The 144,179-nt window shown below is 43.1% G+C and overlaps 1 protein-coding gene across 1 annotated transcript; it reads left to right on the forward strand.

Annotated features, from left to right (window-relative positions):
- Nucleotides 1-20,184: 20,184 nt before the first annotated feature.
- Nucleotides 20,185-105,884, forward strand: BAALC (BAALC binder of MAP3K1 and KLF4; the record flags this gene model as incomplete). The annotated part of the gene is made up of 3 exons (XM_082858878.1): nt 20,185-20,344; nt 91,214-91,380; nt 105,774-105,884. 3 exons carry the CDS (start codon nt 20,185-20,187, stop codon nt 105,882-105,884), a joined length of 438 nt encoding a protein of 145 aa, XP_082715004.1.
- Nucleotides 105,885-144,179: the final 38,295 nt, after the last annotated feature.

Consider the following 144,179-nt stretch of genomic DNA (forward strand, 5'->3'; position numbering starts at 1 on the left):
ATGTGATACACCATATTAAGAAAATGAAGGATAAAAACCATATGATAATCTCAATAGATGCAGAAAAAGCTTTTGACAAAATTCAACATCCATTTATGACAAAATCTCTCCAGAAAGTGGGCATAGAGGGAACCTACCTCAACATAATAAAGGCCATATATGACAAACCCAGAGCCAACATTGTTCTCAGTGGTGAAAAACTGAAACCATTTCCTCTAAGATCAGGAACAAGACAAGGTTGTCCACTCTCACCACTATTATTCAACATAATTTTGGAAGTTTTAGCCACAGCAATCAGAGAAGAAAAAGAAATAAAAGGAATCCAAATTGGAAAAGAAGATGTAAAGCTGTCACTGTTTGCAGATGACATGATACTATACATAGAGAATCCTAAAGATGATGCTACCAGAAAACTGCTGGAGCTAATCAATGAATTTGGTAGAGTAGCAGGATACAAAATTAATGCACAGAAATCTCTTGCATTCCTGTACACTAATGATGAAAAATCTGAAGGAGAAATTAAGGAACACTCCCATTTACCATTGCAATAAAAATAAAAAAATACCTAGGAATAAATCTACCTAGGAGACAAAGGAGACAAAGGACCTGTAAGCAGAAAACTATAAGATGCTGATGAACAAAATTAAAGATGATACACACAGATGGAGAGATATACCACGTTCTTGGACTGGAAGAATCAACATTGTGAAAATGAATCTACTACCCAAAGCAATCTACAGATTCAGTGCAATCCCTGTCAAACTACCAATGGCATTTTTCACAGAACTAGAACAAAAAATTTCACCATTTGTATGGAAACACAGAGGACCCTGAATAGCCAAAGCAATCTTGAGAAAGAAAAATGAAGCTGGAGGAATCAGGCTCCTGGACTTCAGACTATATTACAAAACTACAGTAAGTAATCAAGGCAGTATGGTACCAGCAGAAAAACAGAAATATAGATCAACTGAACAGGATAGAAGCCCAGGGATAAACCCACACACATATGGTCACCTTATCTTTGATAAAGGAGGCAACAGTATACAATGGAGGAAATACTGCCTCTTCAATAATTGGTACTGGGAAAACTGTACAGCTACATGTAAAAGAATGATATTAGAACACTCCCTAACACCATACACAAAAATAAACTCAAAATGGACTGAAGACCTAAATGTAATGCCAGACACTATAAAACTCTTAGAGGAAAGCATAGGAAGAACACTCTGACATAAATCACAGCAAGATCCTTTTTGACCCACCTCCTAGAGAAATGGAAATAAAAACAAAAATAAACAAATGGGACCTAATGAAACTTAAAAGCTTTTGCACAGCAAAGGGAACCGTAAACAAGACGAAAAGACAACCCTCAGAATGGGAGAAAATATTTGCAAACAAAGCAACTAAGAAAGGATTAATCTCTAAAATATACAAGCAGCTCATGCAGCTCTATATCAAAAAAACAAACAACCCAATCCAAAAATGGGCAGAAGACCTAAATAGACATTTCTCCAAAGAAGATACACAGATTGCCAACAAAGACAAGAAAAGATGCTCAACATCACTAATCATTAGAGAAATGCAAACAAACTACAATGAGGTATCACCTCACACCAGTCAGAATGGCCATCATCGAAAAATCCACAAACAGGGCTTCCCAGGTGGCGCAGTGGTTGAGAATACATCTGCTGATGCAGGGGATGCGGGTTCGTGCCCCGGTCCGGGAAGATCCCACATGCCGCAGAGTGGCTGGGCCCGTGAGCCATGGCCCCTGAGCCTGCGCGTCTGGAGCCTGTGTTCCGCAACGGGAGAGGCCACAACAGTGAGAGGCCCGCATACTGCAAAAAAATAAATAAATCTACAAACAATAAATGCTGGAGAGGGTGTGGAGAAAAGGGAAGCCTCTTGCACTGTTGGTGGGAATGTATATTGGTACAGCCACTATTGGAGAACAGTATGGAGGTTCCTTAAAAAACTAAAAATAGAACTACCATACGACCCAGCAATCCCATTACTGGGCATATACCCTGAGGAAACCATAATTCAAAAAGAGTCATGTACCACAATGTTCATTGCAGCACTATTTACAATAGCCAGGACATGGAAGCAACCTAAGCGTCCATCGACAGATGAATGGATAAAGAAGATGTGGTACATATATACAATGGAATATTGCTCAGCCATAAAAAGAAACGAAACTGAGTTATTTGTAGTGAGGTGGATGGACCTAGAGTCGGTCATAAAGAGTGAATGAAGTAAGTTAGAAAGAGAAAAACGCATACCGTATGGTAACACATGTATATGGAATCTAAAAAACAAAAAGTGGTTCTGATGAACCTAGGGGCAGGACAGGAATAAAGACACAGATGTAGAGAATGAACTTGAGCATATGGGGAGGGGGAAGGGTAAGCTGGGACGAAGTGGGACTTATATATACTACCAAATGTAAAATAGATAGCTAGTGGGAAGCAGCTGCATAGCACAGGGAGATCAGCTCGGTGCTTTGTGACCAGTTAGAAGGGTGGGATAGGGAGGGTGGGAGGGAGGGAGACGCAAGAGGGAAGAGATATGGGGATATATGTATATGTATAACTGATTCACTTTGTTATAAAGCAGAGACTAACACACCATTGTAAAGCAATTATACTCCAATAAATATGTTAAAGGAAAAAAGAAAAAAAAACTTTCGTATATCACATACAGCAGTATTAATTATGTTTGTCGTGTTGCACATCTGTAGTACTTCTTTATCTTATAATTGGAAGTTTGTACCTTAGGGGTTTTAGTTGTTGTTTGTTCTCTGAACTCCTATTTTATTTGCATTCTGGTTTTTTTTTTTTTGAGGTTGTAATATCCCTCTGATATCTGGAGGAAATTAATAACTTGGGGGGGAGTTTTCTTCCTCTTGTATAGTCTCAGTTCTCTGCAAGTAGCTCTTTCATATTAAAGGCTCTCTTCAGATATTTTGTAATACTTGCTGTCTGCTTATACTTGACAGTGAGGACCAAATAGCTGATTTAAAGCTTTGTTCACATGAGTGGAGCTTACCAATTGTGAGCTTCATAGGAGGGCAGTCTGGCTAGGCTGTTTCCTTGGGTGACCCTGATGCAAGTATCTTTCCTCTGGACTGGTTCATTTCCCCAGAGAATCCTCCCTGTCTGTGTTCTGGAAGGTGAGGAGGGGAAGATCCCTGAGGAGTCTTGGCACCAGTAATCTCACTGTCTCTCAGTCTTCCCGCTTGGAACCGCAGTCTAGAGACTCAGTGTTTCATCTTCCTAGAGAATAAATCCAGTCTTCTGCCAGGAGGGGAAAGAGCAGTTGAAAGACTGTTCAGGGTATGGTGGGGATCCTGCAGATGTGCTTACTTTTTAAACTGCTTTCAACCAATTCTCCTTGTTTTAATGCCAATTCCCAGCCCCCTTGCCTTACCTCCACGGTTAAAATTTCCTGGTGCCACCAATTACTGAGACTTTGAAGGTGTAAACTGTGTTGGTTTTACATTTCCTCACTGCTGACTTCAAATTCAGCTTTCTTCAGTCTGCTCGATCAGTTAAAACTAATCTAGTTGATTTCCAGCTCTCAAAATTTTGTGGTTTTGTCCTCTCCCCTTCTCACCATCCTTACAGGTTCATGTTAAATACAATTGCTTCATTGTTGTTTTTTTGGGTTTCCAGGAGTAAAATGAGATGCCTGTGTTCTCTCTCTCATTAACCCTCTACTCTGGCTCTGACTCCACCCCTCCACTTGATGTCACTCTACCAAGTTCACCAGGGACCTCCCCTTCTCAAATGTGGTGGGCTGTCTTTCACCCTCGACCTAGCCTCTCAGCAGCCTTAGGCAAAACTGAATACTCTCGGGCTTCCCTGGTGGTGCAGTGGTTGAGAGTCCGCCTGCCGATGCAGGGGACACGGGTTCGTGCCCCGGTGCGGGAAGATCCCACATGCCGTGGAGCGGCTGAGCCCGTGAGCCATGGCCGCTGAGCCTGCGCGTCCGGAGCCTGTGCTCCGCAACCGGAGAGACCTCAGCAGTGAGAGGCCCGCGTACCGCAAAAAACAAAAAACAACAAAAAAACGTGAATACTCTCTTACTTCCTGCACACGCAGACTGGAGTTAGCACACGGCACGACCCCAGGATACCCAGAGACCTCAACAGCGTGAACTGTGATGAACTTGGACCACTGCCACCCGGTTGGGAAGTCCAGAGTACAGTTTCCGGGAGAATATATCTTGTAGATCATGATAACCAAACAACTCAGTTTACAGAGCCACGGTTACACCACATCATGAACCACCACTGCCAACTAAAGGAGCCCAGCCAGCTGCCGCCACTGCCCAGTGAGGGCTCCGTGGAAGATGAGGCGCTTCCCGCCCAGAGAGATGAGAGAGATTTAGTCCAGAAACTGAAGGTCCTCAGACATGAACTTTCACTTCAGCAACCCCAAGCTGGTCATTGCCACATGGAGATATCCAGAGAAGAAATATTTGAGTATCACTTGCCGTGTGCTGCAGGTTCTCTTCTCTCGGCTTCTGGGACACCACACCTGTTTGGTTTTCCTCCCACTCTCTGCTCTCCTCTTCTCAACTTTCTTCTCAAGTTCCTTTTCCTCTACCCATCCTCTACAGAGTGGTTTCTTCAAGGTTTGATCCCAGGGCATCCTCTCTTCTCCCCTCTACACTCGGGGAATCTCTTTTCTTGGCTCCGACACCCACCTTCCTTTGACTTGCCATCTTCTCTATCCAGTTGCCTATTTATCTCCCAAGCATGTTTAAGTTCAAAGGAGCCAAAACGGAACTCTTTCACTGGGAGATTTTTGATTACTGATTCAATTTATTTACTAGTAGTTGGTCTATTCAGATTTTCTATTTCTTCCTGACTCAGTCTTGGTAGGTTGTATAGTTCTAAGAATTTTCCCAATTCTTCTAGGTCATCCAGTTTGTTGATATATAGTTATTCATATGATCCTTTGTTTTTCTGTGATGTCAGTTGTCATGTCTCCTTTTATTTTTATTTATTTATTTTTAAATATTTATTTATTTGGCTGCTCGGGTCTTAGTTGCGGCATGCGGGATCTTTAGTTGCAGCATGTGGGATATTTTAGTTGCAGCATGTAGGATCTAGTTCCCCGACCAGGGATCGAACCCAGGTCCCCTGCATTGGGAGCATGGAGCCTTAACCACTGGACCACCAGGGAAGTCCCTAATGTCTCCTTTTACATTGATAATTTTGTTGATTTGCAAAGCAGAATTCCTGATATTTTTCTCTAAATTTATTCCTCATCAAGTCTTGTTACCAAGTTCAAGCTCATACTGCTCATTGCATGACAGGCCAATAAATTAAGAGGTGAGCTGTTGGGGCAAGGAATTGCGACTTTATTTGGAAAGCCAGCAGACCAAGAAGATGGTAGACTAATATCCCAAAGAACCATCTTCCCCGAGTTAGAATTCAGACTTCTTTCACACTAAAAGGGGAGGGAGTAAAGTCCTGGTTCCAGCCAGACTCCGGAGGGGATGTATTAATTTCTTCCTTCATGCAGCCATTCCTGGTAGGACTGGCCAGAGTGTTTCCTGTGAGCTAAACAAAGGTATTTTAGCTTAATGCTCATTATCTGGGAGGCAGGGTTCCTAGAGATGGGCTATTAAGTATAATTTAAGTTCATAGGCAACATCCCTTTAGTGATTAACTTGTAATAGAATACAAAGTTTTTTTCCTGTTATAGTCTCCCACATCTACCCAAATATGCAAGCAGAAATCAAAGAGTCATTCTTGTTTTCTCCCTCTTCCTTACCCCGACATCCAAAGCATCAGCCAGCTTTCTTGACTCTTCCTCCGTAATGTGTCTCAAATTGATCCATTTTCTCCATCCTCATTGCTACCACTTTAGTCTATAAGCGACTGTCATCTCTTGCCTTGACTCTTGCAAAAATGTCCAAACTGGTCTCCCTACTTTTTCTCTTGGCTCTCTAAAATCTGTCCTCCACACAGGTGATCTTTTAAAAACCAAAGGTTATTCTCTCTTCTGATAAAAATACTTTGCATTGCTCTTAAAACAATCCAAACTTCTTACCATGGTCTACAGCAGACACCATGGTTTTTCTACTGGGCACCTGTTATTTCTCTGGGTGCATCTACTTCTTCTGGGTACCAAGTCTCCTGCCAGGACATTGGAGCCCTAGAGGTGCCAAAGCACATATCTCTCTTATTTTTGTGTATGTTTCATCTGGTTGGTTGAGTGCAAGGGAGGGAACTCTATGCCCTAACAGCAAACATCTTTTGAGTGAAACTGTTGTCTAGTTTTGCTCACAGCCTCCTCCTTTCTATAGGATTTGGACACAAGTTCACAGAGGAGGGGAGTTTGGGAGACCAGGGGCATGAGGAGGGCAAGAGGTGACTTTTAATAACAGCACTGGGACGCACTAGGAACCATCCCTCTTTCTGATAGCAAAGACCTTGCTCTTTGAGCCAGCTTGCTTTCCCCAAATCGTCCTCCCAAGAGGCTTCTCAGCCTCTCAAGCAAATAGAGCCACCCAAGCCTATGTCTAGATAGATTTAGATATATTTGAACAATTTAGCTTTACACTGTTCCCCACCACAATCACCTGCTTTTCAAAAACTCTGTAATCACTCCAGGCCCTGCCTTTCCCCCCTAAAATATCTGCATACATGCTCAAGGGACCAAAAGAAATACACTGTTCTTTCTGTATGGGGCTTATTAGTAAATGCGCCTAAAAAAATCCTGAAGTTCTATTCTTATTTGAGATGCTTTGTTAAGACTGAAAACACCTGCTCTCTGGCCTGTGTGATAGCAACAATTCTCTGAGATTCGGAAGTGAGTTGCTTGCTGGTAGCTGAGAACCTGAAATTCACATCAATTCATTCAGCCTTATGAAAGAATCTAACAGGAGGTAAAATCAATTAACGCAGATAATTCAAACATTCTACCAGCCCACACGTAATGTTTTGCTAGCTCATTCTCCCCAGCGCTGCCAGGATCACACCCTATGCAACACAGATAATAAACAAAATCAAATCGTCGCTCTCATATTTGTGGCTTGTTCCTGGATTTGGTCTCATGGTTGTTTATGAGGGAGTTCTAAACTGTGGAAGGAGTATTTTTCACCCTATTTCCAGTAACTGTTCTATTTTTCTCAGGATTACTCACAGCATAGACACTGCTTGGAACTGGAAAATTTCTCCCACGGCCTTTTTAATCTTCATTTTTCTCCTGTGAACAGTAGGAGAACACACATAGCTTTCCCGCAGTGGGGTTGCCCTTGGAGAAGACCTTGCAGGCTCTCCACCCTGGAGCCATGACATACGCAGCTACTTAGATGTTTGCAGGTCGCCAGCCCAGGTGAACAGGTCTCAAGTGGGAGATCAGCATTGTGATCAGTGAGTGCATGGACTTTGGTCATAAAGACCTGGGTTTAACTCTTGGCTTTGGTGTTATGGTTGACATTGGATAAGACACTTAGCCCCCCTAGGTCTCAGTGTTCTCATCATGACAATGGGGCTTTTAATGGCACCTACCTCTTAACGTTGCTGTGAAGAGTAAATGAGCTAATCCATGTTCAAAGTGCTTATTATACAGAGACTGGGACATATAAGTTCTCTGTAAGTGTTGGCTATCATTAGTCACAGGAGCTGTTCCCCCAAGTATACCCGTTCCAGCCTGGAAGCCGTCCGTGTGCAGCCAAGGGCCATCTGATCCACCGTCTATCAGAAAGGTGTTCTTGCGGGGATGGACACCAGCCAGTAGGCCCGGTCAGTTTCCATGGTCACCTCTGGGTGCAAAAGGCAGCTGCCTCTGGGCAGAAACTTGTACCTGTCTATGAGCTCTCTGCCTGTCTGGCCAGAAGTGGAGATGCCAAGAAAGGGAGAGGGGCCTCTGTACTTTCGGAGTCCCATTGGGGGTTAACTTAGCTTGTCCCCACTCTTTGTCTTGCTCTGAGGATGCCAGGGCTTTAAGGACACTGTGAGAGAGCAGGTCCAGGCAGCCCAGCAATGTCAAAAACTGGACAGAAAGAAGACCCGGCTGTCCCAGTCAGTCAAGGAACAACAGTGACAAGAATAAAACATTTTTAAGGATTAAAATCATAGCTGCCATCTCTTGAAGACTTGCTGTGTTAGGACTTGTGTTCAGAACTTTCCAAGCACCGTGCCCTCTTTCCAACAACACTGTAAGGCCGGTACCATGCTTATTTCCATGTCATAAATGAGACCAAGGCACAGAAACATGCTTGTGGTCTCACAGTTAGTAAGTGTCAGAGCCCAAATTTGAACACAGGTTTGTTTGAAGGGGAAAATGCACAAAACATTCTAAATCCTTGGTTTACCTACCCGCCAGCACAGGCAGAGTTGGGTGAACCTCCCGAATGGACAGTGCACCGGGAGCTTCAAGCATCTGGACAAATTCCGCCTTCAAAATGCCCCATGGGCTCTCTCGGCTTCTTTTCATCAGCTCCTGAGCTGCCAGCTCTCTGCCGAGGCAGCGCTTTCACTGGATTATTACAAATGAAAGACCTGATTGTCTGTCCTGCTCTTTTTTTTCCTTCCCCTATTTACTATAATCAGGAAGTCATGTTTTTCATTTAGGGTAAGGCAATTACTTTTCTGCTGACTGAAGACTAACAGAAAGCAAACTGAGCCTCCTTTCTACATTAATTTTATGGGGACAGGATTGAGAGATGGCCTGACTTTCCAGGGTCTCCCCCCCTCTCTTCTAGGTCTATTCCTTATCTGATGAAGGCATCAACCACAACAGCCACCACCGAAATGGCATTGACAGTGTAAATGACTGTGGTCCTTTTCCCCTCACCTGGGAAATGATGAATAAAAGTTGCCATCTGCTGCCCTGAGCTCTGCTGTGGTGTGATCTAACTTTATACTTAGGTCTAGTTAACGGTCTGCCTCGCCTGAAGGAGAAGTGTAATAAATATGAAAATCAATTTGTATTTTTTCACTTGCCTGGGACTCATTTTTATTTGCTCTGCCTGTAGAGGCAAGCAACTCTTTGCAAAGGGAAATGGACAAGACACACCGCCTCTCTTTAGTGATCAGAAGTCCAGGTTAACTGTGATATGATTAAGCAAACAGCAAACAAAAATGGTCTGAAAGTGCTTTCTTTTCTTTCAGAGAAAGAATCTCAATTATCTAGCCTACTCTGTACTACGTGAACATTTCTGAGAACCTTCAAGAGCCCCAAGAAACAAGTTGCCTCCATTTTCCAGGCCACGGTCAGAGGTGAGGAGAACATTCTGTTCCACATCTTTGAGCTTTGCCTTAGAAACGCAAGCCCCGGAAGTGCAGAGGACGATATTATTAATTCAGCCAGTACAATGTTAGAAGACATAGATCATGATGACTCTAAAGGCTCTTAAGAATATGTAATGCTATGTGGATATTTTATCAAGACCTTCTCTGGGTTTTCAGAATTCTCTTTGGAAGTAGTTCTGTGTGAATATGCCTTTCTGGATCTATTCTCACCTCTAATTCAGTACCCCTCTTTTCCAGCTATCACAATCTACAATTTGAAGTTGTTCTGACAATTAAAAAACTCACCCGTCCACCTCATCATCACCAGATTTTCCTCTCCAGGCCATTTCCAGTAGAATGTGGCTCATATTCCTTTGTGAGAGAACAAATTGGTTATCCCTTACATCTTACTAATGAGCAGTGCTACACAGGAAGGAAGCATAATGAAATCAGAAACTCGGAAATACCCGCAACTGCTTTGTCCCGGGTTTTTATTCGGGGTATGATAAAGTGCCACGGGACATTAATTCAGGCACTGAGACAGATTTTGAAGTTATTGAAAGAACTTGCTGAATTTCTTTAGAATTAACCCAACGGAGCAGACCTCTCTTCTCATGAGAATTATTTGGTTTAAAGATTAGTGGAGGGAGAATTTAGTGTTTCATTTCACATTTAAATTTCATTTCGTATATAAATGTTTTGTGGTATCATATTTAATTACTTTTATTTTCCAAAATTCCCTTTTTCACATTTTCTAACCTCCTCAACCAAGTCAAAAACCCATTTCCCCTTTTGCCATTTTAATATTGATATTTCAGTTTCCCTTTCTTGTTTCCACCCTGGTTGTCACGTTTACCCCATCTGTCTGCATCACCTGAAGTCCAGGTGCATCGTACATTTCCCCCGGGGCATGGAGTCATTCTTCAAAGGCGAGAGATGCATGAATGGGCCCACGTCAACTGGCACTGGCTGACTTTTTTTACCCAGATGCAGAGAATGGTATCAGATTTTGTCGTTTGGGGCGCTAACCTCAAGCTCTTCCTTCACGACAAAAATTACAGTTTGTAGAATAATGAGGACCTGTCAGCTAGCCAAGACTGGGGACTGGGAGGGGTGCTCAGTGGAAGCTGCTTTAACATCCTCCAGAGGGAGGGTAGGGGCTACAGTTCTGGTTTGCTCCGCTGAATCTGGAGCAGTGGAGTCCTTGCTGAGGGCTGGCATTCTGGCCTAAAGAGACTTACCTGGGGTCCGCCCTGGAGGCCAGAACTATTGCTGCTATTGCTCTTCCTCTGTATTACTTTTTTTCACTTGGAAAATTGAAACTTATAAGGTGGTGAAGCTATCTTTACTCATTTTCAGATGACTGATCCTGATGGCAGGTTTGGGGTCCTGTGGAGCTTCTGTTCTGAACCCTGACCGCCTCACCCAAGGTCTCCTTTCCCTGGCTCATCAAAGTGTGGGCAGAGCCAAGCCCAGTGCTCCAGTTTCCATAGAAATGAGTCAGGGGTGGTACCCACCACAAGGGGTGTTAAAGTCTCAGATATGTTATTTTGAGAGTCCCATCACGTAACAAATACTACTCAGCAATAGTTTTTTTTTTTTTTTAAGGTGTGTAAGTTTTATTTTGTACTGTCTCCTCCTTTAAAAAAAAAAAAAAAAAAAAAGCCTGTACGCCATACAGTGTTTTTTGCCACATATTCAGGTATTTTTAAAATTTTAATATATTGACCATTATCTATCTGGCATATCATGGCTAATACTTATTTTTAAAAAAACTTTCTGTATCACCTGGCATTAGTGAGTATTTCATAAAAGTATGTAGTCCAATATTATTGTTTGTTAATCCAATCTGAAAAGCCTTCTCTTTAAATGAAGGACTTAAATACCTTATTATTATTATATATTTTTCCCATCTTCCTTCTATAATCTAAGTCTACATTTATATTTTTAATATTAGCTTGTATCCCTGTTTTATTTTTTTTTAACATCTTTATTGGAGTATAATTGCTTTACAATGGTGTGTTAGTTTCTGCTTTATAACAAAGTGAATCAGTTATACATATACATATATCCCCATATCTCTTCCCTCTTGCGTCTCCCTCCCTCCCACCCTCCCTATCCCACCCTTCTAACGGTCACAAAGCACCGAGCTGATCTCCCTGTGCTATACGACGGCTTCCCACTAGCTATCTATTGTACATTTGGTAGTGTATATATGTCCATGCCACTCTCTCACTTTGTCCCAGCTTCCCCTTCGCCGTCCCTGTGTCCTCAAGTCCATTCTCTAGCAGGTCTGCGTCTTTATTCCTGTCCTGCCCCTAGGTTCTTCATTACAATTATTTTAGATTCCATATATATGTGTTAGCATACGGTATTTGTTTTTCTCTTTCTGACTTACTTCACTCTGTATGACAGACTCTAGGTCCATCTACCTCACTACAAATAACTCAATTTCGTTTCTTTTTATGGCTGAGTAATATTCCATTGTATATATGTGCCACATCTTCTTTATCCATTCATCTGTCAATGGACACTTAGGTTGCTTCCAAGTCCTGGCTATTGTAAATAGAGCTGCAATGAACATTGTGGTACATGACTTTTTTTGAATTATGGTTTTCTCAGGGTATATGCCCAGTAGTGGGATTGCTGGGTCGTATGGTAGTTCTATTTGTAGTTTTTTAAGGAACCTCCATACTGTTCTCCATAGTGGCTGTATCAATTTACATTCCCACCAACAGTGTATGAGGCTTCCCTTTTCTCCACACCCTCTCCAGCATTTATTGTTTGTAGATTTTTTGATGATGGCCATTCTGACAGGTGTGAGATACTGCATTCAGCAATAGTTTTGAAAGGCATAATCGACTTCATTGCTCTGGATGACTTTGGCTAAGGCTTTCCAAAGTTGCAACCATCCCCACTTTAAAATAACTCATTCTTTTGTTTGTTTTTCAACTTGATGGAAAAAGATGCCTAATCCATGCCAGTCGAGTTCTAGATTCTGAACAGATGGTTTAACATAATTTATTACACTTTATATATTACATTTAATTTATTACACTTATTCTGAAAGTTTTGGGAGAAAATTCAGTACCAGCTAGAGAGTCGTAATTAAAGGAGCACAGAGCCAAGCAGAGGCTCCAAGCCCCTATTGAAACTTCAGCTCTACCAGAGACAGCACCTTCTTCTGTGACTCTGGGTGATTCCACAAACCTCTCTGAGCTATGATTTCCTAGTTGGTAAAATCGAAGGACTGGATCAGCTGATCTCTAGGTTTTTCTGGGTTCAAAATTTCTCTGAATTTATGGCACTACATAATAGCCAGAAGAGATTCCATGAAAAAAATAGACTGTTCCTCTGCGATAATGATTTGGTAGGGATGGTGGTAAGAAATTTTGTTTTCAGGAAGGTTGATAGTAGTAACATCATAAAGGGAAGGAAGGAAAAGAAAAAAAGGCTACCATTTACCAAACTTTTGCTGTGTGCTAAGCAAATTCACAGACATTATCTCACGTGAAAACACATAATTTCGGAGATTTCCTCTGTAAGGGAGAGAGATGCCATTGTTTCTCCTTTCCCCCAAAGTGCAGTGATAGGTAACAATGATGAGTGCTTTCTATGTGCCAGGCACTCTTCCAAGCCTTTACACCTACTCACACAATTCATTATCCCCATTTACAGATGAGAAAACTGAGGCATAGGTGATAGTAACTTGTCCAAGGCTATCCAGTTGGTAAGTGGCAGCGTCAAGCTCCACACTCAGACAGTTGGGCTCTAGAATCTATATTCTTAACCACATCCCCCTACTGCCTCTTGTCATTCATTCATTAAGCAAATATTTGATGAGCATTGACTACATGAAGGCATTGAATTAATCTTTCTTAAGGATTCCAAGCTAAATGAGACAACATCCTTGTCCTTGAGAAGCTTAAAATATACATGGTAGATGTTCAGAAATGTGTGTGCAATCAGTGACCACACTTAATCCGAGAACTTTACAACTATCTCCTGTTTTCTGGAAGTGTTTGCAATTCCATTCACATCAGTGGACAGTACCTGGCAAGAGGGAGCCCTGCTCCAGGCCCCTGTTCTAGAGGCCCTACTCTGGTTTTCTCTAGGGGCCAGGAATCCAGGGGCCATGGGCCGCATCCACCTGGAGTCTGGGCCCCAGCTCCTTCTAACCTCCCTTCCGGGTGTCCGGGACCTTGCAATTCCCTGCCCCAAAGGCCCTGACCCTACTTCCAGAGCCTGCATTGGAAGCAAGCCCCTTGAGGGCAGATTGCATCCCCCAGCCACAGACTCCTCAGCCAGCGGGGTGGCCAAAGGCAGCGATTTGTAGGAGGAGAGCGTAGATGGAACGTGGACTTGTGGGTTTACAGTGACATGTGTCCACAAGGACTCTTGCAGAGCAGGACTGACTTGGGGGCAGGGAGAGGAGTCACAGACTGGGTCAGCTTGGCCTGCTCTGCCATGTTCAGCGCAGAACTTCAAAGACTCCGAAAATTCTACTTTAGAACCTGGCCTTTCAGGTCGTTATGAAGATAACTTGTCGAGATAAGAGGATAGAACATATTTTTCCTAAGTGTGCTAACTTGGTTTATAAACCTTTAAAAAGTAGGTATGTGGTATGAGGCTTTCCAGTTATACTTTTACTCAGGCCCCTTAGCCTGTCCACAGGTTTTGAATGGGCAGTTGTCTGACCTCAGCACTTTTTAGGGGTCCTTCTACATGGGGTTTCAAAGTCCTGCTGCTGCTGTCTCTACCGTCAACCCCCTCTTCTCCCACCCGGCTACCTAAGGGCCCTACAGTAGAAGCTTCTTGGCCGCCGTGGAGCCTCACCTCGTCCTCCTCCCCCATCAGCTCCCTCCCACACAGTGGGTTCCACGTGCCACTATTTCAGCCACTTCCTGGTCCCTCTGTCCTTGCACATTACCTCTTCCCAGGCTTGGCTGAACCTTCACTCATCTGGAACTTGCCCCCGGGTAGCTGAACTCTGCTGAGGAATCTCCACAATCAGCAGCCTCAACTGGGCTGAGGACTGCCCCCCAAAACTTAGAGCTCAGTCTTCCAGTCTCTCTAATAATGATGGAATCCTTCTCTATTTTTCTCAGTCTCTGAAATCCTCCTCCACCCACTCTCAGTGGCTAACCTTGCTTCTTACTTCACAGAGAAGATAAACCCCATCCCTTTGGAGAACCCTCAACATCCTAGTTCCAAATCTGAAATCCTCCCAGCCCTCCTCCTGCACTCCTGTTACAATAGTGCAGATAGAGGTGCCCTCCTCCCACGGGGGCAATCCCATCGCACTTCTGTGGCTCTCCCCCTCCTACCCCCAGGTTTCAGTATCCTCACTTCCTCCTCTAGCCCTAAACACGCTCTAGTTTCTTCAATTAAAAAAAGAATTCTAATGTGGACTTTCCCTCCAGCTGCTACATTGCTGTCTCGTCCCTCGCCGCTCCTTTACTCTTGAACCCACTTCAATTTGGCCTCCACTGCCAACATTCCACTCAACTTGACCTCCCTGATGTTAGATCCCACGGTCCGCTTCTCGGTCTCCGTGTGATGCAATCTGCCTTTTGTAGATGCACAGTCAGAACTCTCTCCTCTCTCAAGATCGTTGACGTGCCACGCTCCTCTACGATTTCCCCTCTATGGCCTTTGCTGGCTCTTTCCCTCCACTCACCCTCCAAATGCTGAACATCCTCCGTGCTCACTACCAGACTTCTCTTCCCATGCTACCTCCCTAGGATCTCACTGACTCCTATGGTCCCAGCCTGGACCTCTCTTCTGGACTCCGGCTTTGTATTTATCTAACTGCCAACTTGACATCTTCCTACACATGTCACCTGGGCAGCTCAAAGTCAACGAGATCACAATTTCACTGCACCTGCTCCCTAATCTGACTCTGATGATCCCCATTCCTGCCTCTTTTCACACTCACCACTCCAGCTTAGCCTCCTCCCAGAGCCTCAGGAAGCTGGGTTGGCAGAGTACCTTCCTGAGGTGTTAATCCACATGGGCACTGAAACATCGCTGGAATCGATCAGAAACATGATGCCGGTTTACGCAGTTTTCCATTCCTGTCTCCGGTCACTGGCAAAATGTCAATTGGCCCTATTCCCAATTGGTACATATGTTAGATACCTTATTTAGAAGCTGAATATGTGACAAGAAAAAATGATTGTTATTTATGATCCTCCACTGCCTGGTAATGGAGGATCTTTCAAAGCTGAGTGTGGACAACATCTTCGTCCTTCAAGTCTTTGATACGCCTGAAGAAAGTGTTAAGCTGTGGCTGAAATATCAAACGAGGAGTCAGATGCTGGGACAGAGGTAAGTTGCTTCTCATAAGAAAGGGAGCAAGACGGGGGACAGGAGAGATTGAGCTGCAAGGGGTTGGGGGCGGGAGGCAGGGGCTGGGGAGGTTGAACACTAGAAAACAAGAACAGGGAAGGCCAAGCTATTTGGGGAGAGAGACATTTCTTCAGGTATATTTCATATGCTGATGCCTCCTAAATTAATTTTCTAGCTGAGACCTCTCTCCTGAGTTCTAGACTTAGAGCCATGTGATAAGGAGAACTAGCGCTTATAAAGCCACTTGTACTGTATTCTGGCAACTGAGCTAAGTGCTTGACCTGTGTGAACTCATGTCTCAGAGGCATTGCAAATTCAACCAAAACGGTATTCCTCATCTACCTGCCATTTCCAGACCTCTCCATGCAGATAACAGTACTAGTTTGCCTCTAGGATTCCTCTTCTCAGTAACTGGCAATCCTATCCACCCAACTCCTCGCATCCTCCCACATCATCATCTCTCTCTGCGAGCCTCCTAATGCTCTCCCAGGACCCAGCCTGGCCTCTCTGCCACCCGTTCTCCACCTACCTCCAGAGTGACAGTTCACTAAAGCAGATCTGATGCTGGCAGTGTGTGGCTTCAAGCTTACCAGTGTTTCCCATTGCTTTTAGGATGAAGTCTGAATCCCTTTCTATAGTCCTTTCCATGCCTGGGCTGGCCCAGACTACTCCTGCAACTCCTCTCATGCTCATCTCATTTCCTTTGCTCACAATGCTCTGGCAGCTGAAACAAGGTTGAGAAGACCTGCTGGGGCGTCTTAAAAGGAGAAGCAAAGCCTGCAGAGGAATGGCCAGCCTGGGCCCTGGGGTTTGGCAGGCTCTGGGCTCAGCGTGAGGAGGAGGAGCCCCTGATCTTGGTTCAGTGAGTCTTTGCTCACTTCTGCATTATGGATCCTGATTAGTACCTGCCGGAGGGACGTCTAGCAGCTCTGTGCTAAACTAGATCTTCTTTAGTCCACATTACTCATTCCTACTATGTGCCAGGAATGCCCTGGACTTAGCCTACCTACTAGATGCTACATACTGAGTGCTATAGACCATGTAACCTAGTCTACATTCTATCCATTATATAGGATATAATGAATACTATACCTATATTCTGTATACTTTGTAAGATATAATAACAGTACACATTACAGTATATATACAATTGGTAATAAACAAAATGTATTAGATGGGTATTATATCTACTAGCAGTGTTTTCCCATAATAGGTATTTAGTAAATATATGTTAAATGAGGGAACATACCTCAACATAATAAAGGCCATATATGACAAACCCACAGCTAGTATCATACTCAGTGGTGAAAAGTTGAAAGCGTTTCCTCTAAGATCAGGAACAAGACAAGGATGCCCATTCTCACCACTTTTATTCAACACAGCAGTGGATGTCCTAGCCACAGCAATCAGATAAGAAAAAGAAATAAAAGGAATCCAAATTGGAAAGGAAGAAGTAAAATTGTCACTGTTTGCAGATGGTATGATAATATATATAGAAAATCCTAAAGAACCCACCAAAAAACTATTAGAACTAATAAATGAATTCAGTAAAGTTGCAGGATACAAAATTAATATACAGAAATCTGTTGTACTTCTATTCACTAAAAATGAACTTTCAGAAAGAGAAATAAGGAAAATAATCCCATTTACAATTGTATCAAAAAGAACAAAATACTTAGGAATGATTCTAATCAAAGAGGTAAAAGACTTGGAAAACTAGACATTGATGAAAGAAATTAAAGATGACACAAATAAATGGAAAGATATACCGCACTCATGGTTTGGAAGAATTAATATTGTTAAAATGACCGTACTCTGCAAGGCAATCTACAGATTCAATGCAATCCCTATCAAAATACCAATGGCATTTTTCACAGAGCTAGAACAAATAATTCTAAAATTTGTATGGAAACACAAAAGACCCGAATAGCCAAAACAATCTTGAGAAAGAACAAAGCTGGAAGTATCATGCTCCCTGATTTCAAACTATACTACAAAGCTACAGTAATCAAAACCGTATGGTACTGACACAAAGCAGACCCATAGATCAGTGGAACAGACTAGAGAGCCCAGAAATAAACCCATGCTTATATGGTCAATTAATCTATGACAAAGAAGCCAGGAACAGAAAATGGGGAAAAGACAGTTTCTTCAATAAATAGTGTTGGGAAAACTGGACAGCTGGATGCAAAAGAATGAAACTGGACTACTTTCTCAAATCATATACAAAACTAAACTCGAAATGAATTAAAGACTTAAATGTAAGACCTGAAACCATAAAACTCCTAGAAGAAAACATAGGCAGTATGCTCTTTGACATTGGTCTTAGCAATATTTTTTTGGATCTGTCTCCTCAGCAAGGGAAAAAAAAGCAAAAATAAACAAATGGGACTACATAAAATTAAAAAGCTTTTGCACAGCAAAGGAAACTACCAACAAAATAAAAAGGCAATCTACTGAACAGGAGAAGATATTTGCAAACAATTCCAATATCCAAGATATGCAGAGGACTCATACAACTTAACATCAAAAAAAATTGAAAAATTTAAAAATGGGCAGAGGATCTGAATAGACATTTTTCCAAAGAAGACAAACAGATGGCCAACAGGCATATGAAAAGATGCGCAACGTCACTAATCATCAGGGAAATGCAAATCAAACCCACAATGATACCACCTCATATCTGCCAGAATAGCTATCATCAGAAAGACAACAAATAACAAGTGTTGGTGAGGATGTGGAGAAAAGGGAACCCTCAGGAACTGTTGGTGGGAATGTAAGTTGGTATAGCCACTATGGAAAACAGTATGGAGTTTCCTCAAAAAATTAAAAGTAGAACTACTATATAATCCAGCAATTTTACTTCTGGGTATTTACCAGAAGAAAACAAAACTACTCATTTGAAAAGATATATGCACCCCAGTGTTCGCTGCAGCATTATTTACAATACCCAAGATATGGAAGCAACGTAAGTGTCCATCAACAGATAAATGGATAAAGAAGATGTGGTATATAGACAATGGAATATTACTCAGCCATTAAAAAAGAAATGAAACCTTGCCATTTGCAACAACCTGGATGGATCTAGAGAGTATTGTGGTAAGTGAAATAAGTCAGACAGAGAAAGACAAATACTGTATGATATCACTTACATGTGGAATCTAAAAACCAAACCAAACAAACAAAACAAGCTGAAAACAGACTCATAGGTACAGAGAACAAAAGAATGGTTGCCAGAGGGGAGGAAGGTGGGAAGGTGGGTGAGATAGGTGAAGGGGATTAAGAGGTACAAACTTTCAGTTATATAATAAATAAGCCACGAGGATGTAATATACAGAATAAGGAATATGGTCAATAATATTGTAATAACTTTATGGGGACAGATGTTACTAGAATTATCATGGTGATCATTTCATAATGGATACTAATGTCAAATACTATGTAGTACACCTGAAACTAACACAGTATTGTACATCAAGTATATTTCAATTAAAAGTGTATATATAATCTTGAATGAATGAAAACAATACTTACTCAACACTATGGCATTCTGACAGAGCCTCGTCATTGAGGATTTATTCTTTCAACCCTTCTTTCTTAGCTGTCTCTTTAAGGCAGTTTCCTTCTTTTACCACATGTCCTGGCTCCTTTGGGACAGGCAAATTCTTTGGCTTACCCAAGTCTGAGCTCTAAGTGTGTGCACATGGAGCACGCAGAGCTGAGTGTGCACCTGGAATATCAAGGCCCTCAGTGGGTTTGGAGGGAAGCCTGCCACACCTCCCAGCCCCATCCAGAGAGAGTGTTCCGGCTGCCCTGCGATTCCTGAGAACAAAGTTCGAAGTCACAGAACTGGAAAGGGTGTTAGTGACAGAGAGTCCAGCCCAGCTCTCTCAGAAATTATAGGCCCTACTCTCTGCTCCTCAGACCAACTAGGACAGGCAGGGGGTCTGACTGCTCCTTAATTCTTCGTAGCAATAGTTTCTCCCCTGTTTCTGGGCTGTCACCAGCTCCACTGGTTTTGAACAAGTGGCCAGAAAGCTTGGGGTACCTTCCAAAGCCCCCAGGATGGATGAATGGAACGAAGGTGGAAGGAAGAAAGGAAGGAAGGGAGGGAGGGAGGTTGGGAGAGACGGATAAATAAAGGGGTAACCCTAGCCGGCGAGGCTGAACCCCTCGCGGAATCCACCCACTCCCATACCGCCCTCCTCCTATTCTCAGGCCGCCGCTCTTGCGTCCCATGTCCGGCTGGGGCGCACCGAGGGAGCATGCGGGGAAGCTTTTGACTTGGCACGGGGTTGGGGGTAGGGCAGCAAGGGCGAGGGGAGGTGGGGGAGGAGAGGTGGGGAAGGGGAGGGCCTTGGAGGAGGAGGAGGAGAGGAGGGGCGCGCTGGGAGCCGGCGCGGCGGAGGGGGCGGCTGGCGCCTGGCTGCGGCGCGGGCGGGCAGGCGGGTCGAGGGACGCGATGCCGCCGCCGCCGCCGCCGCCGCCGCCTCCTCGCCGGCCCGGGCTTAGCCGCCGGGGCTGAGCCGCCCTAGAACCGCGAACCGAGCGGCCGCTGGGTGCGCCAGCAGCGCAGGAGGATGGGCTGCGGCGGGAGCCGGGCGGATGCCATCGAGCCCCGCTACTACGAGAGCTGGACTCGCGAGACGGAGTCCACATGGCTCACCTACACCGACTCGGACGCGTCGCCCAGCAACGCCACCCCGGACAGCGGCCCCGAGGCGGGCGGCCTGCACGCAGGTGAGTGCGCCTGGCTCCCGCAGACCCCCAGCGCTGGGAGGCTGGGCACGGGAGGGGGAAGCGGGAGGGACGCGGGGCGCCGGGGCAGCCCAGTCCCCCAGAGAATTCTGTGCGGAATGGTGTTGGTGGTGTTGGGGCCGGGGGAGGAGCGGGGAGGCGGGAAACAGACAGCACCAGTCTGCTGACAGACTGACCGACCCAGGCCCAGGGAGCAGGGCCAACCAGAGACCCCTACAAAAGGCTGAGCTAATCCCCTGGGCCTCGCGGAAACCCCGCACCTCTTGGCCTCCGCCCGTGCCTGCTCATTGGCCGGGGCCGGGTCGGGTGGGAGGACAGCCCGCGCGGCTCGCACACCTGTCCCGCCGCCCACCCGGGCTTCTCGCCCGCTTGGACTCGCCTCCGCTGGATTTTGGCCCGTTTCCTCCTCTGGCCTCCTGGGCACTCTCTCCCTTGATTTATAGACTGGTCCAGATTACCTGGGTGGTTTCTTCCTCGTGGCTTCCGCCTTTTCTCCCGTGTCTCGGGCTTTGAAAACCAGAATCCTAGTTCAGGGCAAAATAAACAACAGCCGCCCCATCACTAGTTCTGCACTTCAGCTTACTTTTCAGGCAGTTGTTTCATAGCAAGGACTTCCTCTCTACCCCACGGTGCCTCGATGCTTTATACGAGGTAGGGCATGAAAGCGGATTACGACTATAAATTAAATACTCTTACCATTCTGGCAGAAATCTGATAGAAGGATATGCAAAGAACTTTCTGGACCTGTCGCAAATCACATTTTGTTTTTTCTTTTAAAGCAGACAGTAATAATTGTAACGTAGAGATGAAAACAGTCTGTTGCCACAGACTGACCTTTAATCATAAACTTGTTAGTGACGTTAAACGGAAAAAACCTCACTGCTTATTACATGGATGTTGTCAGAAGCCAGATCAATATTTGTATAAGGATGTTTTAACTATTTTCCTTTATGTTGCTGGCATTTTTTAATATTGAAATCTAAGATAGAAAATGAAGTTAATTTGAAGAATAGCATATATTATAAGGAGGAGGAGAGAAATGTCAACTACTCCGAACACATCAGTAGTCCTAAATTCCTGCCTCCTGAATAAGAGCTGTCACTTTAATCCTGAGACTCTGTCTCCATCTTTTAGGACCAAGCTGGGTCCTTTTTCACATGAACTTTGTGATTTTTTTTTTAAGCGAGAACCGTCAGTGAAAATTGTGCAAGGCATAATACTTCATTTGCCTCTAATTTTTCTGACTCACAGTAGCAATCATAATGGTTATTTCGTATTGCTGACGCTTTCAGTGGGCTTTCAAATGGTGTTGGCTGAATTCAGTGTCAGAATGAGGATAAGACACGAGCCTTCAAAATAGACCTGGTAAATGTTAGATGTAACAACATTTCCTGAGGAGGTATGGTACCTCTCAGGAGACATTCAAAAAGACCAGAGCTGCACTCCAAGGAAATAAGGTTAAAAACATCTAACGTGGAAAAGAACAAAGTACAGCTTCAGGGAATGGTTGCCTTGGTGACTGGAACTATATAGTGTGTGTGTGTACATGTGTATGAGTGTGAGAGAGTTATTATGGGATGACTAAATATGTACATATTTATTTGTTTCCAATGCTTATTCATTTATTACTCTGCCATCCTGAGTCATGTCCCATCGTGCATCATGAGATCTGGTTCCCGCAACAGGTGGGGTCCGGGACAAGCATGCTCATTCGTGGTACCCTACCAAACATGGGACAGCCCTGACAGGCAAGTGGTGCTGAAGACCTGAATCATTCACAGGAAGGGCTCGGCTCAAGTCTCAGAACAGCGCCCTGAAATTGGCAAGACACTTAGATGGGCAGGATCATTTCAATTCCCTAGAAATTTCCATCAGCCTCAGAGGAGAGGAACATTTCTGAAGATCAAGGTGGACTCAAGCTGTCCCTGGAAATCCACTGGCATTCCCTTTAGAGCCTTTAGAAAAAAATGCCTTCTTGATTCTTGTGGATTTTCCAGACTAGCAACTTGTCATCTTTGGTCAGAGTGGGTCATTGGAGAAAGCGACAGTTCTCCTGGCTTTCAGCCACCCTGCGAGATTAGCCAGCATCCTTTATTTTTTTCTTCCCTCCTGCTCCCCCAGCCTCACCCACCTGCTGCCAGTGCACCACCTGTGAATTCAGTTCCAGTCTTCTGGGGGGCACCCACTGGCCCGCAGTGACTGTGTGGTGATGAGAAGCCAGAATGTCACTTTTTCCTGTTTCCATCAACTCTTTTCTGATGGGGGGACAAAAGGAAAAACTGGATTTAGGGGAATTCAGGTTGTAAAATCATCACTAAGGCCTTCATGACTAGAACTCTAGAGCTGCAGAGGCTCTCTGAAGGTCATCTGTTGAAGGCAGATGGGATTCAGTTAAGTTGCCCCAGTCTGCACTGCACAGCCTCCCAGTCCTTTCACAGTTCTTACCCCCAGCTCCCTCAGTCCTCAAGAGTCCTTTCTTTCTGGGCCCCTGGTCACTCTCCTTTAGTAGCAAATTGAAGCCCCTTTTCTTCTAGCCCTCCCAACCTCAGGAGCTCTGAGGGCAGGGAGTGGACTAATGCATCTTTCTATCTTGTGCTTAGCCAGTTACACTGTGGAGCCCCCAGCTGGGATTTTCTTGAACGCGTAGGCTCTCCGTTTAACCCTCCCCTCCCCTGTCAGCTCTTCCTAGATTCCCTCCCCCTTTGCTCTGCCTTGCATCCCTTGCTGCCGATGTTTTCCCACTTGAATGAGTTTAACCTAGATTCCTCCAAGTGTCTTTCTGAGCCCACAGCTTTTCTTTAACAAGTGCCCCCAGCTTTGCCCTACCCCATTGAAACCCCTGGCCCAACTCAAAGATGCCATTTCTTCTGTAGCGCCACCACCCCTCAACCTCAACTCCACACCCATATCTACCAAAAAGCCCTATTTAAGCACATCTGCTTGTAAACCTCATTTCTATTTCTCTTAGTCCAGTCCAGATTGAGGTCACGTCACATGACAGGTGTTCAGTATTTGTTGAATGAATTCTGCATTTCACGCAGGAAGGAGGCATGTTTTTCTGCCAGTTCCACAAAGGAGAGAGTTTCTTTCCTTCTTCTCCTTACTTACAGGATCCTTACATGATCCTGAGCCTTTGATCTCTGTGTTTGGGGATCACCTCCACTTGCCAGCAGAATTCGATATTTAGATTTAGCTATTATGTAGGCTGGAATTAAAGACCTAACTGAAGCCGCAGTATCTGATATCCATTGCTTCTCTGTGTCATCGAAGCCTGTCTCTCTGTCACAGGAGGAAATTAAATTGGTCTGGTGTGATTTAGTTCTCATAAAATCAGTTTAGTGGATTGATTTTTACCTCTGTGGTCTGATGGAGGTCTCCTATGGAGAAAGGGGGTCTCTGAGGTTGCTCTGCCCCAGCCTAGCTCAGCCATTCCATACATGAATAACTTCCTAGTTTCACCTCAATTTAATCACGAGTCCCTTAAATTACATCCTTAAAGATCCCCTTTTCTTTCTTTTTTTTTAAACCTAGTATAGGACATAGACTATTTTAGATAGTCTATAGATTTTTTCATTTTGGCTTCATTGGGTTGGGTCTTCGTTGATGCGCGCGGGCTTTCTCTAGTTGCAAGCGGGGGCTACTCTTCGTTGTGGTGCGTGGGCTTCTCCTTGCGGTGGCTTCTCTTGTTGTAGAGCATGGGCTCTAGGTGCGTGGGCTTCAGTAGTTGTGGCACGTGGGCTCAGTAGTTGTGGCATACAGGCTTAGTTGCTCCACGGCATGTGGGATCTTCCCGGACCAGGGATCAAACCTGTGTCCCCTGCATTGGCAGGTCCCTCCCCTTTTCTACTGTTAGTATTTTTCTAATGTCTCTAGAGAATAAAACATTTCAAATTTCTCTAAAATGCTTCTACTTTATAGTTTTAAATTGCTATAATAAGTGCTTTAGTGAATGCAAGATGGAAGATTGCAGAATTAGACTCACAGCAAAATGATTTATCTAAATCAATTGAAATATGTCAGGTGAAATGAAGGGCACTTAATATTACCATTAGCTAACATTTATTGATATCTTACCAAGGGCCAGGCGCTATACTTAGTGGCACTTTATGTAAGTCATCTCTCTTAATCCTCACGAGGGGGGAAGAGGTAGAACTATTGCTATCCTTCTTTTGCAAGTGAGGGAATGAGGCTTAGAGTGTGCAGTAACTTTTCCCGATCCAAGACTCGAATCCAGCTTTTTCTGAATCCAAAGCCCGCACTCCTAAATCCTGCCCTCCTGATGAATGGGGGGGTCAACTATAGAATTCTTGATTTGACAGTGGATGGAACTCAGAGTCTAGTGTGGTCTCTTGGCAGTCTAGTCTGGTCTCAGCACAGTTTTCTTCCGCAGCATCTCTGAGGAAGGGATATCTCTTCCCTAGGGATGGAGGTCTACCCATACCTTTGTGGAGCAGTTTCCCTTGCAAGAAACTCTTCCTGCTGCCTTGTAATTTCCACCTGGTCTCACATAGATCGTTCCTTCAACATTTGAAGATTGCTGTTGTATTTTCTCTCACTGTTGGTCCGCCAGGCCAAACACATGCAATTCCTTCAGTCATTTCTCAGACTTCTGTGGGACTGACCATATTCCTACAAATGCACCGTTTGGTTTGTCAAAGTCCCTCTTGATACAAGGGACCTATGCTGCTGATGTCAGCTGAAGAGCCCAAGGAAATATGAGGTCTGTTATGATGTGGACACTGACCCTTCCCCGATGCAGGTAAAACCAGGTTAGGATTTGTTTGTTTTCTTGCTGTTGTTGTTGCCATATTACCTTGATGACTCACATGAAGCTTGCAATTAGTTAAAACCCTTAGATCTTTCTTTCTAGTCACATTTAAGTTCTATGACATCAGTGACATTGTCTGGATTTCACTCTACATACCCAGCACCTGGAACAGTGTCTAGAATATAGGTGACACTCAATAAATGTTTGTGGAATGAGTGAATTTTTTTCCCTAATGAATCCTACATTTGTACTGTTGATTTCCATATCCCAAATTTGGGATTTTTACATTTCTTCTTGTTAAAACTAATCTTGTTGGTTTCAGTTTCATGTTTAAACTTACTGACCTTGACTCATTTGGGTAGTGCCATGAAGACAGTAGTCTAGGTCTTTGTTGCCCTATGTTGGAAGTCTAAAGATAAAGGACATTTATTTGCTCGTTTGTTTATTCAATATACCGCTGGCACAAAGATGAGTGAGATATGTTCCTCGACCTGAAGAACTTAATAGTACAGGGGACACAGGTGGACACACTTCAGGTCAGCATGGTGCACACTGGAACAGCATGAAGGAAGGGTGCTGGGGGAGTGCAGAGGACTGAGTAGTTCATTTTGCCTGGGGAGGGGCTGGTGTGTACAGACCCCTGCAGGAGGCTTCCCTGCAGAAGGAAGCAGGACTGCTCCTGCAGACCTGCACAGCCGGTTACCCTGATTCCCTCCTTGAGTGAGGGCACCTGTGCAGAACCCACCAGGGGCTTCCTGGTGGATAAGCCTCCCTGCTTCCCCCAGCTCTCTCTATATACCTGTTACCACTTGGTTATATTTTCAAACAATTTTTTAAATTGAAGTATAGTTAATTTATTAATTTACAATGTTGTGTTAGTTTTAAGTGTACAGCAAAGTGATTATATGTATATATATATATATAATTTTCAGATTCTTTTCCATTATAGGTTATGACAAGATATTCAAACAATTACTAAGGTCTTCCCCCTTGGGAATGACTTGCTCCGTTAGTTAGGTAAGGTGTCTTTCCACTGGCCATTGTAGTCCTGTGTCTAACGCTGGGCCTGGCTATAGTAGGACCTCAAGTGATCTCTCTTCAATGAATACATCTCTTAAAACTTCTCTGTGTCCATTTCGTTCTTCCTGCAGTGCCCAAAGATAATGTTTTCTTTCCTCAAATGTTCCATCTGCTCGTCCTTTTCAGGTTCTTGTCTACCTGATGGGTTGTATAGTAAGAAAACATCCCCACCTCTCTACACCCGCTTTGCCAAACACAAGCCCCTTTGTTATAAGGGTGGTTTTGCAAAACTCACTTCAAGAAACAGGTGGCAGCAAACCCGGGCAGTTCATCAACATCTAGGAAGTCTCACCTCTCATGGCCCTGGTCTCTTGAGCAGTCACCCGTCCTGCCCCAGGCTCTGCAGGTGCTTTGTCCAGCCCAGTGAGAGCAGCGGTCACACTGCACTGCCGGGCTTGTTCCCGTCTGTGTCTCGGGGTAGCCTGTGAGCTCTGCCAGGTTGCGGACTGCGTGATTGGCATTTGCATGCCTGACATCTACCACATGTGTGTTGAATGACTGTAAAAGTACCTAGGTGGATGAATGATCCAGCTAGGCAAGTGAGTTTTGTCTGTCTGTCTTGTACCCTCTTTCCTGAGTCCTATCTTAGATGATTTTGTCTTGGACATTAGTCCAGTGAACCGTGTCTTCATTGGACACTAGATAAAGCTATTCTGGCTCTGATCAGAAATGAATTTAAGGCTCCAGGCTTGGGCCCCAATGCGAGGAAGAGAGTCCCCTCTCAATCAGCAGGGAGTCTTTTCGTGCACTCAGCAATCCCCCAACCCCTGGAGGTCCTGCCTTCACCCTGGGATCTGTGCACCTGTGACCCTCAGCCCCTTCCCGCAGATAAGGCCATTCTGTCCTTGAGTGAAGCTGGGAGTCTGAGCCTGTTGTTCCTTACCCATGGTGTCTGGGCTTTCATCCCAGGAGCCCTTCTGTGTCAGGCCCATGGCCTCTAGCCCCTCTCAGAAGACTATTTGACCCTGCCAGGACTCCTTCAGAGGCTCTCTGGCTGGTCCCAATGCCACCTTTGCTTCCATCTGTAGAGGAGACTTGGTGGGTGAACCCTGAGCCACATTGTGGTCCAGCCCCTTCCAGCTCAGCCACCAGCAGAGTTCACGTCCTCACGTGCTCCCCTCCCACTCTGCCCCCCGCCCAACTGCCTCCTTCTCTCTGGAGATAAAGCTCTTTCACATTGTTGCTGTGGGCTGAACTGTGTCCCACAAAGTGTATATGTCGAAGTCCTAACCTCCAGAATGTGATATTTTTTGGTTTTTGTTTTTATTTTATTTTTATTGAATTCAATTTACAATGTTGTATTAGTTTCTGGTATATAGCAAAGTGATTCAGTTATACATATATATGCATATTATTTTTCATATTCCTTTCCATTGTGGTTTATTACAGGATATTGAATATAGTTCCCTGTGCTATACAGTAGGACCTTGTTGTTTATTTTATATATAGTAGTTTGTATCTGCTAATTTCAAACTCCTAATTTATCCTTCTCCCACCCTCTTTCCCCTTTGGTAACCATAAGTTTCTTTTCTATGTCTATGAGTCTGTTTCAGTTTTGTAAATAAGTTCATTTGTGTCACATTTTAGATTCCACATATAAGTGATATCATATGGTATTCTCCTTTCTCCTTCTAACTTACTTCACTTGGTATGATAATCTCTAGGTTCATCCATGTTGCTGCAAGTGGCATTATTTCATTCTTTTTTATGGCTGAGTAGTATTCCATTGCATATATGTGCCACATCTTCTCTCTTTATTCATCTGTTGATGGACATTTAGGTTGTTTCCATGTCTTGGCTATTGTAAATAGTGCTGCTATGAACATGGGGGTGCATGTATCTTTTCAAATTCGAGTTTTCTTTGAATATATGCCCAGGAGTGGGATTGCTGGATCATATGGCAACTCTATTTTTAGTTTTTTAAGGAACCTCCATACTGTTCTCCATAGTGGCTGCACCAATTTACATTCCCACCAACAGTGCAAGAGGGTTCCCTTTTCTCCATAACCCCTCCAGCGTTTGTTATTTGTAGACTTTTTAATGATGGCCGTTCTGACGGGTGCGAGGTGGTACTTTGCTGTGGTTTTGATTTGCATTTCTCTAATAATTAGCGATGATGAGCACCTTTTCACGTGTCTATTGGCCATCTGTATGTCTTCGTTGGAGAAATGTCTATTTAGGTCTTTTGCCCAATTTTTTATTGGGTTGTTTGCTTTTTTGTTATTGAGTTGTATGAGCTCTTTGTATATTTTGGAAATTACGCCCTTGTCGGTCTCATTGTTTGCAAATATTTTTTCCCAGTCCATAGGTTGTTTTTTCATTTTGTTTATGCAAAACCTTTCATTTTATATAAGCAAAAGCTTATAAGTTTGATAAGGACCATTTTTTTTTTGTTTTTATTTCTATTGCCTTGGGAGACTGACCTAAGAAAGCACTGGTATGATATATGTCAGAGAACTTTTTGCCTATGTTCTTTTCTAGAATGTGACATTTTTTGGAGATAGGGTACTTACAGAGGTAATCAAGTTAAAATGAGGTCATTACAGTGGGCTCTAATCTAGTGTGACTGGTGTCCATATGAAAAGGGAAATGTGAACACACAGACAGACACTCAGGGACAATGCCATGTGAAGGTGAACGCAGAGATTGAACGGCCAAGGAAGGCCAAAGATGGCCAGCCAAGCAGCAGAAGCTACAGGAGAGGCATGAAACAGATTCTCCCTCACAGCCCTCAGAAGGAACCAACCCCACCAGCACTTTGATCTCAGACTTCTAGCCTCCGGAACTGTGAGACGATACATTTCTGTTAAGCCAACTGGTTTGTGGTACTTTGTTACAGCAGCTACAGAAGACTAATAAACATTTATTTATGAGCACAGACACTGAACATTTGGAAATAATAAGAGAGAGGATTTCTGTGGTCACTACCTCACACTTCCTTCAGAGATTGGGTCTCTTTCCTTGTCATTTATATTCAAATAGCATTTATTGAGCATCTACTATAGGTGAGAATTTTTCTCTTGGGATGTTACCTTACATAACTCTCTAAAATAACCTCAGAAATCATTGCTATCACCATGTACCAGATGAGGAAACGAGGTTCAGTGAGATTAAGAGATTGAGCGGTTTAAACACAACACTGTAAATCAACGACGATAAAATTTAAAAAATAACAATACTAATAATAAAAGAGATTGAGCGGGGGGGGGGGTCACCCATCCAGGAAGTGGAAGCACCCAGCTCAGAATCCAGTTCTCTAGTTTCTAAATGCAGGGCAGTACTAACGACTAAGCACAAATTTAGGGCCCTCCTCCACCCCATCTGGTTTGGCTTTTTTGAAAATATGAGCCACTTGGAGTGGGAGCCTCCTGCCAGCGTTCTCAAGGATGAGGACAGGAGTCTTTGAAGAGACACGTGCAGCTCTGTGACACTAATGCCACCCCCTGCCTGTGCTGAGTGTCCCCAAGCAGGGCTGCCGGGGCTGCTCAGAAAATCACCTGCATCCCACTCACCTGATGGACTCGTTAAAGATGGAATAGTCTTTGGTAAGAATAAGATTATTTTCTGGTTTCAATGAAATGGGTGCTCCTCAAGAAAATCTAGAAAGTGCAGAGAAGCACACAGAAGGAAATAACGCCTCTGTAACATTTAGGTTTTGTCCTTAAGGTCCTGCATCTAGGTGTATATGGTGCACATTGTATCTTCTGTAGGGTTTATGTTTAAAGTTTGAGGGGGCATGGGAAAAATATCCCTCAAATTGCTTGGAAGCTCAAAGGCCAAGAAAAATAACTTTTTTGTTTCTTTGTGTTGAGGAAAATATTTAGAGGTCGTGGCAGCCAAAGTCTAGTTTGAATGGGGGAAGAGCAGGGGCCAAAGACCGTGGATCAGCGAAGGGATTTTTCTCCCTGTTTTCTTTCAGTACTAAGCAAACGTAGTTGAATTCAGGTAAGTTATATACCAGGCTAATGCGTAGTGTGAGTCCACTGTGTGTAACCCCTCCACCTCCCCCTTTCACCTCCCTTCCATCCCCCACGATTGGCTTGGGCTGAGGATGCTGTTTTATATTCTGCCTAGCTGTTTGCTGGGGTTTAGAGTTGCTTTATGGGTGTTGAAACATGGTGTGTGTGTGTGTGTGTATGTGTACCAGCTCTCTGTCTGGGTCACAAATGCCCATGAGGTCGTGCAGGTTGGCTGCCCAGCGTTGGGGTTGCTACAACCCCATACACTGCAGCTCTGGGTCTCTGTGTCAGATAGAATAGATATGGAGTGTCTGCCTACATCTTGCCATGTGCCTTCTGTGTAATGAAGCAAAGCCATAAGCCTGAGTAGATTTTCCTTAATCTAGCTCTATCTGCTTTACGAATAGTGCCAATTTTTCCCAGATTCCAGGATTAGGTTGTCCATTAGTCCTTACTTTGGGTAATGTTGTGAGTCTTGGTCTTTTTCTGTCTTCATAGGCATTTTAATGGGCATTTGGGCAAGGCTGAGTCAGAGGCTCCTAGCTAGATGCCCTTCAGCCTGGAAGTCCAACCCAGAGCTGCTAGACCTTTTCCTCCAAGCCACTGCACCCACAGCTGTCAAACAGCCACACCTACGGGAGGGACCACTCAGCCAGATCTGATCTCTCTGTTTACAATCTCCTTCTCATGTGACCATGTCCTAACTTTTCTCTTCATCATATCATCGTCATCATCAACTTCCTTGTTATTTTGCTTGGAGATAGTATAGTTCAGTGGTTAAGGAATTAGACGTTAACAACAGACATTTACCAGCTGTGTGACCTTGAGCAAGTTTCTTAGCTTCTCTGGGTTTCAGTTTCCACACTGTAAGATGGGAGTCATTGCAGAATTCATGTACTCACAAATATGAAGGGCATAGTGTTTCTTTCTTCTTTTTATACAAAAGGATTTATTAAGAAAACAGTAAGACCCTACTACATCATGACACTGTCACACTGGGCTTTTAACACAAGACTTGCTCTACAATACTGGGGAGGGCGGGGCATAAAACACAAATTGATTCTGAAGCATAGCAATTAAGAAATACAGCAATGAAAGCAAATTTCTTTCCATGAGAACTCAGAATTAAACTCCAGAGGGACCCAACATCATACTTCCAGTTCGGGGACTTGATACAAAAAATTTAGTTTGAACTGCTATCAGCAGGTGGCAGGGGCCACCTTTAAGTGAATCTTCAATTTGGAAAATACTGTTTCACCACCTGTTGGGGCTAAGTTGCAAATGGAACAATTTAGTATGGTTTGCAGCTGTTTTGATGACCACCTCACCTGGATACTTTCCCATAACCACTGTGCTGATCCCCACCTCTTGCGCGAGCTCTTCCTGCAAATCCTCCTCTGGATCCCCAGTGTTGCTGTCACTGATGATGTTCCTTCGACATAGCTACTTATATCTCACATTTACTAAGACCAGCATTGCGGTATTTCTTTTCCATTATCTTCTTCACTGGTTCCTCTTCCTTAAAGGTAATAAAGCAGAATAAGGGCATAGAGTTTCAGTGCTGCCCATCCTGGCACCCAGGATCCCCCGCCTCTTCAGTCTCGCCCTGGACTCATCTCGCCAATCGCAAACCCGGGGTCACCCCTCCTCTGTTTCTGAGTTGCTTGGCATTGCTGTTGAAAGTCATGAGTGTCGGCCATTGCATCCAGTAGTGATTCATGCCTAGAACCTCAGTGTCCTTACCAGTTCTTGGCAGTTCTGTTAGTTCCTTATTAATGTGCTGTTTTAGTCCCCATGTAATACTCCCAATGATATTATTCTGTTCTTGCCGTCTGAATGCTAAAAAAATGGAAGACTTTCTGTGAATTCTCCCATCTCTTCCTCCAATCACCTATTGTATATCCTTCTTGCCACCTCAGCATTTTTAAACATCGTTAGCCATCCTCTCTCCTCAGATCTGCCTGTTTGGATTCTAGGCCCACTGATGAGGTTGTTCCTTGTTGTAACAATAGATGAGGCCATCACAGGTGGTTCCATACTTTTTCTGCACTTACAAAAGGTCTGGAGATTGGTAGCCACGCTGCTCAAGGCCGCTATCAAGGACCCAGGCTCTTTGAGCTTATTGTTTTGCCATCCTTGTGTGGATTTCATCCTCATAGTTGCAAGTTGCTGTGGCATCTTATTTTAGATAGGAAGAAGGGGGAAAGGTAGAAAGAAGCATTCCACCTAAGTATTCTTTTTAATCTGTAAAACAATAGCTTTCCCAGAATCCAGTAAACTTTGCTTGCATGTCACACTGGCCAGAACCGTGTTACATGGCTATCACAGGCCTCAAGAGCCTAGGAAATCAAGACTTTTAGCTGCGCTCATGACCCCCTAAAAGTATTGGGTCCTTTTGCAAAGAAAAAACGGGGAGAACAGATATTGGGTAGGCTGCAGGCAGGTGCATGTACCTTTCATCCGAAGACCATGTCAGAGGACAGAAGAGTAGCAGGAGTCAGGGGAAAGGAGAAAAGGAAGTAGAGAGGGGAGAGGCGTAGGTCTGCCAGAAACCAAGACAACATAATTACTAGTATTAAGTTTTTGCTGTAATAATAATATATAATAATAATAATTGTGTGTTTTTAGCTTTCCAATGTGTCAGGCGAATTCATAAAGGTGAATATTTGCTGAAAAAGTTACATGTGCCAATATTGAACTAATCTCAGAAATACTGCAGTAATAGCCCAAACTGAAATCTTTTAAAATGGTCTTTCGACATCAGACTCTGTGCTGTGTACACGCGACGCGTGGTGGACATTTCCTTGTTTTCCGCTTCATTTTCTTGCAAAGTTAATGCCAGCCAGAAACTGATGTGCCAGCTGATCCTCTGTGGTACCTATTTCCAATTAGTGGGAACATTTGTGCAGGTTCACTGTGCAGGGTCGCTCTGATGCCCGGGCTGGGGGCTTCTGCTGGAGAAGCAGCAGACAGCCAATTGTCTAATTTAAAGAGTTACAGTATTTCCTGTGAAAGTTTTAAAAAAATCACCCTGCTATTATCTCTAGGTCTGGTGGACTTTAGGGCACAGGGAAACCAAAAGGATTTGTAGAAAATAGCAGGGCTGTTTGGGAAACTGGTTGCCATAACAACAGGGCACAGCACAGCAGCAGTTACAAGGGAGGTGGCGATGGCCAGCACCCTTCACAGGAGGGACGATTCAGGTTTAAACACCTCCATAAACAACAGTTGTGTTTGACAACGAGGCGTGAGGCGTCCATAAATTATTACATCCAAGAGTCACTTTTCAAGGACTGTCTTCATAGCAGTCAGGTTCAGATTTGCTTGCTGGGGAGATAAGTGATGTGTGTGCCAACGCTAAGGAACATAGCCACTGCTTCGTGAGCGTGGCTTCTGTTAACTGAGTGCCCAGCACGTGCCAGGACTTGCGTATTCAGTATCTAATTCTGTTACCCCCATTTTACAGATTGGGGGAAGTCAGGGAGGTGAGGTACCTTGCCCATGGGCTGCACATCAGGTTCTCTTGAACCTAAAATAAAGCCTGCACCCCAAACCTGGGGCTTCAAATATGGTAGAGGGGTGGGGCCAGAACTCCTGCATCTTTAACAGCTTCTTTAGGTCAACACTGAGAGGCATTCCCTCTGTCTGTGGTGGAGCCAAGATTCTGCATTTCTAACAAGCTCTCAAGTGATGCTTGGACCTCTCTTAGAGAAGGGAGGTCCTAGATCAGAGCCTGGCAAACCTTTTCTGTAAAGGCCTGGATGGTAAATATTTCAGGCTACGTGGGCCACTGACCTCTGTTGCAACTACTCAATTTTGCCGTTTTTAGCACCAAAGCCGTCATATGAAGAGATACATAAATGAGTGGCTGTTTGTTTTTTTGATATTGAGCTGCATGAGTTGCTTGTATGTTTTGGAGATTAATCCTTTGTCAGTTGCTTCATTTGCAAATACTTTCTCCCATTCTGAGGGTTGTCTTTTCGTCTTGTTTATGGTTTCCTTTGCTGTGCAAAAGCTTTTAAGTTTCATTAGGTCCTATTTGTTTATTTTTGTTTTGATTTCCATTTCTCTAGGAGGTGGGTCAAAAAGGATCTTGCTGTGATTTATGTCATAGAGTGTTCTGCCTATGTTTTCCTCTAAGAGTTTGATGGTGTCTGGCCTTACGTTTAGGTCTTTAATCCATTTTGAGTTTATTTTTGTGTATGGTGTTAGGGAGTGTTCTAATTTCATTCTTTTACATGTAGCTGTCCAGTTTTCCCAGCACCACTTATTGAATAGGCTGTCTTTTCTCCACTGTATGTTCTTGCCTCCTTTATCAAAGATAAGGTGACCATATGTGTGTGGGTTTATCCCTGGGCTTTCTATCCTGTTCCATTGATCAATATTTCTGTTTTTGTGCCAATACCATACTGTCTTGATTACTGTAGCTTTGTAGTATAGTCTGAAGTCAGGGAGCCTGATTCCTCCAGCTCCGTTTTTTGTTCTCAAGATTGCTTTGGCTCTTCAGGGTCTTTTATGTTACCATACAAATTGTGAAATTTTTTGTTCTAGTTCTGTGAAAAATGCCAGTGGTAGTTTGATAGGGATTGCATTGAATCTGTAGATTGCTTTGGGTAGTAGAGTCATTTTCACAATGTTGATTCTTCCAATCCAAGAACATGGTATATCTCTCCATCTATTTGTATCATCTGTAATTTCTTTCATTAGTGTCTTATAATTTTCTGCATACAGGTCTTTTGTCTCCTTAGGTAGGTTTATTCCTAGATATTTTATTCTTTTTGTTGCAGTGGTACATGGGAGTGTTTTCTTAATTTCACTTCCAGAATTTTCATCATTAGTGTATACGAATACAAGAGATTTCTGTGCATTAATTTTGTATCCTGCTACTTTACCAAATTCATTGATGAGCTCTAGTAGTTTTCTGGTAGCATCTTTAGGATTGTCTGTGTATAGTATCATGTCATCTGCAAACAGTGACAGCTTTACGTCTTCTTTTCCAATTTGGATTCCTTTTATTTCTATTCTTCTCTGATTGCTGTGGCTAAAACTTCCAAAACTATGTTGAATAAGAGTGGTGAGAGTGGGCAACCTTGTCTTGTTCCTGATCTTAGTGGAAATGGTTTCAGTATTTCACCATTGAGGACAGTGTTGGCTGTGGGTTTGTTATATATGGCCTTTATTATGTTGAGGAAAGTTCCCTCTATGCCTACTTTCTGCAGGGTTTTTATCATAAATCGGTGTTGAAGTGATATATGGGTCTTCTATATATGGGTCTTCTTTTTGTATCCATTCAGCCAGTCTATGTCTTTTGGTTGGAGCATTTAATCCATTTACATTTAAGGTAATTATCTGTATATATCTTCCTATTACCATTTTCTTAATTGTTTTGGATTTGTTTTTGTAGGTCCTTTCCTTCTCTTGTGTTTCCTGCCTAGAGAAATTCCTTTAGCATTTGTTGTAAAGCTGGTTTGGTGGTGCTGAACTCTCTTAACTTTTGCTTGTCTGTAAAGGTTTTAATTTCTCTGTTGAATCTGAATGAGATCCTTACTGGGTAAAGTAATCTTGGTTGTAGGTTCTTCCCTTTCATCACTTTAAATATGTCGCGCCACTCCCTTCTGGCTTGTAGAGTTTCTGGTGAAAGATCAGCTGTTAACCCTTTGGGGATTCCCTTGTATGTTATTTGTTGCTTTTCCCTTGCTGCTTTTGATATTTTTTCTTTGTTTTTAATTTTTGATAGTTTGATTAATATGTGTCTTAATGTGTTTCTCCTTGGATTTATCCTGTATGGGACTCTCTGCGCTTCCTGGACTTGATTGACTATTTCCTTTCCCGTGTTAGGGAAGTTTTCAACTATAATCTCTTCAAATATTTTCTCAGACCCTTTCTTTTTCTCTTCTTCTTCTAGGACCCCTATAATTCGAATGTTGGTGTGTTTAATGTTGTCACAGAGGTCTCTGAGACTGTCCTCAATTCTTTTCATTCTTTTTCCTTTATTCTGCTCTGCAGTAGTTATTTCCACTATTTTACCTTCCAGGTCACTTACCCATTCTTCTGCCTCAGTTATTCTGCTATTGATTACTTCTAGAGAATTTTTAATTTCATTTATCGTGTTGTTCATCATTGTTTGTTTGCTCTTTAGTTCTACTAGGTCCTTGTTAAACGTTTCTTGTATTTTTCTCCATTCTGTTTCCAAGATTTTGGATCATCTTTGCTATCATTACTCTGAATTCTTTTTCATGTAGACTGCCTGTTTCCTCTTCATTTGTTTGGTCTGGTGGGTTTTTACCTTGCTCCTTCATCTGCTGCATATCTCTCTGTCTTCCCATTTTTCTTAACTTACTGTGTTTGGGGTCTCCTTTTCACAGGCTGCAGGTTTGTAGTTCCCTTTGTTTTTGGTGTCTGCTTGTATAGGCTTCCTGGTGGAGGGGACTGGTACCTGTGTTCTGGTGGGTGGGGCTGGATCTTGTCCTTCTAGTGGACAGGGCTGTGTCCGGTGGTGTGTTTTGGGGTGTCTGTGAACTTAATATTTTAGCAGCCTCTCTGCTAACAGGTGGGGTTGTGTTCATGTCTTGCTAGTTGTTTGGCATGGAGCTTCCAGCACTGAAGCTTGGTGGCTGGTGGGTGAAGCTGGGTCTTAGTGTTGAGACGGAGATCTCTGGAAGAGCTCTCGCTGATTGATGTTGCCTGGGGCCGGGAGGTCTCTGGTGGTCCAGTGTCCTGAACTCAGCTCTCCCACCTCAGAGGCTCAGGCCTGACACCAACCAGAGCACCAAGACCCTGTCAGTCACATGGCTCAGAAGAAAAGGGAGAAAAAAAAATTTATCAAATAAAATAATTAGAATAAAAAAATTATTAAAATAAAAAATGTAAAAGAAAAAGAGAGCAACTAAACCAATAAACAAATCCACCAGTGATAACAAGCACTAAAAACTATACTAAGATAAACATAAAAATCAGAAACAAGTCAGTCGCAGACAACAAACCCCAAGTTCACAGTTGCTCCCAAAGTCCACCGCCTCAATTTTGGGACGATTCGTTGTCTCTTCAGGTATTCCACAGATGCAGGGTACATCAGGTTGATTGTGGGCATTTAATCCACTGTTCCTAATGCTGCACAGAGAGATTTCCCTTTCTCTTCTTTGTTCGCACAGCTCCTGGGGTTCCGTTTTGGTTTTGGCCCCGCCTCTGCGTGTAGGTTGCCCTCAGGCTTCTGTTCTCGCCCAGACAGGACAGGGTGAAAGCAGCGGCTGACTAGGGGGCTGTGGCTCCTTTAGGCTGGGGGAGGGAGGGGTATGGAACATGGGGGGAGCCTGCGGTGGCAGAGGCCAGCGTGATGGTGCAACAACCTTAGGTGCGCCGTGTGTTCTGTTGGGGGAGTTGTCCCTGGATCATGGGACCCTGGCAGTGGCGGGCTTCACAGGCTCCCAGGATGGGGGCAGGGGGGGCAGCGTGTGGATAAGTGACCTGTGCTTGCACACAGGATTCTTGGTGGCTGCAGCAGCAGTGTTAGCGTTTCATGCCCGTCTCTGGTGTCCAAGCTGATAGCCATGGCTCGCGCCCATCTCTGGAGCTCGTTTAGGCGGTGCTCTGCCTTCTGTGGGCAGACAGGGAAGGAATCCCCTCTCCTCGAGCACCCCGAAGTAATGGTCTCTTGCCTCTTAGGCAGGTCCAGAGCTTTTCCCGTACTCCCTCCTGGCTAGCTGTGGCGCACTAGTCCCCTTCAGGCTGTGTTCACGCAGCCAACCCCACTCCTCTCCCTGGGATCTGACCTCTGAAACCTGAGCCTCAGCTCCCAGCCCCCACCTGCCCTGGCAGGTGAGCAGACAAGCCTCTCAGACTGGTGAGTGCTGGTCGGCACCGATCCTCTGTGCGGGAATCTCTCCACTTTGCCCTCTGCACCCCTGTTGCTGTGCTCTCCTCTGTGGCTCCAAAGCTTCCCCCCTTCCCCCCCTGCCAATCTCTGCCAGTAAAGGGGCTTCCTAGTGTGTGGAAACTTTTCCTCCTTTACAGCTCCCTCTCAGAGGTGCAGGTCCCGTCCCTATTCTTTTGTCTCTGTTTTTTCTTTTTCTTTTGCCCTACCCAGGTACGTGGGGAGTTTCTTTCCTTTTGGGAGGTCTGAGATCTTCTGCCAGTGTTCAGTAGGTGTTCTGTAGGAGTTGTTCCACGTGTAGATGTATTTTTGATGTATTTGTGGGGAGGAAGGTGATTTCCACGTCTTACTCCTCTGCCATCTTGAAGGTCTCCCCTCTATTTGATGAGTTTCAATTAGTTGCACTTATTATTATTTGTGTGTGCCTAAACTGTTCCATTTTTGACTAATGGGAGCCCCTTGGTTTGATTCCTTTTTACACAACTCCAGTAGTCTTTGATAGTCCTTGCTTTCTGGTATGATGTTTTTTCTAGACTTATATTGTATTTTTCCTGTGCTAGACTTGGAATTAACCATTTCTCTAAGGAGTCCTGGTTCCTTTAATTGAAATATGATATTTAGACACTACAGCCTGGGCACCTGGGGTGCTCATTGCTATTGGGTTGGTTGTTGTTTATAGACCTTTTCAGAGGACAGAGCTAGGAGTTATTTTCTTTTTTAAAGAGATGATATATTTGTATTGATATTATCAATTCAAAATGTTCAATTGTAGGGCTTTTCTTATTTAATTATTATTTTTTGCGGTACGCGGGCCTGTCACTGCTGTGGCCCCTCCTGCTGCGGAGCACAGGCCCCGGACGTGCAGGCTCAGCAGCCATGGCTCACGGGCCCAGCTGCTCTGCAGCATGTGGGATCTTCCCGGACCGGGGCACGAACCCGTGTCCCCTGCATCGGCAGGCGGATTCTCAACCACTGCACCACCAGGGAAGCCCTTTTCTTATTTTTTTATTTTTGTATTTGTCCTTTTTTTTTAGGTGCTGAAAATCTTGGTTCCTAACAACATTAGAAGTACTTATTTACTTTTTATATATCTAACAATATGTTACTGAAAATATTTTTAGATTTTTATGGGATTTTGTCCTTAAGGTGTAGTACAATAGAAATATACAGTTAGATTGCTATGTTTTACAGTAACTTGAAATAATTTCTTGCTGTATCGTTAAGCTATCAACTTGCCATAGAGATAGGTTATTTGTTTCATTTTGTGGCCAAATTGTTGCTTTTTAAAACTTCAGTTTAATTTTGTTTTATATTTAGGTAAAAAATTTACATGGGTTCAATGACAAATCTACAAAACAAGCTACATTTAAGAAGTCTAACTTTTATTTCTGCCCCATCTACTCTGTTCCCTTTGTCCTCCTCTAGTTTTGGTTATCTTTTCATATATTGATACAATATATACATACACACACACACACACACACACACACAACACACATACACATACATTCACATGCTCCCTTTTAAAGATAAAAAATAGCATACTATACCCTCTGTTTTTTCTGTATGTTGGCCTTTTCACTTAGTATATTCCAGAGATCACTTCAGAGCAGTATATAGATAAATTTCTCATTTCTTTTCATAACTACATATTGCTCAATTGTGTGGCTATGTCATAGTTCATCGGGGTTGTTTCTAGACTTTTGTCCATGTGTCTTCTCACTTCTGCCAGTGTATCTTTAGGTAGATTCTTAAAAGTGGGATGACTAGGCCAAAGGCTGAATGCAGACAGGTACTGCCAAATTCCCCTCCACAGCACTTGTACTATGTTGCATTCCCATCAGCAGTGTCTGAGAGTGCCTGTTGTCCCATAGCCTTGCCAACGGAGTATATTGTCCAATTTAGGGGTTTTTTGTCACTTTAATGGGTAAGAAATTGTCACTTAGTTTTAATGTGCATCACTGTGAGTGAGGTCACCGTCTTTTCATATGATTATGGGCAAATTGCCTTTTTCCTAGGTGTATACAGTCTGTTTACATCTCTAGACCTCTTCTCTTGACCATATTCAGTAGTTGGGAATCTTCATCCTTTGAGGATGACTGAGATGTTTTGAAGAGCAAAGAGTCCCTAAAGTTATTTGGTGAATGAAATTGTTGGGTTTTTGCTCTCAGGCGGAGCAGCTGGGGCTGGCTGGGCATCTTTCCTTATGAGTACAGTCCCAGGGCTTCTCCATATGGTCTTTCTGCATGAGCTAGTTTAGGCTTCCTCACAGCATGGTGACCTCGGAGCAGTCAGACTGTTTACATAACTACTCCGAGCTCCAGCACATGTCCCAGCTGAAAAGGCAGAAGCTGTATTACCTCTCGTGACCTAGCCTTGGAAGTCACGCGGTGTCATTTCTCCTGCCTTCAGTTGCTTACCAGTGAGTCACAAACCTGCCCAGACTCAAAGGGAGGGAATGAGACACCATCCCTTGATGAAAGAACAGCAGGGTTCTAGAAGAGCATGGCAGTGTTAAGAACTGTTAAGGGTCTGAGATTTTACCTGACAAGTTGGCCTGTGACAGTGTCTTGGAAGCTGGTAAGACATGAGACTCCTGGGTCAGAAACAAAGGACTTGATCACTATGGCGCAGCAAGCCTCGTGCGAGTTAGCATTTTCATCAGTTCTCTTTTTCCCCAAGTCTCACAGGGGTGACGCAGATGGGTCCAGGTTCCTGCACCCACAGTAGATGGCGTTACAGGAGATTTCTGTGCCTACGAATCCACTGAAGCTCTTCTCCCAAAGAGCGATGTTGTAAATTCAGAGTCAGCGCTCATTGCCCTTGGCCTCTCTGCAGCTTTCAGCACTGTCTTGATCTGGCTAATCTCCTCTGCTCACACCCTCCTCCCCACTTTGGAAATCAACCTTCTCCCTGAGTTTTCCACCCCCGCCACTGGTGAGTTTCCCTTCTACCTCTGATTGCATCTTCTCTGCCTCATTCTCCTTTTCGGGCTCCTCTTTCCTGGTTTCCCTTCACCCTTCTCCCATAGGTATGTGGCTCTTCATGCCCTGTCCTGGCTCCCTTTCCTCATTCAGCATGCTCACTGCTGGGGAATCATCACATTTCCAACTGCTCGAGTGCCTTAGCTCAGGGCCTCCTTAATGCTCACCTTTGAACAGCCTCCCGTCGACCTTCCTGCATGTGGGGCATCCTGTTGGTGAGGCAGACATCCCCCTCCTCTCTCGTTGCCCCATACTTGTCTCTCCCTTAACCACAGGCTCAGCTGAAGTTTTTAGATTTCTCAGCCAGTGAACAACCTTCTTTTCTCCCTTCCTTCCTTCCTTTCCACGAATATTCTTCAGCACCCACTGTGGGCGGTAGGAGGCACTGTTTTAGATATTGTAGCAGTGAACGAGGCAGACAAGGCTCTGCTTTTGGAGCTTACATTCAGGTTGGGTGTAATGGTGATGGGCAGAGAAGTAAATCACCAAAGTAATTTCAGATATTTGTAAGCACCATGGAAAAAACCAAGGTAATGAAATAGATGGAGCTTGGGATAGGGTGAAGGCTAACAGATTGTGTGGTCGGGGTAGGCCTCTTTGAGGAAGTGGTATGTGAGTTAAACTGTGAGTGAAAAGCAGGGCTGGCCTTGTGAACATTAGGGGCCAGCGTGCTCCTGGACAGCCACCAGCAAGTGCAAAGGCCCTGAGGCTGGAATGAGCTTGATGTGATGGAGGCATAGAATGAGGCCACAGTGATTGGAGGGAACTGAGAGAGGGGGATAGTAGGAGAGGATATGTGTAGGGATGGAATATGTAGTAGCACCTTGTGGGTGACGGGCAGGAGTGTGGACTTCGTTCCCGGGACAGTGGGAAGCAGGGCTGGGATTACCCCCATGGAGCGTCTGAGCCTCTTGTTTACTTCTGACCTTTCCTTTCTTCAGTCATTCCTCACACTCCTGCCAGGATCTTTCTGGAGCATGGATGTGATCCTGTCACTCAGACCCCCAAATGTTTCATGAGCCCTGTTTCCCACTGGACAAATGATGAAAGTTTTCAGCATGGCCTTCTAGGCCCTTGGGCCTCTGGCTTGAACCTTCTATCCCTACCAGCTCCGCACTCCTGACCCTCACTGCTTCCTAGGCCTGCCCTTTCCTTTCTTCTTTATGTCTTTAGTCTAGCTTGCTCAGATGGAACATTTTACCTTCACATTTGCTCATCGCACAAATCTAACTCCAAAGCCACACTCTCTGCAAAACCTCCTAACCGCCCTAGGTTCTCCCCAGGTAGAACCAATCTCTGTTTCCCTACTTCCCTATTTTTCTTCTAATCATTATTTCCACTGCTCTCTGGTCAGCCTTGGGTGCATGTGCACAGGTCCATCCTTCTGCAGGAATGAGGGCTTCCTGGGGACAGAAATTTTGTCCTGCTCATTGTCTGAGATATAGGAGCTCCATTAATGTTTTCTGAGATTGACAAGATAGGCAAACACCAGTTTGTTATTCTCTCTTGCATTTGAAGAAGATGTTGGGCTGTTGCTTGGCTGTAACACAGTGGGGTTTCGGGCACGGCTGTACGGGCATTTAGCTGTGTGGTTGCATGGTCACATAACTGTGTGCTGCAGTGACCTCATGACTGCTTTGCTACATGACCACATAACTGCATGATCACATGGCTGTGCAGTTGTTTAGCTGCGTGAGTATATGGAAGCATAGCTAGCCGGCCACAATTTGGACAGCTGCATGGCTGGCCAGCCACTTTGCCATATGGCTGTGTGGCTGCATGGCCATGTGGTTCCGTTGCTTTGACAGAAAAACTTCCCTTTGCTTTTCTATGAATTGCATCAAGATTTCTACCAACATTCTGAGGTTGGTTGGGTTTTCCATAGGGAAGCCATTGGCATTTGGGGTGGGGCTGCTGCATGCAGTCATAACCATTAAGCATCCCTTGACCCTGCCACCAAATTGCAGTATGGTTCTCATCATCAAGACAACCCAAAACGTCCCCATGCCTTTCCATACTCCCCATCTCCGCACCTGTTAAGACCGCTAGATCATGAGGACAGGGGAGTAAGGTGAAGGAAAAGTTGCAAAGAAATTGTACTCATCAGAAAAAGCTTAGAGCTGAAAGGATCCACATGATCGTTAAGCACAAGTCCTGAAATCTGTATGAGATAATCAAGACCTGCGAGCTTAAGGGCCTTGCCTGAAGTCCCACAGCTTGTCAGCCACAGGACCCAAACTAGAAAGCATTTTTAAAATCTGTGATCTGTAAAATAGGGATTTACTTTTTTTTGTTTTGGCCGTGCTGTGTGGCTTGCGGGATCTTAGTTCCCCAACCAGGGATCGAACCCGGGCTCCCATCAGTGGAAGCACAGAGTCCTAACCGCTGGTCTGCCAGGGAAGTCCCTACTTGTTTTTATATAACAAATACTCGTGTATTTTACTTACTTTGGGCCAGATACTGTTCTAACCACATAACAAAACTCACTGAATATTTGTAGCAACCCTATGAGGTCAGATTACACCCACTTTGCAGATGAGGCCACACAGCACTTACTTTCTTTATGCCACTTTAAAAAAATAATACAACGCACCCCCAGAATGTCATGGGGAGGATCGAGTGGTGTAATCTATGTCAAAGACTCAGCCCTCAGTAGTGCTCAGTAAACGCCAGCCATCGTTCATGACGGCTGTGACTTTGTCCCCCTGTGCTCCTCCCCGTGCCCTTCCCTCCTCTAGGTTGTACAATTTCAACTTCAGAGGTGCTAGATCTAACTGTTGTCCGAGTAGGGCCGCCATTGTTTTTTCCCTGAAACGACACACATTGTGGGTACAGGACACAGATATATCTTGGGAGAGGAGGTCATCTTTTCACAAGTGCCTTTAGGGACCCAGAATTTAAACTTCTGCCACTCCGTGTCATGCTTGGTTCTTAGAATCCACTTGCTTCTGTAATTACAGAAGCACTTGTTTCCACCAGTCTCTGCTCCTGAAACGCTCAGGGCTACCCCGTGGTTGTTTTTGTTCAGAGAGTGAGAGAACAAGAGGCGAGGGAGGCAGATAAAAAAGGAGGTAGAAACTACATATTCATCACTGAAGAGAGAGCCCTGCTTTCCCAGACTGCTTTTTTCAGGCCTCAGGAATACTTTCTTTGTTGCCAGGGACCTCCTTGAATCAGGGCTTGAAATGAAGATGTTGTCGCAGGGGAGCACCTGAAAACAGATTCCATGTTTTGGAATATGGGCAGGACACTTGGCAAGCGGGTTCTCCCATAGCCAGCAGGTTGGGGAGAGGGAGCTAGTGATTTATTGTTATCCAGAAAGATCCAATTTTAGTTTTTAAATCTCCAGAGTGGTTTATTCAGATAAATATATTTGAATGTGTCTCTGGTTTGTTGAATTTGTTCAAACCCAATGAACACATTTACCATTAATGAGGTGCTTGGGCATCTTTGACAGCCTGGTAATAATCCTCTTAAGAGAAAATCATATCTATTTAATCTCTTTCTCTGTGTGTAATGCTGAATACAGCATCCAAAGTGGATTTATACTCCACAATGCCCAAAGTGACTTAGCTTACTACAGTCACAGATACATTAGGATGCTTACATCCAAATGGACTCTGAAAATACATGTCTTACAGGTTAATTTGAATGGTTGGTTCATAAGACAAATTGAGAATCTAGTTCTGGATGAAATGTAATCCTTTTGCCCTTATGAATCCCTTGACTCCACAGTTATGCCTCAAATGATGTCATGAATATTTATTTATTTTGTTACCTAAGTTTTAATTTTCTTTGGTGCAGGTTTTGCTATTGGGCTGATATAGAAGTAGACATTACTGAAGGGCTTGAGACTAAGGCGAACCAAATATTGACATCCTCCTAGTCATCGAAGTGTCCCTACTTTTTACCCTAAAAAATGAATTAATTTATTCAGCAGTTATTTAGGCAGCCCTGACAAAGTGCAAGACATGGTCCTAAGCACTCAGGATAGATCTATGAAGAGCCCTTGTGGAGTTTACAGTCAGAGCAACTCTGTCCAATAGAAGTTCCTGTGATGATGGAAGGTTCTATGTCTGCATTGTCCAATACATTAGCGACAGCTATGGGTCTTTTGGAATGGGGCTAGTGCAGCTGAATTTTTTATTTTCTTTAATGTCAATTTAAATTTACATAGCTCATTGTAGCTAGTGGCTGTTGTATTGGAAAACACAGGTAGAAGAAGAGGTAGATTAACTGATTCACACAGCTAATGAATTACAGTCATTATAAGTGCTACAGGAGAAGCCAGGTACTATGGGAAAATAAAACTCAGAAATGTAACCTAATCTAAGGGTCGGCTAAGACTCCTCTGAGATATTGATGTTTGTGTTAAAAACTGAAGAGGGGGCTTCCCTGGTGGGGCAGTGGTTGAGAGTCTGCCTGCTAGCGCAGGGGACACGGGTTCGAGCCCTGGTCTGGGAGAATGCCACATGCTGCGGAGCAACTGGGCCCGTGGGCCACAACTACTGAGCCTGCACGTCTGGAGCCTGTGCTCTGCAACAAGAGAGGCCACGATAGTGAGGGGCCTGCGCACCGCGATGAAGAGTGGCCCCCGCTTGCCACAACTGGAGAAAGCCCTCGCACAGAAACGAAGACCCAACACAGCAAAAATAAATAAATTAATTAATAAACTCCTACCCCCAACATCTTCTTTAAAAACAAAAACACATACGCCCTTTAAAAAAAAACAAAAACAAAAACTAAAGAGGGCTTGGGATTCACCAGGTTTGGGTTGACATGGGAACATTTTTAGCGAAAGGAACAGCACGTGCAAAGGCCTGGGGCAGGCCTCCAGCCAGTGCAGCGCAGTTGGAGCATCTTCTAAGTGAGAGGAGTAGGCAGGGCTGGATCACACAGAACCTCATCTAAGTGAGAGGAGTAGGCAGGGCTGGATCACACAGAACCCTGTCCGCCGTAATAAGGATCTGAGATGTCACCCGAACAGCAGTGAGAAGCCTTGGAATTGTTATGACCAGGAGAGTAACTTGATCCAATTACGTTTTAAAATTTTAAAAATATTTTTCAGTTATCCATGCGCATACTTCAGAGTCAATCATTTCTGTAAGGCTTGTTATGAAAATCAACAACCCCCTGTTACAACTTCCTAGTTTTTCAATTCCCAAGGGGACACTATTTTCACCTCTTTCAACTGATTCTCTTGGTATTTACTTGTCTCTAAATAATATGCAGATCTTGTCTTGATGTTTCAGTTTAAGGCCTGATCTGTTAATTATCCACTTGGAAGGTGAGGATTTCTCTCTTTCACCCCCACCTGCACCACTCCCAATATAGTTGTACATAGTTTGGCTAGATCAGTGTTCACTGTTTCTACTGGTACATTTTGTTAACACTGTTTACAGCTGAACCATGTAATATACTGTGATTACTTTTCCTTTCACAGAATTTTTTTTTTTTTGCTGCACTAAGAATTTTTTTTTTTTTTTAATTTGAACTCATCACTAATTCACATTAAACTGTCCTCCGGTTGTGCAAATCTCCTTTCAACATGTTCAAGCACATTAGGAATTTTCAGTTTTTTTCTTTTTGAAGAAATTGCCCTTGGAGCTTTCTGACCTGCTGCAGTCCTGGGCTAGCTGCTCTCCAGGCGAGTGGCACAGCTCTTGGTTCAGAATCTGCCTTCACCATTAATCTGAGGATCCCCTTGACCTCTCTTTTGTGTTGAATTCCTGGATCCTGTGTCTTCTTTCTTGGTTGGTTCTTTTATTTTGGCCCAAAACATCTTCAAGTACCTTCCTATGTGAGAGGTAACTTTTTGTTTTTTAATTAATTGATTTATTTTTATTGAAGTATAGTTGATTTACAGGGAGGTAATGTTTTTTGAGACCTTGCATTTCAAACATCTCTTTATGCCTTCTCTATTTAATTGATAGCTTGGCTGGATATAAAAGTCTAGGACGGAAATCACATTCCTTAGGTTCCGAAGTTGCTGTTGAGAAATCTGATGTCATTCTGATTTGTGATCATTTGTATGAAATTTGGCGTCCTCCCCCATCCCTACGCTCCCCACCCTGCCCACATCCCCCTGCATACTCTTTCCTCCCTCCTGCAAGACTTTTTAAAAAATCTGGAACCTAAGAGCTTTCAATTATGGAAACATTTTCTCAAGTTATTTTTTCTCGTAGACTGGTCCTCTATTTTTCTTATCTTTTCATTCCTAGTTTACATCTGTTTGGGGTTTTTCTGTTTTGTTTTATTTTTCCATTGGGTTTTTAAAATTTCTTATACAATTTTTAAAGGATACAGTCATTTACAGTCATTACAAAATATTGACTAAATTACCCATGTTGCACAATACATCCTTGCAGCCTATCTTACATCCAATAGTTTGTACCTCCCATTCCCCCAACCTGATATTCCACCCCCAGTGGTAACCACTAGTTTGTTCTCTATATCTGTGAGTCTGTTTCTTTTTTGTTATATTTACTAGCTAGTTGTAATTTTTAGATTCCACATACAAGTGATATCATACAATATTTGTCTTTCTCTGTCTGACTTATTTCACTCAGCATGATGCCCTCCAAGTCTATTCCTGTTGCTGCAAATGGCAAAATTTCATTCTTTTTCATGGCTGAGTAGCATTCCATTGTATATATATATACCACAGCTTCTTTATCCATTCATCCATCGATGGACACTTAGGTTGCTTCCATGTCTTAGCTATTGTAAATAGTGCTGCTATGAAAGTTGGGGTGCATGTATCTTTTTGAATTAGTGTTTTTGTTTTTTTCAGATATATACCCAGGAGTGGAATTGCTGGGTCATATGGTAGTTCTATTTTTAGTTTTTTGAGAAACCTCCATACAGTTTTCCACAGTGGCTGCACCAACTGACATTCCCACCAACAGTGTACGGTGGTTTCCTTTTCCCCAGATCGTTGCCAACATTTGTCATTTGTGTTATTTTTGATGATAGGCATTCTGACAGGTGTAGAAGAGATATCTCATTGTGGTTTTAATTTATATTTCCCTGATGATTAATGATGCTGAGAATCTTTTCATATGTCTGTTTGCCATCACATTTCCTCTTTGGAAAAATGTCCATTCAGGTCTTCTGCCCATTTTTAACTGGGTGTTTTTTATATTGAGCTGTATGAGCTGTTTGTATATTTTGGAAAGTAATCCCTCTCAGTCATATCATATGCAAAAATTTTCTCCCCTTTAGTAGGCTGTCTTTTCTTTTTGTCAGTGGTTTCCTTTGCTGTGCAAAAGCGTTTAAGTTTAATTAGGTCCCGTTTGTTTACTTTTGCTTTTATTTCCTTTACTTTAGGAGACGGACCCCCAAAAATATTGCTGCAATTTATGTCAAAGAATGTTCTGCCTATATTTTTCTCTAGGAGTTTTATAGTATCCGGTCTTACATTTAGGTCTTTAATCCATTTTGAGTCTATTTTGTTTATGGTGTTAGAGGACAAAAACAGATGCACAGATCAATGGAACAGGATAGGAAGCCCAGAAATAAACCCACACACTTATGGTCAATTAATCTCTGACAAAGGAGGTAAGAATATACAGTGGAGAAAAGACAGTCTCTTCAATAAGTGGTGCTGGGAAAACTGGACAGCTACATGTAAAAGAATGAAATTATTATAGAACATTCTCTAACACCATATACAAAAACAGTCTCAAAATGGATTAAAGACCTAAATATAAGACCAGAAACCATAAAACTCCTAGAGAAAAACATAGGCAGAACACTGACATAAATCATAGCAATATTTTTCTGGATCTGTCTCCTAAAGCAAAGGAAATAAAAGCAAAATAAACAAATGGGACCTAGTTAACCTTAAAAGCTTTTGCAAAGCAAAGGAAATCATCGACAGAATGAAAAGACAACCTATTGAATGGGAGAAAATATTTGCAAATGATATGACCCATAAGGGGTTAATATCCAAAATATATAAACAGCTTACACAATTCAACATCAAAAAACCAAAATCCTCAACTGAAAAATTAGAAGATTCTCTTTGGTTTTTTGCTCTACTTTTTGGGAGACTTCCTCAACGTTATCTTCCTACTTTTCTGTGGAATTTTCATTTTTCCTACCTTACTTTTAATTTCTAAAACCTCTCGGTTTTCTGAATGTTCCTTTTTTGTCGCATCCATTCTCATTTTTTACATGCAGTAGCTTTTTGGTGATGATTTTAATTAGGTTGTTTCCCCTACAGTCTTCGTTTCTTCCCGTTTAATTTTTCCCTCGTTTGTCTCTCTGCCTGTTGTTCATTTGGAAGTTTTCAGCCCTTGGCTGTTTGCTCATATATAAGGAGAGACCACTAAGATTTTGGAAGCTCCATGCACAAAGTTGGGGCTTGAAGTCTGTCCTTTCCACTGTGGAGTATCTGGCTGGGTCATTCCATTGAGGAACTCTTGATGTTTGTATTTTTAGGCCTTTTTGAAAGGAGGGGGTGATCGGATTCCACTGGGCAGATTCTTCCATTTTCCTGCATGGAGGGTATCTGCCTGTTTGAGTTGGGGAAGAAGTCTGGTGTCTCATGCGCCCTATTTTCATTTTAATGGCCCTGACCACCATTGTTCTAAGTGATCCTCAGTCCAGAAATTTTCACCAGAAAATAACACTACAACCTCCTTCAGGGTGGAGGAGGGTCAGTCATTCAGATCTACTATGTTGGGGAGAGCACCTGGGATTCTAACTGCTTCTTAACCTGATTTCCCACAAATTCCTTCTCTCCCACTTCCAAAAGTCTCCATTGTCTCTAATTCCTGTCTCTAATTGAAGGATATGAACCACGTTCATGCTTCTCAGCTTTCCCATCTTCTGCTTAGGATTCATCTTTCTTAGACGGCTAAGCCAGTAACCACGTGCTCATGTCCTTTCCAGCTTCCAGAATTTTGTATTATGTTGTTCTCTCCTCTTCTCTTCGGCCTTGTGGGTTTATTCCATTAAAAAAATCCCTTACATTTGTTTTAGTGGGACTTGGGAGTAGAATAGAGCTAACTGCAATTGCAATTATAAAATTTTCCATTTAAAAATTGGAGTTCAATGAGCCTGCTTAAAAAAAAAATAAAACCTTGGTTATAGTAGAGAAAAGGGATTTGATGGTTCTGGTGGTTTTGTATCGGATGAGGTAGTGGATAGAATTGTGTCTCCCGGAAAGATATGTTCAAGTCCTAACCGCTGCCCGCCCCCCTCCCCGCCCAGTGACCCTAACCTCTGAATTTGATCTTATGTGGTAATAGAGTCTTTGCAGGTGTAGTCAAGTTAAGATGATGTTATACTGGATTAAGGTAAACCCTAATTCAATGACTAATGTCTTTATAAGAAGGAAATTTGGACACAGACACAAAGAGAACACCATGTGAAGACAGAGGCAGAGGTTGGAGTGGTGCATTTACCAACCAAGGAACACCAAGGATTGCCAGCAGCCACCAGAAGCCGGAGAAAGGCATAGAGCAGACTCTCTCTCAGCGCCTCCAGAAAGAACCAACTCTGCCAACATCTTCATTTCAGACTTCCAGCCTCCAGAACTGTGAGAAAATACATTTCTGTTATTTTAAGCCACCCAGTTTGTGGTACTTTGTTAACGGCAGCCCCCAGAAACTAACACAGATGAATACTGTTATGTAACTTAGTGTTCTTAGAAATGAAATGTGCTTTGAGAAACGGAAGGTGATTTTCCCTGAAACAGGAATTTGTTCTCTACACCATTTGTTATCTGGAAGTTTCATTTAGTACATGTCTTAACTTTTCTTGGACGCTGTAAAATTGTCATTATGTAGCGCCCCAGTTTGGGCTCTGCCTCAACTTTGCTGCAGCTCCTTTATCTTGGAATTGTCACTCCAGGATTCGTTTAAGTGTGAACGACTAGGCTTTCCTTTAAATCCATTTTTGCTGTCCTTACTCTCTCTTTGGACTTCTGCTCTGCTTCTGCCCCTGTTCTAACCCCTGCCCCTGTCCTTGTCTGCTTCTGCATCTGCATGGGACAGTGTATAGCTCCAGCAGACTTTTCTAGACTGCCTTTAAAATAATTGTCTGGGGACTTCCCTGGTGGCGCTGTGGTTAAGAATCCGCCAGCCAATGCAGGGGACACAGGTTCGAGCCCTGGTCTGGGAAGATCCCACATGCCGCGGAGCAACTAAGCCCATGTGCCACAACCACTGAGCCTGTGCTCTGGAGCCCACGAGCCACAACTGTTGAGCCTGTGTGCCACAACTACTGAAGCCTGCACACCTAGAGCCCATGCTCTGCAACAAGAGAAGCCACCACAATGAGAAGCCCGTGCACCGCAACGAAGAGTAGCCCCTGCTCACCACAACTAGAGAAAGCCTGCGTGCAGCAACGAAGACCCAATGCGGCCAAAAATAATAAAAATAAATAAATAAAATTAATTAATTAATTTTTAAAAAATTGAGAAAAATTGCCCCCCCCCAATTGACAAAAAGCTATTATGAATTCAGTAATGCTTTTAAATGAATTTCCTTTTTTGAGTTCACCTACATTTGGAAAACAGTAGTTAACATGTGAGACATAGCATTTTTTCAGGCTATAGGCAATGCTTAATATGTACTTGAATTTGCAGACTTTACCATAACCCACCTGGGCAGTGGTTCCCAAATATGGCGTATGGACCAGTATCAGTCCTGACCTAGTTATCATTGGCTTGCAGCAAAACGAGAAACAGAGCCAGTTTAGTGAGATCTTCACAGTGTCACTAAAGTGTTAGCCCTACAAGGGTAGGGGCCATGTCTTCTTCATATGGTCACTGCTGTATCCTTAGCCCCTAGTACAGTGTCTGCCAAAGAGTAAATGTTCACTGTTTATTGAGCGAATGAAAAAATTAGTCAATTGAAAAGACAGTTCTTTATTCTGATATTTCTTAGTGTGATGGTATATAGTAGTTTGATTTTTTCAAGCTTTATTTAGCAAAATAAAACCCTGTTTTGTTTCCTGTATCAATTAGGCTTAGGTTTAATTGTGAAGAAGAAACCTGAAAAGTAGTGATTTAAAACAAGATGAATGTTTATTTCCCTCCAGGGCCTGTATGGCAGCTCTTAAGTCCTCAGGAACCCAGGCTTCCTCTATCTCACTGCTCTGCCATGAGCTTACTGCCTTGCCATGCTCAGGTGGCCTTTAAACTTATGGTCCAGGCATAACATTCACATTCCAGATATCAAGATAGGGGAAGAGAAAGGAGAAGGACCTGCCTCCTTCCTTTAAGGAAACTTCCTGGTAGTATCCTATATCACTTATATCTTATTGGCCAGAACTTAGTCACATGACCACATCTAGCTGCAAGGGAAGCTGGGAAAAGTCTTTTAGCTGAGTGGCAACATGCCAAGCTAAAAACCAAGATTCTGTTACTAAGGCAAAAGCAAAGGATTAACATTAGATGGCAGCTAGCAGTCTGGCAATGATTCCCCCAGTTTTTTCAGATCATTTTAAAAATATGGGAACCACTGCTGAAGGAGGCTTCCCTACTTCCATCTCCAGGCATGCAATTATACAGGACAGAGCCAGTCAGAATGTGGCAGACTGTTTCACCCTCTTCAGTTACTCATTTTTCTCATCGTGCAGCACACTGGGGGTCTCATCCCTGTGACCCAGCATTGGGAACCTCTGCCCTGTGTTGTCTCAGCTCCAAAGGAGTTGAGATGGGAGAGGCTGGTGAGGATGGTTCAATCTCTGCTTATGATTGGTTTCCTTCCAGTCTTTTCCAACTGTGGGCTTTCAATTCCTAGGCTATGAATTGGCTGGGGTTTTATCTTGCTTAAGGCATGATCCAGGAAGTTTTTCATTATGCCTCAGTGTAAATCAGTATTTCAAAGGAAGAATTGTGGATCAAAAACTTTTGTTTTTGAGGGTGGAGGCTCTGGGACCCTGTCCTCCCTTTCTACTGACTACTGACCCTTTGCTAGGCTTGAATGAGTTTGAGCTGATGAGTACTGGTTTCTTTTCCCCATGTGTTTCCAAGCCTTGTGTGGGAATAAAGTTTAGACAAAATATTCTTTTACTTATTTTACAAAGGTTTTCCTTTGGGTTTCTGTTGTTCAGATGGATAGTCCTCAAACTCTAAGAAATAAGATGGTGGGGATATTTGGATCTGAGAATTTCAGTTTCTTTTGATAGCCACCTATCCCATGCAAAATTCCCCACCTCTTCAACAACCTGTGTTCCTCTGGAACTTGAGTTTCTGGTTTTTACTCTGAGTACAGCTGCCTAATATCCCCACAAAGTGAGTAGGGCAAAGGTGATACTTGGAGTCATGGAGTCCAGAGTTCTAATCCTGACTTTGTCTCTTACTAGATTAAGACTCTGGGAAAGTTACTTGAACTTTCTGAGCCCTGGTTTTCTTATCTGTTGTCCTGGGATAATAAGAGCACTTACCTGGTAGGGTAGTTGTGGGTATTAAATGAGAGAACATACCGTAACTGAAATTTATTGGGAATTTATCATGTGCCACACAATATTCCAAGTGCTTTGTATGTATTAACTTGTTGAATTCTCCATGAACTTTTTGAAATAGGAGCTATTATTGTTCCCATTTTTCAGAAGAAGAAACTGAATCACAGAGAAGAGAAGTAGCTTTCTTATGGTCATTCTGTGTTCCTGGCACATAGAGTGATGGTTTTTATTAGTATACTCAATGGTGGAGAAATTAGGAACCATCTGGTCTACCACTGTCATCAGAGCTCAGCCTGGAGCTGCTACTTAGTAGGGTAATTTTGCAATGGCAAAGGAATATGTCAAAGTGTATTTCTCAAAATGTTAAAACCTTAGTTCTCATACAAATAGTGAGCAGGTGTCACTCTTTAACTCATTAATAAGGGTCACAGCAGGATGATAAAGCCAGGTCAAAAGAGAATATGCAGGTGTGGTTATTAAAAGGGCAACAGGGATCCTTGTGGTGATGAAACTGTTCTGTATCTTGACTGTGGTGATGGCTACATGAACCTACATATGTGTGAAACTGGATGGGACTAAATACAGCACAAATGAATACAAGCACAGCTGGGGAAATCTGAGTAAGATGGATGGATTGTACCCATGTCAGCACCCTGGATGGGATCTTGTGTATAGTTCTGTGTGAAACTGGTAAAGGACACACAGAGCTCTCTGCATTATTTCTTACAACTGTATGTGAATCTACACAAATAAAAAGTTTAATTTAAAAACAAAATATAGCTCAGAAAAAAATATGAGACACTTTTTTTTTTTGTCTTCTTTATGGTACGTGGGCCTCCCACTGTTGTGGCCTCTCCCGTTGCGGAGCACAGGCTCCAGACGCGCAGGCTCAGTGGCCATGGCTCACGGGCCCAGCCGCTCCGCGGCACGTGGGATCCTCCCCAGACCGGGGCACAAACCCGTGTCCCCTGCATCGGCAGGCGGATTCTCAACCACTGCGCCACCAGGGAAGCCCACTTTTTTTCTTTTTAATAGGCTGTGGAAAGAAGGAAGCTGAAGTAAAGTTACTAAATTAAATATAAAACTCGTTATATCCTATGGGGCAAAAAAGAAAAGAAAAACATAGTCTTTGGGATTATCCTCTCTAGCAAGTGAAAAGGCACACATTATCAGTTCCCAGAATTATAAAATATTTGGGTCATGACCAAATGTGTGAACAAAGTTACATGCTCTAGAACAGGGTTTCTCAACCTCAACAATATTGACATTTTGGGCCTGGAAAATTCTTTCTTGTGGGAGGCTGTCCGGTGCATTGTAGGATGTTTAGCAGCATCCCTGACCTCTACCCACTAGATGCCAGTAGCTGCCCCCCAGCTGACAACCAAAACGTCTCCAGATGTCTTTAGCGGGTAACGTCATCTTGGTTAAGAACCACGGTCTTAGACTCTCATGGTCCATGGAGCCTGAAGACCTTTAGGTGAGCTTGTTAGGAAGTGTTCCTAGCAGAGATGACATTTATCATCTCTTCCAGCTTTTGGGTAATTGTTCTTCACAAATAAAACTACCAATTACAGGGTCACTGTGCTGGACAGAAGCACAATGAGCTCTACCAAGAGTCACAGACTTTTAGCAGAACAGGCACCTCAGACATTCCCTAGGTCTGGTCCAACCTCCTCATTTTCCAGCTGTGAGTGGAGATGGCTTCTCTAAAGGCAGACAGCTAGTTCCTGGCAGAGTGCATTCAGTTAAGCTCTCTCTTGTTCCAAAATGGATTTGAGCCAGTCACTGTGGAGTCATTACAACTCTGTGAGCATCAGTTATGGGCTGATGTGCTGGAAATGGTACTGAGGTGGTTGGGGGTAGTCGAGGGTCCTGGTGGCCTTAGGGTCTCAGCGCTTAGGGATGTGTAATGAGGACTAGAATTCACAGTTCCTGATCAAGGAGGGGTGGCTGTACCCACTGCTGGAGCCCCGAGTTGTTGCTCCCGGCCAGAGAGAACGCGAGGCCCAGGCCAGGTCCTGGGATTCCTGGCAGCCCAGGAGAGAATGATAAGAGAGGGGGATGTGGAATTGGGGAGCTGTGAAGAACAAGGGAGAGAAAGGAGCAGATTTATAGCTAAGAGATAAGGGCAAAGGTAGGACAGAGTGGGCTAGTGGGAGGAACACAGTTCCAAGATGGAGAATGGAGGACAGTGGAGCCCAAGGCAGAGGAAGCAACCGCACCGTGTTCAGAACCCAGAAGTGCCAGTGGCTCGTTGTTACTAGTCGTCATCGGTCCTTAGGGAGCTGATTGCATGGGAACCTGAATCCGGGTCTTCCAGGCTGCCTGCACTAGGGCTCATGCGCTTGGCCACGGGGAAGATACGGCCTCTGGAACGGGGGTTTGAATGCTAACCTCCAAAAAATCTTGGCAGAATCCAGGCCTGGCTGGCACAGGGTCTGCTTCCAAGATATTTTAGATGCAGGGCGTCAACCTCACCACAGTAGCAGTTCAAGGAAGAGGCTTCCAACGTCAGCATCCTTCAAGATCTTCTGTCCTTCCTCGTGACTCACTACAGGGTCCAGAGAGAAGTAAACTAGAAAATAGGGACCAGTGGGAGAGCCACCCTGCCCCAGGTGTCAGGAGGTCCCTGCAGTAGGTGGACCATTTAGGCTTCAGTACAGCTGCCACAGAATCACTAGCAGTGGTCAGTACTTTTCCAGCACAGAGCTTGGGGTGCGTATTGCACCTACCAAGCCCCATCACCCCTGCTGCATACTGCCCCACTAACCTAGGTGTATAATTACTCAAGTTGGTCCCAGGCATAGAAGTCATGGTTGTGTCGTTGGAATACCTAAGTTTGCAGAGCACTGTTAGGTACTAACCAAATTCCAATGTGTGGTCCCTGAAAGCAGGAGGGGAAAACTTCCATGATGCCAGGTATATTAGTTTCCTGTTGCTGTTGTAACAAATCACCACAAATGTAGTGGCTTAACCAACACAATTTATTACCTTCCAGTCTGTAGGCTAGAAGCCTGATGTGGTCTCACTGGGCTAAGGTGTCAGCGGGGCTGCTTTCCTTTCTGGATGCTCTAGGGGAGAATTCATTTCCTTGCTCTGTCTGGCTTCTAGAGGCTGCTCACACTTCTTGGTTTATGGCGTCTTCCTCCACAAAGCCAACGAGTGAAATTGCATCTCTCCATGCCTTCCTTTTGTAGCCAGGTCACCCTTTGAGTCTTATTCTTCTGCCTCCCTCTTCTACTTTTAAGGACTCTTGCGATTACACTGGATAATCCAGGATAATCTATTTTAAAGTCAGCTTAAAATAGCAACCTTAATTGGAATTAGCAACCTTAATTACATCTGCAACTTTAATTCCCCTTTGCCATGTAACCTAATACAGTCACAGGTTCTGGGGGTTAGGAGCAGACATTTGTGCTGTGTGTGGAGGGGCATTATTTCTCCACACCATGTCCCCAGAGTTGTGCTTGAAACCTTGAGATCTGCCATTCATTGAGTGTCTTTTGTGTGTCAGACAGTAAAGTAGGTGCTTTATAAAGTATCTCATTTAACCTGTCAACATTCAAGCCCTAATTTACAAGTGAGAAAATGCTGGCTCACAGAGGTTTAGTCACACAGCTGGTGACTGTGGAATTCAGTCTGTATGTCCTCCAGTCCATGCTGCCTTCTGCTACCCTTTGCTCCTCCCAAACAGGCCCAGAGGCTTCAAAATGTAAGTATATGTGGGATTGATGGACAGAAACACAGCAAGAAGTCACCTCTGAACTTGAAGCCAAGGAGAATCAACTTAACGTAGATGAGAGGGGCAACCAGAAGCGGTGACTCATCCAAAGAGAACTGGTGACTATTCGACTGCAGACAACAGAAGGCCATGGGGGGGGGCAGGCTCGGGAGACCTATCTGGACTAGAGCACAGAGGGCTGTCATTTACTTTGCTGATTTATAACTTGCCTGACGTAGGGCTACCTTTGGAGTCTGATCAGAGCAGGATCTGTGTCATAAGAATGTCTCAGTTTTTTATCCAGCCCTCTGTAAAGGGAGGGCACAAGTGTCATGACAGAGAGTAGAGCAATCTTCCTGTCCTGGGCTTCACCACTCCAAAGCCTGGCTGGAATAGCCTCAAAAGCTTCTCATTCTTTGTGCTCTGTTCTGTACTCACCAAGCAACTTTCCGCCTGATTTGGTCTTTTATAGCTAATTGGCTGTCCTGCAAAACCGTGATTTTAATCCTCAGCCAGGCCCTGATTACTGCAAGTCGACCATTTGACTCAATCTAGATTGGCCTCGTCTCTCATTCCTTTCATTGACCCTCCAAACCTTCACCGCCCTGCAGACCCCCGTTCCCATCACTGGCCCCTTCCTCTCAGGGGAGCATAGTGCCTCCTACTTCTGCTGAGAAATGGACCAAGGAAATTCTTCAAATTTTCTTCTCCCAACTTTTCTATTTTTTTCCCTCTGCTCAGCTTCTGGATTGTTGTTGTTTCTCTTCTTTCTGATGTTTTCCCCCATTCTAGTTTGGAATTTTCTCAATCTCTTTTCTATTCTAGTGGTTATCCTAAAGTTGTAACATGTACACTTAATTTATCAAAATCTGAAGTTTATAAATACCTTTCCTTGTTCCTGTGTGAGCTTAATTCCTTCCTAGGGGAAAAAAAAAAAAAAAAAAGACACTGGTGCTTGAGAGTAACACGTGGGGCTCTGTCCTGGGCCTCAAAGTTAAATGATGAAACTTGTGACCAAAGACACCTCAGTGAGTGATCTGGGGAGTTTGTAAACTGGAGTCTGTTGATACCGTGTATCTTTCCTCCCCCAAGCAGGGCCATTCAAGAAAGGATTCAGTCACCTGTCACCAGCTCTGATTTCTGCTAGTCCTTTCTCTTTGATACTAAGTGTGTTAGTTTCCTAGGGCTGCTGCAACCACGTACCACAGATGGGATGGCTCAAAACAACAGGAATGTATTCTCTCCCTATTCTGGGGGCTAGAAGTCCAAGATCACGGTGTCGGCAGGGTGGTTCCTTCTATGGGCTGTGAGGGGGAGCCTGTTCCATGCCTCTCTCAGCTCCTGGTAGTTTGCTGGCAATCTTTAGGGTTCCTTGCCTTGTAGAAGCATCAGCTTCACTTCTACCTTTATATGGTTTCTCCCTATGTGTGTTTGTGTCCAAATGTCTCCTTTTTATAAGGACGTCAGTTATCATGGATTAGGACAATTACCTCATCTTAACTAAGTTAACTAATTACATCTACAACAACCTCCAAATAAGGTCACATTCTGAGGTCCTGGGGATTAGGACTTGAATATATGAATTTGGGGGGGGGAACACAATTCAACTCATTGTACTCATAGAGTAAGTATACTAATAAATGTAATAAGTTTAACTATAATAAGTATACTAATCCTTTCCAATGCATTTGTGAAAAAATCCATATCCGAAGGGTACTTTTGAACGTAGGGGTTTAACCTCCATGGTACTAATGAAGCATACTTTATTTTTTTCCAGCTTTATTGAGATATAAGTGACGTATAACATAAACTTTACATATAGCATGTAAGTTTAAGGTGTACAACATGATGATTTTATATATGAATATTGCAAAGTGATTACCACAATAAGGTAAGTTAACACATCCATCACCTCATATAGTTACCTTTTTTTTTTGTGGTGAGAACGTTTATTGTCTGCTCTGTTAGCAACTCTCAGGTATATAATCCAGTATTAATTAACTGTAGTCATTAAGATGTGTCAATACATTAAATCCCCAGAACTTACTCATCTTAAAACTGGAAGTTTGACCACATTCACTCCCCACGCCTACCCATGACAGCCACCCATCTACTCTCTGTTTCTATGAGTTCAGTTTTTTTAAGATTCCACATGTAAATGAGATCATACAGTATTTGTCTTTCTCTGTCTGACTTATTTCCTTTAGCGTAATGCCCTCAAGACTCATACATGTTGTCACAAATGGTAGGAATATTTTCTTTCTATGGCTGGATAATATTCCATTATGGATGTATATGTACGTACTATATTTTCTTTATCCGTTCATCCACCAATGGACATTTAGGCTGTTTCCATATCTTGGCTATTGTGAATAATGCTTCAATGAACAGGGGGTGCAGATATCTCTTCAAGATAGTGATATAATTTCCTTCAAATATACCCATAAGTGGAATTGTTAGATAATATGGAAGTTCTAGTTTTAATTTTTTTGAGGAACCTCCATACTGTTTTCCATAATGGCTGTACCAATTTATATTCCCACCAACAGTGCACATGTGTTCCCTTTTTCTCCATCCTCGCCAACACTTATTTCTCTCTTTTTCTTAAATAATGGCCTTTCTAACAGGTATGAGGTGATATCTCATTGTGGTTTTGATTTGCATTTCCCTGATAATTAGTGATGTTGAGCACCTTTTCATTTACCTGTTGGCCACTTGTATATCTTTTTTGGAAAAATGTCTATTTAGATCTTCTGCCCATTTTCAAATTGGGTTGTTTGTTTTTTCTATTGAGTTATGTGAATTCCTTACATATTTTAGATATTAACCCCTTGTCAGATACATGATTTGCAAATATCTTCTCTCATTCTGTAGGTTGCCTTTTCACTTTGCTGATGGTTTCCTTCACTGTGCAGAAGAATTTTAGCTTGATGTAGTCTCACTTCTTTATTTTTGCTTTGACCGCTTGTGCTTTTGCTGTCAAATGCAAAAAATCCTCACTAAGATGCGTGTCAGGGAGCTTTCCTTCTGTATTTTCTTCTAGGAGTTTTACAATTTTAGGTCTTACACTGAAGGCTTTAATCCATTTTGAATTTTTGTGAGTGGTGTAAGACAGGGGTCCAGTTTCATTCTTTTGCATGTGGATATCCAGTTTTCCCAGCATCATTTACTTAAGAGACTATCTTTCCCCCCAATAAAGCATTATACTTTAGTTTATGCCAGGGCTTCTCGACCCAGCTGGCCTGCATTATTGCCTCATACGTGGTCTGGGAAAACAGAAACCAGTGTGCCTTTTACCAAGAGCCAGGTGTGCATCCTTCCAGTGCCGGGACTCTGTTCTTGAAGGTCAGTTGCGTTTCCATGGTTTCTTAACCTCCAAGCAATAGCTTGGTATTGCAATTCCAAAGGTACCATATGTGCTTACCTAGAGGTCTATTTTATTAGGTGCACCTGCCTTAAATTTGTGTGTGTTTGTTTCTCCTTCCCAAATACACCTGTGGGAAACAATGTCTTTCTTAGAAATGGTTGAATGGTGGAGCATCTCAATCGCTGAATTTTACGGGGCACTAGAACTGGAATGGAAACCCATCCCTCACCTCTGAAGGGAGGAGAGGAGATTGGAGCAGTTTACCGCTCCCTGCTTGCATTGTTCAGTTAGCTAGGAAACACCTTTCTGCAATTCTAAGAACTCTGCAGGTTGTGAGATCAGCTTAACAGCTTTTAAGAGGGGAAAACACTGAGAGGATAAAATATGGCATCAATTTAAAAATATACTCTAATATCAGAAACGAAAATGTGCTGTTTGGAATTCAAGATGTACACTATTTCCTTTTGGTTTTAATTGAAGTATAGTTGATGTACAATATTATATGTTCCAGGTATACAACATAGTGATTCACAACTTTTAAAGGTTACACTCCATTTATAGTTATTATAAAATATTGGCTATATTCCCTGTATTGAACAATATGTCTTTGTAGCTTATTTTATATATAACAGTACCTCTTAATCCCCTATATTTATTACCTCTCCCCACTTCCTTCTCCCCACTGGTAACCGCTAGTTTGTTTTCTATATCTCTGTGTCTGTTTCTTTTTTGTTATATTTACTAGCTTGTTGTATTCTTTAGATTCCACATATAAGTGATATCATATGGTATTTGTCTTTCTCTCTCCTCTGATTTATTTCACTTAGCATGATGCCCTCCAAGTCCATTCATGTTGCTGCAAATGGCAAGATTTCATTCTTTTTTGTGGCTGGGTAGTATTGCATTGTATATATATACCACATCTTTATCCATTCATCTGTTGATGGACACTTAAGTTGCTTTCATATCTTGGCAGTTGTAAATGCAGCTATGAACATTGGGATGCATGTAATTTTTCAAATTAGTGTTTTTGTTTTTTTCAGATATATACCCAGGAGTGGAATTGCTGGGTCATATTGTAGTTCTATTTTTAATTTTTTTTGGTGGTTTAAAAAAATTATTTATTTTATTTTTGGCTGCATTGGGTCGTTGTTGCTGCACGTGGGCTTTTCTCTAGTTGCCGCGAGCGGGGGCTGCTCTTCGTTGTGGTGCGCAGGCTTCTCATTGCGGTGGCTTCTCTTGTTGCAGAGCATGGGCTCTAGGTGTGCGGGCTCAGTAGTTGTGGCTCACGGGGTTCGTTCCTCCGTGGCATGTGGGATATTCCCAGACCAGGACTTGAACTCGTGTCCCCTGCATTGGCAGGCGGATTCTTAACCACTGCGCCACCAGGGAAGTCCTATTTTTAGTTTTTTGAGAAACCTCCATACTGTTTTCTACAGTGGCTACACCAATTTACATTCCCACTAGCAGTGTACGATGGTTTCCTTTTCTCCACCTCCTTGCCAACATTTGTTATTTGTGTTCTTTTTGGTGATAGCCATTCTGAAAAGTGTGAAGTGATACCTCTTTGTGGTTTGGATTTGCATTTCCCTGTCGATTAGTGATGTTGACCATCTTTTCATATGCCTGTTGACCATCTGCATTTCCTCTTTGGAAAAATGTCTGTTCAGGTCTTCTGTCCATTTTTCAGTTGAGGACTTTAGTTTTTTGATGTTGAATTGTATAAGCTGTTTATATATTTTGGATATTAACCCCTTATGGGTCATACCATTTGCAAATATTTTCTCCCATTCAATAGGTTGTCTTTTCATTCTGTCGATGATTTCCTTTGCTTTGCAAAAGCTTTTAAGGTTAATAAGGTCCCATTTGTTTATTTTGCTTTTATTTCCTTTGCTTTAGGAGACAGATCCAGAAAAATATTGCTATGATTTATGTCAGTGTTCTGCCTATGTTTTTCTCTAGGAGTTTTATGGTTTCTGGTCTTATATTTAGGTCTTTAATCCATTTTGAGACTGTTTTTGTATATGGTGTTAGGGAATGTTCTATAATAATTTCATTCTTTTACATGTAGCTGTCCAGTTTTCCCAGCACCACTTATTGAAGAGACTGTCTTTTCTCCATTGTATATTCTTGCCTCCTTTGTCAGAGATTAATTGACCATAAGTGTGTGGGTTTATTTCTGGGCTCTCTATCCTGTTCCATTGATCTGTGTGACTGTTTTTGTGCCAGTACCATACTTCTTAAAAAAAATTTTATTGGAGTATAGTTGATTTACAATGTTGTGTTAATTTCTGCTGTACAGCAAAGTGATTCAGTTATATCTATCTATCTATATATATATATTCTTTTTCATAGTCTTTTCCATTATTTTTTGTCACAGGATATTGAATATAGTTCCCTGTGCTATACAGTAGGACCTTGTTGTTTATCCATCCTATACATATTAGTTTGCATCTATCTGCTAGTCCCAAACTCCCAGTTCTTCCCTTCCCCACCACCCCTCCCGCTTGGCAAGCACAAGTTTGTCCTCTATGTCTTTGAGTCTGTTTCTGTTTCATAGATATGTTCATTTGTGTTGTATTTTAGATTCCACATATAGGTGATATCATATGGTATTTGCCTTTCTCTTTCTGACTTACTTCACTAAGTATGATAATCTCTATGTCCATCCATATTACTGCAAATGGCATTATTTCATTTTTTATGGCTAATGTTCCATTGTGTGTGTGTGTGTGTGTGTGTGTGTGTGTGTGTGTGTGTGTGTGTGTATATATGCATGCCCCATCTTCTTCTTTTTTTTTTTTCTGGCTGCACTATGTGGCTTGTGGGATCTTAGGTCCCTAACCAGGAATCGAGCCCGTGCCCCCTGCAGTGGAAGCGTGGAGCCCTAACCACTGGACCTCCAGGGGATTACCATACTGCATCTTTTTTAGCCATTCATCTGTCAGTGAACGTTTAGGTTGTTTCCATGTCTTGACTATTGTAAATAGTGCTGCTATGAACATAGGGGTGAATGTATCTTTTCAAATTATAGTTTTGTCTGGGTATATGCCCAGGACCAGGATTGCTGGATCATCTGGCAACTCTATTTTTAATTTTTTGAGGAACCTCCATACTGTTTTCCATCATAGATGCACTAATTTACATTCCCACCAAAGTGTAAGAGGCTTCCCTTTTCTCCATACCCTCTCCAACATTTGTTATTTGTAGACTTTTTAATGATGGCCATTCTGACCCACGTGAGGTGGTACCTCATTGTAGTTTTGATTTGCATTTCTCTAATAATTACCAATGATGAGCATATTTTCATGTGCCAATTGGCCATCTTTATGTCTTCTTTGGAGAAATGTCTATTTAGGTCTTCTTCCCATTTTTCTTTTCTTTTTTTCCCCCAGTATTTATTTATTTATTTTTGGCTGCATTGGGTCTTTGTTGCTGCCCGTGGGCTTTCTCTAGTTGCAGTGAGCGGGGGCTACTCTTTGTTGCGGTGCACAGGCTTCTCATTGTGGTGGCTTCTCTTGTTGTGGAGCACAGCCTCTAGGCGCATGAGCTCAGTAGTTGTGGCTTGCAGGCTCTAGAGTGCAGGCTCAGTAGTTGTGGCACCTGGGCTTAGTTGCTCCGGGGCATGTGGGATCTTCCCGGACCAAGGGTCAAACCCGTGTCCCCTGCATTGGCAGGCGGATTCTTAACCACTGCACCACAAGGGAAGCCCCTCTGCCCATTTTTCGATTGGGTTATTTGGGTTCTTTTGTTATTGAGTTGTATGAATTTTTTGTATGTTTTGGAAATTAAGCCCTTGTTGGTCGCATTGTTTGCAAATATTTTCTCCCAGTCCATAGGTTGTCCTTTCCTTTTGTTTTTGGTTTCCTTTGCTGTGCAAAAGCTTATAAGTTTGATTAGGTCCCATTTGTTTTTTTTTTTTTGCTTTTATTTCTATTGCTTTGGGAGACTGACCTAAGAAAACATTGGTATGATTTACGTCAAAGAATGTTTTCTTTAATTTTTTTTTAACATCTTTATTGAGGTATAATTGCTTTACAATGGTGTGTTAGTTTCTGCTTTATAACAAAGTGAATCAGTTATACATATACATATGTTCCCATATGTCTTCCCTCTTGCGTCTCCCTCCCTCCCACCCTATCCCACCCCTCCAGGCTGTCACAAAGCACCGAGCCAATATCCCTGTGCCATGCGTCTGCTTCCCACTAGCTATCTACCTTACTACGTTTGTTAGTGTATATATGTCCATGACTCTCTCTCGCCCTATCACAGCTCACCCTTCCCCCTCTCCATATCCTCAAGTCCATTCTCCAGTAGGTCTGCGTCTTTATTCCTGTCTTACCCCTAGGTTCTTCATGACAATTTTTTTCTTAAATTCCATATATATGTGTTAGCATACGATATTTGTCTTTTTCTTTCTGACTTACTTCACTCTGTATGACAGACTCTAGGTCTATCCACCTCATTACAAATAGCTCAATTTCGTTTCTTTTTATGGCTGAGTAATATTCCATTGTATATATGTGCCACATCTTCTTTATCCATTCATCCGATGATGGGCACTTAGGTTGTTTCCATCTCCGGGCTATTGTAAATAGAGCTGCAATGAACATTTTGGTACATGACTCTTTTTGAATTTTGGTTTTCTCAGGGTATATGCCCAGTAGTGGGATTGCTGGGTCATATGGTAGTTCTATTTGTAGTTTTTTAAGGAACCTCCATATTGTTCTCCATAGTGGCTGAACCAATTCACATTCCCACCAGCAGTGCAAGAGTGTTCCCTTTTCTCCACACCCTCTCCAGCATTCATTGTTTTTAGATTTTTTGATGATGGCCATTCTGACTGGTGTGAGATGATATCTCATTGTAGTTTTGATTTGCATTTCTCTAATGATTAATGATGTTGAGCATTCTTTCATGTGTTTGTTGGCAGTCTGTATATCTTCTTTGGAGAAATGTCTATTTAGGTCTTCTGCCCATTTTTGGATTGGGTTGTTTGTTTTTTTGTTATTGAGCTGCATGAGCTGCTTGTAAATTTTGGAGATTAATCCTTTGTCAGTTGCTTCATTTGCAAATATTTTCTCCCATTCTGAGGGTTGTATTTTGGTCTTGTTTATGGTTTCCTTTGCTGTGCAAAAGCTTTGAAGTTTCATTAGGGCCCATTTGTTTATTTTTGTTTTTATTTCCATTACTCTAGGAGGTGGGTCAGAAAGGATCTTGCTGTGATTTATGTCATAGAGTGTTCTGCCTATGTTTTCCTCTAAGAGTTTGATACTGTCTGGCCTTACATTTACGTCTTTAATCCATTTTGACTTTATTTTTGTGTATGGTGTTAGGGAGTGATCTAATCTCATACTTTCAAATGTACCTGTCCAGTTTTCCCAGCACCACTTATTGACGAGGCTGTCCTTTCTCCACTGTACATTCCTGCCACCTTTATCAAAGATAAGGTGTCCATATGTGCGTGGGTTTATCTCTGGGCTTTCTATCCTGTTCCATTGAGCTATCTTTCTGTTTTGTGCCAATACCGTACTGTCTTGATTACTGTAGCTTTGTAGTATAGTCTGAAGTCAGGGAGCCTGATTCCTCCAGCTCCTTTTTTCGTTCTCAAGATTGCTTTGGCTATTTGGGGTCTTTTGTGTTTCCATACAAATTGTGAAATTTTTTGTTCTAGTTCTGTGAAAAATGCCAGTGGTAGTTTGATAGGGATTGCATTGAATCTACAGATTGCTTTGGGTAGTAGAGTCATTTTCACAATGTTGATTCTTCCAATCCAAGAACATGGTATATCTCTCCATCTATTTGTATCATCTTTAATTTCTTTCAGCAGTGTCTTATAATTTTCTGCATACAGGTCTTTTGTCTCCTTAGGTAGGTTTATCCCTAGATATTTTATTCTTTTTGTTGCAGTGGTAAATGGGAGTGTTTTCTTGATTTCACTTTCAGATTTTTCATCATTAGTATATAGGAATGCCAGAGATTTCTGTGCATTAATTTTGTATCCTGCTACTTCACCAAATTCATTGATTATCTCTAGTAGTTTTCTGGTAGCATCTTTAGGATTCTCTATGTATAGTATCATGTCATCTGCAAACAGTGACAGCTTTACTTCTTCTTTTCCGATTTGGATTCCTTTTATTTCCTTTTCTTCTCTGACTGCTGTGGCTAAAACTTCCAAAACTATGTTGAATAAGAGTGGTGAGAGTGGGCAACCTTGTCTTGTTCCTGATCTTAGTGGAAATGCTTTCAGTTTTTCACCATTGAGGATGATGTTTGCTGTGGGCTTGTCATATATAGCCTTTATTTTGTTGAGGAAAGTTCCCTCTATGCCTACTTTCTCCAGGGTTTTTATCATGAATGGGTGTTGAATTTTGTCAAAAGCTTTCTCTGCATCTATTGAGATGATCATATGGTTTTTCTCCTTCAGTTTGTTAATATGGTGTATCACGTTGATTGATTTGCGTATATTGAAGAATCCTTGCATTCCTGGGATAAACCCCACTTGATCATGGTGTATGATCCTTCTAATGTGCTGTTGGATTCTGTTTGCTAGTATTTTGTTGAGGATTTTTGCATCTATGTTCATCAGTGATATTGGCCTGTAGTTTTCTTTCTTTGTGACATCCTTGTCTGGTTTTGGTATCAAGGTGATGGTGACCTCGTAGAAGGAATTTGGGAGTGTTCCTCCCTCTGCTATATTTTGGAAGAGTTTGAGAAGGATAGGTGTTAGCTCTTCTCTAAATGTTTGATAGAATTTGCCTGTGAAGCCATCTGGTCCTGGGCTTTTGTTTGTTGGAAGATTTTTAATCACAGTTTCAATTTCAGTGCTTGTGATTGGTCTGTTCATATTTTCTATTTCTTCCTGATTCAGTCTTGGCAGGTTGTGCATTTCTAAGAATTTGTCCATTTCTTCCAGATTGTCCATTTTATTGGCATAGAGTTGCTTGTAGTAATCTCTCATGATCTTTTTTATTTCTGTAGTGTCAGTTGTTACTTCTCCTTTTTCATTTCTAATTCTATTGATTTGAGTCTTCTCTCTTTTTTTCTTGATGAGTCTGGCTAATGGCTTTTCAATTTTGTTTATCTTCCCAAAGAACCAGCTATTAGTTTTATTGATCTTTGCTATCATTTCCTTCATTTCTTTTTCATTTATTTCTGATCTGATCTTTGTGATTTCTTTCCTTCTGCTAACTGTGGGGGTTTTGTTGTTCTTCTTTCTCTAATTGCTTGAGGTGCAAGGTTAGGTTGTTTATTCGAGATGTTTCCTGCTTCTTAAGGTGGGCTTGTATTGCTATAAACTTCCCCCTTAGAACTGCTTTTGCTGCATCCCATAGGTTTTGGGTCATTGTGTCTCCATTGTCATTTGTTCCTAGGTATTTTTTTATTTCCTCTTTGATTTCTTCAGTGATCACTTCATTATTAAGTAGTGTATTGTTTAGCCTCCATGTGTTTGTATTTTTTACAGATCTTTTCCTGTAATTGATATCTAGTCTCATAGCGTTGTGGTTGGAAAAGATACTTGATAAAATTTCAATTTTCTTAAATTTACCAAGGCTTGATTAGTGACCCAAGATATGATCTATCCTGGAGAATGTTCCATGAGCACTTGAGAAAAATGTGTATTCTGTTGTTTTTGGATGGAGTGTCCTATAAACATCAATTAAGTCCATCTTGTTTAATGTATCATTTAAAGCTTGTGTTTCCGTATTGATTTTCATTTTGGATGATCTGTCCATGGGTGAAAGTGGGGTGTTAAAGTCCCCTACTATGAATGTGTTACTGTCGATTTCCCCTTTTATGGCTGTTAGTATTTGCCTTATGTATTGAGGTGCTCCTATGTTGGGTGCATAAATATTTACAATTGTTATATCTTCTTCTTGGATCGATCCCTTGATCATTATGTAGTGTCCTTCTTTGTCTCTTTTAAAAGTCCTTATTTTAAAGTCTATTGTGTCTGATATGAGAATTGCTACTCCAGGTTTCTTTTGGTTTCCATTTGCATGGAATACCTTTTTCCATCCCCTTACTTTCAGTCTGTATGTGTCTCTAGGTCTGAAGTGGGTCTCTTGTAGACATCATATATAAGGGTCTTGTTTTTGTATCCATTCAGCCAATCTGTGTCTTTTGGTGGGAGCATTTAGTGCATTTACATTTAAGGTAATTATCGATATGTATGTTTCTATTCCCATTTTCTAAATTGTTTTGGGTTCGTTATTATAGGTCTTTTCCTTCTCTTGTGTTTCTTGTCTAGAGAAGTTCCTTTAGCATTTGTTGTAAAGCTGGTTTGGTGGTGCTGAACTCTCTCAGCTTTTGCTTGTCTCTAAAGGTTTTAATTTCTCCATCAAATCTGAATGAGATCCTTGCTGCGTAGAGTAGTCTTGGTTGCAGGTTTTTCTCCTTCATCACTTTCAGTATGTCCTGCCACTCCCTTCTGGCTTGTAGGGTTTCTGCTGAGAGATCAGCTGTTAACCTTATGGGGATTCCCTTGTGTGTTATTTGTTGTTTTTCCCTTGCTGCTTTTAATATGCTTTCTTTGTATTTAATTTTTGACAGTTTGATTAATATGTGTCTTGGCGTATTTCTCCTTGTATTTATCCTGTATGGGACTCTCTGTGCTTCCTGGACTTGATTAACTATTTCCTTTCCCGTGTTAGGGAAGTTTTCAACTATAATCTCTTCAAATATTTTCTCAGTCCCTTTCTTTTTCTCTTCTTCTTCTGGGACCCCTATAATTCGAATGTTGGTGCGTTTAATGTTGTCCCAGAGGTCTCTGAGACTGTCCTCAGTTCTTTCCATTGTTTTTAAACATTCACAGTGAGCTGTAGAAAATGGCTTGTGAAGCTTAATCCTGTCCATTCTGGCTGTGTCCTTTTGAAATTGTTACTGAAAACCTTTTCATCTAGACTGTGGTTACAGTTGATTATCCTAATTAATTTACTATTGTTTTCCTTTTCTGCCCCTTTCTTTCTAAATGTTCAGTTGCACTTGTCAGGTGTGCATTTCGGCAAAAGGCATCTTTCTGAAGTGGCATAATTACCATCGGGGCCTTCTGAGAGTGGTTTCCAATTTGGTGACTCCATCTGGGAAGATAATCACCTTAAAAATGCAGGCTTAAAATGGAGATAATCACCTTAAAAATGGAGGCTAAGGGAGCCTCCAGAAGGGGGCAGAGCCCCGAAGGCAAGGCTCTCCTTGTTGGACTCCCTGCCTCCAGGCTCAAGCCCTTCAAGTGGATCCTCCACACTGTTCTCAGGCTTCCATTGCCCACAGGACACTGTCCAAACTCCTTGACAAGGTACCTATGACCACCCATGATTTGGCCTCTGCCTCCCTTTGGCCTATTTTTGTACTTTGCCACCAACAGTACCTCTTGGACATCTTTCTTGCCTGCATCCTGAATATCTCCACCAAAGGGCAAGGACTGAATCTCTCCCTCCTTCACTGCTGTGTCCCAGCCCTAGAGCAGAGCCTGGCACGTCGGAAAAGTGCACTAAATATTCATGAACCGCTGGTCCATGGCCTGTTTTCTCTGGCTCTGTGCATTTCTCTTCAGCACAGCAAAGGCCCATAGCTGGCCACGCACCAAATGATCTGTCCTTCTAAAGAAGGTGAGGCCCAGTGAGGGCTTGTGGATACTGTGTTTTATCTTTTATCCCTGTCACGTGTGTCACATATCAGCCCTCTGATAACATATAGTAAAGAGACCCTAATGTACCAGCCAGCTCTGTAATCTGGGGCTCCTGCATTAGCTCAACCTTCTGACCGCTTGATGGGCTCCCTGGGGCCCTGTAGTCTCTGGGTCCTACACCCTTTAGGAGTTGCTGTGCCCTGACTGGTTCTGGGACAAAGTTGTAGAATTGCCACAGTTGATCTTTGATAATACTCTTTTTCCCATCTCTTTTCTCCATTTTCTTTCACTCACCTAGTACCCCCGCATCCCTTTATTCTTAAGAAAAGATCTGATATCAGCTCTTGTTGTGCCTGGGGGTGGGAAGTTGAGAAATCACCCCTGATTGTGTGCCAGGCCCAGAGCCAGGCTCGCCTGCCCTTTTTCCCTTTGATCACCAATCTTTGATGCAGATATCATAATTCTCATCCTTTACCCAAGGAAACTGAGGCTTAGTGATGCTAAGTAGTGGGACAATGACAGAGACAGAAGATGGGAACAAGATGTCTTTGGAGTCACACAGATCTGAGTATCGAGTCTTGGTTCCGCCATTGGCAGGCTGTTTGTCTTTGAGCAAGTTTCGTGGCTTCTCCGAGGCAGTGTCCTAGTCTGTAAAATGGAAATAGTTATAGCAGAGAGTTTGATACTTGGTAGGCCAAAAAAGGAAAAAGAGGTGAATGTTATTATTAAGTCACTTTGGAAAGGTCACACAGCTTGTAAGGGGCAGAGCTGGGATTTGAACCCAGGCCTGCCTGGCTCCAGTGCTGCCCCACTGTAGCACGCGTGTCCTGGACGTACAGCCAGCAGGCCACCAGTGACGCTTGCGGAATGACTATGAACTTAAGTCATTCAGCTCACAGGCACTTAGGGCCCCAAGAAGTTCAGTCTCAAAATGGAGGCAGATTCAGAGATATGGCATGAAGGGAAAAAAAGCAGTTCAAGTCCTGCTCTATCTTACAAGAAAAGTATCCCAAAAGAAGGAGTTTTTAAAATTTTTTTCAGCTTTGCCGAGGTTTAATTGACAAATAACTCTGTAAGATATTAAAAGTGTACAGCATGACTTGATACATGTGTACATTGTAAAAGAATTTCCCCCCATCGAATTAATTAACACATACCCATCACTTAAGTTCTACTCTCAGCAAATTTCAATTATACAATATGGTATTATCACCCACTATAATACTGTCACCCACCCATATAGTATTATATGGTGATTATAACAGTCACCATGTTATACATCAGATCCTCAGACCTTATTCATCTTATAGCTGAAAGTTTGTACCCTTTTACCAACCTCTCCCTATTTCCCCCATCTTCAGCCCCTGGTAACCACTTTTCTACTCTCTATTTCCATGAGTTTAACTTTTTGTTATTATTGTTAAGATTCCACATATAAGTGATACCATGCGGTATTTGTCTTTCTCTGTCTGGCTTATTTCACTAAGCAAAATGCCCTCCAGGTTCATCCGTGTTGTCACAAATGGCAGGATTTTGGAAGGAGTTTACTTTTGATGCACAACGAAACCTCTTTTTTTGGGGGGGGGGTATGCGGGCCTCTTACTGTTGTGGCCTCTCCCGTTGTGGAGCACAGGCTCCGGACGCGCAGGCTCAGCGGCCATGGCTCACGGGCCCAGCCGCTCCGCGGCATGTGGGATCTTCTCGGACCGGGGCACGAACCCGTGTCCCCTGCATCGGCAGGCGGACTCTCAACCACTGCGCCACCAGGGAAGCCCAACAAGACCTCTTTGAAATCCTCTGACTCAGACATTTTTTACAAACCAGGCAGTGGCTCCCTTCTCCGTAAATCCCTCTCCTTCCTCTTTCTGTCCCTGACGTGGCTTTTCTGTTTCTTGCTCCGCCTCCACCTAGACCCTAATAAGTACAACTTCATGTCTCCTTGTTCTTTGATTTCCTTTCTACCTGTTAATTACCTGGATTCTTCAACTCAGAAGCAAGCCATGAGATCATTCTAGCATGCAAGAGTCCTCTGTGCTTTTAAACGATTGGGAGAGGTAGAGAGAGGTGAATTTAAGTTACCATGCTCTCTCTCCTGGAACTAAAGTTTAAACCTTAGCACTAATCATAGTATAAAAGATACTGTCCCCTGGGTAAGGAATTTCAAGCATTGGTGGAAAAGAGGGAGCACTTTGGAGGCTGGGGGGTTCTTCTGTACAAAGCTGGTCCTGTAGACCTTCCTGCCTGGACTCAAAAGGCCCAGGGGTCAGGCCCTTGGCACCTTTCCCAGGCCCCACCATCAAAACTCCCCTTCCCAGCAGTGAGGCAGCCATCTGTAGAGAGGCGAAAGGAAGGGCCCGTGTGACTCACCTCTCGCCTGTACCGTCACCAGCCCTCAGGCAGCATTGCCCAGTCTGGTCACCAGCCCTTCCTGTAGGTGGGTGCAGGGTGACCTTACTGGGCTGACGTGGGAGAACTGCTTTTGCCAGAGGGCCGTGACATTCATGATAAGGGGAAGCCATCCCTCCTTCCTGCAGCACGAGCCCCCAAAGGGCAAATGGAATCTGGGGAGACCTACAGTACTGCCTTCGGGTTTGCACGCTGCCCCAAATCCTGGAAAGACGGCAGCCTTGGGAGCCCCTGGGAGTCACAGTAACCTGAAGAGGAGTGTGGGGTCTCTCCTGGGGGCTGATGATACTGTTTATGTGAGCTCTCTCCTCTACTCCCTGACACCTCCACGGTCATTGGAACTGCTGGCATGTTGCACGCTTGCACTTGCTTCCTTTGGAATTCCGGCTGTTCGGTACATCAAGGGAGAAAACACTGAATACACAGAGGTCTCTATGGCAGCCTCTTCCTGAGTGACGATACGAGCTCTGGCAGCCTGCTCAGTGGTTCGCCACGCTTCCAACAGACATTTCTCGAATGCCTAATGCGTGCCAGACCTGGTCATGAGCAAGGCAGGCATGGCCCTTGGCTTGGTGGAGCCACCCACACTAGTGGGGCAGGCAGGTCTGGAACAAAAAGTCCCAACAGTGATGAATGCTTCAAAGACGTACAGGGTGCTTTGGGAGGGAAACAGGGGAACCCAAGTCAGTGTGAGGGAGGAGTCTGGGAAGGCCCCCCGAGGAGGTGACGCTCAGGTTGAGACAGAATCAGCCAGGCCGAGGGAAGAGCATTGTGAGTAGAAGGGAGAGCGTGTATAGGGGGTGAGGCACCTCTTGCACACAACAGGGCAGGAGCGTAGCAGACGTGAACCCGTGAAGCCCAAGGAGGCGGGAGAACCCACCCAGAGGCTTGTGGGCGTGTCGGGATTGGGGTCTTTCGCCTGAAGGCGGTGAGGAGGGGTCGGCCAGGGTTAGATTCGTGGTTCTAAGAGATTGTTCTGGCTGCCTGGGAGGAATGGAGCCCACAGGCCACCAGCCCTTCTCCTCCTCGTTTGGCCGCTTCTCTCTGTCCTCTTGCTTGGATCACCAGATGCCGGAAACCCCCTGGCTTTGTGAGCGTCCCTGGAATTATTTTCCATCCCCAAGCAAGTAGTCATGTTCCCACCTGGAATAGATATTGTCCAAGGCCAACTGGCTGCATCCCTGAAACGGGAGGTGCTGAGTGTAGAAAATGAGTGTTAGGGGATAGACGCTGAATTTTCCAGGGGGGACCAGCGGGCTGAGCACCTGGCGGGAGGACAGTATCAGGGGTCCGACGGGTAGAAAATGCACAAAGGTAGTTTAATTAAATGTACTCATCTCCCGGCTGTCTCTGCTTCAGTGTGACCTTGATGCTGCTGGCAAGTTACTTGGATTCTGAAGTATTCCAAAGACCTGCTCCACCCTGGAGGAGTAAGACCTCTCTGAGCTGTGGATTATCTATAAAACAACAAACCAAAAGCCTTTCATTTATTTCGATGGCACCATACATCTCCTTGTTATTGCCTAGCCCTGAAAAGGGAGAATATGATTCGTTGTAGATTTTTTTAAATGATGTGAGTAAACACAAATGCATGTGAAAGCAAATGTTCTAGAGTCTGACTGACATTGGGTAGAAGCCTGGTATTGACCTCAAGCAGGTTACTTAACCTCCTTGAACTTCGGTTTCCTCTTCTGGAAAAAAAAAAAGGATGGGGGGAGGATCATAACACCTCCTCTGAAGCTTGGTGTGATAGTAGAGTTGGGAATCAAATTCCAGACCTATGCTCTTAGCTATCAGTTATTTCAGGAGTCTTTCCATCTTTATATCTTTTTTGTTTGTTTTTTTTTTCCCGGTACGCGGGCCTGTCACTGTTGTTGTGGCCTCTCCCGTTGCGGAGCACAGGCTCCGGGCGCGCAGGCTCAGCGGCCATGGCTCACGGGCCCAGCCGCTCCGCGGCATGTGGGATCTTCCCGGACCGGGGCACGAACCCGCGTCCCCTGCATCGGCAGGCAGACTCCCAACCACTGCGCCACCAGGGAAGCCCTATCTTTATATCTTTAGCTCTGAGCATGGGGCTGGCACTTATCGGGAGCCCACAAATGTGAATTTCGTTTCATTTCTTCTATTACCCTTCATGCCCAAACCGCCCAGTCTTTCCTTTTAAACACTGCTCAAGAATCCTCTCTCCTGTGAGGACTAACCACATCTGAACTCAGTCACATGAGTAATCCCCAGGTTCTTACCAACAACTATAATTTGCTCTATCCACATTTACTGTTAGGGTGCCTCAGTGAACTGTCTGACTGCCCCACAGAGAGTCAGACATCTCATCCCTTGATTTTATTTTATTTATTTAATATTTTTAAAAACTTATTTATTTGGCTGCGTCAGGTCTTCGTTGCGGCACGTGGGAACTTTGTTGCCGCTTGCTGGCTTTAGAGCGCGGGCTTAATTGCCCCGCAGCACGTGGGATCTTAGTTCCCCAACCAGGGACTGAACCCACATCCCCTGCATTGGAAGGTGGATTCTTAAACACTGGACCACCAGGGAAGTCCCTCACCCCTTGATTTTAAAGTGGTTGAGCTGCCTTTATAGAATAGGCTAATAGCAATGCAGTAATTCTTGTGTATTGTCCTTGTTCTTGGGCGTCGTTATATTTGATTACCATTTTTGATAGCATATTTGATGATTAAATGTAATCTAACAACTAAAAATTAAATAGCCAAATATTCTGGGAGTTCCCTGGTGGTCTAGTGGTTAGGATTCGGTGCTTTCACTGCCGTGGCCCAGGTTCAGGCCCTGGTGGGGGAACTGAGATCCTGCAAGCTGAGCAGCACAGCCAATAAATAAACAGATAGCCAAATAGCCAAATATTCTGGGTGGGTCCAAAGCCGTTACCAAGGAGAAAAGACAGAATATGACCTAGCTCTATTTTTTTAAAAATCATTTTTATTTCACAAGTAATATATTTAAAAAGTAGAACTGTAATAGATAAGTTCCCATAACCACCCTCTGATCTTGGTCCCCTGTCTTTTCCCTAGAGACAAACAGTGTTATCAGTTTGTTGGGTGTATACACACCACACACACACATGCACATGCACACACACACACACACACACACACATATATATATATATACACACACATATAGATAGATATATTTATACACATCTATATGTGTGTATGTATCATGCAAAAAAATAACAATAATAACATAGTATGTAATATAGTTTTTTCTTTCCTATGCAAAAGCTGTCATTTGTACATATTTATCCTCTACTTGCTTTATGCCATTCATCATTATATACTGGACTTCTATCAACATAAATCTGTATACTTTTAAATTATTGTATAGAATTCCACAGTATAGAAAAAACACAGTTAATTTAGTAATTATCCAACTGATGAATGGCTACGTTGATTCCATTTTTCACTGTTATGGGGGTGCAAAGAACATCCTTGACAGGCCTCTGGTAAGTGGTTTTCTACAGTAGATACTGACGACTGAAATTGCTGAGTCATGATGTGCACACATTTTACACTTGCGTAGATTCTACCAATTGTCCTCCAAAATATATAGTTCTGTTTGCCCTCCCACCAGTAATAAATATATGAGAGAACTCATTCACTGACACCCTTTCAACATTTAATATTATCAGACTTCTTAACTTTTGCCACTCTGATGGGTAAGAAATGATACCTTGTTATTTAAAGTTTGCATGGCTCTATTTTCCAGTAATTCTTAAATAAGCTATTAAATTTCCAATTAAATTACAGAAGCAGCAAGGATCCAGGCAGGCAAGTCTTTTATATTCCCTAAGGACAGCCCAGTGCTAGTAGGCACAGGGGAGGCACTCAGAGATGCTAGAGGACTGATAGATTTCTTTGGATGATTTTAAATGTTCAAGATTAAAATTTCAATTCAATTGACCTAAATCTCCTAATTCTGATTGACCCAAATATACTTCTTACATCTAATAAGGCTTTACCACGAAATTTCTAATGTCCACCTAAGAGAACAATTTAGTACCAGCTACAGCTGGCCTGGAAAGAGCCTGCTGAAGAAGCTGGTTGTACTAAACTTAGAAAATGTCAAGGAGTTTAAAACAAAAAACAGGAAACCAGCTGCCACTTCCTTAAAGGGCTAACCACCCCAAAAGTGATTGAACCAAGGCAAAAAGAGAATTGCACTGGAAGACTTTTTCCCTGAGGACAAGTTCCACTGACTAAGCAAGAGTCTAGGGCAGGCCATGAAGACTCGCCTGGAGCCAGCCACTTTGGGAGCAGTGCGAGGTGTAAGCCCCCCAGGTGTTTTTAAATCCCTGACTGATTAGATCTGCAGACTTTGTGGAAAGAAGCCAGGCCACCAGCAGGATGCCTGTCTGGACACATAAGGAAATGAGCTAAGCAAAAAAGATCAAAGTAAGCCTCCCCATTCAAGCTTACTTACCAAGGAATGGGATCACGAGGGGCAGGGCCGTGGCCAAGGACTGCCCCAGCCACTGGAGGAGTGTCCTCCTCCCACCCGAGTCGTGGGACCTTATCCTGAGGCATCGGTGCGTCTCCCTGAGAGAGTGTTCTATGGGAAGGACACCGCTTGTCAAGGTGCCTGCGGTTGCTCAGGTGGACAGTTCCTTGGAGAGGCAGTTTCAGCCCGAGTAAAAAGGTGGGCTCCAGGCTGGGCCACGTGGATGAGGAAGGCAGAGTCAGATACATGACGGATCTGATTTATTGTCTTCTAAGTGTCCTCTGCCTTGCCTCGCCCTCCATCTCTCACAGAGAATTGTGTCAACACCAGTTCAAATTCTTGTCTTCCTTCTCCCATCAATGAGAATTCAATCTTTCCCTCCATCCTCGGGATCCTTTCTGGGGTGGAACTCGGGGACTTAGAAGAGACCGGGAGAGGCAGGAGGAAAAGGAAGGCGGGTGGGGGGAGGATTGAGCTGAGAGACTGCAGCCCTACTGGACTATCAGTCGCAGGTATAAGCCCAGCACCCAGCATAGCGCCTGGCACATAGTAGGCACTGAAGAAATATTTTTCAAATGTTGGGATAATTGAAAGACGGATGATAGAAGAATAAGTGATCTATGAAGAGGAAGAAGCAGATGAAGGAGGAATGAGCCTGAGTAGAAATGGTGTGATAGATAAGGGGGAAGACGGAACAGGCTTAGGGTATAATCTCATTTCTTAAAAACGATGTGTGTCAATGCAGTGAAAAATGTTTGAGGACATAGTAGGGAAAACGTCAACTAACAGCTATCCCTGGTTGGTGGGATTATGAATAATTTTCATTTTCTTATATTTTTCTTACCAATATAGTCAAGTTTTCTACATGAAACATCTATTTCTTATATCAGCAAAATAGAAACATTATTTTATAAAAGGAAAAGCAAGGTGTTACAGGCTGAACTGTGTCCCCTCAAAATTGGGATATTGATGTAACAACCAGTACCCTCAGAATGTGATTAGATTTGGAGATAGACCCTTTAAAGAAGTAATTAAGTTAAAATTAGGTCATTTGGATGGGTCCTAATCCAGTATGACTGGTGTCCTTCTAAGAATAGGTGATTAGGATACAGATAGACAAAGGGGTGACACAGGGAGAAGACAGCCATCTACAAGCCGAGGAGAGAGAGCTAAGAAGAAACCAGCCCTTAAACAGGAACGAAATTGAGTTATTTGTAGTGAGGTGGATGGACCTAGCGTCTGTCATACAGAGTAAGTCAGAAAGAGAAAAACAAATACCGTATGCTAACACATATATATGGAATCTGAAAAGAAAAAAAAAAAGGTTCTGAAGAACCTAGGGGCAGGATAGGAATAAAGATGCAGACGTAGAAAATGGAATTGAGGACGTGAGGAGGGGGAAGGGGAAGCTGGGACGAAGTGAGAGAGTGGCACGGACATATATACACTATGGAATGTAAAATAGATAGCTAGTGGGAAGCAGCCGCATAGCACAGGGAGATCAGCTCGGTGCTTTGTGACCACCTAGAGGGGTGGGATAGGAAGGGTGGGAGGCAGACACAAGAGGGAGGGGATATGGGTATATATGTATATGTACAGCTGATTCACTTTGTTATAAAGCAGAAACTGACACAACATTGAGAAGCATATACTCCAAGAAAGATGTTAAAAAAAAAAAGAAGAAACCAGCCTTGTTGACACCTTGATCTAGGACTTCTAGCCTCCAGAGCTGTGAGAAAATAAATTTCTGTCGTTTAAACCACCCAGCCTGTGGTACTTTGTTGTGGCAGCCCTAGCAAACTGAAACACAAGGTAGACATTTTTAAAGTCTAAGATAATTATTCAATATACCTGTAACTTTTATAATATTGTACTTCAACTATACTTCAATTAAAAAATATTTCTTTAATACAAACAAAAATAACCTGTAAACTTATAGCCACCAAAAAAAAAAAAAAAAGAATTATTCAAGGAAAGACAAAGAGGACAGGGAAGGACATCAGAGATGTGTTTTGAGCAATTTGGGAGGAAGGCTTCAGAAAAGCATAAGGTATTGTTACGGACATAGCAGTATTGCCTACCTTAGAAACAAGATCTTTTTTTTTTTTAACATCTTTATTGGAGTATAATTGCTTTACAATGGTGTGTTAGTTTCTGCTTTATAACAAAGTGAATCAGCTATACATACATGGACCTAGAGAGTCTGTCATACAGAGTGAAGTAAGTCAGAAGAGAAAAGTAATATCTTTGATGGGCGGAAGAGCTGAATTTTCATTACAGAGTTGAGACAGCTGCACGGTAATTAACGCAGAGATACGGCCCTCACCCACCCTGGAGAATCTGCTCTGTAATGATCTCAGAGCAGAGGTGGAAGCCGCAAGGAAGGGAGGTGCCACTGAGGGATCAAAGAGAGAGGGAAGGGTAAGACTGACAGGTTGTAAGGGCATCAGTAGGAAGAAGAAAAGTGAGGTTTTGAGTTTTCCTTTTGGGCTGCCTCCCAGTTCTCTAGCTTGTTTGCTGTCTCCTGGGTGTCTCTTTGGGGAGAGAAGAATTCAGGCCTGATTTCACCAAGGACAGATGGGACTTTCCTTCCTTCTCGTGGTCCTTTCCGTTCCAGCTGTTGCTGTCAGCAGGTGCCTTTCTTGCACGCTGCTGGGTACCATGGTGGCGGAACCATTTCCACCACCAAGCCCCACGGCCAGGGGCAGATGTGACAGGCTGGTGATTCATCTCCAGTGCCCTCCTAGTCAGGACCCCATGACCTTTGGGGACTGTGAGGCTAGTACTGCAGGTGTCCGTATAGACTTGAAATCACTGGTCAATCCCTCTCCCTGACTTTTTTTTTTTGCGGTATGTGGGCCTCTCACTGTTGTGGCCTCTCCCGTTGCGGAGCACAGGCTCCGGACGCGCAGGCTCAGCGGCCATGGCTCATGGGCCCAGCCGCTCCGCGGCATGTGGGATCTTCCCGGACCGGGGCACGAACCCGTGTCCCCTGCATCGGCAGGCGGACTCTCAACCGCTGCGCCACCAGGGAAGCCCTCTCCCTGACTATTGCTGTTCAAATCCAAATGTGCTTCATTCTCTCTAGACAGTATAACATTCCAAGATGTGTTGCTCACCATTTTTTAAATTACAGCTTCATTGAGCTGTAATTCATATACCATACAATTGACCTATTTCAAGTGTACAATTATGTGGTTTTTCGTATAGTCTCGGAGCTCTGAAACCATCCCCACAATTTTAGGACATTTTCATCACCTTAAAAAGAAATCCTGTGTCTATTAACAGTCACTCCTCATCCCCCCCACCCAACCACGCCGGCTCCAGGCAACCACTAATTTACGTTTCTGTCTATAGATTTGCCTCTTTCTGAACGTTTCATGTAAATGGAATCATACCATATGTGGCCTTCTGTAACTGGTTTCTTTCACTTAGCATAATGTTTTCAGGATTTACCAATGTTGCAGCATGTATCAGTATTTCATTTTGTCTGCTGCCAGATAATAGTCTGCTGTAGGTATATACCTATTTTATTTATCCATCCATCAATTGGTGGATATTTAGGGTATTTTAACTTTTTGTCTATTATGAATAATGCTGCTATGAACATTCATGTGCACGTCTTTGCGTGGACGTAGGTTTTCATTTCTCTTGGGTATATACTTAGGAGTGGAATTTCAGGGTCGTATGGTATCTATGTCTAATCCTTGAAGGATCTGCCAGGCTGATTTCTAAAGGGACTGCACCATTTTACACTCCCACCAGCAGTGGATGAGGGTTCCAACTTCTCCACGTCTTCGTGAACACTTATTGTCTGTCTTTTTTGTAGCCATTCCAGTGGTTGTGAAGTGATACCTCATTGTGATTTTGATTTGTATCTTCCTGTTAGCTAGTGCTGTTGAACATATTTTCATGTGCTTATTAACTATTTGCATATCTTTGGAGAAATGTCTCTTCACCTCCTTTGTCTATGTTTTAATTGGGTTATTTGTCTTTTTATTGTTGAGTTGTATGGGTTTTGGGGAGTAAGAATCCCTTACCAGATACATAATTTCAAAAATTGTTCTGTTCTGTGAACTGTCGTCTCACTTTACTCATGGTGTCCTCAGGAGTACAAAAGTTTAACATTTTGATGATCTGCAATTTATCTACTTTTTGTTCTTGTTGCTTGTGCTTTCGGGGTCATTTTTAAGCAACCATTGTCTAATCCAAGGCCGTGAAAATTTATGCCTATGTTTTCTTTTAAGCAATTACATTTGGCAATTCTTTGATCCACTTTGGGTTAACTTTTGTATATATTGCGAGGTGGGGTTCCAGTTTCAATCTTTTGCGTGTAGATATTCAGTTATCCTACACACTTGAAAAAAACAGTTCTTTCTCCATTGAATTGCTTTGGCACTCTTGCCCAAAATCAATTGACAGTAAATGTAAGGGTTGCTCACCATTTTTAAGGATTTTCTTACACTAGCCATACAAAAAGTTTCGTATAAGCCTCTTACACATTATGTATGTTCAAAAATTACCCATCAGATTGAAGAAATGACAGGCACCTTCGTATTCTAGTTCATTTTGAAAAATGAGGAAACAGATTCTCGGTAAGTGGCTGGGTAGGTGCAGTTTATTTAATTTATAACTCGGTTCACACAGAATTACCATCACCTATGTGTTCTGAGCCTGAGCCCAGATAGTGTTTGATGAGCCAGAATTTTATCTGATGTGACAGTAGGAGATTCTTCCCAAACAGACTGCTAATGACTTATACTTTGGATTTTGATCATTGAGGGAATGACCTGCAGGTGGTTTCAGTGACTTTGAAATCTGTGATCGCCTTCACTGAGGGCTAAGGAGGAATTGCCCCTTGTCCTGCTCCCCACATGGCTTCTGGCTATCATCTTTACCTTCTATGCTCTGCCCCTCTCCCAGCTCCATTTCCAAAATAGCAAGAAACTGGCAAGAAGTCCTTGGCTGCAATTTGTCATCAAGCTTTGGACACAGCTGTTTGCCATCTTTTGGCAAAGTCAGTGATTTGGCTTGTCTTCTGGGTGGAATGAACATTTTGTGGAGGGTGTCCAAAAAAGACATACCCTAGGGGCACACAAATGTCCCTCAATTTACTACCACTGTGGGGAGAAATAGAGATGGACATTTTTCAGGCAACCTTCAAAACCAGTAGGAGGGTTGATCTCTATGTCAGGAGCCTAAAAGTGTAGTCTTTAGAATTCCCTGCTTCAGAATCACTGGAGGTGAGGAAGGATGGAAAGAACTTGTTAAAATGCATGTTCCTGGGCCCCTACTGAATCAGGAGTTCTGGGGATTAGATGTAAGGATCTGTATTTTAAAAGACACTTCAGGTGGCTCTCATGCACACTAAAATTTGAGAACTGCCTGCTTGGGAGTGTTTCCTCAAAGGAAATGTGAATACTTACTAAGACCACAAACTTTGGAAATATACGTAACCTGAGTTAAACTTCGGTTTTTCTCTCCTATAAAATAAGGGTCGCTCCTCCAGGCACTAGGCATGAGAGGGGTGGCGTGGAGTAGAGATGGAGATGGAGATCGGTGTCTAGTACAATGCAACTTTCACAACAATGTCCCCCCAGTCTGGGGCACTTGGCACCCAGTAGAGTTGCCAGATAAAATTCAGGACACCCAATTAAACTTGAATTTCAGAAAAGCAACAACAGTGTTTCAGTATTAAGTGTGGCAGCAATGCTGAGGTGAGTTGCCAGGGTCCAGCGGTTGGTGGGACAAGGTCCACAGAAGGATTTGGGACATTGTTCCTTGATTGATAGCCTCTGTGTCTCAACCTCTAGCCCTTCCAGATGTTCTTTGAGCACCTCAGATCATTCAAATGAGTCACTTTTCTACTTTAATTCACCGGTGTCAACTTTTGTTGCTTGCAGCTACGCACTCTGACTGATACAGCATCTGTACCCCCCTACTCAGCAACTTACCATCTGTGCTCTCTTCCCACCACTCCTCTGAGCTCTCCTTGAAGTCTTCAGGAACCTCCTAATGGCACAACCTCCCTGGATTTTCTTGGTTCTCTGCCCTTTTCTGGTGGAGGAGTGTATAGAGGACACGGTGCACCGGTGGAAACCCTGCCGGGAGGGAGCTACAAAAATAAAGGCCCGACCTCAGAATGCTGCTGAAGAGCCTCCACCTCAGTAGCTAGCGATGCCCATTGGCAAACCCAACTAGAAGCCAGTGGGCAAGGGAGCCTGTTAATATGGTGCTTTCAAGTCAGTGTTCTGGGACCTGGAGCAGGGTGGAGAGGAGGGGAGGGTGAGTGTGGAGGGGCAGACAGAACGTATCCAGCACGCAGGGTATATATGCTGTCTTAGGTTTGGTTCTCTAGAAGCAGAGCCCGAGATGGGGATTTTATGTGAGTGACTCCTAGAGATGCTCCTTGGAGGAGAACCGTGTGAGGGAGGGAACAAGGGAAGCAGGATGGGCCAGGGGCGGGAGCTGGGCAAAGATGCAGTTTCAGGATCAGTCTAGCCCTGGCCTGATCCCCTGAGTTGCTCTGGAGAAAAATTGCTTTGTAGAAATTGTCCTGCTCAGGGGCAAGAGGGCTGGGCTGTTGTACACACACCTCTCCCCCACCTATCCCACCTACACACTTTTAGACACTTATTGGCCATGGGCTGTACCTGACATAGTCAGCCAAGCCTCTGCCCGTGAGGGGGCCTCCTTTGGCCAAGGACAAGCCTTAGGAGAAGAGGGCAGGCATGAGCTATCAGCCGCCAGCATCCGCCACAGCTGGGGGATGCGTGCAGGGGTCGGGTAAGTGAACCTTGGCGGGGGCGCCAGTAGCATCTGTCAGAAGGACATCGCCTCTTTGTTATCTCTGCATGGTGAGGTAAAAATGATTTTTCCTTTGTGCACTTTTGTAGTTTACAGGATTTCTAATATTGAGTTTATTATTTTTGGAACTAGAAAATACAAGTCAAATTAAATCCATGCAGCAAAACCACCTGATTTATTGCAGGCAGAAGTAACAGTAAATGACCCCATATTCCTGACCCCCTGCAGCGAACCCTTGGCCACACTGAGCAGATGAGCCTGCTCGCTGGCAATGCCAGCCCCAAGCCTGGCCCTGTCTCCCTGATTATGGTCAGAGCTTTCCTGCTTGTGTATCAGCCTCAGTGGGCCAGTCTTTTAGCACTTCACAGGGCCTGATTGTGTGACTCATAAATCAAGAATGGAACTAATAATGGCTAATGGAGAGAGATGCCATGAGGAGACAAGGCAGCTGGTGTTGGACCATAAGTAATAATAAGTACAATGTATGTGCCAAACACGTTAGAACCTTAATATATATTGTCTTGTTTAATCCTTAAAACAGCCCGTGAAGTAGGCATTGTTCTTCCCATTTAATTAATGAGGAAGTCCCTAGATTGGGGATTAAGAAACCAGAGTTCTTTATTTGCCAAGCAGAAATAGAGACACAGGCGTAGAGGACAAATGTATGGATACCAAGGTGGGGAGGGAGGGTGGGATGAATTGGGAGATGGGGATTGACATATATACACTACTATGTATAAAATAGGTAACTAATGAGAACCTACTGTACAGCACAGGGAACTCAGTGCTCTGTGGTGACCTAAATGGGAAGGAAGTCCAAAAAAGGGGATATATGTATACGTGTGGTTGATTCACTTTGCTGTACAGCAGAAACTAACACAACATTGTAAAACAGCTATACTCCAATAAAAATTAATATTAAAAACAAAATGAAACAGAGTTCTAACTTTTGTTCAGTTACCAATGAAAACTGAAAACACTAGACCAAATGAGTGACTTTCCAGCGGTGTTTCTAGAAACCCTGGGGCTCAGTAGAGATGCCCAGGGAATAACTGGGCTGCTTAGAGGGAAGGACTGCCTATTTGTACTTCAGCCACAGCAGCTCTGCCTTGATCTCTTTTAAGTGTTGTCAGGACTGGTTTCATGGGTGTGTAACCAGTGCAGCCCCACAGGGCCTGCCGGGCTCAGAAGGGGCCTGTGCTTAGGGTTTAATGCTCTGCAGTCGCCATCTTGAAATTCTTAATAATTTTGTCTTTGAATTTGTGTTTTGTATGTGAAATACTATGGAACAATGGCACGTGTGCCAGGGGCTTGGAGCTCTAAATCATGCCTGGTCCCACTTCCTGTCGCCTCTCTGCTTCCCTCGATGTGTTCTCCACTGTCTGCTCTTGGCCCCTGGTGCCCTCAGCCTCCCCTTCCTGCCTTGCCACCTTCCTCCTGGGTCAACAACTGGGTTACCTTGTGGGGGAAGGGGGAGGGGATCTGTGTTCCATGTCCTGTAACCCCCTTAGGGGCCTGGCCATGGGCAAGGGGAGGACCGGGGTCAGGTTTGCATCTTGAAGTGTCTTAGGGTGGGACAAAGTGGGGGTCATCTGGACGCAAGCTGGAAGCACCATGGTGCATTCAGTGGATGGCTCAGGAGGGCCTCTTACCTGCCCTCAACCCAGGTACCAAGCTATGACCCACAGAGAAAACGGTAACATCCATATGGCCCCTTGCGGTAAACAGTCAAGGCAATACTGGCCAGTGTTGAATCCCACTCAGCAGCCCCAAGGGCAGGAAGCACCCTACACTTAGGTAAGCAAGGTATCTGCCTTGGTCTTGTGCTTTAGAGACCCCCGTTTCTTCCCACCACCCCCTTCCATACAGGGCAGGTTATCCAGGGGCCAAGGGATCATACCTACAAAAGCCTCCATCCCTCCTTCAGGACCAGTTGCCTTTTTTCCCCCAGTCCGTCGCAGACAAATATGTGATCCTATGTGCGTGATTAATACACAGCTCACAGCACTTGTGACTCACCATGTGAGTTTGACAGCACTGGTACTGGTCTTATACCCTCTTCGATCAGACGAGTTCAATCTTGGGTGTTCCAGCAATGTCACATTGCCATAGATATTTCCAAATGCTTGTGTTCAGTTTTTATACTTATCCCACAGCAGACCAGTAACAACAGTTTGCCTGGACCAAAATGAGAAGCTCTATTTTATTTATATCTATCTATCTATCTATCTATGCATGCCATGCTGCATGGCTTGCGGGGTCTTAGTTCCCAGAGCAGCGACTGAACCGGGGCCCACAGCAGTGAAAGCGCTGAGTCCTAACCACTGGACCACTAGGGAAGACCCAAAGCTCTGTTTTAGACTCTTCTGTGGGTGCCAGGACCCTGGAATTACCAGCCCAAATCACACCAAACCTGCTTCCAGGGTCTTCATGGGCCTCTTCACCTGATTCGTTCTCTGGGTTTGCACTCCCCTAGGCCAAGGGACAGCTGTTTGCAGGAGCAGTGGGGATGGAGATTGAGTATGTGTACTGGGGCGTCTATACACATGCATTTGAGGCACTGTTGATACAGGATGGTGGGAGGATGGGAAGAGAAGTGGGGCAGGCTGCCAGCTGGTGGAGGAAGAGGGACACAAAGATTTGGGGCGAGCCCAGCTGAAGGAATCCATTTCTCTGCACATCTGGAACTTAATCACAGTGCATGCCAGTCAGGAAACTTTGGACCAGGCATCTTCTATTGTGACTTACAATGCTTTGAATTCTGACTTCATTCCCATGGCCATGGTCGAGAGCCTGCACTTCGCAGAGCAGGTGGGTGACATGTGGACATGTGTGTCCTTTGGATCATTACCCCCTCAGCTGCATTGGGACTGCAGCCTCATCAGTTCTGTTCCTTCCTCCCTTAGTATATCAGATACACTGTGCCTGCCTCATGGCAAATAATTTCTCAACACTCTGGGAAAGGATTTTGTTTGTTTTCCTTAAGTTTCATTGAAAGCAAACCTAGGCTAACACCCCAAAAGTAAGATAGGCAAATGACTTGACAATTAAAAAACACATACATGCAATTAGCCAACAGGAACATAAATAATATCTCTAGTAAATAAAGAAGTATAAACCAAAGCGATGAGATAATTTATTTTGCCTCTTAAATTGGCGAAGATAAGAAGCAAGAAAACGTTCAGTGTTTGTGAGGGTTTTGGGAACATTGCCATTTCGTATACTGTTAGCAGAAGGGCAATAGGGTGATTGGAGAAAGACTTATAGAGATAAATCTGGCAATGAATTGCAAAAGACTTTAAAATGTGTATATCTTTTGAAATCTTGAAGACATTGTTGCATAGTTTCCTTACATCTGTTAGTTGCTGATGAAAAGCCTGATGTCAATCTCATTCTTGACTTTTTTCCCTCTTCTGAAACTTTTGTTATCAATGACATTCTGAATTTCACTAAGATCTCTCTGGGTTGCGTTTTTCTTTTTATTTGTCCTGCCAAGTGCTTGGTAGGCTATTTCATATACATTTAAAAAATTTTATTGAGGTATAGTTGATTTACAATGTTGTATTAATTTCTGCTGTACAGCAAAATGACTCAGTTATACATATATATTCTTTTTCATATTCTTTTCCATTATGGTTTATCACAGGATGTTTAATATAGTTCCCTGTGCTATAGAGTAGGACCTTGTTGTTTATCCATTCTATATATACTAGTTTGCATCTGCTAATCCCAAACTCCCAATCCTTCCCTCCCCCACCTCTCCTCCCCCTTGGCAACCACACGACTGTTCTCTATGTCTGTGAGTCGGTTTCTGTTTCATAGATATGTTCACTTGTGGGGTATTTTAGATTCCACATATAAGTGATATCGTACGATATTTGTCTTTCTCTTTCTGACTTCACTAAGTATGATAATCTCTAGGTCCATCCATGTTGCCATTATTTCATTCTTTTTTTATGGCTGAGTGACATCTCACTGTGTATATATATATATATGTCACATCTTCTTTATTCATCTGTCGATGGACGTTTAGGTTGTTTCCATGTCTTGGCTATTATAAATAGTGCCACTGTGAACATAAGAGTGCATGTATCTTTTTGAATTATAGTTTTGTCTGGGTATATGCCCAAGATTGGGATTGCTGGATCACATGGCAACTATTTTTAGTTTTTTGAGGAACTGCCATACCATTTTTCATAATGGCCGCGCCAATTTACATTCCCTTGGTAGGCTATTTCAATTTGGGCTTTCATGTCTTTCTTCAGTTCTGAGAAATACTTAGTATTATTTCTGTGAGTATTGCTTCTGCTCAATTTTTTTCTGTTCCTTCTTTCTGGAACTCCTCTTAGATTAAGGTTGTAATTTCTGGATTTCTATTCTGTGTTTCTTTCTTGCTTTTTTTTTTTTTTGAGGTACGCAGGCCTCTCACTGTTGTGGCCTTTCCCGTCGCGGAGCACAGGCTCCGGACACGCAGGCTCAGAGGCCATGGCTCACGAGCCCAGCCGCTCTGCGGCATGTGGGATCCTCCCAGACCGGGGCACGAACCCGTGTCCCCTGCATCGGCAGGCAGACTCTCAACCACTGCGCCACCAGGGAAGCCCTATTCTGTGTTTCTTAATGTGTTTTTCATACGTTCACTTACCCCTTCCAGGAGAGTTCCTTGGCTTGCTCTTCCAGTTCACCAAATTGCTCTTTAACTGTGCCTGTCCTGCTATTCAGCTTCTCTATTGAGTTTTTAAACTTCATTTCAACAGTTAAAACTATTATTTCAGGGGCTTCCCTGGTGGCACAGTGGTTAAGAATCCGCCTGCCAATGCAGGGGACATGGGTTCAATCCCTGGTCCAGGAAGATCCCACATGCTGCGGAGCAACTAAGCCCGTGCGCCACAACTACTGAGCCTGTGCTCTAGAGCCCGCGAGCCACAACTACTGAAGCCTGCACACCTAGAGCCTGTGCTCTGCAACAAGAGAAGCCACCGCAATGAAGCCCACACACCACAATGAAGAGTAGCCCCCACTCCCTGCAGCTAGAGAAAGCCCACGCGCAGCAACGAAGACCCAACACAGCCAAAAATAAATAAATTTTTAAAAAGCCGAAACTTATTCCAAATATTTCTAATTGAACCTTTTTGGTCACTCTTGTCCTCATATTATCTTCCCTTATTTTTCTGAGCAGATTAAATACACTTATTTAAAATTCTGTGCTACATCCTGTATTAATTCCATTTCCTTTGAGGTCTCCATTATAGAGTCTGTTGTCTCTCTTTTTTGGTGTTGACCTTCACCAACTGTTTGTATATTCTTATTTTTGTACTAATTTCTGTCACTGAAATTTCCTGTTACAACATCAGCTACATCTCTTTAAGAAGCCAGCTTGGAAGGCAAGGATGGAAACAACTATTGGCTTACTCTACTGGTACTGTTTTCAGATAGCAAGCCTTCTTGGCATGACTTTTCTCTTTCTCTCAGGTGTCACTAGCCCCTGAGAGCACTGCCCTTCTCTCTGAGCCAAGGCCCTCTCTGTGCTGTTTCTACTCAACTATACTTCTGACACCAAATGTGTGGGGTTTTATCCCCTAAATCAACCAATTCTCCAACTCTCCAGACACCAACTGGGTGTCCTACTACTCGATTCAATTCTGACACTAACTATCCGGGGTTAGCACAGACCCACAGGTTAAGGGCCCAGTCCCCCAAGACTGCCTCTCCCCCACTTCAGACACCAGTTGCAAGTCCCAGGCTGCCACCTGTACTTCTGACCAGCTGGCTATAAATCAGGGTTCTCATACCCCCTCCTCAGGTTCAGTAATATGCTAGAATGACTCACAGAACTCAGGAACACTTTACTTATGTATACCAGATTATTGTAAAAGATATTATAAATGAAACAAATGAACAGCCAGATAAAGAGGTACCAGAACTCCAAAAGAGTTCCAAGTGCAGGAGCTTCTGACAAGCTTCTGACTGTGGAGTTGGCGTGTGCCACCCTCCCAGCACATATATGCTTTCACCAACCTGGAAGCTCCCCCAAACGTTGTCACTTAGGGATTTTTATGGAGGTTTCATCATGAGGCATCATCAATTACTAACTCAATCTCCAGCCCCTCTCCCCTCCCCAGAGGTTAGAAGGTGGGGCTGAAAGTTCCAAGCTCCTAATCAAGGTTAGGTCTTCCTGGCAATCAGCCCCCATCTGAAGCTATCTAGGGGCCACCAGGAGCTGCCTTGTTATAACAAATAGGGCTCCTCTGTGTCCTATCACTCATGAAATTCCAAGGAATTTGGGAGCTCTGTGTCATCAAGTGCGAGCAAATACCAAATGTTGTAACAAAAGATGCTGCTATCACCCCTGTTAACTCAGGAAATGGCAAGAGTTTTAGGAACTCTATGCCAGGAACTGGGGACAAAGACCAAATATATATTTCTTTTTATATCACAATGTCTTACCCTCACAGACTGCTCCGTCATTGCCATCTGGCCTCAGCTGGTGGAGGAATAGAATGACTGACCTACCTGGCTGCCCTTGGCCTCCCTGTGGCCATGACAGAGCCTCTGCTGGCTTCTCGTCTCCCACTTGGCACTCGCCCTCACGCTCCCTGGACTGCGTTTTATCTTTTCAATCAGATACTCTTTATCCATGAATTTCTCTCTGTAGTCCTCCTCTTGCTTGTTTTTTTTGGCCATGCCACGTGGCTTATGGGATCTCAGTTCCTTGACCAGACCAGGGGTTGAACCCATGCCCTTGGCATTGTAAATGCAGGGTCCTAACCCCTGGACTGCCAGGGAATTCCCTCCTCTTGCTTTTCAATTAGGCTATATTTAAACTTCATTCTATCATTTCTTGGCATTTCATGGAAGGAACACATGCTCAGTCCAATACCTTGAGGTGGAATTATGTAAAAAACGATATATAAACTTCAAACCAGTAATCCACTTCTAGGAATTTATCCTAAGGAAGTAATGAAGAATAAAGCTTTAACCCCAAGGAGTTTCATCATAGTAACATTTGATATGAAAAAGTGAAAACAGATATCCAATTAGAGGGGTTTAGTTAAATGTGACACATCCATACAATGACAGAGTAAGTATGTGAAAAATAATATGGCAGAACATTTAAGGGTATAGAAAATGTCATTGATGTATTATTAAGTAGAAATTGCAAGTTACAAAATTATTTTAAAGTCTCATTTTTGTTAAAAAAAAAAAAAAAACACCACACATGTTCTTATAGAAAATGGTAGCTCTGCATGGTGGGATTTCTGCTTGACTTTTTTTTCTTGTTTTTGGCTGTCTTTTTTTCCACACTCTTGGAGATTGTTTTCAGTAACTGCTGTGTGCAAGACTCTAGTCGCATCCTCTGCTTCCCTCCCCCAGGTGGGCTGGAAGATGGCATGTCCTCCAACAGTGTGCCCCGATCGACAGCCCCAAGTGGAATATCCAACCCAGAGAAGAAGATGAGCTGTGGGACCCAGTGCCCAAATCCCCAGGGCCTCAGCTCAGGCCCCCTGACCCAGAAACAGAATGGCCTCCGGACCACAGAGGTAGGTCGCAGCCACAGAACAGACTTGGGACCGGAGACAGGGGGAGAAGGTTGCTTCAGGGCAGAGCCAAGCTGAGACAGCACCCAGGGAAGGAGCAGTGACAGCTCACCTTGCCAAAGGAAATTCTCCACCCACCCGTGTGAAAATTGTTGCAAAGAAAATAGCAAGGCTCCCCCTCCCACCCCCTGCCTTGAGGGTTGCTGTGTTTTGTTGAATCAGCGGAAATGGGTCCTTGATATTAGCGCTCTAAAGGAAGTGTGTGTTTGTTTAAATACAGCTTTGTTCAAGGACCTCCTTTGCTGTCGCAGCTCTCAGCATCTTGATAGTGAGGTCTGTACTGGCTACGGGAACTAGTCTCAGGCCAGGCAGTCGGCCATCGCAGGGGTTGGCAGGGAAGAAGACCAGCGTGGTGGGAGACAAGCCTGGTGTTCTACCTCACACCTTCCAACCAGGTGGGCAGTGGGAGGGTCTGCAAGGGGGGTTCTTGTTGCAGAATGTGGTGACAGCATCACCCCACACTGTTGCTGTTGGAGATGAGGCAGGGCTATGGAGTCCCTGGACCTACCTGGCATCCTGTCTGATTCTTTCTTTTCTCTCCTGCTGCCCCGACCGCTCCTTAGCAGACCAGCGCAGCCGTCTGCCGTTCCTCCCTCATCTTCCCCATCCCCTCTAGCTCCCACCTTCAAAGTCCACTACTTACCCAATACTCCAAATCCATTTTTCCCCTCTCCCCTGTCAAAACTTACTGGTCCTGTCCCTCAGGCCAGCGCCGTCTGTTTTCTGAGGATCCAACTGGGTTATCTAACGATGGAATTCTTGCCCACATCAGTGAGTTCCCTTTCTAATCTTTGGTCAGAAAACCTGTTGCAAATTCAATTAAGTAAGTAGCTTTGCAGGAATCACTCAGTCTCCCAGAGTCTCAGGTTCTTTATCCACACAATGGAAATAGTACCGAGATGAGAGAACAGATGGGCCTGTTCTTTGTGAACTGAGAGGTGCTGTGAGAAAGGCAGTAAGGCACCCAGCACCACAAGCCAATTAAAGGAAACACTGATGGTGGCTCTTCAGACATGTAGAAGGTCATGGGTGGGGGGTAGATCTGAGGGCAGCAGTGGCCTTCCTGGTGTCCTGTATTGCCTGCTTTGTCTGTGCATAAGCTGGCCTTCTAGAGGCCCAAGCATCATCGCCATCTCCCAAGGCAGTCTGGGCCCCACAGAACTATGCTCAGAAGCTTGGTCATTGCTCTAGGGCAGGCCCTGACTTTTGTACCCTAACCTCCTCCCCACACTGTGCCCTCACCTTTTGAGCCAAGATGTTCCATGAATGGGAGGAAGTGGCTTTGCCTGTCACATGCTTGCTTTCCAACCTCACTTCCGTCATCCATCACTTTCAAGTTGTGTTCTGCAATCTACAAAGTGCTTTTAGTTCTACTGGCTCATTGAATCCTCCCAAGAGCATGTAAAGTAAGCGTCATCCCATTTCAGAGACAAGGAAACTGAGATGCACTTGATTGATGACATGAATAGGTCATATAAGTGCTAGAGATGGGTGTTGGTAACTTTAAATTGAAACAGGTGACTATCAGAATAGTGGAGCATAGAGATCTTAAAGTACTTTTTTGTCAAAGAATAATGTATCAGTCAGCTAATGCCACAATAATGCTGCATGACAAAGCAAATCAACATTCAGTGGCTTAAAACAACCATCTTTTTCTCCTCACAATCAGCCACAATTTGAATGGCTAGGCCTGACTTCAGGCTCCAGGCTCCAGGTCTAGCTCAGTCTGTTCTGTGTATTTTATTCTGTGAATCAGGCTAAAAGAGCAGCAGCTCTCTGAGGTATATTATCATGGCTATGGCAGAAACCCAAGAGGGCAAACGCATTTCATGTCTCTGCTCACACCATACCATCTAACCTCCTATTGGCCAAACCCAACATCAGTAGGACAAGGCAGTGTACTCTGCCCCCCGTAGAGAGACAGCAAAGGATTAGGGGCAATAGTGCAATCTACCACATATAACGTATATGTAGAAAAATGTACAAGTCTGTCATAAGTTCAATGAATTTTAATAAGGTGACACACCCGTGTAACCATCTTCCATATGGAGACACAGAACAGTATCACTACTCCAAAAATCCCCTGTGTGCCCCTCACCACGGTGACGGGGATATGCCAGTCACTGTCCACACCCCAACAATATAACCACTGTTCTGACATCTAGCATCATAGACCACTTTTGTTTATTTTTGACTTTTATAGATGGCATCATACAGTATTTGCTCTTTTGTGTCCGGCTTCTTTTGTTCAACATTATGCTAGTGAGAATCATCCGTGTTGTTGTGAGTTGCAAAAATGTCCTCATTTTCATTGCTATGTGTATTTCATTAAATGAATATACCACAATTTAACCCTTCTACTTGAAGGACGTTTGGGTTGTTTCCAGTTTGGGGCTATTGTGAACAATATAGCTGTTAACATTCTTGTACCCTTAGGTGGACATTCCCTTCTCTGGGGTATATATATATACCCAGGAGTAGAATTCCTGGCTCATAGGATGGGGATATATTTGACTTTAATAGATACTGACACAGTTTTCCAAAGTGGTTATACCACTTTACATGCTGACCGGCAGCAGATAAGTTCCAGTTACGGACCATAAGAACTTAAGGCCAGTAAGTCGTGCTTAGTCCTGTCTTTCTTAGGCCCGTGAGAGCAGCCTTCTAGGTGCCGCCTGGGGTGCTGAGCACTTCCTTGTGTTATCTCACTTGATCCTCACAGTGTGATATTGTGTGTCTCCAGTTCACAGACAAGAATGGAGACTCAGGCAGCTCGGGAAAGCTCTCCGCACACCACACAGGCGTGCACTCTGGGAGCTTGCGTGGTAGTTAAAATGGGGCCGGGTGGAGCCAGCCCGCCTCGGACTCCAGCCACAGTGAAAACTGTGTCGCAGGGGAGTGAGGACCACGCACCTCACCAACACAGCACCAGGGGGCAGATGCCACACACTGATAAGCTGGTCACCAAACCAAATGTGAAATTTTGTTTTCACGATTCAGTGAACAATGCTGTGTTGTAAGTATTTCCAAAATAAGATCAGGGAGCGGATAGCTTCAGTTTTAAGCATTCAGACAATTGCTGAAATGCATCAGGGGTCTTCCTGTCCTGAGACCTCACCAGCCACCAGGCATCCTGACTTCCTCAAAGGCAAAGGTTTCTATTTAAGGTGTCACCTTACAAGACAAGTCAACCTCTGATTGAAGCTTCTGTCAGCAGAGCTATCTCGTACCAACACAGATCTCAGCTGCCTAGAATCTGCCTAAGGAAAATAATTTTCTTCCTATTCCGTCCAGGGCCTTTGACATACTGTCTCTTCCTAGCTTGTTTCATACTCCAGGCTAGAGGTTCCTGCGTTTTCTGTGCCTGGCTCAGGCAGTGTCTGGCTCACCTCTTCTGGTCCGCCTTTGCTCCCCCCAGGATGAACTATTAGCACCTCACCGCGTTCCCCTGGACATCATCGGGCCACCGGCTGATGGTTCTTGGGCACTTTTTTAAAAGCTTTCCTTCTCCAGAAGAACCCGTTCATAAAGCATGCATCCTCATGCACGTGTCTACACAGTGTTCCTGTTCCGATTTTTTTTTTTTTTTTGCTGTATGCGGGCCTCTCACCGTTGTGGCCTCTCCCGTTGCGGAGCACAGGCTCCGGACGCGCAGGCTCAGCGGCCATGGCTCACGGGCCCAGCCGGTCCGCGGCATGTGGGATCCTCCCGGACCGGGTCACAAACCCGTGTCCCCTGCATCGGCAGGCGGGCTCTCAACCACTGCGCCACCAGGGAAGCCCCCGTTCAGATTTATAGACCAAGTTTGTCCAGTCACTGGGCCTGGAAGATTTCCTCATCAGGTCCTATAAGCACTCTTCGGATTCCTTCATCTAATGTTCGTCCACTGAGTGCCATCTGGGTGCCAGGCACTGTTCTGACGCCAAGGATCCAAGAGGGGAACAGGCACACATGCCCTTTGCTCTGAAGCAGTTGCCAATTTCTTTTTTCTTTTTTGATGTTCTAGAAAGGCACGATTTAATGAAATAGAGTCCTTGGTCTCAAGGAGTTCACAGTCTAGTAGAAGAGACATAGCAGTGAATACACTATTATAACACAGTGTGGTAAGTGCTATTATACAGGGGGTCATGTGATGCTGAGGGAGCCCCCAGGAGGGGCACCTCTTGTGTGCTCAGTACAGCGCCTGGCACTTAGCAGGGGAGCAACAAAAGCCTGTCAAGGGATTGAATGAATAAACCCAACCTGGATGTCAGAGAAAGCTTTCTGGGGGAAGAGAAGCCATATCTGAGAGCAGGAGAAGGAAGGGGGAGGGCTAGCCAGGTGAAAGTGGTGGACTAGGGTTGGGACGAAGGGGCACGTGAGATAGCAGCGGAATGTGCCTTGAACTCTCCCAGGTTCTGGAACATGTGCCCAGCTCAGGATATTGTGCATAGTAGGTGCTCAGTGAAACCACGGGGACCCTGTAGGGTCTTCTATTCAGGCCTCTGTTGTGCAACTTCAGGAAGCAGCTTCTACCACTCCCTCGCACTGTGTGCACAGGGCAGTCACAGCCTGCAATGCAGGTGCTGCCTTTGGAGTTGAGCAATGTGGTGCTACTTCCTCGGAATCCAGATGTCTCTGTCTGTCCTTTTTGATGCTGTCTGTCATCTGGTTCCACCGTGCTTAGTCTCCCTGTTTTCTGCAGTCTTCTCAGTACACACCCTTTGCTCCTGCAAAGCCAGCAGCTGCCCATTTTAATGGCGCTGAGCCTGGGGAGGCAGATAATACAGAATAAATGAAGATAGATTTGAAATGGTGCTGCGAAGGAAAGAGAAGGCCCCTGGAAGGGGATAGCAACTACTCGATTTAACATAGATGTGGTCCACAGTTCAGAGCACTTTCCAAAGGGCCACGAGGGGCAGCTGGCTTTGCTGATGCCTGGGAGCAGCAGCGTTCGGAGCCCTTCTCCACTCTCTGTCTCATCAAACAAACCACATCTTCTTTCAATTCCCTCTGGCCCCTGTCTCATGCCCAGCGTTAACAGGTGCTAACTGGCAGAAAGATTGTGGCAAAAATGATGTCTCACAAATTGGGACTGTCTCAGTGGGGCGCTCTTTCTCTAGTAAACCTTGATTTGCTCCAGTCACTTGGGACCTTTCTGACTGTGCAGCATCTGATAAATCATCGACTGTCTCCTCCCCCGGCCTTCCCTGAGCTCAACAAACAAGCAAGGGGAAGCTCTGTAGCTGCTTGTTCTCTCCTGCTAATTAATTACTCAGGAACTCTGGGCTGCCTCCAGACATTTACTCTCCAAGGTGAATGTGCCGTTTCTTCAGGCTTAGGACTCTTGTATTTCTCCTCCAGAGGTATAGCCTCAAGTATTCAGCTAAGGTAGAAAAGTGGATGGTGGATGTAGCTCGGGGCAGACGAAGCTCTGAGTCTGTGGCTGGCCTCCCAGTGAGCCTTCACGTCTTCAGAGGTTGCATCTCTTTTAGTTGCTTTATTATTCTTGGCAAAGTGGCCGGACCTTGCCAAAGAAATTAGCTGATGCCTGGACTGATTCGCAGCTAAGTAGCCTCATCCTTCTGCGCTTCCTGCCCACCCCTCCCCCGCCCCCCCTCCAGTGTCTGACTGTCAGCAAGGCTTGGTGCGGTCCAGGAAAGGTAGGTGAAGCCTCAGAGACGTGGATGTGACCAAAGAGGGAGGCCTAATCCAGAAAGGAGGATGGGACCAGCCCAGAATTTCTCCTGGTTGGTGGTAATACGAGATCCGTGAGGAGAGTTTGGAAAGTAAATATGAGTCTCTCCTAGAGAAACAAAAACATGACATTAAAAGGAGAGCGAAAAAAAGAAACCATTGAGGACAACCAGAGAGGGAAACCTCTTAGAAGGACACTTTGGTGCATATTCTAGTTTAAGCCTGGGAAAAGGAAGCAATGTAGCAGCATAGGGATATGTGTGTGTGTGTGTGTGTGTGTGTGTGTGTGTGTGTGTGTGTGTGTGTGTGTGTGTGGTGATTTCCACAATGCATCTATATATCAGCTGTTACCTTATGTAGAAGAAGAATTGCAAAACTCAGTATTCACCTGAGGGTCTGCAGAAAAACCAATTCGATTAGAAGACTCTCAGGGCAGAGACCTTCTTCTTCTTCGTATTCTTCCCTTGCCCCCTGAGCCTGCTTCAGGGGTATACACCTAGTATGTACTCACTGATTGTTGCTTGAATGAGGTCGGCCTAGGACTTCATTAAGATTAGAAAAATTGGGACTTCCCTGGTGGTCCAGTGGTTAAGAATCCACCTGCGGGTTCGATCCCTGGTCAGGGAACTAAGATCCCACATGCCCCAGGGCAACTAAGCCCACACGCCACAACTACTGAGCTCGCACCTCAACTAGAGTGCCCGAGTGCCACAAACTATTGAGCCCATGCACCCTGGAGCCCGGGCGCCACAACTAGAGAGAAGCCCACGCGCTGCAGCGAAGAGCCCATGTGTCACAGCGAAAGATCCTACAGGCCTCAACGAAGACTCCTGCGTGCCACAACTAAGACTGGACGCAGCCAAAAAAAAAGGATTAGAAAAATTTCCCACGGCTCCACTCCCCACTCACCCCCTTCCCACGTCCAGCCTCCCACCATCTTTAGTTCAACTCAGTACCTCTGTTGACATTGGCCTCAAGCAAATTGCTTTAGCCTGAGTGACTTCAGTTGCCTCCTCGGGAAAAGTGAACACAGCTACATACCTGGCCATGTCTCAGGGATGGTGCAAGGAACAATCAATCACGAGCATGATTGAAATCCTAGGAAAGTTCTAGAATGTTTAGGCAGGGCAATGCAGATTGATGACTGTTCTGTTGGAGCCCAACTGCTCTTCTAAAACAGGTTCTACTGCCCTCCTGGTGTTTGATCTATCTGAGGTTTAAGTTGGAAAGCAACAACTCCCTTTGGCATCCGATACCTGATAAATAAAAACCCGTAGACTGAGTTAGCCTGAATTAGTACAAGTGGCTGTGGTCTGCACAGGATTTGCTTGAGGTATGGGGAGTTCTTGAGAGTTTTGCCTGAGACGTAGTCTGATCCCTGCCTCTGGAGGCTAGCATCCTGGCCCTTGGTGGAGTTGCTAAGATCAAATGTTTCCTGAATGACCTCTCATTAATGCCAATAAAGCAGCAGCAAATAAATTCATGGAATTTGGGAACAGCTCGAAGTCTGTTATTGCGTGTCTCCTTTTAATGGGACTTGACTGAAAAGAAGAAAAATGTCTTGAGTTGCAGCTGACAAGACTCAGGCTTTAATCTTCTAGGAAGGCGGAGAGGAAGGAACTCACATTGTCAGAGTGTCTGCTGTGAGCCAGACACCCTATATAGATGGCATCCTCTTTAACCCTCACAACTCTGAGTGGTAAGTAGCATCATTCCCCAGCTGGGAAAGCCGGCTCAGGAAGGTTAAGTATTTGGCCAGCGTGGCAGAGGGAGTAGTGACTTGGCTGTGCTGGAGTTCAAACCCAGGTCTGTCTGCCTCTAAACCTCATGATCTTCCTTCTCATTTCCTGAAGCAAAATGGTGGAGAATGTAGTGTGAGCACTGGCAGTTGTGGGAGGCTGGGTGTGAGGCCCACAGCCCACGTCCAGCCTCCCACCATCTTTAGTTCAACTCACCACCTCTGTTGACATTGGCCTCAAGCAAATTGCTTTAGCCTGAGTGACTTCAGTTGCCTCCTCGGGAAAAGTGAACACAGCTACATTCCTGGCCGTGTCTCAGGGATGGTGCAAGGAACAATCAATCACGAGCATGATTGAAATCCTAGGAAAGTTCTAGAATGTTTAGGCAGGGCAATGCAGACAGGTTCTGTTCCCCAGGATTTTTTTTCTCTTTCTTTCTGAAGATGAATCTTCACACACATGTTCTTCATCAGATTATTTGTCAGAGGTCTATTATGTGATGAGCACTAAGTTAGATGCTGAGGACACTGTGGTGAACGCAACAGACAGGGTCCCTCCCTCCTTGAAGTTTTAATCTGATGAAGATGTATAAATAAGTAAACAAGCAAATAAATATATAATCCAAAGTCTGGTTAAAGGCCAAGAAGAAAGTACAGAATACCGGGAGAGAGAATAAGGAGGCCCCGTACTGTGCCTGCTTAGAAAATCCCTGCAACTCTCCCTAGGAAATGACTGGCCGTGATTACCTCTGGGGAAAACACAGCGTGGCCAGAGCATGGGAACAAGTGTTACTTCTCACTGTGCTTTTTCTCTACTCTTTGGATTTCTTTTACCATAATTATGTATCATTTCTATAATTAAAAAATACTAGTTATGCAGAAAATTGGTGTCTGATAAATCATGAACTCAGTAAGCCTCTTTTCTTCATTGTCTAAAAGGAACTGTGAAAAGGTTGGTGCAGCCCTGTGTTAGGTATATTTGTGCAGTCAAATTAAAGCAGAGAACATCGCTCTTTCCATTTGGGAGAAAATGAGAAAAGGTGAGCTGACTTAGCTGCCCTCTTGGGTCCGGCCCTCCTTCCACGAGAATGAGCTGGGTCGTTGACTTCTAAACCCCAAGAGAAACACGTCCATCTGCCAGGAAGTTATCACAGTCAATCTGGTTACCTTTGAGAAATGGCAGCTAATAAATGACTTTTAATTAAAGAGGCAGTATCAAGAGGACTAAAATCTATGATTCTAAACCTGCGGAAGTTAAAATGAGGCAAGGGAAGAATAGAAAAGCTGTAAAACCAGGTGAGAAACAAGAGTGTGGCCCATTAACAAAAATCAATGGTGATAAAACAAAACAAGAATTTTAGAAGTGAAATTAGCAGACAGCTGCAAAAAGAAAAAGTACTAAACAGGCTTCTCTCAGCATTGAGTTGGGAAGTGTAAGATTTTTTTTTAAGCCAGTAATTGCAATAGGGACACGTTTTCTTTTCCTGTCATTGAATAAAGAGGGTTGGCTGTTAAATTAAAAGGTTTGGCTGGCTAAAAACCACATCAGAGGGGAAAATATCTATGTCATACAAAATGTCATAGTCCCAGAGGTACAAATGGTGTAATTGTTCCACGTATCTATATAGCTCTTTCTCAGAGGAGGGCAAAGCAACTTCTTTCTTGGAACTTTTAGAGAAACTATCTGGCATTGTGGTTTTCTTTCTCATTCATCTTTGTCCCTCTCATTTGGGCTTCAAATCTGAGGTTTCCAAGCTGTGACTAGATTTCAGCAACTACCAACCTCCTAGATAATCATGCTGCTTTAAAAAGGGTGGGCGCCTCTCTGAGGTCTCAGACTCGGAAGTTTCTCTTTTATAAAACACCTTCAAGTCAGTGCATTGTTGTTCTGATTGTTTAATTTGCCAAATAAGTACAGTGTAATTATTTGAAAGTGGATTTGTTTATGGCTTGGAACCTTCTGTGCCCATCATTAGATTACAGAACTCCAGTTTGTGGATCTTGTAGAGTTATTACTATTATTGGTATTTAGAAGTAGTCGTAGCAATAGTCATGATTTCAGTAGAACAAGCAAGTTTTTGATTTAAATTTGGTATGTTTGACTGACGTTATTTTGCGAACAGAATTAATGTCAAAAGCTATATAATTGGGGCAACTAACTGTCCTGGTTTGCAGGGGCCTGAGGTGGTTCCTGGAATGTGGGTCTTCCCGTTTGAAAACGGGACAGTCTTGGGCAAGCCAGAAGAAGTTGATCACCCTATTAATGCTAAGTGACATGCTTAATTTTCTCCCCCCCCCCCGCAAAAACAAACAAACAAAAAAACCCACTAAGAAGTAGGCATTATCCCCGCTTTTGGATAAGGAAACTGAGATTCAGAGGTTAAAGCAATGTCTCATGCAGCTAACTAATGGCAAAGCCTCGTGCCAAATCCGGGTCTGCCTGGCCTCGAAGCTTGTCCTCTGAACATCTCCATTGTCAGGCTTTTGCTACACAGATTTAAGAGATTGCCCCACTATACTTGAGATGCAAACCATACATATTCTGTGGCTCTTCTGGGAATGACTATTTTGTAGCCTCTGATTCTTAAACAGGCTGAAAAATTAAGAATCATCCAACTATTGAATGTTTGCTTGAATTCTTAAGCTTATGAAGGCAGACTGAAACTTAGAGCAGAGCATTTTCTGTGTAGAATCTTTAATAACTTTTTGTGAAATCTTGCCAATAACTCTAAAGAAAAGTGGTTATGCAGTTCAGAAAGTTTACATTTCCATTCTGGAAAGCTCTCTTACTGCCCACTGGTTTGAGGGGAATGCTGCCCTCAACTTGGCTCATTTCAAATAAGGCCTCTGTGTCTCTATTCCATGTCCCAGTCCTCAAAGCTTTTATGCAATAACGCCCGAAATGGAAATCAGGTGGAATTAGCCTCATAATTGCCACCGTTTTCTTTCGGAAACAAAATTGGACGTGGGACTTTGTGAGTTCTCTGCTTTTAGGAGGAAATAAACCCATAAAAGTCACTGCTAGGCCCTAGTGCCGGTTCAGGCCTGGAGGAGCTGAGCATTAAGACTAAGTCCTTAGACAGCATTGACTTCTGATTTTTTTTTTTTTTTCAGTACGCGGGCCTCTCACTGTTGTGGCCTCTCCCATTGCGGAGCACAGGCTCCGGACGCGCAGGCTCAGCGGCCATGGCTCACAGGCCCAGCCGTTCCGCAGCATGTGGGATCTTCCCAGACCAGGGCACGAACCCATGTCCCCTGCATCGGCAGGTGGACTCTCAACCACTGCGCCACCAGGGAAGCCCTGGTTTTGTTTTTAGTGGCTTCACTACCTTCCATCTGGTCATCTTTAATATTTAATATTTTGTCCCTTTTTCTAGCCAATCAGCTATATTAAGTCAAATACTAGAAACTGTATTTCCCTAAATCTTTTTGCACCTAGAAAAGAGCTTCTGCCTCAAATGTAATGATACAGATAATAACTAATGTCCTTTGATATGCAAAGCCAACTTTATACCTAATTGTGCATCATGGGCTGCTCAGGACTATATGGCATTTTCTAAAATGGACTTAAAACAAATGGGATAAGTATGTGTTGTAGGGTGATAAGTGGAGGAAAATATGGAATTAAATTTTAGAGAAACTGGAATTAAAGAAATATCGCTGTTTCTGCTGTTCAGTAGAAAAGATTTTATAGAGGAGGTGGGCTTTCGGAAGCAATGGAATGTAAAATTTTTGAGAGATTTGGTGTTCCAGACATGGTATGTGGATTGGGAAACAGGATAGTTTAAAATAATAGGCCTTGTGTGTTTTCACTGGAAGGCAGAGGCAGATTTACCATGAAGCTAGTGACGCTCAAGCCTCAGAGCTCCATTTAATTTTACATTTGAAATCTGACCTTCTCTTAAAAAGAGTCCCTAGGGCTTCCCTGGTGGCGCAGTGGTTGAGAGTCCGCCTGCCGATGCAGGGGACACGGGTTCGTGCCCCGGTCCGGGAAGATCCCGCATGCCGCGGGGCGGCTGGGCCCGTGAGCCATGGCCGCTGAGCCTGCACGTCCGGAGCCTGTGCTCCGCAACGGGAGAGGCCACAACAGTGAGAGGCCCGCGTACCACAAAAAAAAAAGAAATGCATGGTGTTTATTCGTTTATTCATCCATTTATTCAACCTAAGTTAAATGGAGGGCCTCTTGGGTCTCAGACTGTGCTAGGTAGGCACTGGGAACTTGAAGAGGAAAGCAATGAAATCCTATCTCATGAAATCAATGGATAAGGCTAAAGTTGCGTATAGTCAAAATGATCCTTAAACATCCCTCAAATTACCCATAGAGTATTATCTCAGGTCAGGATCCCTGGAAGCAGAGCCTGAGATGAGGATTCTTGTGCAAGTAAGTGAGTGAAAGCATAGTCTCAGGTGAAAGAAACCCTTAAGGTAGTGGGAAACAGGGTAGGGCAGAGTTCAGCAAATATGTGAGCTCAGCTGAACAGCTGTAGTGTAGCCTCAGCCTGATCCCAAAGGGAACTCCAGAGCATGAATGGCATCATAGATTTATACCCCCTTGAGGCAAAAGGACCCGCTTTTCTATTCCCAATAGTCAGGCATTGGCTTTAGGCTGTCTCTGGAAATTAGGGTATAACCTCTTTGGTATTTCTGGATGAGGTGACTCTGATCAGATGAGGGCAAGTCTCAAAAGAAGGGTGCAGCTCTGAGTGATTAGCGGCCAAAACACAAAGCAGCTGAGGGTTGGATGCACCAGCCACGTAAACGGAATCTGAAAGGGGCATCAGCAGCAGCTACTACACAGGATACATGTGCCCTGTTAAAAACCTGCATATCATTTGCTAATAAATACAACAGCGCAATGTATTTTTCTCCAGTGGTGTGATAGGCCACCATTTCTTGGGATGCACTGCAGATGAAGTATTGATACTTGGCTTATGTGCAGGGACCATGTTGTATGAAGAATCTGCATCTATCAGCACTAGACTCATATCCAGAATGGGGAGATGCTCACGCTGTGGGAGATGCTCCCACAGATCTGAGACTGACTGTTTTCCAGGAGGCTGACTCTGAGATGTCATTATATGAGATGTTCTTTGGGAAGTGCCCTGTCAACACTGCGGGAGGGAGGGCCGGAAGCAGGAGCGGGCAGAGGGAGAAGTGGAGCCATAATGCAGGCCCGCCCACAGCCGCGGCTGACCCCACCCCACGGGAAGCTCTGAAGCTAAATGGCAGGTCAGAGCTGTCCTGCTTTGGGTCAGATGGCCAGGCATTTACACCCCTGCATTGGGCCACCTAGGAAGGGAAGGCCCTGGGTGAGGGGTTTTTCTGCAGCTGAGGCCGCCCTGAAGGGACAGCTGGAGGCTATTTGCCTGCTGCCCCCCCCTGCAGCTGGGCAGAGGGCCTTCCTGGAGTGGGGTTGGGGGCACACATCTCTGTCCATCCCCGACGGAGACAACTCATGAGGCCAGTCTCGGTCTCACTCCGAGCACACATCACTGAATGGAATGGGCACAGGATGACCCCCCAGTGGTCCAACTGTCTTCTCTTGAGGGGGAATGGGAGGATTGTACACATATGCTTGAAGAACCTGCGATTTAGTCAATGCTTTAGTATTTAATATAGATTCTGAACTTTCCTCACTTATAAGTGGATAATCTACAGATTTAGAGAACAAACTAGTGGTTACCAGTGGGGAGAGGTAAGGAGGGAGGGGCATTATAAGGTTGGGGGAAAAAAGGGTTATTATGGGATTACATGTATGTGAAACTTCTGAAAATTGCAAGGCACCATGGAATTTAAAGAATCTTTCATTCAATAAAAAAATTGAAAAAAAGAAATGGATAATATATCCTACTTTTTACTTATTATACTTGTCAAGTCTTTTTCTCCCCTCATTTTTAGTTAATGACAGGCATTGTGCTAAGTACCTTACATTCAATACCTTAGGTAATCCTTATAATAACATGATGCGTTAGGTACTATTATTATCCTCCATCTTACGGATGAGGAAACTCATCTAAGGGTTAGAGAGGTTAGAAAAAACTTGCCCACGGTGAAATTATATAGTCAGTGTTCAAACCAAAGTCTGTCTGACTCCAAAGCTCAAACCCTTAGCTGCTCTACCAAAGCCAGCTGTGAAACCTCTCACATTGCCCTTTTTTTTAATAGATTTTTATTGCAGTATAATTGCTTCACAATACTGTGTTAGTTTCTGTTGCACAACAAAGCGAACCAACCGTATGCATACACATGTCCCCATATAACCTCCCTCTTGAGCCTCCCTCCCACCCTCCCTCTCCCACTCCTCTAGGTGGTCACAAAGCACCGAGCTGATCTCCCTGTGCTATGCTGCTACTTCCCACTAGCTATCTATTTTACATTCCATAGTGTATATATGTCGATGCTACTCTCACTTCACCCCAGCTTCGCCCTCCCACCCCATGTCCTCAAGGACATTTTCTATGTCTACCTCTTTATTCCTGATAAAGAAGATGTGGCACATATATACAATGGAATATTACTCAGCCATAAAAAGAAACGAAATTGAGTTATTTGTAGTGAGGTGGATGGACCTAGAGTCTGTCATACAGAGTTAAGTACGTCAGAAAGAGAAAAACAAATACCGTATGCTGACTCATATATATGGAATCACATTGCCCTTTGATGGACCTTTGCCAATTCATTCATCCATTCATTCAACGGTGCTTTACCGAGCATTTCTATGCCAAGCTCTGCTCTAGGTTGGTATTAGAGATTCAACAGAGCAGCCTATGAAAAGGAGTATATGTGCATGTGTCCTTGTGGGTCGTTCTTCCTGCATCTGTCTGTGTGTGTGTGTGTAACAACTTCAAGAGATTAATGCAAATGTAAGGACCTTTGGATATTTCCTAGTAACTGAATTCACTGTGTTTAAACTTTTTAACAGGCTAAAAGAGACACTAAGCGGACGTCTGGAAAAGAAGTCACCATTAACGTCGCAGACAGCATCCAACAGGTGGACAGAAGTCGAAGAATCACAAAGAACTGCGTCAACTAGCAGAGTGTTCAGCCAGTTGAAGGGCAGAGGGACTTCTTTGGTGCCCTTCACATCCTGGACCCCATCACGGAACCTTGAAGATGTGGGTAGCCCTTGCTGTGTGGGAACGCTGCTGAGTGCCTTGGGAGACTGTCTTAGCCTGTTGGGACATTCTCAGCCTCCTATTTATCACGTAAATGCATTGGCAGAGTACTCCCATAGGGTAATACACTGCAAATGTATGTTCAGTTTGCCCCTTGCAACTGCTGCAGTGTGGTCTGATGGAAAAGTGGCGAGCAAAAGCACGGGCCAGTTTAGGAAACAGAAAAGTAGAAGGGGTAGGTTCCTGGCTGAAAGAGGCACAGTCGGTTCTGAGCTCTCCTGGCCATGGTCGTGCGCACTGTTTCAGGCAAGCTTATTCTTTCATTCTTCCTTTTTGAAATACCACCATCTCAAAGCTTACCGTGTTCACTTAAATGTTGGCTTTCACCCAACTCTAAACCCACATGTATGAAGAATCAAGAAAGAGGAAAACTCTGTTACCCTTGTTTCCTTAGCTCAGGATGAGGTGGATTCAGATCCAATTTTACACAAACTAACCCCACCAACACCCATGGTATGTCCCAGGGAGGGCCTCTGTGATACAGTCACACCCATTTCTCTCTCATCTGCTTTCAGCATCCCCCCGGGCCAGGGTCCACGTCAGCCTCTGAGCCATAGTATCACGGTAGTGGTCACCTCGGAGCCCTCAGGGTTCAGCAGACATTGCATTTTTCCAGCTTTCCACTTCCCTTTGCTTGTGTTCTTGAGTGTTTTTTCTCTCCAATAAGGCCATTTGCAGTTGTTAATCAAAGACCAGGCTCATAAGAGGGAGAAAATCTGGAACACGTTGGCTTCCCTTTGGCCTCTCTGCACAGCCCGGGACTGTGTCATTTGGTATCTGCAAAGGAATTGCTTTAAAATGTCAGTAACTAGTTGGTGTGCGTTCACATGGACATTAGATCCACATGCACTGGGTTAGAAATCTGTAGCTGAGGCAGTAAAAAAAACAAAATTGGTAGGAATAAAATTTTCTAGCATTTCTTTAAACATGTTAAGGTGGAAGTATTTTCCTCCGAAGTAATGTAGCATGATTTTTAAAGGACTGTCAACATGCCTGGAATTAGGAAAGGTAGGACTAAAGTTGTACCGAATGATACCAATAAACTCCATGTTTAGCAGAAATAGGTAGTCTGATGGTGTGTATTTATCTATCATAGTCCGGAGAAGGTTAAAAATTCAGATACTTGGCCTCTTTACCTGCCAACTCTTGTTATTCCTCAAACACAAGTGGGCAATGTCCCTTCCTTCCTTCCTTCCTTCTTTCCTTCCTTCCTTCCTTCCATGGATTGTATATTTATTCAGTAAACATTAAGTGCCAACCCTGTGTCAGGCACCGTGCAGATGCTGAGAGATCTGGAGTCTGGCCAGTCACGGTTGTATATCCTGAATTTGACAGTGAACTTAATAACTAGGGGCCTGGCTTAGACGCTGGGGTATAGTGTATGGTGTGAATTGCTCTGCAGTGTAATCTTAATTTTATAGCCAGGATAGGTTTCTGTCCTAAAGTCCAGATATGGGCATTCTCCTAATCACTGTCCAGGCCTTTACTGTGCACAAAACTACACTGTCCCAAACCTTTGTCATTTTGTGATTCTTTGAGAAAGGGCTTTTAGGGAACTTCATGTTCCGAAACTTTTAAATATAATAATAAAGCAAAACCTGTGACTTCCATGACCCCTGTGGTATGATTCAGCAGGAGCCACCCACTGCCAAAGTTTGGCATTGATCCTGCAAGTTCAAGGGCTTGCTGTCCCAGGGCACCTGCACTGTGTTTTTGTGCAGTGTTTCTTCACCCGTCACTAGCTAACCTCGTTCCTCTTTGCAACTTTGTTTTTGCATCACTTAACTGCAGCTCCTTGTTTGGAATTTATCAACTTGAGAGGGTGTCTCTGTCTTATATAGAAACAGTTTCTCACTTCTGGAGGAGAGGAGAATGAAGGGCATATATGATCTTCCCCTCTCCAGAACAATCTGGATTTCACCAAGACCAGAAGTTAAACCATGTTACTGGAAATTCATCTGGCAACTTCTTCATGTGTGTATGATACAGGAACCGATTCTTACCGTCCTATTAGCATAACACTTTCTATTGCAAAGTTTGTGTCAGTAAAGTCATCCATTTCAAACACATGGACAGTTACAGAGAATCTTTACTGGAATGTTAAATGTGTGTGTAGAGCTGGTTAGATTTTTTGTTTCTTTCAAACAAAGGGCTTTTAAGTTAAGTGATACCTGTGAGTCCTCCAAAAAGCCTTGTGAAATAGGTAAGGGGAACACAGTTAGCCCCCATTTACAGTTTAAAAAGTATTTATGGTCCACGCATCCAGTAAGTGGCGGAGCAGGGATTCAAGTGAGGGAAGTTTGCTGGCACATCCAGTGCTTTTTCTCCTGTATAATATGAGGCCTTTCCCAGCAGGAAGGTCTGGCGTGGCTGGGAGATTCATTTGGAGGGGAATTGCCACGGAGGTGAGATTAAGCTGGGCACAAATCTAAGAGGGTGACAACAGTGACAAGAGAGGGCTGGTGAGCTCCTGGGGCATTTGGGTTTGGCCAGGTCCCTCCAGAGAGGGTGACCCTGACCTAGTGTGAGAGGCATCTTCGGTGAAGGTCAGAAAGAGGAGAGACTTTAGGATTCAGAGGAGATTGAAATTGCCCCCCTCAGAAGAGCTGCTAAGAGACGGAAGCCAGGGCAGCCACTTCTGCCAACACCCGAGCCCTCTCTGGGTGCCCAGGTGAAGGGCTGGACCTCCTCATCCTTTCCCGGCTGTCACCCCCATCCCAGTGATCCCACCCGACCCCCACTTCCCAGGCCACCTGAACACGCTGCTGCTTCCACTCCCTGTCTAAGCCCTGCTGTTTACGACCCTCACCAGCCCTGCTCACTGGCTGCCCCACATGCCACAGAAATGTATCCCATCCTTATTTGCTCCCCTAAGTAGGGTTCACAAAACTGTCAGCTCTGCTGAACCAGATGGCAGGTGTGCTTTGTTTGGCTGTTATGGTGTTAAAGCTTGAGAATGTCACAGAAAAGTCAGCTCTGGCAGAGACGCCTGGTTTAGAACTCCAGTATCCATTCTCCTCTTCCTCCTGCCCATTTAGAATAAAGATTATACTTTCTAGCTTCCTTTAAAGTTAGGAGTAGCTACATTATTAAGTTCTGGCCAATGAAATGAGTGATGCTTGGAAGATTCCAGGAAGTCTTCTTATAAAAGAATGATCAGGCCCTTTCTTCCCCTTTTTCCCTCCTGCTTCCTGGAATGAGGAGGTAATGGCTGGAGTCACAGCAGTCCCCAGGATCATGAGGTAACCTTGGGAATGGAAGACGTGCCACGCTGAGCAACAAGTTAGAAGAAGCCCGGATCCCTGATTCCACTGAGTCTCCATGAGCCCAGGACCATACACCCCAGACCTCTTTTTGTGAGAGAGAATTCTAATTAATTCTAATTAACCTAATTCTAATTAATATACAAACTTTATCTTCTTTTGAAAACTTGGAAGATCTTTCATCCTTGGGCCCTTGTCATCACTCACATACAGTAAGCCAGAGCTGATAAGGTTGTGTTAGCTGAAGTTGGGGGTCTCCAGCTCATGAGGGCCTCCACCACTCACTGTGGCCGGCACATGGCAGCCTTCCCATTTGTGACCTGCTGGAGCCCTGAGACATTTGTGTTTGCAACCCCTGCTCCAAACTGTGTTCCCAATATATTGTTTTCATGTTCTTTTTAGGAGTCATCAAAATATAGAAGGTCCTTTTACCCCATTCCACATTCTGGAAAGTCAATCTCAGGAGAATTTTATGTGTAGGCAAACTACAAACATGATTTAATGGTTAACCGTCTATATTCACTTCCCCTTTCACTTACTCCATACGTATTTACCAAGAAGTTTAATGTGTCAGAACGTGGGATATGGTAAGGAATAAAATAGACTTGTACCCTGCCCTCGTGGAGCTGCTGTTCTAGTGGAGAAAACAGACAATAACGACATAAGGAAAGAAATTATTACGATAATTTAAGGTGGTGATGAATGCTGAAAAATAATGTTAACAGGAGAATGGATTGGAGGGAGGCAGGAATGGAAGCAGGGACCATTTAGGAGGCCACTGCAGCAGCCCTGGGGAGAGATATATAAAGAACAGAATAATGGTTGTGAAGATGGGTAGAAGTGGATGGATGCTGAGTACATTTTGGAAATAGAAACATTAAGATTTGCTCATGGCTGTAGGAAATGAAGAGAAGGGACAAACCAATATGATTCCTAAGTTCTTTTTTTGATCAACAGGGTTCTTGGTAAGATAGTGTAAGACGAAGTGAAAAAACTTGTTTGGGTTTTTTGACAGGGCGGGTGGCTCTCTCAGCTGGGCCATGGTTACCAGCCTGCCTTGCTGTAAGTTCCTAAACTACTTCAGCAATATTTAATTCTCCTTAAATTACTTCAAATTGTTCCTTAAAACCATCCCTGTTGGAAGACCATAAAAGCCAGCATCAGAAGGGATGTATACTTAATTCTCTTGGGAATATGGAACAGTGAAACGGTCCTGACATTATCAGAAAATGGATCACCCAGATTGCAACCCAGCAGAGAGCTAAGTCTGGGCACGTATTGCCAGAGCGAGCGTCGCAGTTTTAATTTCTTAACTAGACCTTCTCCAGGTAGGACTTCATGTTAAAAGGAAAAGGGGTAAATAATATTGCCCTTTCTGATCCAAATAGCCGTTTTCATAACATCGCCGTGTGCCAGGGAGGTGGCTGAATCTGTTCGCTTTTTAAATTTTATTATCCAGAGAAAGTCTCCCTCTGTTCTAATAGATAAATCAACCATGGGATGGCCTCTGAAACTAGGGGCTGCAGCCCGACAGCCAGGAAAAGCAGAGAAGACAGGCTTCAGGTGCAGGAGACAAATCCTAACCTGGCATCCAACAGCTTTGTGCCCTGGGGCAAATGGTGGAGCCTCTCAGGGGACATAATAGCATCTTTCTGAGAGTGTGTTGTGAGGATTAAGTGAGATAACACATGTAGATAACATACTGTGCCACGTAATAATAATCACCGCCCTGTGCCAGGTACAGTGCTTGGTGTGTCACACACACGACTTGTAATCAATAAAGCTGCCCCGCCACATGAGCCTTGTTAGCTCCCCTTTACAGATAAAAGGAATGGAGACTAGAAGGTCAAAGGCTATGCAGCTACTAAACGGCAGAGCTGGGATGTGAACCTATGTCTGCCTGTCTGGGAAAACCCCTACTCTGGCCACTGCACCATGAGTGAGTACCTAGAATGTGTTAATCTTCTTCCTGTCATGATGGATGGCAAGTGACTTCACAGCTCTTTTTATAGCATTGGTGTCTCAGCACCACCAAGTTGTCCTTGTTAATGCCAGGATCAATGACAGCACCCTGGATACAAATCTGTGAAATTTCATCATTGTTTCTTTTAAACTTTTTTCTTAACAGCAGCAAAGGCAGTAGCCATCTTTTGGTTGTGCCACAATATTAAAATTCCTCTGAAGGTAATACTAGTAAATTTGGGGGTCTTTCTAAAACGTATTGCAAACCTAAGTATTATAGATCTATCATAGTAATTGCTCCTTCCTCTTTGTTCTAGAATAGGAAGATGAAGGCCTGGGCTAGCTGGGTCCCCCAGGAGAAAGGGCAGCACTTTGTCTTATAGAAAGGGATGAAATGGAATAGAATTAGTTTCTAGTGGAAAAAAAAATTTAGCAGGTGGAAAGAATGATGATTGCTTAGCACTGACGGTTTGCAATATGGCTGCACATTGGAATCACCTGGGAAGCTTTAACGACTATTCAGGCCTGTTCCCTCCCCCAGAGATTCTGATTTAATTGGTCTAGGGTGCAACCTGTATATTAAGACGTTTCAAAACTCCCAAGAGGGTTCAAATGCGCATTTAGGATTTAGAACCAGTGCCTTAGCAGATCACAGACAGAATTAGTGTCTCCAAAACTCTCTGAGAGGGTCTTAAATCAGACTCCCTGGGTTTGGATCCTGGTTTCACCGCTGACTAGGTTTATGACCTTGGGTAAGTCATTTACGCTCTTCATGTTCCTGTTTGCCTGTTTATAAAATGAAGCTAAGAGTATCTCATGGTGTTACTGACCAGGGTTCTTGGCCTCCTTAAACAATAGAAATTGATAAGAGACCAGACAAGAAATTCAGGCAAGGCTTTACTGGGGCTCCTGCTTCAGCAGGATGGAGCCAGAACAAGTAACAGGTTCCCCTGCTTCCTCCCTGAAGTGTGTGTGTGTGTGTGGGGGGGGGGCCGGGGTGAGCTGGTCCCTTAAATGGGGTGAGGATGGGGGCTGATTGGTTGGTCGGCAGGAGGGGCAGCTTAGGTGGTCTGCCCACCCCCTCCTTGGTGGTGCTGTGTGCAGGGTGCATACACAGTCCCCTGCTTTTGCTCCCAGCTCCTCAGAAGTGGTAGTCAAGTCTTTGGTCTTTTTGTATCTTGTTGTTCATAATTTGTCCCAACTGAGCATGCACGCAGTTATTTTTAGTCCCTTATAGTTTCTTTGTATTTTGTTGCTCCAGCAGATGTTTGTTCAGGTGCAAGCACTGCAGCAAATGGTCCCAGGTCCCATGTTTCAGGTCCCAGCCTGTCTCAGTGATAGCAGGAGGATTTAGCAAGGATGTATTGATACATGTAAAGCTCTTAGCACAGTGCCCAGCATATGAGGATAAACACAAGGTTGTTTATTATTGTTGAACTGTTATCCAGCCCTGAAAATTCCAGGACATGGGCAAGGCCTGACATATAAAATTCAGCTCTTAAAGGTAAATGTACCAGAGAGCTGACTCCTTACTTAAGTACTTTGTTTCTTCTCATGCACCACAAATGTACCTTTTTCCCAAGTAAGTACTTCTTTTTTATTTTGATTTTTGGCTGTGTTGGGTCTTCGTTTCTGTGCGAGGGCTTTCTCTAGTTGTGGTGAGCGGGGACCGCTCTTCATCGCGGTGTGCGGGCCTCTCGCTATCACGGCCTCTCTTGTTGCGGAGCACAGGCTCCAGACGCGCAGGCTCAGTAGTTGTGGCTCACGGGCCTAGTTGCGCCGCGGCATGTGGGATCTTCCCCGACCAGGGCTCGAACCAGTGTCCCCTGCATTGGCAGGCAGATTCTCAACCACTGCGCCACCAGGGAAGCCCAAGATAAGTACTTCTTATCCAATACAAAATGTACCTTGGGCATCATGAGATGAAGACAGCAACCGTCTTCAAGAAATCTTCCCAAGGAGCCTGTGCTTTACTCTGGGCAGAACTGACCCAGGATAATGCAGAGGAAGAAAGCTTGCTTAGTTTTGGGTTCTGGAAACTTTATGCTGTCCCTTTAAACTTGTCTGAGCTTTCATTGGTAAGTTCTCCGGAGGGTAGTCGTCCCCAGATTGGTAACTAGCAAGTGAGACATGATTTTAGATGTAAAGGAGTCCCGTGTGAGGAGTGGTACAGCCATGGATTTGGGGTTTCCACAGTTTTCCTTGGCACTAATAATGTCCAGCCGCTGGCATCAAATGTGCGATGCTGTTCTCTAGGAAGACAGAATGCCCCATTCCAGCATATTGGACAAAGCTGGCAACACCCCTGCCGATCCTGTGCAGACCTGTTTGGTTCTGTCCTTAAGACATCCCAGCTTTCTCCCTGGCTGTCACAACCAGGAAAGATTCAACTAAATATGTATATTCAAATATATCACTTGAACGAGCACAGAAAATTAATCCTTTAAAAGAAAAGATCCTTCTAAAACAGCTTTGAGAACTCTAAAAGAAGAATAGGGACAGTTCAGCTACTACTTCTTGAGCAAAATCAAGGCTAACTTTTTTTTTTTGGAATTTTATTTTTTTATACAGCAGGTTCTTATTAGTTATCGATTTTATACATATTAGCGAATATATGTCAATCCCAATCTCCCAGTTCATCACACCACCACCACCACCACCACCACTGCTTTCCCCCCTTGGTGTCCATATGTTTGTTCTCTACATCTGGGTCTCTATTTCTGCCCTGCAAACCGGTTCATCTGTACCATTTTTCTAGATTCCACATATATGCGTTAATATACATAGTTGTTTTTCTTTTTCTGACTTACTTCACTCTGTATGACAGTCTCTAGGACCATCCACGTCTCTACAAATGACCCAATTTCGTTCCTTTTTATGGCTAATATTCCATTCTATATATGTACCAAATCTTTTTTATACATTTGTCTGTCGATGGGCATTTAGGTTGCTTCCACAACCTGGCTATTGTAAATAGTGCTGCAATTAATATTGGGGTGCATGTGTCTTTTGGAATTATGGTTTTCTCTGGGTATGTGCCCAGTAGTGGGATTGCTGGGTCATATGGTAATTCTATTTTTAGTTTTTTAAGGAACCTCCACACTGTTCTCCATAGCAGCTGTATCAATTTTTTACATTCCCACCAACAGTGCAAGAGGGTTCCCTTTTCTCTACACCCTCTCCAGCATTTATTGTTTGTAGATTTTCTGATGATGCCCATTCTAACCGGTGTGAGGTGATACTTCACTGCAGTTTTGATTTGATTTTCTCTAATAATTAGTGATGTTGAGAAGCTTTTCATGTGCCTCTTGGCCATCTGTGTGTCTTCTTTGGAGAAATGTCTATTTAGATCTTCTGCCCAATTTTGGATTGGGTTGTTTGTTTTTTTAATATTGAGCTACATGGGCTGTTTATATATTTTGGAGATTACTCCTTTGTCCATTGATTCGTTTGCAAATATTTTCTCCCATTCTGAGGGTTGTCTTTTCGTCTGGTTTATGGTTTCCTTTGCCGTGCAAAGGCTTTTAAGTTTCATTAGTTCCCATTTGTTTTTTTTTGTTTTTATTTCCATTACTCTAGGAGGTGGGTCAAAAAAGATCTTGCTGTGGTTTATGTCAAATAGTGTTCTTCCTATGTTTTCCTCAAAGAGTTTTATAGTGTTTGGCGTTACATTTAGGTCCTTAATCCATTTTGAGTTTATTTTTGTGTATGGTGTTAGGGAGTGTTCTAATTTCATTCTTTTACATGTAGCTGTCCAGTTTTCCCAGCACCACTTATTGAAGAGCCTGTCTTTTCTCCATTGTATATCCTTGCCTCCTTTGTCATAGATTAGTTGACCATAGGTGCGTGGGTTTATCTCTGGGCTTTCTATCTTATTCCATTGATCTATGTTTCTGTTTTTGTGCCAGTATCATATTGTCTTGATTACTGTAGCTTTGTAGTATAGTCTGAAGTCAGGGAGTCTGATTCCTCCAGCTCCATTGTTTTCCCTCAAGATTGCTTTGGCTATTCGGGGTCTTTTGTGTCTCCATACAAATTTTAAGACATTTTGTTCTAGTTCTGTAAAAAATGCCATTGGTAATTTGATAGGGATTGCACTGGATCTGTAGATTGCTTTGGGTAGTATACTCATTTTCACAATATTGATTCTTCCAAACCAACAACATGGTATATCTCTCAATCTGTTTGTGTCAGCTTTGATTTCTTTCATCAGTATCTTATAGTTTTCTGAATACAGGTCTTTTACCTCCTTTGGTTGGTTTATTCCTAGGTAATCTTTTTGTTCCAATGGTGAATGGGATTGTTTCCTTAATATCTCTTTCTGATCTTTCGTTGTTAGTGTATAGGAATGCAAGAGATTTCTGTACATTAATTTTGTATCCTGTAGCTTTACCAGATTTACTACTTAGCTTTAGTAGTGTTCTGGTGCTATTTTTAGGATTATCTATGTATAGTATCATGTCATCTGCAATCAGTGACAGTATTACTTCTTCTTTTCCAATTTGTATTCCTTTTATTTCTTTTTCTTGTCTGATTGCTGTGGCTAGGACTTCCAAAACTATGTTGAATAATAGTGGCAAGAGTGGACATCCTTGTTTCATTGCTGATCTTAGAGGAAATGGTTTCAGTTTTTCACCATTGAGAATGATGTTTTCTGTGGGTTTGTCGTATATGGCCTGTGTTATGTTGAGGTAGGTTCCCTCTATGCCCACTTTCTGGAGAGCCTTTATCATAACTGGGTGTTGAATTTTGTCAAAAGCTTTTTCTGCATCTATTGAGATGATTATATGGTTTTTATTCTTCAGTTAATATGGTGTATCCCGTTGATTGATTTACATATACTGAAGAATCCTTGCATCCCTGGGATAAATCCCACTTGATCATGGTGTATGATCCTTTTAATGTGTTGTTGGATTCTGCGTGCTAGTATTTTGTTGAGGATTTTTGCATCTATATTCATCAGTGATATTGGTCTGTAATTTTCTATTTTTGTAGTATCTTTGTCTGGTATCTTTGTCTGGTTTTGGTATCAGGGTGATGGTAGCCTCGTAGAATGTGTTTGGGAGTGTTCCTTCCTCTGCAGTTTTTTGGAAGAGTTTGAGAAGGATGGGTGTTAGTTCTTCTCTAAATGTTTGATAGAATTCACCTGTGAAGCCATCTGGTCCTGGACTTTTGTTTGTTGGATGATTTTTAATCACAGTTTCAATTTCATTACTTGTGATTGCTCTGTTCATGTTTTCTATTTCTTCCTGGTTCCTTGGAAGGTTATACCTTTCTAAGAATTTGTCCATTTCTTCCAGGTTGTACATTTTATTGGCATAGAGCTGCTTGTAGTAGTCTCTTATGATGCTTTGTATGTCTGCAGTGTCCATTGTAACTTCTCCTTTTTCATTTCTAATTTTATTGATTTGAGTCCTCTCCCTCTTTTTCTTGATGAGTCTGGCTAAAGGTTTATAAATTTTGTTTATCTTCTCAAAGAACCCGCTTTCAGTTTTATCGATCTTTGCTATTATTTTCTTTGTTTCTATTTCATTTATTTCTGCTCTGATCGTTACGATTTCTTTCCTTCTACTAACTTTAGGTTTTGTTTGTTCTTCTTTCTCAAGTTCCTTTAGGTGTAAGGTTAGATTGTTTATTTGAGATTTTTCTTGTTTCTTGAGGTAGGATTGTATTGCTATAAACTTCCCTCTGAGAACTGTTTTGCTGCAACCCATAGGTTTTGGATCATTGTATTTTCATTGTCATTTGTCTCTATGTATGTTTTTATTTCCTCTTTGATTTCTTCAGTGATGTCTTGGTTATTCAGTAACATATTGTTTAGCCTCCACGTGTTTGTGTTTTCTACGTTTTTTTCCCTGTAATTCATTTCTAATCTCATAGCACTGTGGTCAGAAAAGATGCTTGATATGATTTCAGTTTTCTTAAATTTACTGAGGATTGATTTGTGACCCAAGATGTGATCTATCCTGGAAAATGTTCCATGTGCACTCGGGAAGAAAGTGTAATCTGCTGTTTTCGGATGGAATGTCCTATAAATATCAATTAAATCTATCTGGTCTATTGGGTCATTTAAGCTTATATTTCCTTATTAATTTTCTGTCTGGATAATCTGTCCATTGGTGTATGTGGGGAGTTAAAGTCCCCCACTATTACTGTGTTACTGTCGATTTCCTCTTTTATACCTGTTAGCATTTGCCTTATGTATTGAGGTGCTTCTATGTTGCATGCGTATATATTTATAATTGTTATGTCTTCTTCTTGGATTGATCCCTTGATCATTATGTAGTGTCCTTCCTTGTCTCTTGTAACATTCTTTATTTTAAAGTCTATTTTATCTGAAATGAGTATTGCTACTCCAGGTTTCTTTTGATTTCCATTTGCATGGAATATCTTTTTCCATCCCCTCACTTTCAGTCTGTATGTGTCCCTAGGTCTGAAGTGGGTCTCTTGTAGACAGCATATATACGGGTCTTATTTTTGTATCCATTCAGCGAGCCTGTGTCTTTTGGTTGGAGCATTTAATCCACTAACATTTAAGGTGATTATTGATATGTATGTTCCTATTACCATTTTCTTAATTGTTTGGGGTTTGCTTTTGTAGGTCCTTTTATTCTGTTGTGTTTCCCACTTAGAGAAGTTCCTTTAGCATTTGTTGTAGAGCTGGTTTGGTGATGCTGAATTCTCTTAGATTTTGTTTGTCTGTAAAGCTTTTGATTTCTCCATCGAATCTGAATGAGATCCTTTCTGGGTTGAGTAGTCTTGGTTGTAGGTTCTTCCTTTTCATCACTTTAAATATATCGTGCCACTCCCTTCTGGCTTGTAGAGTTTCTGCTGAGAAATCAGCAGAAATCTGCTGTTAACCTTATGGGAGTTCCCTTGTATGTTATTTGTCATTTTTTCCTTGTTGCTTTTAATAAGTTTTTCTTTGTCTTTAATTATTGTCAATTTGATTACTATGTGTCTTGGCATGTTTATCCTTGGGTTTGTCCTGCCTGGACTCTCTGCACTTCCTGGACTTGGGTGGCTATTTCCTTTCCCATGTTAGGGAAGTTTTCAGCTCTAGTCTCTTCAAATATTTTCTCTGGTCCTTTCTCTCTCTCTTCTCCTTCTGGGACTCCTGTAATGTGAATGTTGGTGTGTTTAATGTTTAACCCAGAGGTCTCAGGCTGTCTTCATTTCTTCTCATTCTTTTTTCTTTAGTCTGTTCTGTGGCAGTGAATTCCACCATTCTGTCTTCCAGCTCACTTATCCGTTCTTCTGCCTCAGTTATTCTGCTATTGATTCCTTCTAGTGTATTCCTTCTAGTGTATTTTTCATTTCAGTTATTGTATTGTTCATCTCTGTTTGTTCTTTAATTCTTCTAGGTGTTTGTTCTTTAATTCTTCTAGGTCTTTATTGAACATTTCTTGCATCTTCTCGATCTTTGCCTCCGTTCTTTTTCCGAGGTCCTGGATCATCTTCACTCCCATTATTCTGAATTCTTTTTATGGAAGGTTGCCTATCTCCACTTCATTTAGTTGTTTTTCTGGGATTTTATCTTGTTCCTCACTGGGTACATAGTCCTCTGCCTTTCATTTTGTCTCAAGGTTAAAACATGGGAATGCCTCTGGACAAAGCAGATAGAGTGGGTGAAACTCTGGTAACCCTACATTTACTATTCAAGCCTTGATCACATTTAACAGCCTCAGGTCAAGGGCCTGGGAGACAGACAGACCCAGGCTCAGCTCCAAGCTGGGCTGCTTGTCGTTGTAAGCAGCACAGTGGGTAGCACAGCTCCTGGGACATGATTACAATATGGCGTTCCTTTAAAATGTATCCTAAATGGGAAGGTTTTCTCCTGCCACTTCCAGCAGTCCTAAGACTTTTCTGAGCACTCTTAGGTAAGAGAAAACCCTATGTCACTGAAGATTGTAAAGTTGGTCTCAATTCAGAAATCAGAATGGCAAGTCCTACAAAGGTATCAACAAGTCAGTCTGCACTCAGAGATTTCTCCTCACCTTCCCCCTTGCTAGGGCCTGCAGGAAGTGGCCAACCTGCTGTAGGGGAGGGGTTCTGATCAGCTCACATCACTTCCCTGCTCACTCCCCTATTTCAGAATTTGCCAAATAATAAGGGGAAAGGAATCGAGAGTTCTTGAGAGTTAAAAGCTTGCTTTAGTTGTCAGGGTCTTCTGACACTGTAAATTCTTATTTGTTTCCTTGTTGTTGTTTTTGCCTGAAAACTTTTCTGTGTCCTCATAAACTCCCTTGCTGGGCCTCTCTAACTGCCACTCCTGGGCTGGGGGCTGTGTGGCTGCTGTTCCCCACTCTGCCTCTGGTTCTAGGGGTCCACTCCATAGACTCCCTCTGTTGCAGCCCTTCACCCTCCCAAGCTGTCCTCTTGAGCAGGAGTCCAAAGGGCTCCAGCCCAGCTCTCGCTCCCCAGGCAGAATCTGTCCCGGTACAGGATGCGTGGTCAGAGCGGGCCTCTCTACTGACGGAACGTTTGAGCTGATATCAGAGTGACAAGAGGGAGCCAGCTGCATGGAGATCAGGGCAGAGAGGAGTCCAGGCAAAGTCAAGGACAAGTGCAAAGGCTCTGAGTGTGGTTGAGGATTGGGAAAGGCCAGGGTGGCTTGAGCTGAGGGAGGGAGGTGAGATGGGACAGCAAGGCCGAGGCTGGGTTGGCAAAGCCTCATGGGCTGTAGCAAGGAATTGGTGGGGGGTGTGTATGTTGTTTTTTAAAGGTCCCTCTGGTTACTGATTTGAGAAGTAGATGGATTTGGATACACTTTAGAGGTTAAGCCCTCAAATTTTGATTTTGGGCCTAGAATTGGGCCAGAGAACAAGTGAGGAAATCAAAGATGATTCTTAGATTTGGGGTTAGAGCAATTGACTGGTTGATGATATCATTTATTGAGAAAGAGAAGATAGAGGGAAGAACAGGCTTGGGAGAGAAATGAAGAGTTTGTTTGGGGACTGAAGTGTTCAGTGCTTATTAGACATCGAGTTGATATTGTCAGAAAGGCAGCTGGATGTTCAAGTCTGTGGCTTGAGGGTAGGAGAGCATGGTCAGGCCTGGAGATACAAATTTTGGAGTAATTGGCTCCAACGTGTGGGTTTTTCTTTTCACACCACCAAACAATTCTCCCATGCCAGCTGGGTGTCCTACAATTCAACTCAATTCTGACACTGTCTACTTGGAGATAGTGTCTTCACCACTTCAGAGGCCAACCGGAAGTCCAGGTTGTCACCTGTGCTTCTAACAGATCTGCTGTAGATCAGAGGTTACCAACACCCCCTCCTTGGGTTCAATTAATTTGCTAGAACAGCTCACAGAACTCAGAGAAACATTTTACTTACTGGATTACTGGTTTATTATAAAAGGATATAATTCAGGAACAGCCAGATTGAAGAGATGCATAGGGCAAGGTAAGGGGAAAGGGTTTGGAGTTTCCACGCCCTCTACAAGCTTGCTGCTCCCCCCAAACCTCCATGTGTTCACCTACCCAGAAGCTCTCTGTAACCCCATCCTTTGGGTTTTTATGGAAGCTTCATCACACAGGCATGATTGGTTAAAATCATTGGCCATTGGTGATTGAACTCAATCTCCAGCCCCTCTCTCTTCACAGTAGATCTAGGGGTGAGACTGAAAGCCCCTCCCTCTAATCACATGGTTGGTTCCTCTGGCAACCAGCTCCCATCCTTAAGAGTGGTCCATGTCATCTCATTATCATTAAAAGGACAGCTTCATTGCTCTCATCACTTAGGAAATTTTGAGGGTTTTATGGAGCTCTGGGCCAGGAATGGGGATGAAGATCAAATATGTATTTATTGTTATAGATCACAATATTGTGTTGGCAATACATGGCATTTAAACTGGATAAGCTCACCTTGGGAGATAATCTGCAAAGATAAGCCCTTCCCCTTATTATTATTTTTTTTATATTTATTCACTTAACCAAAGTGACAGTAAACGATTTCAAAGGCAAGTGCAGAAAGTCACTGGTAAAGAAACTTCACAATCTGTTATTAAAAGCAAATTAACATTTCAAAGAAAACTTAGAGAAAAAAATCAAATTCTAGTTTTATACCTTCTCACACTTAATATTAAAATTCACTTATTTAATCAAATTCAATCTAATCTGACAGTCTTTTTTTTCTTTTTTTTGGCTGCATTGGTTCTTCGTTTCACGCTGGCTTTCTCTAGTTGTGGCGAGCGGGGGATACTCTTCATTGCGGTGTGTGGGCTTCTCATTGCGGTGGCTTCTCGTTGCAGAGCACGGACTTCAGTAGTTGTGGCATGCAGGCTCAGTAGTTGTGGCTCGCAGGCTCTAGAGCACAGGCTCAGTAGTTGTGGTGCACAGGCTTAGTTGCTCTGCAGCATGTGGGATCTTCCCAGACCAAGGATTGAACCTGTGTCCCCTGCATTGGCGGGCAGATTCTTAACCACTGCGCCACCAGGGAAGTCCCTTCCCCCTCATTTTAGTTTCATAGAAAACTATGCTCAGCAAAGCTTTGTTCCAAATTTTCACAGCTAATCAACAACAGAATCAGGATTAGAATCCAAGTGTAATTCCTGGATTGGGTGACACTGAAGGATTCCAGGATGTGGGACTTTCAATGCTAGAACCATGATAGTCCCAGGCAGCCCAGGACAAGTTGATCACCTTATTCCTAGACCAATGATCTTCTAGACATTTTCTTCTTTGGTGACAGGAGCTGAGGGAAGTGATTACAGTCGGTGATTTGTTTATTATTGTCTTCAAAGGAAGATTGTTTTCATCCTGCTCAATTTTTTTTATGTTAATGAAGTATTATGTTCATTTTGAAGGAGATTTAGCTTCTCCTGAGAGGAAATTAAGGAGCAGGAATGATCAGAGCAGGAAAGAGAATCTTCTGATGGTACCACCTGATAAACCCTCCAGACAATGTTGAAATCTAAGCTGGTGAGAGAGGGCAGGAGAGAATAAAGTTCGTCAAACAGAGCTCAGCCTCTCCCCCAGCTAAGTTTCTCCTCCCGACCAGCTACTCCTTTTGACTCTTCTGCTTATATTGCTGTCACATCTTTCCTCTCCCATCCTTTTGTCTTTTTTTTTTTGATCTGAGAGTCAAACATGTTGGTGATTCTGGGTCAGATCTTTTTCCTCTCAGCACCGAAGAATGAGGAGCCAGCCTAGCACAGGGGATGACTCATCGTTGCATTGCTTTCCCTCCCCCTTTTTAAAGGATATAGTCATTAGGTACTACGATGAAGAAAAATCACGTAGATGAAGGGAACATGGGTTATTTAGTCCAGACTGTGTCTCTCAGAGGAGCAATGTTCATTTCATGCGAAACAAATCCCTGATTTGTATTTTTTAAGACAAAGAGGTTAAAATTGTCTTATGAAAGCTATGCACATAAAAGTATATATTTTATGTCGTAGAGTACGGTCTAAGGGCTTGGGCTCAGGAGGAGGACGGATGTCTATTCAAATCCCAGCTCCCCAGTTACCAGTTATGTTGCTATCATGCTAAGCCTGTTTCTGCCTCCATGGGATGAGAATAATAATAGTGCAAATCCACATCATACATTTGATGTGAAGATGAAATGCTGGTGCTGGAAACTCCAAGTGAGCCATTGATGTTAAAAATATGAGAAAAATTGCATATTTAGAATTGATGACATATGGTCTGGAAAGCGCTTAGAATAGTGTCTGGCACATAATAGGTGCTGATTAAGCCTCAGCTATGATCAATGTCATCACCCTCTTCCTCCTCATCACCATACTAGCCTGAATTTCATTACCTATGACAATGTTTAGCCCCAAGTTAAGCTATTTTTGGAATACTTTTCTTTCTTTTCCCTCTAATTGCCAATGAATTTCTCCTAATATGTACTATATTTATCCCAATATTTCCCCAAATGGCTCAAAAAAGTGTTAATCAGTTCCCCATGACCATGAGACAATATTGGATTCACGGTAAATGCTCAATACATATTTGTTAGTTAATATTTCAAAATATTATCTCTATACACAGTTACTTTATTTTGTGACCCAAAAGTCAGGATTCATCATTATATCCATGGTCTGACAATGGGACAGAACGTTTAGAACTGAGACGTCCCCAAATCATCCTGACTACGTACTGTGCTATAGATATTTATTGGACTTGACCAAGCTTTGTCATCAAAATTGCTTCCTAATCAAATTCTGACCTAGGAACCCCATAGCGTGCCTCTATTTAAAGATGGATGGGTCTCCTCTCAAGGAGAGTCCTGGTAGGTTCCTTGTTTGTACAATAGGATGCCAGCTTTCCTCCTGCTTGTCTAGTTCCTAGAGTACCTGCTCTCAGACAGCATCTCTACCTGCCAGTATTCCAGAGCCTTATAAGAAGAGATAGTGTCAGTCTGATCTTTTGCTTCTAATTAAGCCCCAGTGAGAAAAGAGATGGTCCCTGGTCACTGGCTGAAGAATGTGTTCTTCAGTCTTCTCAGAACTCTAATTGCTAGAGTTGTATCACACTGAATCCAAAGCTATATATGAGTATTAATAACTGATGTTTTTTGAGCACTAACTAGTTCCAGGCACTATGTAAGTACTCTATACTGATTATCTCACTTAATTCTCAAAATAATTCTTTGAGGGAGAGTCTCTTATTATTTCCCTATGGCTGACCCTGTGGAATGGCTACTCAAAAGTAATTTACATCCCTTTCCTCTTTCGTGACTGAAATGCTGGTTTGAGAATGAGGGTACAGCAGCCATTTTGCAACCATGAGGCAATAGGCATGAAGACAGAGGCCTTCATGCTAAGGATGTCAAAGCAGAAAGACAGAGTGAACCTGGAGCAAGACAACATTCATTAATAGCTTCATTGGCTCTTGGATGGACCAATCCTGGACTTTTTATATCAGAAAAATAAATCCCCAGTAACTCTGACAGATTTTTTTGTTCCTGTAGCCAAACATATCTCTAATTAATACACTTCATTTTATAAATAGGAAACTAAAACTCAGTGAGTTTGGGTAACTTTTTCAAAGTCATGCAACCAGTAGGTGTCAGAGACAGGATCTGTACCCAAATCTACCCAACATCAATGCACATGCTCTTAATCACAAAAGCAGCTGCCCTACCCTCGCATCATTGTATTTCTATCAGTTTACCATGGCTCATCCTTTCCAAACTATGTGTCCCAGAACTTGGGGATTATTCTTAGGTGAATCTCAGAAGAAAAGCTTCCGTGGTAAAAGAAGAGCCACTGCACTGTGTAGTCCTTTTTTTTTTTTTTTTTTTTTTGAGAACCACAATGCACATCTACACCTCAAAGCTTGTGAGAAATCCTGCAACAAAGAAATCTGCTTGACTTTGATTAACTCAGTGGTTCCTAAACTTATTTGAGCGTGGAACACATTTTTTTTTAAGTTACACTCATACTGATATTCTCAGAACATTGTTCCCTAGAATATCAATTTGACAGGTCATTCACAGAATTTTAACTGTTATTTTCTCAGCTTTGTTTTAAAGTAAAACAAAATGAGTCACAATTTGCTACTTTGTGAATATTGTTGAGGATTTTGTCCACCATGCAACTTGGGGCCCCTTATAAAGTCCCAGAAGATAAATTTCTCAGGGCTTCCCTGGTGGCACAGTGGTTAAGAATCCACCTGCCGATGCAGGGGACACGGGTTAGAGGCCTGGTCCGGGAAGATCCCACATGCCGCAGAGCAACTAAGCCCGTGCGCCACAACTACTGAGCCTGCGCTCTAGAGCCCTCAAGCCACAACTACTGAAGCCCGCATGCCACAACTACTGAAGCCTGAATGCCTAGAGCCTGTGCTCCGCAACAAGAGAAGCCACCAAAATGAGAAGCCCTCGTGCTGCAATGAAGAGTAACCCCTGGCTCGCCACACTAGAGAAAGCCCGCGCGCAGCAATGAAGACCCAGTGCAGTCAATAAATAAATAAAAAGATAAATTTCTCTGAGAATTTGGTTCCAGGACAAAATATGCGCCTCGTGAGGAAGTTGTCTGCTTCCTTTTCTCTAATAATGAGAATTATGTGACTTACTGTGCCTTCTCTTTTGCTTTGGCTTTCCGGAAGCTCAAAGACAAATGGGACAATTGCTGGCTCAGATTCCTGGGTTTTATGTGTTTAAGTTTTCTTTGTTCTGATCTTGATTTTCCTTGGTCCCGATTCTGTATTTGAATTTTATTGGTAGTATTGTGTATGCTCTTGTGAGTGGTGTCGTATTCTTTGTGGAATGGGGTGGAGTATAAAATAATTGAACAAAAATCAAGACTGTCCTGAAAAAATGTCACACGGCCTCCTTGTCTACATGGTCGTGCTGCTGGTGCATGATCAAAGAATCAAGTTAATTCATGTAAATTGATACTGTAAAACTTGAAGTTAGGTCGTATAAATATCTAAAAAAGGAAGGGGAGTAGACCTTCAAAGGGGGAGTATAATCTTGGAGATGAAACATAAATATCTTTACTTTTATTTTACTATGTTCTAGTACAAACTGAATATTTATTGGAATTAATTCTATTTCTCTAGATTCTAGAGCTATATCAACATCCATTCCATCAACTTAGGTAACCAAATTCATCACAACCTTGCAGAAAAATAAAATTAAGAATGATAGACATGCCCTGTGATACATATCTATTTCAGGAAACTGAATTTAGTTAACCATGGTTGAATAACCATTACTTCCTTAAGAAGGAATAGAATATTTGCTACATTCGTCAACACAGAGGAGCTGCAGTTATTCATGAGGTTGGTGATCTGTGCCACTCATCGAAGGGGCAAACTGACAAGCCCCAGATCAACTGTTAGAGTTAGTTAAGCTGCATGAAACAGAAAACAGAAAAATAAAAACAAAAATGGAAAAGGCATAAATATAGTAAATATAGAAGTTTATTTCTTTCTTATGAAAACAGTCTGGTAGTGTAAAGCTGGTATTGTCATCAGATCCTCAGACTTTCTCTATATTTCAGTTCCCTCCTAGTCCTTGTTCCTTGCAGTTGCAAGATTACCTCCTGGTACAAGATGGTTGCTAGAGCTCCAACCATTATATCCACATCTGAAGAAATAGGAACTAGCGAAAGGCAAAGAGTATCCCTTCCCATTGAGTCAACTCACTTACATGGCCATTTTAGAAGTCCCACACAACACTTAGACTTACATTTCATTTGCCATAATTTAGTCACATGGCCATGCTTAGCTGCAAGGGAGCCTAGAAAATATAATCTTTTGTAGGGCACAAAACTGATCTAAATAAAATCAATACTGTGTTAGGGAAGTAGAAAGGGAGAATGAATATAACGTTGCAAATAGCAATCTCTGCCACATTCCTGAAGAACTCAGGGTGTAAAGTTGAAACCATAAGTATCGAGAATAGGGTTATACAAGAGCAAATTTTCTCACCCCAGATGAGATAAGCATCCTTTGGACTGGGTGATGAGGGGAGGAACAGCCGAGAGAGGCCCACAGGCCTGAAGCTGCTTTGAGATTGAGATGAGAGGGATGCAGGGTGAACTTCCTGGACCAACCACCAGAGACCACATGGAGAAGCCAGATGTCCTAGAAATTTCCTGCAGGAATGAGGTATATCTCTATAGATGCCGGCAGGGACAGATGCCTCCCCCTCCTTCAACACTGTGGCTCTGTGAATGCTCCCCGTAATTTATACCTAATCCAGAGAATGGGGGGCGGGGTGGGGAAAACCATGAAGTGACTGCAAAAAAACCACCTGCTTTGAATGAGAAAACTCTGATTTGACTAAGTTTTCTTCAGAAAGGCGAGGATTACAGTCTGCCGTCAGGCAGAATGGGGACCTGAGATGAAAATTAAGCTCAGTTATAGGAAAAGGAATGTATATAGCTGAGTGTATGACTTGAGAAAACTTATCTGCAACACACACGTTCTCAGTTTGTCAGATCTCACCCTCGGAAGTCATTCAGCTCAGAATTTTGACACCTCCTTTCTTCAATTGTGTCTGAAAAGGAGTGACAAATGAACGTTTTGCTGTTTCAACTGAAGTTATTTTGAGAGAGCAGAATTTCGCTGTCACGTTGCTTCAGTAATATTGTGCCTCATATCTATGACTCACAAACACCCTCCCCATTCCCTGCCTACAGGCGGCTCCATAGATGGCCTAAGATGTAGTTCCCAAATCTGAGCTGCATCTGAGGTGACCAGTTTGTCCTGGCTTGCCCAGGGCTCTTCAAGTTTTAGCAATACAGGTCCTGTGTCCCCAAAATCCTTTCAGTAGTCCCAGGGAAACCAGGACAGTGGGTCACCCTTGCATCAGAATCACCTGGAGGACTTATTAAGCAAGATTCTTGGGCTACCCCAGAGCTTCTAACTCAGTAGGGATGGGGGTGGAGGCCCAAGATTTTGCATTTGTGGCAAGCTCCCAGGGATCTGATGCTACAGGTCTATGGACCATGTTGTACTACCTAAGAGTTAGGTCAGTTTTTTCCCCAACGTTACCATAATAAAGCAATGATGTTGATCCGTATATTTAATCAATGACAAATTCATGGGAAAAGCTTTGACCAAGAGCTTAACTTTTTCTCCTCTTGCTTTACGGCAATTCCTTGGCCAAGTCAGCTCTGAACTAGAGCTCATCCCTGGGGGGCTTAGCCTAGACCCTGCCCCTCCAGCCCTTCCAGAAGTTCTATAAGAACCTAATTTTTTATGGTAGATCCCTTTCTGCTAAAACCAGTGAAAGAGTGTTCTGTTATCTGTAACCAAATCCTGACTGATAAATCCCAGGACATTGGCTCACAGGCCTTAAGAAATGGTAAAGGAAGGGGGAAAGGAGTTTGTGCACAACTCAGGGACCAGGAGAGAAAGAAAAGCAGAGATTTCCCATGGGTGCAAAGGCCTGTCTAGGCAAAGATGCCCTTGTACACCTCTGCCATTTACAAGCAAAACACTTATAAATTCAGCTATAGAAAACCATATCAATACATTCCTGAACAATTACTGCAGTCAGCAGAGAAATGACATCCTCCTCCTCTCAGAACAATAAGCCTGGCTCTAACTCTATATACAACAAAAGCAAAATCTGATTCTCTAACAGATGGAAAGAAACAGGCTTTAAACTCATGGTGATCTTTCTGTGGTCTAACTAGTCTCCCCCAGTACTATATCTCACCGTAAAAGATTGCAAATCGAAACACTAGACACAGTAAAATCACCTGAGCCTTGTGACGATTGCTAGAACCAGAGACCCAGGTCCTGCTGTACTAAGAGGTTTAAACACAATCTAGAAGAAAGCAGTCTTCAAATTCTCACATATCTTCAAAGAAATCAACTTCAAAACCATTCCTTTTGAACTTTTATTTAAGCCTTAAAAAATTAATTCACTATGTAAGGTAGAAAAGAGATGGCAGACATACTCTCAATTCTAAGGTCACTAATTTGCTAAATCAAGCATGGAGGGAGGAAAGTAAGCCATGAAATCTCAATGTAGTCAGTCCTTGATTTTAACTCAGACATGCCCATTAAATTCTTTAAATTGGATTATGCATGTGTAAGGAACCAGTGTTAGATATTAAAGTTAATATTTCTCCTGATGAAGCAGCACTTCTGCTAAGACTCAGCAAGTTGGTCAGCACCCCGATAGCCCCATCCATCAGCGGTGGCATTGACACACTTGGGGAAGTACCACACTTTTTTCTTTTCTTTTTATTATATTATTTATTTATCTATTTAAAAAATTTATTTTATTTTCCAGCTTTATTGAGATATAATTGACATATAACATTGTGTAAATTTAAGGTGTACAACAGTGATAATTTGATACACATATATATATTGCAAAATGATTACCACAATAAGGTTAGTTAACACCTCCATCACTTCACATAATTACCATTTTGTGTGGGTGTGGTGAAAACATTTAAGATCTATCCTCATAGCAGCTTTCAAGTATATAATACAATATTGTCAACCATAGGCACCATGCTATACATTAGATCCCGGAAGTACTGTACATTTCACTAGACTGATTCTCATGCCATTGTAGGCACCTTATACGGCCAGCTTTGACTCATTTAAAAAATTCTTTTCTGGGGCTTCCCTGGAGGCGCAGTGGTTGGGAGTCCACCTGCCGATGCAGGGGATGCGGGTTCATGCCCCGGTCAGGGAAGATCCCACATGCCGCGGAGCGGCTGGGCCCGTGAGCCATGGCCGCTGGGCCTATGCGTCTGGAGCCTGTGTTCCGCAATAGGAGAGGCCACAAAGGGGAGAGGCCCGCGTACCACTAACAAAAAAAATTCTTTCCTGACTTGCAGAAGAAGTGCAATTGACTCTCTTTATGTAAACCTGATTACTATTCTGTAAGGTCCCATTCTTAGGAGACCAAAGAATCAGCATCATCCTTTTTTTACCCTCTCAAAACGTGACTTCTTATCTCAATAGAAACTTTTCACCCACAAGGCTGTATACAAGGTATAAAACAATCATATGTTGCAGTTGCTACATTTTTACTTCTGCTTTTCTCTCCTGCTGCACTTGCAATAAACTTCCCATAATAAATTTATACATTCATTGGAAAGCACTTTATGTACAACAATTCGTCAAGTTATGGGGGAAGAGCAAAAGGGTGGCTGGATATGTAATGACTTGTTTCTACCCTTGCACATCTCTGATCCTTCCTCAACACAGCAGCAGGGGCTTTGCAAAATTTAAAACTGATTGTATCTCTCCCACTTAAAATCTCTCAGTGATTCCCCATTGCACTCAAAATAAAAACAAACTCCTTTCCATGGCCCATAATAGCAGACCTCCTGTCTACAGTTTTTTGTAAGTTCATAAATGTAAAACTCTTGGAACTGTGCTGGCACATAGCAAGTGCCCAGTAAATCTCAGCTATCCTTCCCTTCCCTCCTCACCCTCTTGTTCCTCACTCTTACATGACAAGGCTTTCCTGCTTCTGTCCCTGGCCTCACTCTTCACTCTCAGCCATCTCCTCCCTCCTTCATATGCTGCATCCACACTGCTCATCTTTCAGATACTTGAGCATGTCAAGCTTTTTCCCATTTCAGAACCTTCCCCCAGAATTCTCCCTCCCTTTCTTCCAGGTGGTTCCTCCTAGTCTTTTAGGCTTCACTGGCTCCTGCTCAGAAAAGCTTCTTTGTCTGCTTGATCTCAGTTGGCCTCTGTGCTCTTCTCCCAGGGCACCAGGTTCTTTTCTCTCAGCATCCTAATCACAATTTGTAATTGACACTTGTTTTACATCTTTAGTGTCCCTCTTTCCCATTAGCCTTTAAACTCTGTTGGGAAAGGGGACATCTGCTTTGTTCACCACTTATACTTGGCATATAATACCTGGGACATAGAGAAAACTCAATATTGAAGGAGAAAAAGAAAAATAGTGTAAAACAACTTGAAATATTTATTAAACCTCTGCTACTTGGCTAGGCGTTCTGAACACTTGGCATGTGCTAGCTCATCTCATCTTTCGAATGTCCATGAGGTAGATAATTACCTCCATTTTACATTTGTAGAAAGTGAGACTCAAAGAGTTTATAAAAGCCACATAAGGACTAAGTTTCAGAGTTAGGAATTGAACCGAGGTGTGTCTGGCTCCAAATTGCTTTGAGTAACAAGGCGGAGAGGGTGTGTAAGATTACGCAACATGATAAACAGCTGGTTCTACCTCATTTATGGCACCGTAAAGTCTTCCTGAGTGAGCGGTTTAGTTCTCCTGGAATTTGTAACACCAGTGAGACAATTTGCTGAACTGTGATGAGCTTTGCCTTGAGTATGTGCTTTATACTTAAATCAATAAATACTCAGCAATACTCCAGATCTTGGGTATGCACTATGTATTAATTGTGTGACTTCAAAGTACTGAACAGATAGTGCTCCCCTGAGGGCTGTGTTTTCTCTCAGGTGCCTTTAGGCTCTTGGCTTGTTATCGTGTGAAAGGGAAAATGGTCCATTTCCAAAACAATCAGAGGCATCCTCTGCAAAACATGCTCACTGGGAAGAAAGCAACTGAATATTAAAGGGACAAGGGAAAATAACGGGGGAAAATCTGTTGATTCCAAATCAGCAACTGTCAGTCTTAAAGTCAGTAACATCTTGTTATAGATTGAATGTTTGTATCAGCCCCAAATTCATATGTTGAAGCCCTAACCCCCAATGGGATGGTATTTGGAGATGTGGCCTTGGGAAGTAAATAAGGTTAAGTGAGTTCACGAGGGTGGGGCCTTCATGATGAGATTAGTGCCCTTGTGACTTATAAAAGGAAACCTGAGAGAGCTCCCTCTCCCTCTCCCCCTCCCCCTCCCCTCCCTCTCCCTCTCCCTCTCCCTCTCCCTCTCCCTCTCCCTCTCCCTCTCCCCCTCCCCCTCCCCCTCCCCCTCCCTCTCCCTCTCCCTCTCCAAGCACATGGACTGAGAAAAGGCCATGTGAACACACAGTGAGAAGGTGGCTGTCTGCAAGCCGGGAAGACAGTTCTAACAAGAAGCTGAATCAGCCAGCACCTTGATATTGGACTTCCCAGCCTCCAGACTGTGAGATGTGAACTTTTGTTGTTTAAGCCACCTAGTCTATGGTATTTAGTTATGGCAGCCTGAGATAATACACATCTTAAGTTATGAGTGATTACCCATAGGCTAAAGGCTCTTTGGTTCCTGTTTTATTTCTTATTTTTTCCCAAATAGTGGCATATCCTTAAATATTGAGTTTTAACCTTTCTAAGTATTTCCTTGAAATTTTCTAAGTGAAGCTAATGTTAATTGCAATTCATGTGTCACTGGATTTATGACATATTAAGCCTGAGCTAGTCAAGCTGGGAAGGGCAACAGTGGGCCCCAGGAGGAGGCATGAGGAATGGGAAAGAAGGAGAGGAAGAGAACTACTGTCTCTTCACCCACAAAGTAATATTTGTTTGGTCCACATCATATGGCTGTTGCAAGAATCAGAGGATCTACATTTCAGCAAGTGCTTTGTATTCACAGTACACCATATAAATGAAAGGAATCATTACTGTTTAATAAGCCAGGGAAACAGTTCACTAAATTATTAGTGGTCTGAGTTACTGTTCAGTTCTCATGTATAGGATCATGCCTAAATGTTCCAAAGAAAATTTTGATCTTTGAAAGATTGGTGTGTATCATAAATATAAACTAATAATAGAGTCATTAACTGGCATAAATTGTCCTGCTACTGTGACTTAATGACATGTCAACAAAAATCTAAAGTACATAATAAAATTTTCTCAATACGTTGACATAATTTGAGACAGAATTGAGACAAGGATATAAAAGCACTTTGTTAACTGGAAAATGCCAAACAGGTGCAAATTATTATTATCAGTTGAATTAAAGTTTTATTTATCTTCATTTTTTTTTTTTAAGTTCATGTTGAAATATATCAACCAATTTCCAATTCAGTCCCGTGACAGTATTTATTGGTGCCATCTGCTGGAAGTTCCTGAAAAATTGATGATGTTAAGATGAACCAAATGATAAACAGCACAGTACATAGCATTTTAAGTACATGCATTCCTCACATATTAAAATTCATGTAGGTAAAATTCCTGGCATGCATTTCTTGTATTAAAATTTGCTATGCAAAACATTTTGATGTTGAATAGATGAATATATTTCATAAATTGTAACATTCAGTCATTGCTTCATTCATTCAACCATTATTTTGAACTCTGGCTGTCTGCCAGGCCTTGTGATGAAAACTAGGGATGCAGGGAGGTGTAAGTAACTGTCTCTGCTCACAAGGGGTCAGGTCCTCCATTTAGTGGGGGGATGACAGTTCCACAAGCAACTAAATGTAACGCATTGGGCTAAGCAAAGACTTCATGGGGGGAACTGAGGAGGGAACCTCTCCAATACAGGAGGCGATGGCCTTTTTCACAAAATAAGGAAATCCACTATCTTTGCACAGGTGGAGGAGAGAAGGAAGAATTACAGAAGAAAAATCAAACTTGAGAAAGTGAAGCCATCAGACAAGCAGAGGTAGGAATAAAAAAAAACAAGCTTCCTCCAATTCTGTGAAACATCACAGGTGTCAAATGGTCTCCATGAACTTGAGTTCTATTTAAATTAATCTAGCCTTTTGTCTATTAAATGCACCATGGATTTCAGTATAGAGTGTATATATTCTGAAGACATATATTTATCATAAAACCCCAGCATAATTTGCCCTGCAGTGAATTCAGACAAAGCACAACTCTATGGGCTTTCATTCTCCTCAAAAAGCCCATGCCAATCAGTTCATTAATCCCACAATAATGCAACCCTGCAATTTAAATGACTGAAATTTTTGGACCCCACTTATGGAACTCTAGGAGGATTTACAGGTATGGATAATAAAAGTTGTCTTTAGACCAGTGGTAATCAAACTTCAGTGTGTAGCAAAATTACCTGGAGGGCTTCTGAAAACACAGATCTACTGGGCTCCACCCTCAGAGCATCTCATTCAGGAGGTCCTGAGTGGATCTGATCATTTGAGTTTCTAAGGAGTTACCCAGTGATGCTGATGCTGCTGGTCATTCTGACCAGTACGCAGTAGTACCTCATTGTAGTTCTGATTTGCATTTCTCTAATAACTGAGGCTTAACTATTGTTGCCAGAACTACTGACACATCACTGAGGCCCAGTGCTGCCACAGCTGCCACCCACTGACCAGTAGCAGCTGTGGGCCACTAAAACTGCCTAATGGCACTGGAGTTTGTAGCCATTCTCCCCTTCTCCCACCTCCCATCAGTGTCTTCCATTGGCACTGGGAGTTTATTGAAAGGAAATGTAGTTTTCAGGATCTAGAATTCAGCACTGTCCAGTAGAACTTTCTGCAGTGATGGAAATGTTCTGTCATCTTTGCTGTCTGATACAATAACCACTAGCCACTTGGGGACTATTGAGTGCTAGAAATGTGGCTGCTATGACTGAGGAACTGAATTTTAAATTGTGTTTAATTTTAAATTAATGTAACTTGAAGAATCACATGTGGCTAGTGGTTTCTGTATTGGACAGTGCAGATTTAGCATCCTGCAATGCAGAGCAGATCATGGAAGGGCTAGATTGGAGCTGAGAGCAAACAGGCAAATGACTGGTAGAGGGTCAAAGGTCAGAGAGACCTGGGTTCCATCTTGCTCTCTACTTAACTAGTGTGTAACCCTGGGCAAGTTACCTGTTCTCTAGAAGCCATCTGTAAAAATGGCAATGATAATAGTACTTACCTCCTAGGATTAGAGAGTTATTAGTAGAACCAAACAAGATGACTCACCCATTCAGCAAATGCCTGACTCATGTTAAGTACCAAATAAATGTTCATTATAATTATCATCTAAAATAAATATTTCCAAAATTTTTATTGGGAGGGAGAGGGTAAGATACAGGAAGTCTTTAGAGAGATGGTAGTCTAATTCGTTTCCCAATGTTTCTTTTAGCTATAATTCTATGCATATATTTGCTGAACATTTTCCTTTCCTATGTTATTCTTTGTCTCTTTGTCTAGCAAGAGATTTTAGTCTTTCTATCCTTCTTATAATATATATAGACTGTTTGGTTGTTTTTTGTTTTAACTTGACTGATAATTACCATACTATTAAAGCCATACTATTATGGAAAACTGACTTAATTATCATACGTATAGAAGCTCACAATTATGCCAAAATAACGTTTGTTGGACTTGACACAGTGATAGAAGTTTTCTTGCTTTTTACTGTTTTGTTCCCAGGGGTGATTTCTCTGGCACCACTATGACATGCTATGAGGCTTTAGTCACACTTTATTACACTGTATGTTTATGTTTACCTTTTCCTTATCATATTCTGAAAGATTTGTAAATGTTTTATAATAGTTCTAATATGATACTTAATTTATTACCAAATATATTATTTTGTGCTCAAACTAGCTATCTTTCCCACAATCGTTTCTGCTTTTTTGATGGTTTGGACAAACAGACTAACATCTGGATACTTATTTTTTACACAAATAACATTGATATGGCCTATATGTTGTCAGCTGCTTAGAGAACACATATTCCAGTTGAAAATGACAGGAATTTCACAGGACATAGCCATCCTTGCAAGGGTGTTGGAGGAGCATCTTGTCTTGGTTCAAGTCAGAAACAGTGCTAATGAGACACACCCAGGAGTGAAATAATTCTCTCATGAGTGTAAAAAAATAAATAAATATATATATATATATTTGCTCAACTACATTGTTAAACATGGTACATTTCTTAGATAACTTATGAGGGAGCCCCATGAGGAAAGGGTAAACACAAAAGAAATGTTGAGCTTTAAATGGAACCTAACACAACAGTAGCAAGGTGAGGCTGCAAGCAGCCAGTGGGCTGTGATTAGTATTCCCTGATGACATGTCCATGGCACTTAAGCCAGTCAAAGTCATGTATGCTCTGAATTTTTCCTGTGTATATGCTATTAGCACTAGTGGGAGAGCTTTACATTAAGAAAAAAAAAAAAATCACAGGGTCCCAGTTCTGCCATCCTGTCCCTCTCATGTTAAATCTAGTCCTCACATCTGGGAGGGTGATCCTTAAGGCCGGCGTTTGCTAAGACTAGGATCAGTTTTTTTTTTTTTTTTTTTTTTAAAGCAGTCTAAGGCACTAGAACATAGAAGTCAGTAATTTGCTACAATCTTCCTTTCTAACTCTGAACAACATTTAAGCCAACAGTGGGAGATTAGCCGCAGGTCATCAGTTAGTGTTGTCTTTCAATTTTAAGTTATTTCCACATAGGTTATGCATACGAGACTGTCACTTGAAGAAAATCAGAAGAAATGCACGTGAGAAAATGCAGATGAGATGAAGAGGCAGTCAAACAGTTGTTTTCCTACACTGTAGAGGACACAGAAAGGAAAACATAAGAAAGCTTATTTCGCATTTATCTGTAACGTTTGACAGTGCTATTACCGCTTTCCAAAAGAGACTCTGTCTAGTTGCTGTCCCCTGAGTTACAGCTGCTGTGACGCCCTTTAGCACTGTGTGAAACTCCTGGAATAATGCCTGGACAAAAGGAGGTAATTTCTCTCTAACTTTGGCTTTCTAGACCACGATTCTTGATTATCAACAAGAGCGTGGCGTGGCACATTCGTGGAGAGCTGAGACTCACAATATGAGATTATTTAATCTTGGAAGGGCTTTGAATTCCCATTTTCTGGCACTCTCTATGGTCATCCCAACACTCCTACATAACTCTACCTCTGATAAAAGGAGTAAGAGAACCTGGAGGAAGGGAATCTTGGGCTATTAGAGCTGCAAGCTATCCTGGGGACCACAGAATCCATCTCCTCCCTTACACATTAAGGTAAAGCTAGAGTGGCTTGACCCAAGTTTTCTTATGATTCTTTCCATGATGCCATGCTACGCATCATGAAAAAGCATCAAGTAAAATTCACATCGTCCATCTAGTAGAGAGTGGGCAGTGGAGGGACTCACTATAAGCATCAGGCACCATGCTAAGGGTTTTATGTACATTCTCTCATATATTCCTCATACCAAATCTATAGATTATTAGTATTCTCATTCTGCAGATTTATAAACTGAGGCTTTGAGAATTTAAGTCACAGAATAGTAAATGGCTGAGCCAGGATTCATACCCAGTTATGTCTGACTGGAAAGGCCATTTATTCAAACTGCTACACCATACTATATTATCTGTGTACAGTACAACTCATTCTAAAGAAAGAAGCATTGCCAAGAAGTGGAGAGTAACTTGAGGCCCCAGGAGACCGTGAGATCCCAGGAAACATATCCAGGGCTACAATCATCCCTTGATAATAATAATAATAGTGATAGTTGCCATTAACTGAGCGCCTACTAAAGGCCAGGCACGTTATATTTGTTACTTCATTTAATTATCACAACCACCTTGTGAGGTAGAGATATTACATACCCAATTTTCACATGAGGAAACTGAGAATTAGAGAAATTAAATAAATTTTCCAAATCACTTAGTTGGCAAGTGGTAGAATGAAACTTTGCATTAAATATGAGTGCTTTGAAACACCGTGCTATTCGTACTAAGATGAGTGCCTGGCCCATGGAATCTGTTTCATAAATATTAAATGCATGAACAAGTGAATGAAAAAAAATGCACGAATGGGAACTAGAGCACGAATGTACCTGTTTTGTAATGCCCAAGTAGGCCTTAATTAGAATCTTTTGAAAACAAATAAGTAATGCATACATAATGTACTGTTTTGCTCCAAAAGTTAGAACTGGGACAAATCAGTGGAAATTGCAGACTTCATGTGGCTTCCTGTACAGGAATCTGGCTTCAAAAAGTTCATTGCCTAGATGACCTTTAATTCTGTGATTCAAAGATTCTGTGAGAGTCAGTGTCTCTACAGAGGCATAATAAAGAAAAGCGTTTTAACAATGAGAGCTGCCTGGTAAAACAGTGACCTGCCCATTTTTGAGGGTGTTCCAGCTACATGACCACCTGCCGGAAAATCTGTAGAAGAAATTATTAAATTGGGCACTGTAGAAGATTGTTTGCAAAAAATGGCTGCAATTATTTTCTTCCCTTTTTCCACTCCCCTTTGCAAGATGGCATTGGAGCTCTGCCCATTGAGAGATGGCATTTCCCCACCCCTTGAATCTGGGCTGGACTTGTGGACTGCTTTACCAAACAGAACACAACAGAAGCAATACTATGCCAGTTCTGAGTCTAGATCTCAAAAGGCCTTGCAGAGTTTCACTCTCCTTCTAGAAATTTCTGAGACCCATATGAACAAACCCTAGCTAGAGTAGTCTGCTGGAGAATGCCGGGCCATATGGAGAAGTATCACAGCCAATAGCCATCCTACCTCTGGAAGCAGAGTCGCCTAGCTGACCTGTAGCTGATCACAGATACATGAGAGAGCTTAACCTTTAAATTCATGGGCAATAGTGGTTGTCGTGTGTTTCTCAAAAGCACCTCCTGAGATGAAAGGAAGAGATAGGGAATGCCCGATGTCCCAATCAGGATAGGTCATGCCACCATCATCTACCTGTATTCCAGAAGGCGTCCAGGGACTTTCTTCAATGGACTTAGTGGTCAACATTAATTGGGCATCTTACTACTCTCCAGGCCATAGTTTTAATGCTTTATGTAAATTAATTCTTAAGCCTCAAAAGACCTAGTGAGAAATGTATTATTATTGAACTGATTTGACAGATATAGAAACCACGCCAGAGAACTGAAGGCACTTATCTAAGGTACAGAGTTAGTAAACGTCTAGCCTATGTTTTGAACTCAGGAAGTCCAAAGCTACAGCCCTAGCTGTTAGCCACACTACTCTGCCTCTTGCTATCTGACATAAAGGAGAAGATTGCCTGCAGGAACTATATATATCTTCACAAAACCTGGTAGTTGTAAATACTCCCCCAATGCCTTTCACCAGGCTCTCTTTACAGAGCCTGGGATGTCACAGAATACCTCATTCATTTTCCAGGCCTCTCCCATCTCAAAGTTGTTTTTCTTACTTCCCGTTCCTAAGGAATTCCATTGTTATACTTAAAGTTTAGAACCATGATCAGGAGAAATGTTTTAAAAGACTCATTACCCAAAGCATGGGAGCAATTAGGAAAAAAAAACACAAAAACCTCCTTTTCCAAAAAAGAATCAATTTTCCAGTATAAGAGTTTCCATCCTACCCAGGAATGAAAATGTGCATAAATTAGGTTTAGAAAAATATATGAGATGGGCTTATGCAAAAAGGCTTAACCAGGGAATCAAATGCTAAATAAAATGACAAAAGCAGATCTAATAATCATGCTTAATGTCCAAGATGTATCGGGTTTTTTTCCTCCATGATACAGTTTCCCTGCAGCTCATATATTTACAAAATGTCTCAAATCACTGTTTTTCTTGTTGAATAAAATGGACTGCCAACACTTCAACCATAGGTAAACTAGTCCAACAGGAAAAAAGCCAAGGAATATATCCATTCTAACATTTTTTGCAGTCTGCTAGTGTATAGCTCTTTGGGAGAACTCCAATTGCCAAACTGGATGAAAAATGACCAAAACATACACACTTTTCTAGAAATTTCCTCTGCCTTATCTAATTTTTCCATTAGAGCAGGAGGTAGCACTCATTTCCCTCCCATTCTGTGTGTGTTTAGAGACCTCTCGTGGGAGAGTGGGTATCCTCTATCTCTTTCCACTCCCATCCCAGTGCTAGGGATTTGACCCTAGCAGAGTAGTGCGAATGCCTGTGTGTCTGCATGCAGACCTTCCTTTTATTTTACCCATTTGTCTAACTAATTATATTATTCTGTAATCTCAACTCCTTCTTGCCTGTGGCTTTTTAAGGCCCCGATAGGGACTCCTAACTTCACCTACCCCTTTAGACTAACCATCAAGCTCTCAAAAGCAAGATTCCAATCTTCTGGGAAGTTTTCCTGGAACCTTTCTTTTTCTTTTCCTCTTCCTTTCTCTTTTTCTTTTCTTCTTTTTAATAGACTTTATATTTCAGACTGGCTTTAGGCTCACAGCAAAGTAGAGGGGTAAGCACAGAGAGTTCCCATACACTCCCTGCCCTCACACACACAGCCGCCCCACTATCAACATCCCCGCCAGAGTGGTGCAATTTGTTGCAAATGATGAACCTACATCGACATCATCATCACTCAGGGATCATACTTTACATTAGGGATCACTCTTGGTGTTGTACCTTCAGTGAGTTTTAACAGATGTCTAATGCTATGTATCCACCAGTATAGTATCATGTAGAATAGTTTCACTGCCCTAAAAATCCTCTGTGCTCTTCCTATTCATCCCTCCTTCCCCACTAACCCCTGGCAACCACCCATCTTTTACTGTTTCCATAGTTTTGCCTTTTTCAGAATGTCATAGAGTTGGAATCATACTATAGTTCTGTAGCTTTTTCAGATTGTCTTCTCTCAGTAATATGTATTTAAGATTCCTCCATGTCTTCTCATGGCTTGATAGCGCATTTCTTTTTAGTACTGAATACTATTCCATTGTCTGGATGTACCACAGTTTATTTATCCATCCACCCACTGTCTCAGTCAGCTTGGGCTGCTATGGCAAAACACTGTAAACTTGGAGGCTTAAACAACAAACATTTACTTCTCACAGTTCTGGAGCCTGGGAAGTGCAAGATCAAGGCATCAGTGGATTCGGTGTACTTCCTGGCTCACAAATGGCTGCCTTGTGGCTGTATCCTTACATGGTAGAAAAAGAAAGCTCTGGTGCTCTTCTTCCTCTTGCAAGGAACTAATCCCATCATGGGGGCTCCAACCTCATGTCCTCCTCTAAATCTACTTACCTCCCAAAGACCCCACCTCCTAATAACATCACATTAGAGGTTAGGGCTTCAACATATGAATTTGGGAGTGGGGAGGGGACACAGACATTCAGTCCCTAACACTACTGAAGGACATTTTGGTTGATTCCAAGCTTTGGCTATCACAAATAAAATTGCTGCAAACATCAGAGAGCAGGTTTTTGCATGGGCATAAATTTTCAACTTATTTCGGTAAATACAAGGGGGTTTGATTGCTAGATCATATGGTTGTATGGAAAGTTACCAACCAGGGTCCCTGGATGCTTTAATCAATAGAAATTGATAAGAGGTCAGACAAGGAATTCAGGCAAGACTTTACTGGGACTCATGCTGCAGCACGAGGGAGCGAAAACAAGTATGAGGTGCCCTTGCTTGCTCCCCGAGGGGTGGCAGGGGGTGGGCTGGTTCCTTAAATGGGGGGAAGGTGGGAGTGGATTGGTGGGTCAGGCTGGAGGGGCGGCTTAGGTGGTCCGCCCACCTCCTCGTGATGCCGTGTGTGCAGGGATCGTGCACAGTGTCCTGCTTTTGCTCCTGGCACCTCAGAAGTGGCAGTTGGGTTTGGCCTTTTTGTATCTTGTTGTTCATGATTTACCCCAACTGCACATGCACGCAGTTATTTTTAGTCCCTTGTAGTTTCTTTGTATTCTGTTGCTCGAGGAGATCTTTGTCCAGGTGCAAGCACTGCAGCAAAGGGTCCCAGGTCCCATCCTATCTCAGTAAGAGTATGTGTAGTTTTGTAAGAAACTGCCACACAGTCTTCCAAAGTAGCTGTACAATTTTTCATTCCCACTGGCAACTGAATGAGAATTCCTGTTGTTCCACATCCTTGTCAGCATTTGGTGTTGTCAGTGTTCTGGATTTTGGCCATTCTAATAGATGTATAGTGGTATCTCATTGTTGGTTTTAGTACTGTGTTTTTCTTTTCTGTTGTATATATACTACATTGTAAGATTTTCCTACAAAATGTTTTTATAAAAGTAATATATGCTCTATAAAATTACCCTTTGCACATCAACCTCTGCCTTAGACTCTAATATTCTAACCAGCCACGAGGGACCCAACATCAACAGTTTCTTATACCTCCTTAGAAGTATATCTTTTTATCTCTCCTCTGCATCTCTATCCCTCCCACCATGTCCTGGTCTCACCCAACTCAAGCCTAGACCTGTCAGTGTGTTTTTGTTTTTAAATAATTAAATTTATTTAGGAAAACTTTCTGTAACTTTCATATTTGTTTTATAATTACAGTAAGCCCAGAGAAACAATTTTACAGTCTCTGGTGTCTCTGGTTGTTGAACTACCCATGTAATTCTCTTATTGTCATTTTTGCTACAGTGGATTTATTCATCAGATTCAAATACAATATTTATTTTATCCAGAGTTTTTACTAAAATGGAAATATTTTATTCATAAAATTCCTATTTAAATCACCTCTCTTTTTTAAATAAAATATTATCCTTAAGATTATAATCCATTCAATTTGAGCAAAAGTATAGTTACTTAAGTAAAAAGTTCATGTTCAAATTAAAAATGAAAGTGATTATATGAAATTATCCATAAAAAGAGATTGAAATTGACCCAAGTTTTTATTGTGGTTTTAGTTGTTCATTAGTAGGTTTATTTGGAAGCTGAATCCACCTTGAGTGTGGATTCTACTTTCCGATAAGGCAGTGTGGGAAAGAAAATCCACCCAATGGAAGAGGGTGATAAAGACCACTTCCCCATCCCCCATCCTCACCCTCCACCTCCACCCCAGTGGGAAGAAATGCCTCATCATGAATGGAGAAGGTGAAGGGCCAGGCCAAGCAATGTGGGAGAAGGACTTCCTTTTCCCATGAACTCTCCCTTTGGCAGCAAGGGCCTCTAGATTGGAGGAAGGGGTGGAGGGCCAAAGACTGGTGCGGCTTTCCCTGGCTTGAAGATTTCTGCAACAAGAACGGGCATGTACATGTCCTGCTCAGCACTCCATTTCCCCTCAAATAAATTAATTAATTAAAGTTTTAAGCTTTGCCAAAGTTATACAAACAAAAGTTAACTAGTTCTACAAGGTTTATTATTAATAAGAACATAGGTCAGTAACCTCACCTCCCGTTATTTCCCCTTACCTAGAGGAAATCAGTTAGACTCTTTTAATTGTTATTAACTGCCTCAAAGTCCACCTGAATTACTCCATTTCTCCGGCCTCCACTATCTTGTTTTCTTCCTTTCAAGAGGAATGAATTCTGATTGTAAGTTTCTTGAAGCTTACAAATTTTAGGGACTCTTCTTTTTTGCTGTACGCGGGCCTCTCACTGTTGTGGCCTCTCCCGTTGCGGGGCAACAGGCTCCGGATGCGCAGGCTCAGCGGCCATGGCTCACGGGCCCAGCCGCCCCGCGGCATGCGGGATCTTCCCGGACCGGGGCACGAACCCGCGTCCCCTGCCTCGGCAGGCAGACCCTCAACCAATGCACCACCAGGGAAGCCCTAGGGACTCTTTTTAAGAGAAGGTCAGATTTCAAATGTAAAATTAAATGGAGCTCTGAGGCTTGAGCGTCATTAGCTTCATGGTAAATCTGCCTCTGCCTTCCAGTGAAAACACACAAGGCCTATTGTTTTAAACTATCCTGTTTCCCAATCCACATACCATGTCTGGAACACCAAATCTCTCAAAAATTTTACATTCCATTGCTTCCGAAAGCCCACCTCCTCTATAAAATCTTTTCTACTGAACAGCAGAAACAGCGATATTTCTTTAATTCCAGTTTCTCTAAAATTTAATTCCATATTTTCCTCCACTTATCACCCTACAACACATACTTATCCCATTTGTTTTAAGTCCATTTTAGAACATGCCATATAGTCCTGAGCAGCCCATGATGCACAATTAGGTATAAAGTTGGCTTTGCATATCAAAGGACATTAGTTATTATCTGTATCATTACATTTGAGGCAGAAGCCCTTTTCTAGGTGCAAAAAGATTTAGGGAAATACAGTTTCTAGTATTTGACTTAATATAGCTGATTGGCTAGAAAAAGGGACAAAATATTAAAGATGACCAGATGGAAGGTAGTGAAGCCACTAAAAACAAAACCAAGTAGGGTAAAAATCACAGGCACAAAATGCAACTCAAAGCGTTAGTAGAGCTGAAGCTGTTTTTCGTTCGCATTATGAAACTCTTTACCTGCAAATGACAATACCAGAGCTCCAACAAGGCAATCTTATACATCAAACTGTCATGAAAATATGTGGCTCTTTCCTGCAGTGTCATGTTACTACCAAAATTTTTATTTTCCAGTAATACTGGAGGTAGTAATTAGAAGGTGTATTATTTCTGGCCAACCATAATGGATACAACCACAGCAAAAGGTTAATTGTTATGCTACAAACACTGCAGTAATTAGCTTTTTCTTTTTTTGAATAGATCTTTATTGGAGTATAATTGCTTCACAATACTGTGTTAGTTTCCATTGTACACCAAAGTGAATCAGCCATATGCATACATATGTCCCCATATCCCCTCCCTCTTGAGCCTCCCTCCCACCCTCCCTATCCCACCCCTCTAGGTCATATGGTACCCGTGAAACTAGTTGCAGGGCAGTAATTAGCTTTTAAAGCAGGGCTCAACAGGCAACATCAAGTAAAAGCTTTTAAATAAAGGTTATCCTCGATGTTGTGCCCGTA

The sequence above is a fragment of the Leucopleurus acutus genome, assembly GCF_964270905.1.
Source record: "Leucopleurus acutus genome assembly, chromosome: 17".
In the NCBI taxonomy this organism is placed as follows: domain Eukaryota; kingdom Metazoa; phylum Chordata; class Mammalia; order Artiodactyla; family Delphinidae; genus Leucopleurus; species Leucopleurus acutus.